Genomic DNA, 144,179 nt, shown 5'->3' on the forward strand with positions numbered 1-144,179 from the left:
TACTGGAAGGACTTCATGACCTACAGTTATTCTTTGGGAGAGTTAGATTTTTTTTTAATATATGAAAGAATATTTGTGCCTCATCTTCATGGGGAAAATTTGTTGCCATAATTCTATCAACACGAGGCTATTGTGTGTTTTAGAATTGTGAACAAGAATTTCCTCTGTCAGAGGCATCATCCCAAGATAATTTAATGATAAAATAAAGCAAGAAAAATACAATCCTCTTGTGAATGCAAACAGCTAATTTAATGAAGTACATAGTAGACAAAAAAATGAGGAAAATGCAAACAAGATTTGGCTCTTCATTTATATGAGCACCCCCCTTTTATTGAATACATACAAAAGGTTCAAAGTTTCAAGTTTTTGTCTTTCTAAATCAGAGACCAAGAAGTGAAAGTATGTAATTTCTGTTTTTAGTAAAAAGGACTTTTACCATAGTAATGCCACATATTATTACACAGAGCCTATTGAAGAGAGGCAGAGGTGTATTACAAAGTAGTGTTAATTGTGGGGGGTAATTTGTATGCCTGAAGTTTCTTATTATAATAATTTGAACTGGAGAGATGCAATTATTACGTAGCAATGACTATTGTATTACAGTCTTACTTGTTCATTACCTGGTTTCATGTATGTTTTTATTGCTGCTTTGTGAAATTGTATGGTGGCACCTGTGTCACATGAAAGCACAATGACGTACTCGTACATGCCATCTATGCATACATAAGGCTTTTCATTTTAGTACTGTTTGTAACTTCAGATAACTGGAGAAAAACTAAATATCCATCAATAGGAAATATTTTAAATAAGTTATGATACATCTATTCAATAAAATACTAGGCAAGAGATAGAACGGTGAGGTGATTTTTGAAATCCCCCTTAATATAGTTACATGAAAGTAGAACATCCAGTTTAGATATGTAATATACAATCATTTGAGGGACAAAAGGGGGATTACACATGTATTTATAACTTATATATGCATAGGTCAATAATAAAAGAATAACGATTATGGAGAAGAGGACTAACAGAGTAAGAATTAGAGTCAAAAAGGAGAAATTTTACCTTTTCTGTGTTATATATTGTCTGAATTTTTCTTTAGAAGACTTCAAAAGAGACAATGTGGTATATATGTGCATATTCATTATTATTAACTTATTCCTGTGCCCTGGGGCAGGGAGTTAGTTAATATTTGAAGTGCCTTAATCAGGAATACACACTTAAATAATTATTAATAATAATTAGCATATTAAAGTATTAATCAAAAATCCACATTTCACAGACTAATATAATCACATCATCAGTCTTGCTTTCTGATCAATAGAAAAGTTCATATTAGTTAAAAAATAGATTTCTGATCAATAGAAAAGTTCATATTAGTTAAAAAATAGATTTTATTGATGTATTTACGTATTTAAGAAAGATTTATTAAGCAACTATATGATAACAGGCATTTTTAGCACTTAACCTATACCAGTGAACAAAACAAAGACTCATATCCTTGTAGCGATCTAACATTCTTTAAAGATTATTGTATTGATAAGACAGTGGATTTGACTTTTGCTTCCAGCCATGATGGACTAAATAGCCCCTGATTCCCCTCCCCCAACACAATTAGAAAACTAAACATAGTATGAAATAAATGTTTACAGACACTGAAAAATAGGGAGCCCAGGTCAATGAATTCTAAGACAAAGGCAAACAAATAAGGTGAACGTTACTTGTTGCCCTCGCTTTCTGCCTAGAGGCACTTTCAAGACAGTAGCACAGAAATGAGGACATTAAAAAAACCACAGTGGTTTTGCTGACTGGAAGAGACAAAGATCATAGTCATGGAAGCAGCTAAAATCTGCAGGACAGACTAGTAGAAAAGCGAGTTCACAGAGAGGAAGAGTTCAAGAAATCTTCATAGACATACTCTTGAGTCAGAAAACCTACAGGGTGACTATAAGCTGAATAATTCTCAGTGCTCACACAGGGTTGGGAGATATCCAAATGTCATTCACCAAAGTGGAGATTTCACTGAAGTACTGGCCCATACAGTAGAGACCCCAGAGGCCCATGCCTAAGCTATGAGGCTAACCTAGTCCTACAGCAAGGACTACACAAGGCACACTCTAGCAAATTTTAAGAGCAAAGGTATCACACTGTCTCAACTGCCTGACAAAACAAAATTCAACATTCTTTCTAAAACAGACAATAAAATCTTGAGTCTTGATAATGTAATATTACAATATCTAGCATCCAATCAAAAATTACTAGACATGGAAAGAAGCAGAAAACTGTGGTCCATAATCAAGAAACAAAATTAATCAAAAGAAGTCACTGAATGTCAAATTCAACCGAATTAATACACACACACGCACACACACAAAAAGAACTTTAAAATAGCTATTATAATTACATTCTAGAATATAAAGGAAAACATGAACAAAATGAAGAAATGGAACCTATAACAAAGAACTAATAAGTACTGCTAGAAATGAAAAGCACCGTATCTGAAAAGGTGAATTCATAGTATGTGATTAATATTGGATCAGACACTGCATTGACTTGAAGATATGACAAAAGAAACCATCCAAACTAAATCAGAGAAAAATAATAATAAACAAAATTAGCAAACAGTTACTAATGGGACAATATCAAGAGTTCTGACATGTGTGAAATTAAAATAGAGAAACTTAAGAATCAACAATGTGTACAGCAAGAAAAATTTTAAATTCAATGGCTAAAATTGTTCAAATTTGTTGAAAACTATAAACTTACAGAAATCCAATATGCTCAACAAACTATAAGCAAGAACATCATAATCAAATTGTTGAAAACCAGTGATAAGACAGTTTTAAAAGCACAGAGAAAAAAAGGCATATTACTTAAAGGAAAACAAAAAGGAAATTACATTGATTTCTCATAATTTATTTAAGCTAAAGATAATAGAATGACATTTAAAGTGTTGGGGGGAAAAGAAACAACTATCAACCTAAAGTTCTATATCCAGTGAAATTATATTTTAAAGATGAAGGAAAAATAAAGGCGTTTATCTGAAAACAAAAAGAAAGAATTGTTCCTTGCAGGCCTATATGTAAGAAATATTAAAGGAAGTTCTTCTGATTGAAATAAAAGGATACCTTATGAAAACTCAAATCTATACAATGGAATGAAGGGAGATGGATATGGTTAATATGTAGATAATATTACTTATATTTTCTAACTTTTTAAACTATTAAAAAGAATATATTGTGGGGTGCATAACATATGAAGAAATTCAATGGTAACAATAAAGCAAAAAATAGGTGGAAGAGATGGAAATACATTGTTTAACGCTTTTATATATGAAGTGGTATAATATTATTTGAAGGTAGATTCTGATAAGCTAAAAATATGAATTATAAATTCTGTAATATCCAAAAAAAATTCAACAAAGAGGTAAATCTAAAAGGCTAAATACAAATATTAACATGAAATAATAAATAATTTATATATTCATATAACATAAACTTATATAATATATGAAGAAGAGTCAGGCGGATATTATATTATTTGTCTGAATTTTGTGTTGTTTGTGGTATCTGTTAGATGCACAAACGTGTGATTTTTTAGATTTCTTTTCTCTTTCTAAATAAATACTCATTTTTATCTCTAATTTTGTATTTAGGGTTTTGTATTATTTTTTTCTTAACGAGAGCTCTCAGAACTATTTAAGCTTTAGGCCACATTTTTTAGGCACAAGAACTTTAAGCAAGTTGCTACCAGAGAGCCTGTAAAAACAAAGAGTGGCTCTCCATCAAATTTCAGAACAGGCAGAATGACTGTTTTTGTGACTCTTTCTAATAAAAGTTTTTATATGTGACAGAATTGGGCCTTGTTTGCAATGTAATATACTACCCAATAAGGAAACTGCCAGGGAAAAGACCAAACTAGGGTAACCATATAATTTGTCATCTAACCAGGACACTTTTAAGAGTGCTAAGCTACTAAACTGAATGGGGCAGCACGATAATAGGCATAAACAGAATATGGTCCAAGAAACCTGAACCAATTGCCCCTCACCTCTCTCTAATGACCGATGCTAAAGAACACCTCTGAAAAGTAACTTTTGACACACCAAATGGGCTTAGATCAGTGTGTAACAGTTTAAATTTATATATGCATGTATATATACTTATACATACATATGTACACATTATGTACATTATACCTGTATTTACATATATAAATACACATGTGTATACATATGTACTTGGGTGTATATGTATAAATATGTATATATGTGTGTGTGTATATATATATATACATATGCACATGTATATATGTATATATATGCATGTGTATGTGTATACACATATACCTGTGTGCATGTGCATATGGAAGTGTATACATATGTATGTGCATATATATGTATATATGCATAAACATATAGATTCTCTGTTGCATACTGACTTATTTATATATGCATGTCTATGTACAAACGTGTGTATATATGCATGCATGTATATACATATGTGTACATGCACATACATATGCATATGTCTGTATTTTAATTTTTCAAAAATAAAAACTAAATCTGTTGAGGTTTTCTTAAAAAATAACTTGACCATCACTTCAGATACATAGTCTCTTCAGGAACCATCGAAGATGTGTTTTTAGTGCCACTTTCTACTCAAAAGACACAGATACCCAAGAACAAAATGAGGGATATTTGTTAGGCAGAATAATTCTATTACTTGCATTATTTGTCTTTTTATGGAATCCAGCTCTCCATTATTAAGCACAGTAAAAAAACTATACACCTCAGGACTTTCTCAGGACCCTGTGGAGGCAGAGATGAGAGGAGGGAGTAAGGGAGGTATTTAAAGGGTTCTGAAAGCAGGAGCTACATTGTTTCTGGGTATCTGCTCTCTGTATAGCTGGTCCCCAAGTGGAACATAATTCAGAAGCAGTATCAATTTGCCATCATTATAATCCCATGATATAAGTGAATATGACTAGAATTCTCACAATATTCTATTTTGGTATGATTTCCTTAGAGGGTAGAATCTGAAGCCAAACAATTGCCATAAAAAAATCATCAGCATTTTGACATGTAGTTTTAAAGATTTTTGAAAATCTCAACTATTAATGACAGATTCTCTGTGTCTATTTCCTATTTGGAAAGAAATCTATCATCTCATATTTCTCCAAACTGTTGCCAATGGGTTTTCATCGGAAGAGGTTCTGGACACATATGTCAGTCGTCACCCAAGTTTCCAAATTCAAGGTGACGGCAGAGTCATTAGGAGAAAATATAGACTTGATGTGACTTCACACTTCGGTGATTTTTTGGTTTATTGTTTGACAGTATGTTAAAAGCAGTGAAAAGTGAAGATGTACAACACAGAAAACAAAATTGCTCAATTCTTAGTGTCCATGAGTAAGTCAACATTTATATTAAGAACAGTTTTTCTTAAAAAGACTCTTCTGTCAATGACAATGAAAGAAAAAAAAAGACACATGGATCAATAGAACAGAATAGAGAGCTCAAAACTAAACCCAGGCCTATATGGTCAACTAATCTATGACAAAGGAGACAAGAATATACAATGGAGTAGATAGTCTATTCAAGAAGTGGTGTTGGGAAAACTGCAAAAAAAAAATAATAATAAAACCTGACCACTTTATTACACCATATACAAAAATGAACTCAAAATAGATTAAAGACTTAAATGTAAGACCTGAAACCATAAGACTCCTATAAGAAAATAAGCAATAAACTCTTTGACATCACTCTTAGCAATATTTTGTATGCTACATCGCCCCAGACAACTGACCAAAATAAAAAATAAATAAATGGGACTACATCAAACTAATAAGTTTTGCACTACGAAGGAAACCATCAACAAAATGAAAAGACAACCTATTAAATGGGAGAAGATATTCTCCGATGATGCATTGATAAGGGAATAATATCCAAAGTATACAAGGAACTCAGACAACTTAACACACACACACACCCCAAAACAAATCCAATTAAAAAAAAGGGCAAAAGACCTGAATAGCCATTTCTCCAAAGAGGAAATACAGATGGCCAATAGACATATGAAAAAATGTTGAACATCACTAATCACCAGAGAAATGCAAATTAAAACCACAGTGAGATATCACCTCACACTTTTCAGAGTAGCCATCATCACTAAATCAACAAACAATAAGTATTGGAGAAAAGGGAACCCTCGTGCACTGTTGGTGGGATTGCAATTTGGTGCAGCCATTATGGAAAACAGTATGGGAGATCATCAAAAAATTAAAAATAGAACTACGTGATGACCCAGAAATTCTATAATACTTCTGGGTATTTATCTGAAGATATCCAAAACACTGCTTCAAAAAGGTATATGCACCCCTAAGTTCATTACAGCACTATTTACAAAAGCCAAGATATGAAAGCAATAGATGAATCAATAGATGAATGGATAAACATGTGGTACATATATACAATGGAATATTACTCAGTCATGAAAAAGAATGAAATCTTACCATTTGTGATAACACCGATGGACCTAGAGAGTATTATGCTAAGTGAAATAAGTCAGACAGAGACAGACAAATACAATGTGATTTAACTTATATGTGGAACCTAAAAATCAAAATTAACGAACAAAAAAAAAAAAAAAAAAACTCATACAGAACAAATTGGTGGTTGCAAGATAGGAGAGTGGATTGGAGGGAATGGATAACAAAGGTGAAGGGATTAAAAAGTACAAATTGGTAGTAATTAAAATAGTCACAGGGATGTAAAGTACAACATGCAGAATACAGTGAATAATATTGTAATAGCTATGTAAGGTTTCAGGTTGGTACTAGACTTATTGGGGACATCACTTTGTGAAGTATATAAATGTCAAATCACACTTGAAACTAATATTGTATGTCAACTGTAATTGAAAAATAAAAATTAAAACAAGACATCCCTCATCGATTTTGTCCTTTAAAAAGTTTATGTTTATTCAAAAACTTTTATTTTTTCATATAAATTTTAGAAAACCAGTTTCTTAAATTTCATAAAAGCATTCTCCAGGTATTCTATCTTAAATTGCATTGCATTTAAGATTAATTTGGGGGGGAAATTAAGTCTTTACTATGTTACATAATCTCATCCTTGAGTACCCTCTATCTCTTGACTTAACTAAAGTCTAACTTTTACTAACTCAACTAACGTTTTAAAATGTTTCTACTTAAAGACCTGTGTGTTCTGTTAGGTTTATTCCTGAAAATTTTACAATCTCTTTTTTTATTATGAATGTTATTTTACATGCTTATATTTTCTACTTAGTTTAATTATCTTTTACAGAGGAATGCTATTGACTTTTGTATATGGAATTTGTATCATGATTATTTATTATATTTAGCTATTTTCTCCTTTCTGTTTACTTGTTTTTCTCTTTCTGGGATTAATATTAAAGAGGCTTGACATTTTTACCTCTGGTTTTTGTTAATTTTTCTTTCATTCTTTCCACTTTTTACACTTTTATGATGCCTCCACAGAGTCCCTCAATCTGATCTTCCAGTTTACTAATTCTTACTTCAGTTGCATTCACTCTATACTTCAACCCATCCATTAAGTTATTTCAACAGCCCAAATGTTAACTGAAGAGTACTGAGTCACCCTAATTGACACCATGTGGTGTAAACAAATTACTCTACTGAGTTCTGCCAATCTTGACCCACAAAATTGTGAGATATACATTTTTCTTAAAGGTGCCATTAAATTTGACTTGGTTTATTATAAAACAATTGATAACCAGATCATCATGAGATGGTGGGAAATAACATTGCTACTTTGAGAGACAGATGAATCAAACCCCATACTAGATTTTGAAAAGAATAGCCTAAAACTGGCTTAACCCAGACTTCAAAAAGAAAATAAAAGCACCCCAGACTGATTCCAATGCAGACAAGCTTTTCCCTGCTCCTACCTTTCAATGGTGTCACAGGAGTCATGGCATCTTAGAAACGTCAAGCTCCCGGGGGCCTTCCACATCATTGGATTCATCTGTGTGGACCATTTGGGGGGCACTTCTGTTCATAGTGCTGTCACCTGTTTATTAACTGAAGTAGCTAGCCTCATTATGAATACATCAAAATGTGCTTATGTTTGCTCTTTGGATTCTCTGAGTGATTTTTAAACCACCTTTTTGATATTCTAAGAGCCTCTAATGAGAACAGAAACCATCAATTCTCAAAAACATTAGGCTGCAAAAAAGAACAGCTATTTTTTATTTGTTTATTTTTTTATTTATTTTTGCTGTCAGTTGACAGTCGCACAATAGCTCGTCATTTATCAGGAGGCCTCACTAAAGAAGACAACCTACAACTGACCTTGAAGAAAACACAATGTATTTTCCTTTAATTTGCCTCAATTATGTAAAACTCAAAAGCCAGTAGCCCAGGAGAGAGCACTAAGTAGTGATGTAAGGGGAAAAGGAATGTGAAGTTGTGAGATATGCTAAGCCCAAATAATATACCAAATAGAACAGTAGAAAGGTCTTTGGGAAAGTTGTTGTTGTTTTTTTTTTTTTTTTTTTCCTACTTAGCCTGTTTCCCCACACATAAAAGGAAGATAATCATACCCATTCTCAGGACCAAGGTGACAATTTATATCTACACTGCCGAAGAAGCACTCAATAAATGGGATCTGTCAGTTTTATCATTAATAAGGGAAGAATGAATCTGAGTAATTCAGAATAGGGTTATAACCTAGAGAGGCCATGGGGAAAAAAAGCATTTTGTGAAGATGTCCCTCCAAAACCAGTGACACCATAGATTAACTAGGAAAACACCAGCAACATCACCACTAAGTCTCTTGACAGCCCTGGATCAGAATCCCGGAAGTCAGTTTAGGTAAAGTATTCAAATGGAGTCAAGAGGATGAAGAGCTCATGTAGACAGATTTTTGACCCATATAGCCTATCCCACTCTCTGCCATTCTTTACAGGGCAATTTGCCTTGATTAATTTTCATTATAATATTTAAGAACAGCGAAATATGTTGGTGGAAGGCAATAAAAATAAAATGTGGGGGGAGAGATGGTGTTATCAAGAATTTCTCTTGGGGACGGCACTCCCAGTTTGGAAAGAGTATTCTGATAAGGGTAGCAGACACTGTAGCCCATGTCTTCTTGGATCTCTCTTCCCGTTTTTTTGTGCCCCTTCAGCCCAGCTTTAAAGTGTCTCTCAGAGCCCTTTTCTTTAAGGGACAGTGGCATCTTTTCTTTGAGAGACTATTATGTTCAGGCTACTGAGTCCTTTGCTACATATAGAGCCTCAAGTACAACAGTTGCCCCTTACGTGCGGTTTCACTTTCCATGATTTCAGTTACCCGTGGTCAAATACAGTCTGAAAATATTTCATAGAAAATTCCAGAAATAAACAATTCATAAGTTTTAAATTGTGCACCCTTCTGAGCAGTGTCAGGAAATCTCCTGCCATCCCGCTCCATCCCACCTGGGATGTGAAACATCCCTTTGTCCAGCATATCTACATACGTTGTGTATGTTACCTGCCTATTAGTCACTTAGTAGCCAGGATGGTTATCAGATCAACTATCATGGTATCACAGTACTTCTGCTCAAGTAGTATTTTACTTAAGAATGGCCTCAAAGTGCAAGAGTCATGACGCTGGCAATTTGGATGTACCAAAGAAATGCCATAAAATGCTTCCTTTAAGTGAAAAGGAATGTATGTACAGGAAAAAACATAGCATGTATGGGATTTGATATTATCTATGGGTTCAAGCATCCACTAAGGGTTTTGGAACATATTCCTCCATGGGTAAGGGGAGACTACTATACATGACAGTTTATTACCCTTCAGGCCAATGATCAATGGAAGGCCAGTCTTCTTGCCTCAAGCCACCAACTATGAGGGGTAATTTATACTCCATAGAAAGGTCAAGTGCAGGACTTCACCTGAGATTTGCTTGGTTTCTTCCTCTTGAGCTCTGCTTCCTTCATTCCTTTTCTTGGTTTTTCTGGGAGCACCTTAAATAAACCACTTGCACTTGAATTCTCATCCCACGGTTTGCTTCTAGGAAGCCAACCTAAGACCATGAGCCACTTAGGTGTTGGCTGTAACCCCAAAGAGATGCATAAGTAACAGAAGGTTATCACCAGCTTCCTTCTAAAGTTGGTCCTATTAATCTAAGGGCCGTTTGCTCCAGCGCATTTGAAAATATATATTTAGTGGTAGTTGCTGAGATAGAGCTGGTTGTTTGCTGATATGAGCACTCCCCTAGCACCACACACACACACACACACACACACACACACACGCAGAGAGAGAGAGAGAGAGACAGAGAGAGAGAGAGAGAGAGAGAGAGATTCTTGTAAAGAAATGGATCAAGTGCTGAGTTCTTCACTCACTGAGATGGGCAAGAAGTAAAAACAGAAATTGCTTTTCTTCACCTACACAGAGCCAGAGAATTAGGGCACATTTCATTCTGGTTACACCTATAAAACACAAGATCCTACATTGTGATCAACAAGATGAAATGGAAAAATAACAGTAGTATTATTAGCCTAATCCAAATCTATTAGTTCTCCTCTTTCATTAATCTTTTAGCTATATAAAATGTTTGACCCATTTGTGCCCAGTTTCACATTCTGTTATCAAAAGTCTGACACAATTAAAACACTGGCTTCCCTATTTCCTTCAGTGGCCAAACACAGCCCTCTACACTCCCCACTCCTTGGTAGCTCTTCTCCTACCTTTCCGTGTCTCCTTCCTTTGGGTGTCCTCTCACCTTCCTGTAATTGAAGGCTGATGTCATCTTGAAAGAACATGCACTCTCTATTTTCAGAGGCTCTGTCAGCAGCGCAGCTGTCTGGCACCCTGTCGTTGCCCATCTCTGTCAGTTAATACAGAAACACAAACCTTCAGTGACATTATGCAAATGTGTAACCTTCCCTGGAGACTTTCTGCCTGGATGTCAGTGTCTAGATTGCACGGAAATAACACATTGTCTGTGTAGACAGCCACTAGAATGCATGTCAGAAAAACAAAGAACAATTACCTTGACCTCATTTGCTAAGGGAATCTACAATTCCACCAAAGGTCCCACAAGGAAAATTGCCTTTAAAATGCCATAATCCATGTCATCTCAGAGGAGCCCTCAAAAGAAGTAGAATTTAAGACTCATTGAGCCAAATTGCCTCTTCTGGTGCTCCAACCGGTAATGTGGTTTATCATGAGTTATACCACACCCAAATTGAATGAGAAACAGAGGAAATCCACTTTTCCCATTTTAATCAGTTTCCCCAGCTCTCCTTTTTCTGTTCTCCTCTCTTCAAGTTCATCAGGCCAGTTCAAGTAATCTAGATGCACTAACATCTTAAGATATCAGGACACATAAACTACCGTCATCACCTACAATCACTTTTCAAGGCCATTTAGCCACCAATATCACTAGTCTTCGCTTTTATCCCTTCTTCCTTTCTCTCAACAAATATTTATTAACTATTAACTGTGTTCAAGCACATAATATGTCCTGGAGAAAACCCCACATGGAATCACCAAGGGCCTGTTCTCAATGAGCTTGCACCCTTGTAGGGAAACAAAGACACTTGAAATCAATGTGAGACCATGCATTGCCTTTCAAAGAAAGGATCACATTTATAAGCAAAGATAGAGAAGGAGGTAACAGTAATTTTCTTGTTGCAGCTACTAAAATATTACCATGAATTTAGTGGCTTAAAACATCACAAATTTACTCTCTGGAGACCAGAAGGCTAACATAAGTTTTAGGGAGCTAATATCAAGGTATCAGCAGGGATGATTCCTTCTGGAGGCTCCACGGGAGAATCCAATCCTTGCCTCTTGCAGCATTTAAAGACTACATTATCATTCCTTTACTGATAATGGCATCACTTCAATCTCTGCTTCCATCTTCATACCACCTTCTTTTACTTTGATCTCCGGTGTCCCTTTTATAAGGATCCGTGTGATTATATCAGGCCTACCTGGGTAATACAGAATAATCTCCCCATCTCAAGATTTTTAATGAACTAACATCTGCAAAGTCCCCTTTTGCCATATGAAGTAAAATATTCACAGGCTCAAGGGATTAAGACATGGATATCTTTGGGGCAGGGGACATTATTCAGCCTAGCACAGAGAAAATTTTCTGATGAAAGGCATGTAAACCGGTGGGATGTCACCATGTGAGGAATGGCAGGGTGAAGTTTCACACAATGGAGTAGCAAATCTCCATGTATGTGAAAAGACAAAATGCTACTCAAGAGGCTTAAACCTTTATTTAAAGAAAATTAGAAACAATCAAAAGTGTAGAGTAAAAGAGTGTTTTTAAAAATTAATATGGCAGTCATGTACAGAATGACTTGGAGTAAGAGTCTAAAATACAAGTGTGGTACCTTAAGTTGGTGCAATGCTCTTAGTGTAATGAGAACATGGTTCTGGGAGAGCCATGAAGGACGAGACAGCTCAAGCTCCATCCTAAAAGCAGCACTGGGCAGCCTGAGCCAACTGCTGGCCCAGAGACATAGACCCAGTTATGTTAGAGCATCAGTTTTTCAAAAGAAGTGAGAAATCAGGATTTTATATAACATCTTTCAATTTTTAAATATTAGTAACTGTTGAAAATATTTTCATGAACATTGTACTATGGAAACAAAGCATGTCTGTAGACTCAGCAAGCCCACAGCTGACAGTTTGCAGCCTCTGGATTAGAGGAAGCAAGGCAATCTGCAGACCTAATCTCTGCTCTGTACATAAAGTATGACTGAGATTAGAAACGTAGTGATGGACTCAATGTCTCAATTGTCCTTTCGCTGATTTCCACATGCCAAAATATTATCCACCACTCTCATCTAGTTGCAGAAACAGAACACAAACATGAGAGGATAATTAACTCCAAAAGGTCAGATGTGCTAAGTGTCAATGAGTGTTACATCAACGATTCTTACAGAAATCAAAAGGACACTTTGATAGTTTGGCCTCATAGGTCTTTTGGATAGCATATTTCCTCAAGTCTGATTTTAATGATTTGGCCCCAGTTCTTACATGTACAATCAAATATCTTTATTCCTATTGCAGACGTGGTTGTCACCTACCCAATAGCCAATCCTATGCCTGGTCTCTTCTTGCTAACAGAAATCTGATTCTATGCAAGAACCTGTATCCATTTGTCTTAGGTAAAGCTGGGTCCCTTCCCCAACTCAGGGCGGGACATCTTTAGTATAAGTGTATCATGGCAACTCCATTCCCCTCCCCAGTGACTGGCTTCAGAATTGATACACAATCCATTCCTGACCATTGATATGGAAAGGCAATTCAGCTGGCTAACTTATAAGAGAGTTTTCTTGGCTCTTATTAAGGCACAGACATTCTTCCAGATATGAGAGATTGCTGTGCGATGTCTGGAGTTGCCATAGCCATCTTTTGTCCATGCCAGGGCAAGCATGAGGACAAGAGCCAACATCCTGAAAAGACCATAAACAAAAGATGGCAGGAACCAGTGTCATTGCTGATATTAGCTGCTGAAAGTTAAACAGGGCTCATTACAAAAGGTGACACGTGGTTTGTTGATTCAAGATCCATAAGGAAGGAAGTCTACTAACTTGTACAGCAATGATTATAAAAGTCAGGTCTTTCAACACCAAAGCCAGATCAGTGGGAAGAGCAGCATGAAAAGTGAGAAAGAAGAGAACAGATGAACACAGTGAAGTGTCAAGGGAGCAACTGAGAGCAGAACCGACTACAGAGACTCCAGGCAGGAAGAATCCAGAGACAGCAGAAAGGTACCAAGTACAGCAGTCAGGGAAAGGGGCAAGCTACCCCACCTTCAGGGCAGCACTAAGAGCACACCAGTCCAGCCGGCCCAGCAATCTGGAGTGTGTTTAGTAAAAATGGAATGACTTTTTTTAATGAAAAATTTTAACAACATCCTAGAGAACCTCAAATGGTGTCACACTGAAACCATGTGACATGGTAACAAAATCTGGGGACATTTAGTGAATAAGCAGGTTAGTTTCCATTCATTTAGTAGAAGCTAAAATCTATCAACTCGATCTTTGAAATAACAGATTCCAGGGGCTAAAGAAGGCATGTGCAATGATAAGCTAAATGATAAAGCAACGGGGTAAAACAACTGGGTGTTAAGAGTGAATGAACAAAGCAAAAGAACAAAAAGACAAGAAGGAGCAAAAAAGGCCATTTTCATCTTAAAAGAGAATAATGAGATTGCTGTGCAATTCAAACAGCATAATTAAAGAAACACTTTTTTAAAAATTTATTGGGGTGACAATTGCTAGTAAAATTACATAGATTTCAGGTGTACAATTCTGTATTACATCATCTATAAATCCCATTGTGTGTTCACCACCCAGAGTCAGTGAGAAACAAAAAACTCATAGACACAGACAATAGTTTAGTGGTTACCAGAGGGTAAGGGGGGGTGAGGGGTGGGAGATGAGGGTAAAGGGGATCAAATATATGGTGATGGAAGGAGAAAAACTTTTATCAATAAAATATGACTTCATTGAAATATGACTTAAAGATCAGAAAATAAAACATTAGATAAACTATGAAAATTATAGTCATGTAACGTTAATAAAAAAAATACTTCATTAGAAATACAAGTTGATCACCTTGACTACATTTTTTACATGATTCTTGGCAAAAAAAAATTTTTCTGTCCCTGTTTATTGATAAATGAATATATACATTATGTTTTATTATCAATTGTATTATGTCTGTATTATGTGTTTTATGTTTGAAAGTCCAGTATAGCTTTAAGAAGCTAGGTGTATTTGGGGGAAAGCTATCAACAAACTATAACTACTGAACAGTTTTTTAAATTCAAAGATAAACTTAATACTATTAATACTTAATACTATCTCACAGGTTAAAATGCAATCTATCTAATGACTACTTAACAAAAATTCTACCCTGAGGCCAGTGAATCACATTCTTAGGGAATTTGACCAGTGCAAGGTAGTTACTTGCCTAAAGGTTGCAGGTGTCTCATAAAATACAGTCTTACACAGGTATCACATGTTTTTTTCATATTTGTATTCCTAGGTATGTACTATTCAAATTGCCCACATTAGTAGTTCTCAATATTTTTCTTCAGCTTTGACATATCTAATTGACAATTGTCGCATGTTCATATTTCCATAGTTATGCAGACTTTTATGAAACAAAGAATATCTGGGACCTAAAATATTTTTAAATAGTCCCACAGATGTAATGTAGAATTAAGATTCACATTCTTATTCACACAGTCTTTATGCTTAGTTTCTTCCTTATTATAAACTGACCCTTTGGTAAAATTTAAAAAATAATAATAATTAAAATTACAATTTACAAGAATTTAAATGATTCATAATCTCTCACATATTATCAGTGCATTAATAACAGTTGAATTCCAAGGACAAGGCTGTGAATTATGCACAATTTCCACCCAGCTAATGAATTATAACTCAACACTTTTTCTTCCATACCAGAAAGCAGGTAAGTGAGATAGCATTGGGTCCACCTTAATTTTTAACAAGAGGTAACTCATTTATAAACTTTGGTATTCTTGTTAATAACCAATGACCTATACCCAGGTTCACAGCCCATTTTATCGCAGATATGTAAGTGTGGCTTGACATTTTTGAGAACTGCTATCCTGTTAAATGCAAACTAATGGGTGTTTCCAAAGGGAAAAAAAATCAATTTCATATCTGTGCCTTCAGTGGGGAAAAAAATAAAAACGTGCTCAGTGTAGTAATTCTGGATCATTATAGAACATAAATTTGGAGAGCAGGGTTAGTGCATATTAATAATTTTTATTATTTTCTATCTTCCAAAGTCACTGGATTCATTCTACCTATGAAACAAATTTAATGAAAATATGAAATGTTATTATAGAAGAAACTGCATGAGAAAATGCATTCATCATGCAGATCCTATGCAGATTTTAAAAATCTCATTATGACCTTAATACGAAATTTCTAATGTTCCTTGTGCCTGGTGATACTTATTGGTGGGGGAAGGGTGGCAAGGAAGTAGTAGCTTGAAGGATTTAGGATTTTGAGTTGATAGTAAAGCTCAATTGGCAGGAAGCAATCAAAAAAATCTCACACATTCTTTTTCAGAAATGTAATATTCAGAATGAGTTCTCTTTCCTGCCTCTCAGACTATGCCTGGATTAATGTGTGCTATTTAGACCTCACCTTTTAGAGTGGAATATGACAAATAGGGGGAATTCAGAGCGGTGACTGGGATAGGGAGGGGGATTGAAATCCTATTGTAATAGGCAGCTTTCAGGGATCTGTGGCATTTTGCAGTGACCACAGGCTCTGCGCTAGGTGCAAGAATCAAAATCTGCACTAATTTTGTGAAGTCCACTCGCCCCACCTCCAAGACTCCCTGGAACCCCGCCCAACCCAACACGGGTGGCATTGCAGGGGGCACTGTGAGGACCAAAATAACTAGTCTAGCAGCATGCACTTACGGAGGCTCTTTTAGCAGCTGAGCTGTACAAGGAACTGGCAGGTGGAAACGTGCTTAGGAGTGCCCTGGCCATTTGCTAAGAAGCCCCAGGCCCAATATTGATGACAGCCAGCTTCAGTTCATAAAGAGGCCACCCCCACATGCCTCCAGTTCCAGCACAGGGAGCAATTAACCACATATAGCTTTGTAGGTAACCCCGGGTTGGGCACAGGCAACAGCTGAAATTGGCCTACATGGGAGCCCCTCCCAAGAGGCAGCAGAAATAACATACCCAAAGGCCAGCTTCAGACCAAAACAGATCACCACCTGATTAGCCTCACAAGAAGCACACCCCACAAGAAACTACTTTGAAGTAGTTTCAAAGGCACAAGAACCCACTGGGGTGAATCCCTGTCTGAGGGGTCAGCCCACATACAGCAGCTCATATACTGTGGGCATAGCCAGTCCTCACAACCAGTCATAATGAGAGTCAATCCATCCTACTGATGTGCCAAAAGCAATCAAGGCCAAACTACAACAAAAGGACACATACAACCAACACAAAGGGACACTTCTGGAATACATGGTGTAAGTGATCAGAGATATTATGCCACTGGACCACACAGGAAACCGACTACATAAGGCCACCAGAGAAGACTGAGAGACATAGGAGATCTACCTAAAGAGAAACCAGCAAAGAGAGGCAGACAAAATGAAGAAACAAAATATAGATAGATAGATAGATAGATAGATAGATAGATAGATAGATAGATAGATAGATAGATTATAGATATAGATGATATAGATATAGATGATATAGATGATATAGATATAGATATAGATATATAGATGTAGATATTAAAGAACAAATAAAAGAACAGGAGAAAAATCCATAAAAAGAACTAAATGAAATGGAGGCAATCAACCTACCAGAGACAGAGTTCAAAACATTGGTTATAAGAATGTTTAAGGAACTTAGTGAGAACATCAACAAAGAGACAGTAAGCATAAAGAAGAACATATAAACCATTAAAAAGAACCAGTCAGAAATAAATAATACAATAACTGAAATGAAGAATACACTAGAAGGAATCAATAGCAGATTAGACGAAGCAGAGTATTGAATCAGCAATTTAGAAGATAAGGTAGCAGAAACGCCCAATTGGAACAAAAATGAACACACAAAAAAGTTTGAAAAAATGAAGATAGTTTAAGGGACCTCTGTGATAATATCAAGTAAAACAACATTCACATCATAGGAGTACCAGAAGGAGAAAAGAGAGAGCAAGGGATTGAGAACCTATATAAAGAAGTAATGACTCAAAACTTCCTTAACATGGTGAAAGAATATAGACATAAAAGGCCAGGAAGTGGAGAGAGTTCCAAACAAGATGAATTCAAAGAGGCCCACACAGAAACACATCATAATTAAAATGGCAAAGGTTAAAGACAAAGAGAGGATCCTAAAAACAGCAAAAGAAATATAACTAGTTACTTACAAAGGAGTTCCCATAAGACTGTCAGCTGATTTCTCTACAGAAACTTTGCAGGCCAGAGGGATTGGCACAATATATTCAAGGTGATATAAAGCAAGAACCTACAACTGAGGGTACTCTACCCAACAAAACTGTCATTTAAAACTGAAGGAGAGATAAAGATCTTCCCAGACAAGAAAAAGCTAATGGAACTCATCACCATCAAACCAGTCTTACAAGAAATGTTAAAGGGACTTCTTTAAGAAGAAAAAGGGGGTTAGGGGGGAATCAAAAATATGAATAACAAAACTATGGCAATAACTATGTACCTAACAATAATCATTTTAAATGTAAATGTATTAAATGCTACAATCAAAAGACATAGGGTAGCTGAATGGATAAGAAAACAAGACCCATGCATATTCGGTCTACAAGAGACCCACCTCAGATCGAAAGACACACATAGTGTGAAAAGAAAGGGATGGAAAAAGATATTTCGTGCAAATGGAAATGAGAAAAAAGCTGGGATAGCAATACATATATCAGACAAAATAGACTTTAAAACAAAGACTATAATAAGAGACAAAGAAGGACATTGCATAATGATAAAGAGATTACTTCAACATGAGGATATAACCCTAGTAAACATCTATGCACGCAGCATAGGAGCACCTAAATATATAAAGCAAATACTGGCCAACATAAAGGGAGTCCTTGACAGTAAAACAATCATAATAGGGGACTTTAACATCCCACTGATCCCAATGGACAAATCTTATAGACAGAAAATCAACAAAAAACAGTGGCCTTAAGTGACATATTAGACCAGATGGATTTAATTGATATTTTTAGAAGATTCCACACCAAAGGAGCAGGATATACATTCTTTTCAAGAGCACATGGAACATTTTCGAAGACAGACGACATATTAGGCCATAAAACAAGTCTCAATGAATTCAAGAAGGTTGAATCATATCAAACGTCCTCTCGACCACAATGGTATGAAATTAGAAATGAATTATAAAAAAAAAAAAAAAAACCCTACAAAACACACAAACACATGGAGGCTAAATAAATGCTACTAAACAATGAATAGGTTAAGAATAAGATCAAAGAAGAGGTAAAAAAATACCATGGGACAAATGAAAATGAAAACATGAGGACCCAAAAGCTATGGGACACAGCAAAAGCATCCTTAAAAGGGAAATTCAGAGCAATACAGGCCTACCTCGAGAAACAACACAAATTTCATATAAATAATCTAACTTTACACTTAAAGGAACTGGGAAATAAAACAGCAAACAAAGCCCAAAGTGAGAAATGATGTATAAATTCCTAGAAGCATGCAATCTTCCAAGACTGAATTAAGAAGAAACAGAAAATCTTAACCAACAAATCACTACTAATGAAATCAAATCAATAATAAAAAAAACTCCCAACAAACAAAAGTTCTAGACAGGATGGCTTCACAAGTGAATTAAACTAAACATTCAAAGAAGAATTAACACCTATTCTTCTCAAAATATTCCAAAAATTGGGAAGGCTCCCAAGCTTATTCTTCGAGGCCAACATTATTCTGATTCCAAAATCAGACAAAGACAGCACAAAATAAATAAATAAATAAATAAATAAATAAATAAATAAATAAATAAAACTATAGGCCAATATCCCTGATAAACATAGATGCAAAAATCCTCAAAAATATATTAGCAAACTGAATTCAGCAATACATTAAAAAGGTCATACACCATGATCATGTGGGATTTATTCCTGGGATGCAAGATTGGTTCAACAGCTGCATATCAATTAATGTGATACACCACATAAACAAAATGAAAGATAAAAATCATACAATCATCTCAATAGATGCAGAAAAACCATTTGATATATCCAGCATCCATTTGTGATTTAAAAAAAAAAAAAAAAAAAAAAAAACAACCTCTCAGAAAAGTGGAAATAGAGGGAACATATCTCAATATCTCAACAGAATGAAAGCCATATATGAAAAAACCCACAGCTAACATCATAGTCATTAAGGAAAAGCTAAAAGCATTCTCCTTAAGATCAGGAACAAAACAAGGATGTCCATTTTTATTCCACATAGTATTGGAAGTCCTAGCCACAGCAATCACACTCAATAAGAAATAAAAGGCATTCAAATGGAAAAGCAAGAATAGTGTCATTATTTGCAGATGACATGATATTACATGGAGAAAACCCCAAAGATTCCACCAAAAAACTATTAGAACTGATAAATTAATTTATAAAGTAGCAGGATACAAAATTAATATTCAGAAATTGGTTGCATTTTTATATATCAGTAATTAACTGTCAGAGAAATTAAGAAAACAATCCCATTTACAATTGCATCAAAACAAACAAACAAACAAAAAACTTAGGAATAAATTTAACCAGGAAGTAAAAGACCTGTACTCAGAAAATTATGACATCATTGAAAACAGGAATTCAAAAATATACTAATAAATGGAAGTATATACCATGCTCATTGATAGAAAGAATATAGTTAAATGTCCATACCACCCCAAGTAATCTATAGATGAATATAGTTAAATGTCCATACTACCCCAAATAATCTATAGATTCAATACAATCCCTATCAAAATACCAATGGCATTCTTCACAAAAATAGAACAACTAATCCTAAAATGTATATGGAACCATAAAAGACCCTCAGGAGCCACAGCAATCTTAAGAAAAAAAGAAGTTGGAGGTATCATGCTACCTGATATTAAACTATACTACAAGGCTATAATGATCAATACAGCATGGTATTTTCATAAAAACAGACATATAAATCAATAGAACAGAATACAGAGCTCAGAAATAAACCCACCCCTATGTGCTCATTTAAACTATGATAAAGGAGGTAATAACCAACAATAGGATAAAGACAACCTATTCGATAAATGGTGTTGGGAAAACTGGACAGATACACGCAAAAAAATAAAATAAAACTGGACCACATTCTTACTCCATATACAAGAATAAACTCAAAATGGATTAAAGACTTAAATGTAAGAGCAGAAACCATAAAACTTAGCAGAAAAACATCAGAAGTAAACCATTTGACATTACCCTTAATAATATTTTTTCTGATCTATCTCCTTGGACAAGTGAAACAAAAGAAAAAATACATTAATAGAACTACATCAAAACTAAAAAGTTTTTGCACAGCAAAAGAAACCATCAACAAAATGAAAAGTCATCACTGAATGGGAGAAGATATTCACAAATGATACATCTATATGGGTTTAATATCCAATATTTATAAAGAACTCATACAACTTGATACCGAAACAACAATCTAATTAAAAAATGGGCAGAGGACCTGAATAGACATTTTTCCAAAAAGAACTTATAGATGGCCAATAGACATATGAAAAGATGCTCAACATCAGCAATCATCAGAGAAATGCAAATTAAAACCACAATGAGATACCACCTCACTCCTGTCAGAATGGCTATCCTCAATAAATGAAAAAGCAAGTGTTGGTGAGGATGTGGAGAAAAGGGAACCCTCGTGCACTCTTGTTGGGACTGAAAATTAGTGCAGCCACTAAAAAAAAACAGTATGGAGATTCTTTAAAAAATTAAAAATAAAACTACCTTACGACCCAGAAATTCTACTTCTGAGTATTTATCCAAAGAAATCCAACACACTAATTTGAAAAGATATCTGCACCCCTATGTTCACTGCATCACTATTTACAATAGGCAAGATATAGAAGCAACCTAAGAGCCCATCAATAGATAAATGGATAAAGAAATGGTATGGGCGCAGCCGGATGGCTCAGGTGGTTACAGCGCCCCCTCTGAACAACAGGGTTGCCAGTTTGATTCCCACATGGGCCAGTGAGCTGCGCCCTCCACAACTAGATTGAAGACAACGAGCTGCCGCTGAGTTTCCAGAGGAGCTGCTGGATGACTCAATTGGTGAGAGCACAAGCTATCAAGAACAAGGTTGCTGATTCAATTCCTGCATGGGATGGTGGGCTGCGGCCCCTGCAACTAAAGATTGAAAATGGCAACTGGACTTTGAGCTGTGCTACACCCTTCACAAGAAGATGAAGGACAATGACTTGAAGCTGATGGGCCCTGAAGCAACACACTGTTCCCCAATATTCTCCAATAAAATTTAAAAAAATAAAAAGATAAGGAAGTGGTAGATATGTAAATGGAATATTATTCCACCATTAAAAAGAAAGAAATCTTACCATTTGCGACAATATGGATGGATCTAGAGAGTTATGCTAAGTGAAATAAGGGGGTATAAAGTACAGTAAGGGAAATATAGTCAAAACTATTGTAAAAACTATACACAGTGTCAAATGGACACTATACTTACTGGGGTATCACTTCGTAAATTATATAAATGTCTAAACATTATGCTATATATCTGAAACTAATGTAAAATAATATTGAATGTCAACTATAATTAAATATATATATATATATATATATATATATGTGTGCATACAAATATACACACACACACATATATATATATATATACACACACACTCATGAGTATGTAAACTACAGCCTAGGAAATATAGTCAATAATATTATAATAACTATGTACAGTGTCAGATGAGTAATAGGCATTGGGTTGGTCACTTTGTTCAGTATAAATGTCTAATCACTAAGTTGTTTTGTATACCCGGAATTAATATTATACTGTATGTCAATGATACTTCAAAAATAAATTTTTTAAAATTAAAAAAAGACATCCTGTTGCAAAAAAAAAAAAATAACCGCTTGAGGATATTAGGCTAAGTGAGATAAGCTAGTGACAAAAAAAAACAAATATTGCATGATTTCACTTATATGAGGTACTGACAGTATCAAATTCCTGGAGAAAGAAAGTAGAAAGTTTGCCAGGTGCTTGAGGGCAGAGGGCGTGCGAACTTGATGTTTAATAGGTACAGAGCTTCAGTTCTACAAGATGAAAAGTATTCTCGAGATTGGTTTCACAACAGTATGAGTGGACTTAACACTACCGAACTGTTCACTTAAAAACGATTAAGATGGTAAGTTTTATGTTATGTGTATTTTGCCAGAACTAAAAACTTAAAAGAAATCTGATGAAAACAAATCACGATTGTCTCATCGGGAAAAGAGAAAGACTCATGGGGCAGAAGAAAGAGGACAAATCTGTTAATGAAGAGGTATTGCATGGAAAAGGAACTTATTTTTGTGCCTTTAAGAAAAAGCCAACACCAACTAGTATTAGCTACTGGACTAGAGCTCTAGCTCAACACCAATAAGAATACTTCAATAGTCAGAATGTAAGATAGAAAGATAGAATACATGATTAATCCCCGTGGTCCACGATATTAGTTACCCTGGAATAATGCATGTGGTGCATTATTATAGGGCAGATGTGGTGTCCTAGGAAAGCATGAGGAAGGCAGTCAGAAGATCTAAGTCCATTTCTATCACTTAATATCGGTATCTGTAAATTAAGGGCATGGAAAGGACTTCCAAGTTAAATGGCAACTGAGGTAGGCACTTAGCACCACACAGATTTTCACTCAAATACTCAAACAGGGGGAACTGTGTAGCTATGTCAAAATTACAGAATTGTTTGGCAGAGATAGTACATATGGGTCAGGACAAGAGCAGGCAGACACCAACATGCTACCTGCAGTTCTTCCCAGTGAAAGAGCATCTCAAGAGCAGAAAGAATCTTGCAGCATTATCCATTTACTTTAGAGGAGTCAGTCAGTCAAGCTGATTTAGAGGAGTCAGACCCAAATTCATGGCTCTAGGGAAAGATGGAGAACATCACCTGAAATCATTCTGACTCTGCAGCACGATAGATCAGCTGTCCAAGACTGTGGTTTCAGCATTTGCTTTGTCTTCTCTCTTCGTTAAATCCCATTCAAATGATAGTACAGGATAAAAGGCCCCTGAGACTACATGGAGGCCTTCAGCAGATGAGCTATTTCAACATATTTCTAGGAGACAAAACAGATGGGTGTTGACAAATGAGATACAATTGGTGGAAGCTGTAGTCTGGAGTTTTAAAAAATTAGGATTCAGTGCCTTAGGGAGCTAATCGAGACTCCAGACTTAAGACAAAGAACAGGTAAGACAAAGGACAGGAGGTAGAAGAGAAGCAGAAGATAGAGTAATTGATTGTAGGTCTGTGTATACTATAGGAAAGGTGATTCTCTTCCCATTCTACTCCCATGTCCCCACCCTTGCATGTATAGTTTAGGTAGCTGGTATTAAACTCCAAGAAAAACAATGAAAGCAGAGATCTTTTCCAAATTATTATTTTTCATATCTGGGGATAACTAGGGGTAGCTAGTGAGTATATTGGGATCCTTGAATATAAACCTCCTGATTCTGACTCTTGGCAATAATAGATTGCTCTCTCCACATTCACTCTGAAAAAAGAAGCCTAGTGTTACTAACCCTGCCCATATACATAGAGCTCCTACCCATCAGTCCCTCTTTCTAGAATTCAACTCAATATCTGAAGTCACCAAAAGCTGAGAAAAATCTGTAACGTTTGAGATAAAAACCAAAATAAACAACACAGATTTTTTAAAAAGTTATTTTGTGTCTTCCAAGACACTCAAGAGACTGTCACATGTAGAAAACAAGAACAAAGTTAGAATGATGATTTTTTTTTGTTTTAGCTTTTTAGTAATAAAACTGGAAGGAAATAGTATTCACTAAAAATTTAAAGTCAGAAACATTCTTTAGGGTTCCCTCATCGTTTTAAATATCCTACAATTTCTAGGAAATATTCCTACATCTAGATAAACCTATTTCCATGTTAATTTCAAATAAATCTATACCACTTGAGATCCCATCAATAAAAAAAAAGAAATTTGCAATATTTAGAAAACAAGAACACCTAAAACTTAATATGGTTTGAAATAAAGCTTTCAAAAGATAAGTCAGAAATGCAAGAAAATCTCCCAGAATGTAAACTAAAAGACAAAGGTATAAAAATCTTCAGAAAGAAAAAAAAAAAAAAAAGAATATACCCAGAAGTTCAAATTTGGACTGATAGGTATATCAAAATGAAAAAGGATACAGAAAATATATATATATATATATATATATATATATATATATATATATATATATATTCTGGCTGTTAGTTTTAAAATATTTATCTGTACAACCACATACTCAAAGATTCTGATTCAGGATATCAAGGGTCAGACCCTGGCTACCATAATTTTACAAGTGCCTCAGATGATTTTGATTTTAGTGCACTGGCTGAAGAAAGCTATTACTGTTTGGAATTATCTTCAGTTGGAAGGTGGGGTAGAAGAAAAGGTAGAGAAGAAAATTGATAAACCAGAAAAGCTAATGAGCACTCTTCCCAAAAGTATTTCTCCCATCCTCTGTCCTTAAATGCTATAAAGTTGTATCTATGGTGAAACAAAAGCTTATATTTCACCTCTAGGCTGCACAGACATAGTTCAGTATCCTGCAGACTTTATGTTTAGTTTTTCTGACAAAGATCTCCTTGCAAAAAGACAACACTTCAGAAATACTTATTAGAGAAGATGAAGAGTTACAAGAAAAGGGTTTCAAGATAATAATGAGAAAATCAAATATTGTGAAGGGGTTGGCTAGTGCAAAGACAGGAGGAAGTGGTCCCTCTTAGTGCTATATGAGATGCATCCCTTCCAATAACAGTAACCCAAATCTGAAGGACCATTGATTGCCTTCTGCTTGACATATGAGGAGGGATCAAGCCCTATCAAGTTTACAAAACTTGTTTCAAGACCAAAATTTAGCTTCTTTCATTATGGCATTCTGCTACCTAGAAGAAACCCAGAAATATGTGTATTTCTTCAAGAATAGCTATGTATATAATAGTGAAAAGGGATTGTGAGAAGTTAATGGCTAATCATGTAGACATTTTTTTAAAAAAAATGTTAGAAAGTTAGGTTCCAGCTAATACTTTTACTGAAAAAAAACATATTTATTTGGATCAATAGCGGTTGATTTAATAAATAATACTAATAACAAAAATAATAGTTAATAACGTTGACCACTTTGTGCTGCTCACTGTCCAAACAGTTTACATGTGCCTACTTTTTTAAGCTCAAATCACCCTGTAAGGTAGGTGTTAAGAGGTGAAATAATTCCCCCAGATTCTTACAATTGGGGTCAATGGCAGAGCAGGAATTTGAATCTTACAATCTGGCTTCAGAATCCATCCTCTTAACCACTACACTTATAAGTTTGAATAGAAATGGAGAAAATACCATGACAATAGGACAAAGAAATTGTGAGGTCAACATCTGCCACGAAAAGAATAAGAATAGAAAAATAAGTCAAAATGATAAAAACAATCATCTTAAGTTCAGGTGCACTGGGACATAACATGAAAAAAATTGAGATAAAATAGTACAGCAAAATTATGGATATTATCTTAGCTACTACCAAGATCCGGTGGCGTGGAAATCGAGGCTAGAATGTGGAATATGCAAGAATCAGATCATAGATTTAAATGTAAAAACAAAAACTATAAAACTCTTTCAATACAACATAGGAATGAATCTTCATAATCTAGGATTAGGCAATTATTTTTAGGTAGGACACTAAAAGCACAAGTGACAAGAGAAAAAATGGATAAAACAGATATCATCAAAATTTAAAAAGTTTTCTTTCAAAAGAGCATCAAGAAAGTAAAAAGAAAACTCACAGAATGGGAGGAAATATTTGCAAATTATATATCTGATAAAAGAATTGTATCTAGCACACATAAAGAACTCTTACAACTCAATAATAAAAAGACAAATATCCTAATTTTAAGAAGGAGCAAAAGAGATAAATAGATATTCTCTGAGGAAGATACACAAATATTCAATAAGCACATGAAAAGATGTTTGACATCATTAGTCATCAGGAAAATGCAAATCAAAACCAAAATGAGATGCCACTTCACACCCACAAGGCTGCTAGAATCAAAAAGTCAGATAGTAACAAGTGTTGTGGAGGATGTGGAGAAATCAGAACCCTCATAATCCTGCTTTTGGTAATGTAAAATGATGCAGCTACTTTGGGAAGCACTGTGGCAGTTCCTCAAATAATTAAACATAGTTCTACCCTGTAACCTAGCAATTCCACTACAGGTATATGCTCAAGAGAAATGAAAACATATGTCCATGCAAAGACTTGTATGCAAAGGTTTATAGTACCATTATTCACAATAGCTAAAAGTGGAAACAACTCTGATGTCCACTTATGGTTGAAACGATAAACAAAATGTGGTATATCCATACAGCGGAAATTATTCATCCATGAAAAGGAATGAAATGCTGATAAATGCTAAAGCATTATGCTAAGTGAAAGAAGCCAGTCACAAAAGACCACACATTGTATGATTCCATTTACATGAAATGTGCTATTGGTAATGTGCTGATGGTAATCTATTTTTAACGCGCTGATGGTAATCATTCTGCAGCCATTTTACAAACCTGTATTTTTCCAAAGCTGTGTGTGCTAGATCAAAAGTCCAAATGATTTACAATGAATTGTTTTGAATCATTAAACAATGAGGAAGGATGTTTAGAAAAAAGCAAGTAATCATCTAAGTAATGACAGGATACAAAACAATTTTTAGGATGACGGAACAATTTTTCACCAAACACGGAGACTTTGTTCCAGGCCTCCTTCCACTGAGATGCAAGCTCTCTTTCCCCTCCCTGAACCTGGACTGGCCCTGGGATCCGCTTCGATCATTAAAAGGCTGCACAAGTGATGCTCGATAACTTCGGAGGCTAAGCCTCTAGAGATTGGCAGCGTCTTCCTTCACTGCTTGAAATGCTACTATCGTTGGGAAGCCGGCTGGTGTATTCCTAGGCATCCCAGCCAAGCCTAAGTTGAGAGACCACATGGACAAGAACCAAGACACAAGGAGCTTGTATAGCCAGTGCCACTGCCAGTCATGTGGGTGACACATATTGAATCACCCAACCCAGTCAAATCTACAGATACGTGCAGTCCCAGCTGATACATGCACAGCAGAACCATCCAAGTGAATCCAATCAAGCAAGAGGTACATGAAATATATCTGTTTATGCCACTAACTTTAGTTACATGGTAATATGTAACACACACACACACACAAACACACGTTAGATCAATTATAAATACAATTTTTGTCTGACTTAAATTTAAAATTTTGTTGTCATTTGAAAATAATCATTTTAAGACTTGTTAAATGATCAGAAAATCCAGTTTATCCTCACAAATCAAAAAGCATGTCTTCATATCTTTCAATCATACCTCCTTCACTAAAAGTAAACCTGGTGATTGTGTAAATATTTATTTAAGAAACGATGCTTTCCAAGAGGTATACACATTTATAATGTCAAAAGTAAATAGGGTGTAAAGAGTGGAGACTTTTTGATAAGCAATGCAAAAAAACCCAATAAAAGACTTACTCTTTTGGAAATTATTTTGAGCATTTTAAGGAGAATGACATTTACAGATAGAATGCTTTCCTTCAATAAAAAACAATCACAAGAAAAAGGAAAGAAAAAAAGAAAATCACTATTGGTAATCTCATTTTAGTAGTCATATTAAATTGACCTTTGACTTCTGATGGTTTTCAGAAAATATTTCCTGTACAATTATGTAGATTTTTGCAAGTTTATACATTCAGAGTCAACCTTGAATTTCACATATTTTTACTACACTGTAAAAGAACAAATTTCAGATTGTACACATTTTTCAGATCTCTCTCACGGGATTACTTTGTAAATTGAATAGTCTATGCCATTAAAACTCCCCTTTCTAATTCTTCAAGGTGATAGTGAATCTATGCACGACTGAGAATCTAATGTAAAGATTAATCTTGATTGCAATTTATGATTCTCCTATACCACTGAGATTCTGTAATTATGAGGAATAGTTCAAGAAAATATTCTTTATCTACTGTGAGGTTAAAAAAATATTATGAGGCTTAGGAAAAAAACATTTTCATCTAAGAATATCTTATTTAACAATGTAAATAATCTCTTTCAAGACATCATTCACTACCCTAAAATCATATGAAGGAAGGATAATAAATAAGCAGAATTATTATCTGAATGACATAATAGTTATATCTTAGTATACAATAAAAGTATTCCATGATTTTATAGTGTGAGGCATTTATTAAATTAAATTAAATTGATATTATTTACCTTTGATCACATGGAGTCTATAAAGTATTTCCAATTTAGATTATTATTAATATTGTTAATATTCTGACAATAATATTACAATTACTGCAAATCTCTACCTTGGAATTAGAGAGCGTCTGGAGATGCTATCTATTGGATGTTAAAACTCCTCTACTTATCCTGACAGCCAATAACTCTGTCTGTCTCCATCAAGTACATCTATCAGCTATTTTTTCCCCCTTTATAGAATAAGTCCCGAATTTAAAAGTCTAGCTTGGTGTCACAAGCCTCCTAAATTATAATCCCTTATATCTATGGAGGACCTAACAATGTACACTTGCCTTATTACTTAATGTTCAAAGCAACCCCATAAGATAGGCAAAGATTGATATTTTTTGATGTAGGTTAAGAAAACGAGACTCGGATAGGCTTTGTCCAGGTCGACAGTTAGCAAATGGCCTGGTGGGTACTCCATCCAGAACTTGGACTCCTTGTCTAATGCGTTTACCATCCTATCATGCTGCTTCAGACCACACAGTATACTTGAACATGGGGGATTGATAGCAGAACCTACAACTACTGATTTAAAAAGGAAAGTGTAAATTTATTTTACGTTGCATTAGAAATTACAGAATATTGTAAAAGGCAGGGACATAAAGTGTGGTTATTGTCAAAAAGAGCTTTTGCACTACAGTGCCTCAGAAAAGCATGTATCTCCTTCCTATATGTTTTCTGATTCACATCTGCTTAGTTTACTCATAAAAAATAAATTTTTTACTACTACCTCTTCTGCAGAACTGATATTGCTACGGAGGAGCAAAATGCATGCTCTTCTGCCTCGTGAATCAAAAATATTGCTACCTAAATCCTGATTCTGGAGTCACATTGTTGGCAATGACATACAAGCCAAAGGAATCACTCTCTATTTAATAAAATTAATGGTTTCAATGCTTACGTTCTCAATCTATGAAACAAAATGTTATTTGGCAAAATGTTATATTCGAACCCTGTTTCAGAAATACTGGAATTTGTACTGATACAGACAGAAATGCTTGACATCTTAAGTCGGTAACATAAGCATGTACTCTGATCCAAGAGTGGGAGTCACAGATCTTATTATCAGGAGATGGCGGTTTAATTTAATAAAGACTTGACTTTTATGTGGCAGAAATGTGTAGCAAAGCTCCAAGAAATTGAGAAAACTTGTACTGGCCCAATCATGCCTAGCAGTGATTTGAAATTAGGTAAAGCAGAACTCTTCAAGCCACAGAGAGTACATCTACATAAATATCAGGAGTTTCTGTATGATTGCATCAGCCCTTAGCTTTATAATGGCAAAAACACAGCAGCTATAGTCAGTAAACTCCATCAATGCCACAACGAAACTGGCTCCACAAAAACCGCAGGGCACAGAGAGGCCTATCTTCCCCTAAAGGCAGGGACGACTCTGCAACATTGAAAAGGCTCGGTTCTGGATCTGGGGTTCCAAAGACAGATCAGCACTTAAATACATTTATCTCCAACATTTTTATGGTTTATTTTTCACTGTTATTTTGATGAGACAAATTTTGACTCTTTTCTGCATTCTTTTGTTGCTAGTGTGTTTTACCTAAAAGTGTAATAAACTTCTCTGAAGTAGCCTATTCTATGAGAGGGTAAAAATGAATTTTACCAGAGCAGAGGCAAAAGAAATGTACACAAGCCACTCTCCTCTTTCAAACATGGGCATAGTAAAATCACATTATCTTCACATTTTAAGGCAGGCAGATAGGGGGGAAATCATGGTTATCTTCTTCAGCCAGGCCATTCCCCAGCATTCTAAGAAGTTTGTCTTTGGCAGTGAACCTGGACATTTTCTTCATGGGTTAGATTTCTATCTGTTTCATCCATCTTGCATTGCAACTCTTGAAGACTCTTTTATTTAATGCATTAATTATATGATTTTTTAAAATGTACCTGTTTTTTGTTTTGTTTGGGGGGGTGGTAAAGTTATACTCAAAGACTGATTTTGGCATTACCAGCCATGTATGTAACACAGGGTACTGTGGGAATTATAGTCATTTCCTAAGCCAATAGCATACAGGATAATCTCTCTTAATAAGCCAAATTAAAAATTAGCATACTCTGAACAAATGACAGGTTAATCACACTGTTGTTCCAGGAAGGGGAGATGAAAAGAATAAAGTCCAAATTTAATTTGACGTATACCTTTTATACGAATTTGGTTTCTTTGGAGAGGTGGCTTAACCAGCTGGGGGCTAACTTCCAGCTGCCAGCGCAAAAACAAAAATCCCTTATTTTTTGAGCACATTCCTAAGAAAACGGAGGCGCCTGTGTTAGGGAAGAGGCTAGGCTCTCAGAGGGTCACTCCAGGGACCAGGGCAGGGATTAGCTCCACTGCCGACCCATCTCCGTGGCCACAGCAAGAGCAAATGTCTCAAGATCTTTGGCGAGCCATTTAGATCAGCAACGTGTGCCTTTCCCAGACAGAAACCCTCGAACAGGCCTCACAAACTCTGTTTATAGTCTAAGTGTCCCCTTGCAACAGTTGCTTCTCCACATGTTCGTATCAATATGCCACCAGCGGGGCCAGGAGCGCGGCTCCTGACTGCTCATCCAGGACAACAGAGAAGATGATGGCATCCTGACACCACCTTCTTACATCAAAACAACTTTACTTCTAAACACAACTTTTTTGTGTCATTGTCACAAACAAGTAGATTAAAACAACTTCATGTAAGTTATAAACAAGCAGATGTGAAATCATATTAAACCAAGACACACAGGATGGCCAGAGCACCCCAAGCCAACCATGTGCAGTCTCATCGATCTCTCTCGTCTTTTGGAGCAAAGACCAGGCTATCAGCCCATAGTCTCTTAAGTGAATGCTTAGTGGTTTGGGTTTGTGTTTCCCCTGGGAGTGGAGATAGACTGAGAAAATTCACATTCTTCTGGACTACAATCATTTATGTGGTTGGCCAAGGACAGAGAAAAAGGGGGCAGGTAATTCATCTCTGTGGAGTTCAAGCCCAATCGAGAGGCTTTTTGTCATCACTCTACCTAACCAATTAAGGTAACTTCGTAACTTAAGGTTTGAATGTGACTATACATATTTGCATGCCATTCTTTTGCCAAGGGTCAAGTTCATTTTTTGTCTTGGTATTTTAATGTGTGTAGCAGGAGCATTTTCTCATTCCCTCCAAACTTAGTCTCTCCGGCTTCTACTGGCGATAACTACTGCTACTCCGTTTCTTCCCTTGTTTGTTCTTTCTGCTACTGCTTCTGGAACATGACACACACATGCAATCACCATGTGTAAACACACATGCACACGCACATACATATTTAGATTAGGCCCTTCTTCTTAACAGTTCCATTTTTTTGTTCTTAGAGTCAACACTTTGCAGATGGACTGCTCCTGTGAATTTCTGGCCAACGAGACATGCGAGCAGGAAGCAGTTTTTGGATGTGGCTGACAGAGCTGGTAGGATCTTTTGCTCTCTTCTTCTTTTAGTCTAAAATGCAGACATGATGGCCAGAGCTTTAGTAAATACCTCGTAAAAATGCTGAAAGGCGGAGAATGAGACCCACTGTTCCAGTCTTGGACCACTTGCCTTCAGATTTCATGTTACGTCAGAGAAACATAATTCCCTACCTGGTTTAGACCACTGCCTTTCAGATCCACGTGGCTGAGCTACTGCTGCGACAGGCCCCATAAGTTTATTACTCGATTTATGCCAAGCACTTTATATGTGCTCATTTAATTCACATGACCCTTCAATACATTATTGTCCCCATTTTCCAGATGAAGAAATTGAGTGTCAGACACAAAGTTACCTGCCACAATCATTCAAGTTCACTTTTATAACTTAAAGTTAGTCCACTATTAACCACTACAGTACGTTGCCTCTTTTATACAGCTTTTCAGAGTTCACTCTCGTAAAAGTTGTTGCTTCAGTGAACTGAGAGGCTGCTTCGTTGTCCCAAAGCTTCTTCTGGAGACACGTCTGGGTTCAAAGATGTGGAAGGCTGAGGTAGTTAATAATTCAGGCTCTTGAATCAGACTTTCTGGCCTCCACTCTCAGCAGGACGAAAACTAGTTGTATTACTTTGGTCCAGCTACTTAAACTCTCAGAGCCTGTTTTCTCATCGTTAAACCGAGACAAAAATTGTGCTGAGGAAATGAAGGCTGCTGCGAGAATTATGGAACTAATGAAAATGGTGTCTGATCATGGTAGGTCTACAACAAGAAGGCATTTACTTCTATGATTACTATATAGTCCTAGCTTTAAGGAACTTATACAAATAAGGTTATAGTTTTTGCTTGTTTGTTTGTTTTTAATAAGAGCCAAAAAGACCATTGTTTTTCACCAGTAACTGGAAGTAAAACTTTCAGTATCTTTTTGATAGCGACACTGAGTAAATGCTGAAGTAAAAGTCAAATTCTGGGTAGGGGAATGGAGAGAAAGAAAGAAAACTAGTAATTTATAGGGCAAATGGAAAAAAAAAAGTGGTGTTCTGTACACTGATGTTGGTGAACTTCTGATGACTTTATAATAAATAATTCCAAAAAGCCTGTGGAACTTTTTTTCTTCTTGGGTGACAAAGCTAGAAAACAACTAGAGAACATCTAAGCTTTGAACTTTTGAGATTGAATGCCACTGACCAGTCAACAAGAGGTTTTCACACAGAACAAAGTAGAAGAATGGTGATATCAAGGTGAATGGAAGTTTAGCAGAAGAGAAAAAAAAAAAAAAAAAAGTAAGCCAAAGACAATGCAATCAGCCTTCTGTTTAATATGTAAGACAGAGATGGAGGCAGAGACCTATTAAGGAAGAACCTATTAAAAATATCAGGTGACAGAACTGGCAAAAGAAAATATCCAAGTATAAAATGGAGAAAAAGGGGAAATCTAATAATCAGGAGGAGAAAAGCTCTGAGTTCCAATTCTGTAGCCTTTTAGCTTACGTGTGATGTAACATTTTAAACCAGAAGATAACTGAAGCAGTATGCTATTTTTAATGTCTTGATGATCATCTACAAATGGAAATGATTTACGAAGGAATAAAATTTTGGAAAAGGTTCAACATAAGAAAAGGAAATGGCTCAAGATCAAGATTCTAATTCACAATTTCCTGACACTCAGCACATGCTGACAATCAAGGATGTGTTCAATTCTCATGTTCCCTTTTTGTGTTCTATGGATTCATTTCCTTCAAAAATTATTATGTAATATTTAAGGTATTCCCCAGTGGTAACCATCTGGATATATTTCTAGGGATTATTTGCTACCCAAAGCAAGCTCAGGGGTTTATTGCTCTTAAATCCCACGCTACACAGATTAATTGAAAACTGGATGACCATCTTACAGATAAAAAGCCACAAAAGCTACAAGCTGATCTTTCAGGGAAAGCTTTTCTTAACCTGCCAATTCTTAAGAAGTTACAGTGTAACATAAAAAGACATAAAAAATTATTATCTATACTTCAATGTGTTTGTTCTTTCTCCCCCTTTCCTCAACCAGGAAATTGACTGGATTTCCACTTGACATTCCACCCCCAAAATACCCGATTGGTCATCAGTCAACCTTATCCTTTTGTGTCAATGTTAACTAATAGTTTTCTCTTCTGATGCTTGTCTAAAACCCCCATCACCTCCCCTATACCTAGATGAGTTTCATTTGCATTTTAGCAGATCTCCTGTGAATACGGCCTTTACTTTTAGGTTACAAGATTTATAAATCTCAATACCTAAAAAAAGAAAAAGAAAAAAAAAATAGTACTATAGTACTACCTAAAGAAAAAAAACAAGATAGGAAGTCTTGCTGCGAAAAAAAGATTAAACATGAATATGCTGATATTTTATATGAAGACTACTACAGATAGACGCAGGAAGATTTTGCTGGGCAGGGAAGAAATCAGTCACTTAAAGTCATCATTCAAGGGTCCAAATCTCATTCAGACGAGAAACTGTTTTAAGTTCTGTTAGCAAGTTGCTCCAAGCCCCACATGACTAACCTATCTTATTTTGTAAAACATTACTCTCAAAGGACCCAATTATATCATTTTAGAGAAGAGGATGACCAATTATTTCTAACTGGCAGAAGTAATGCAAAGCACCAGAAGTTTTATTAACTATATATAAAAGGTAAGAATTTCTGGTTTTCAGAAGAGTAAGTACAGATGTCTAAGGCATTGCTCCATTGCCTGCCTCTTTCTCTGCCTGAAAACCATGCTGAATAACTGGACGTTATCCCTCAACACAATATATGGTGGGTGAAAATGGCTTCATTAATCAGAGGAAAGTCAAAACCAGTGCCTACAGAGAGGACACAGACAAGGAAGAGGAAGCTGATTGACTCCTCAAAACCCACTTTGAGGGAAAACTCCACCTTCCTAGCTAAGAATTATTTACCAAGCCAAAGCCAGGGATGAGACCAGAATGAAAACATTTTTCAGACAAAATATTTACAGATTCTATTCTTTCTCCCGAGGCTAGGAGAGGATATACTCCATCAAAATATATTATAGATGTAAAGCAGAAAACAGGGGCTCTGACAGAAGAAAAGCAAATGGGTTTGCCAGGATCTGGGAGAGAAGGGAAGTCACAGCAGGTCCATGTTGGAGAGGGAGGGCTGAGGGCATCAGGAGGGATGTTTCCAGGAAAAACAGAAGCTAGTCTATTACCCAAACAGGTTTGTCTTGGAGAACATGACCTTGTGAGACATTTCTCAGTGTGGTCAGAAAGCAGTAGAAGATGTAGACATAGGTTCAAAAGTTGAGACATGGATTTTTTAAACTAATAGAAATCAAAGAACGACTAAAAGATTTAGAAAAAAAGGAAATGCAATCATTGCAAATAACTTGGTAGAACAGTGAGTATTTCCCCTGAAACCCTGAAAAGAGATTTGGTTTACCGATTGGGAAGTTTGGAAGAGGAAAGGATGAGGGATCTCAGAGTGCCAAATGATCAATTATCATAACAGGAAATCAATAGATGTCTAAAATAGATGAACCAAGAAAATGCACTACACACATACTTAGGTAGAAGGCAAATAACAAAATAAATTACTAAAAGAGTACAAAGCGATTGTTTTTGAGTAGAGATTGAGAAAAAGGTACAAGAGACTGATGCTTTAGCTTAAATCTTTTAGAACTATTTGACTTTTTAAACTAGGTACACAAATTACTTTGCTATGAAATGGAAATATTTTAAATACCAAAATCCATTTAACAAAACAAAGAATCCTTTCTTACGTTAAAAAAAAAAAATTAAAAAAACACTCCCTTCTAATGACTACATCTGAATTAAAAAAAAAAAAAAAGAAAAGCCGGCATGAATATTTAAAAGATGCATTTTTTAAAACAGTAGATGAAATAAATCTGGATATCTTTTAACTACTGTTTAAATTATCTTGAGATTAAATTTGCTGACTTAGCAAATTAAACACTGAGAGCAAAGAACTAATTTCCTATTCATGGTTTCAGAAAGCTGCAGTTCCTATTTCTGACTTGACTTCCTAATTAAAGAAAAAGAAACCTTCTAATAAAATATTGATAAAATGTCATTCTTTTCTGCAAAAAAACTACAAGTATCACTCAAGGGAAATCAAAAAATGTTTAGTGAATATTACGGTAAAAATATTAATACATTTGATCCTAAGAATGAGTCCTAGATACCTTTTTTAAAAGTAACATGTATGCATATGTCCAGAGCAAATACTGGTTAATTCTTCCAAGTGAGTCATATGTGACAAAGTAGCCTTCTTACAGTATGTCCTGATACAGGTAATGGGCCTGCCTTGGCAAAAAAAAAAAACAAAAAACATCTGTTTGGCTCTCCTACTAGAGAGTAAGCCCCTCGAGGGCTGTGGCCATGTCTTATTCACCTTAGTTGTTCCCCGTGAACAATAAAGCCTGAAATCCAGGAGTTTCCCAATACACATTCAATGAATCAATGTACAAGTTAGTGAGTGAATCGGTATCAGACTCTTGTTCAACCTCCTTTGAAATGTAAAGCTAGATACCTATTTTTAAAAAGGAAAAGGATAAAGTGTATATGTATAATTGCTAGTGAATTTTTGCATAGTACTTTAAATAAGAGGATACTTACTGAAAAAGTCAATTGCCTTTTTCCACAAGATTTTGTGTTCACATATCTGCAAAAGAAAGGTCAGTGGGAAAAAATCTTCAGACCTCATTTACTTCTCAGAATGCATTAATTCCCTTTCAAAATAAGTTAAATGTCATACTTGTTAATCATCACTCCACAGCCCAGAAAAATATCCAAATTTACCACGAGGTGTCAAGACTTCAGCACTCATAGAAAAAAGGGAGTAATTATTACAATGAGATAGTGATGACTCTAAGACTTATCATCCACCATATAGCAAATTCCACATACCTTAGCTTTAGAAATGTGTGTCTTGGGGAACCATATACAATACATGCCTGTGGTTACATTTAGTCAAACACTCACACATAGGCTGGATTGCAGTGGATGCTCAAATACAATGTTCACAAGGTATGACCACGTCACAAGTACATTTCTAACAATAATCGGTGCCAAAGCAGTGACTTGCAACTGTAGGAAGTGCAGACATAAAAATCACCTGGAGAGCTTTTTCAAACTATATTCCTCTTTCCCAGTCTCTGTCTTTGGGGTTTTTTGTTTTGTTTTTTCCTAAACCCCTTCAACCCCCCAACTAGGAGGGCTTGTCGTCTCAGTTCAGAATCATTTCTGTACTGAGCTACAGTTATTGACTGGAATATGTTCTATACTTCTGGTATAATTCTATGCTGTGGAGCAACAAACATATAAGGATTACTTAAATTTTTAAAGCATAGGTCAGTTTAGTGATGGCAAATCCATCCATCTGCTGTATCAACGTGACCAGTTGGTTGTGGCTACTTGAAAAAATGGTTGAGAAAAATTTGACCTTTTTTGGTCTCAGAAACAGAGGCTGTGATTGGTCAGGTGTGCTGAGGCAGGTGTGGGGCTGCAGCACATGAGGGATGGATTCCATCTCATCTTCTAGATGTCCTAGACCAGCCCCAAAATACTCAGTCACGCAGAAGACAGATCACAGGCTCTGTAACAGCAAATACTTTGATTTAGTTAAAGCAGCAACATACCCTGAGAGGGGTGTGTGGCAGATAAAACACTAATCTGGGCCCTGCCAACAATGAGCTGGGTAATCTCAAATTCTCCGCACCTGTTTCCTCTTTATAACACAACAGCTCCTCGCGCGTAAAACAATCTCTGAGGTCTCTACCCAAATGCCTATGACTGGTTTTTCTTTCTCCCTTTTCCTGGTTAGTTCCTAACTCCTAAAAGCTGAAATGTTTTAGACGTAACATGTCTCATTAACTCATGAAAATCACAATCAATTAAGGCTAATTTTCTGATTTTTACATTTGAAGCATAGCTATAAATCCTAATCTAAATGTGCAGGGTGTGCACTGCATTTGTAGAGATGGTAATGACAAATGGTGACTTAGCTTAACATTTTGTAGAAAAATTTTCCCTCCCCACCCAGGACAAAAATTTACTATCACTGCTTACACAGCTTCCTCTATAATAGAAATACTCCAAATATTCAATAACACGGATTTGGTTAAAGTATAATACATGTTGACAGGCTGTAACAACTATTGAAAATTACATAGAATAATATTTAATTACATGGGAAAATATGGCGCATAAAAGTATATTGAGGATTTACTCTAGTTATAAAAGCCGTGTGCATGCTTGAATAGAAAAACAGACGACAATGTTTATAGTTGTTATTTGGGGTTGTGAGTTAACTCAGTATTTCCAAGGCCCGAGTAAATGAATAAAATGGAAGGGGTAAGACAGCAAGGGGTGGCAGGGACTGTGAAGAACTGAAACACACATGCCCTTTCAATAGCATTCAATAAGAAAAACGTTTAACACTATTAAGGCCAAACAAAACAATTAGTTACTTTATGGTTCCTGGATTTGGGGGTTATTTTCTTCCTTGTTTTAGTACTTTGCATATTTTCTACAGTAAGTATGAATACATTTGTAAGCAGAATTATTTAAAAATTGGAAGGTAGCCATATGGGTAAAATTCAGAAAAAGGTCTTTATATTTCATTGGTGGCAAAATATTTTGGTAATATTATTTTAGCCAGTATGTAAATAGGGGTGATTTGGGGAAATCAGTAGTATTAACAATGAAAATACGAGTCTCACAAATTATGGAGTCAAGGCACAAAAGATCAGCATCTTTTTTAGAAATGTGTAAAGGTTATCTCAAGATCATATAGCAGAAGGGCTGAGGTGGCCAAAAGGGTTCGTGACACAATGCTGACAGCCGTCTGGCGAGTGCTTTCTAGGGTGCATGTCTTAAGCATGGAGGCCTAAGGTATCCAATGTAAATGCATGCAAGGGATGAAAGCTCAACAAAATCTTAGCTGAAAGGGCAGGAGAGGCTACACAGATGGGGCCATTTCGCTCATAGAATGGGGAGAAACAGCAAAGGTGAGACATCAGCCAGGCAGGCTGGGTCCTGGCTGTTGTGAAGGCTCCTGTCAGTAATATGAAAACAGGACAGTCAGCAGCTGGGCAGGTTTCCTCAGGGCTGAGATAAACTGTGCTACCAAAAGCCACCTTTTAAAGAGCTGCTTTTGGGGACAGCTCTGATCCATCCTGCTGACAGGTACTGGAAGGTGTCCTGTGAGTGCCTACAAGGCGCTCAATGCTTTTGTCCATCTCAGATGGACGACCTTTCCCCCACTATAAACCAGGTAGTAAATACGTTAAACAAGCCCAGGTCTCACTGACTTCAAAGCCTGGGCAGGAGTCATGCCATTCCTGTCTTTAATCCAATCTCCAAGCCCGATAGCAGGCCCTCTCACCTTCTCAGGGGCCTACACAGGTACACCAGAATACGGCGGTCAAAGGACCCTTCCAGGGCTGGGGGGTTAGTGACTAACCCTTTAGTCAGGTCAGTCAGAACAGGCTAGTGTTCCCCACTTCTCACACAGTGCCATTCTAACAGAAACATCCAGGTATCAAAAGGTGTACCCAGTTCCTTTGAGAGCTCTACAAATAATTCACATCTCTAATTCATGAGTACGCAGTCAAGTAGCCAAACATAATACATATCAGTTGACTGAAAACATTAGAACAATTGTTCAGTTTCACTTTGATGTGTGTATCTTTAAAAAGGGTTGACTTATAAAGATATAAATGAAGTTCACAATTTATAATTCAGTCCATCTGCAAATGAAGCAGTGGCTTATAGTGTTTCCCCAAAAATAAAACCTAGCCGGACCATCAGTTCTAATATGTCTTTTGGAGCAAAAATTAACGTAAGACCCAGTCTTATCTCACATAAGACTTGGTCTTAGATTAATTTTTGCTCCAGAAGATGCATTAGAGCTGATGGTCCAGCTAGGTCTTATTTTCAGGGAAACATGGTATTATATAAGCATATTTCCTGCCATTTTAAAGTGTTTTTTGATTAGAGAATAGACATTTGTATGATGAAGTCTACGAACCTTTAGAACACAACTGACTTTTTTACCCCAACCCATGGAGCCAGTAATAGCTTATAGGTAATATGACCCCCTGTTCGGCATTTTATTCCCACAGGAAACATCAAACCTCCCAAAACATAATCTTCATCTATGCAGATGTCACTTAATTGCCTCTTCTCAAAGCAGGCTCAAAAGAAATCAAGACAAATAAAATAAATGGTGAATCTTATCTACGAAAATTATATACTTAATGATGGTTCCAAACTATCAAGGTTCATTGTATTCAGAAAAACTTATTTAAGGTAATAAACTATCTAATATACTTTAGAAATGTTTCTATCCAACAATAATTAAAAAGCATTAATGTTCAAAATGATAAGCTTTTGTTAGCTGAAAGCTTTCCTCACAAGTCTTGTTGAGTCTCATTCTTCAGGAACGCAGAACAAGCCACTTCTATAGAAAATACAGATACAGAAACACAAATAACTTTAATGATTTATGGTAAATAAAAACGACAGTGAATCTATGATTGAAAAATGAAATTACAAGTATATCTGCAGAAAACACAAGTTTCAAGAGCTTAACATCAATCAACTGCTGTCAAAATAAATATTTAAAGAAACTAAAAAAAACTGCTTTATAATGGGGGACAAAATATGACAAGGAGGAAGACAGACCAAGAAAAGGAATAAAGGAAAGTAAGCAACAATCTCCAAAGGTATGTTTATAAACAGGGATTCAACAGAGGAGCACACACAAACCTGTCTAGAAATGTGACCAGTGAGCTAATAGAAAGTCAAAAAAGTCAGTGATTCATCAAAAATGATGACCCATATCCCAAAAAGTCTTAAATTCTTTCATCCAGACGTGATCTAACCCCTCAGATTTGTTTGGCGCCATGGTGCTCATCATTCTCTATGAGACTGAAACGTGGGACAAACACATTATTGGTGGGCAAGGGTGTTTTAGAACTAATTCAGCCTAGAAGGTCAGAGTCAGCAGTACATTACCGTGTTCACAGAATATGTCTCCTGATATGGAAAAGTAACATATCAAAGAAGATATTAAAGTAAAATTTGTTTTGAAATAATCAGCAGAATCTGAAACTTTCAGATAAACGGATCTTAACATGTTCATTAGCACCAGACTCAGAAGTCTAACCCAGTGGTTATCAACTGTTCTCTTTGGCCCATGAGGGACCAAACTGGCAGGTCTCACAGTATCTTCCTTCCGATGTCTTTAATATGATAACATTCAATTTCTAGGGAGATTTTTTAGAGATTCAGCTTCCTAAACTATATTTTCCAATGATCTAATCCACCTTGTCAATCACCAGTGAGAACACTCAGACTAGCGTAACTGCTGTGCCTGCCCATTCCCAGGTGTTTTCCTGTCTAGACTCTGCAGCCTTGAGCTCCATGGTGTTAGGAATAAGCCCTTCCCACTCCCACCTCTACTGATTGCTAAGGCCTTTTGTATCATCTGGATAAAATCTATTCTAAAGCAAGTAATCTCCAACTTCTTATGCCATGGCAATCTAAAAAAAAAAACAAAAACTTTATGAAGAAATTAAGACCTTTAAAAAAAGTATTTTAGCAATACGTAGCAAACTCTACTAGAAAAAAACCTGCTTCCTAATTAATTTGTTAACATTTGATTGACAACTTGCTATTCTAGTGAGACCTTCTAAGAAATATTGATACTAAAATGTGTTAGAGAAAATGCTCGAAGTATATATATACATGTATTGTAGATAAATACAGTAGCAAATTGATAATTATTAACAATAAGCAAGTGTATACAATAAAAGTATGTACCATGAGCCGAACGGTGATTTTCGCTACCCAAGAACAATCATGTTAAGGTTCCAATCATGATTCCCTGATAAATAGAAAAGACAAAAATAAGGGATAAAAACGTAGGTACAAATATCCAGGTAAATTATAAGAAAGTAAATAAACACAATATAAAATGAAGACCACTGTTGATGGGAAAAGAATTTAACACCTGTGGTGAAACATGTAGACCAGGCACTCTATTTTCATTACAATAAAGCCAGAATACATTGTTTGACAATATACTTTGTTTACTAAAGGATAGCAAGTATTTTTGCTGGTGGCAGATGTCCATCTTTCAACAAAGAACATTAAAAGGCTGAGGCAATAATGATACCACTTGTATATTAACCAATAGTTTTAATACCTTCTTGTTAATTTTTGACAGCTGATAATTTGAGTAGAAAAACATGATGAATCAAAACACATACCAGTTTTTAAAAAATCCTTCAAAGTAATCTAGCATCTAACTGGTAAACACAGAATAAATTCCTAATCTGGCATATTTTTTAATTCAAGGAAAAAAACATATGAATGAGTACTTATAAAAATGTGAATGATCAACACAGCTTAATGGTTGGGTTCTCTCACTAAGTTTGCTGTGAAAGGTTTGTCTGGTGTACTATTCGTTGTCAAGAGGGAGCAACTCAAAGGACATCACACAATCGATAATCCAGCTGGAAGGAGCCATCCAGACTTTGCCCCGCCGAACCCTCTCTGGGAGATGATTAGACAAATCCTCATAGATGATATACTGTGTGCAGAAGCGCTGATCAGAATCTGGTTTGGCATGGTACGCAACTGTATTGATGGTTTGAGTCACGTCACTGTCTGGTTTGGGCTTTCTACTGAGGATCTGGCCCCCAGCTGCAGTGGCAAGCTTAATAAGATTATCCTTCGGATGGTGTTTGAAGGTTCCCCCAAAAAAGAAGTAACATCCATCAAACAGCTTTGGCAACTGAAAAGAAAAAGAGAAAAAAAAAAAAAAAAGCACGTTGAAAGCAGATCAAAATATTTTAAAACACTGCATGTAAATGAGGGAATTAAAAATGATAGTCACAAGCAATAAGCAGTTACCGTGTTTCCCTGAAAACAAGACCTAGCCGGACCATCAGCTCCAATGCGTCTTTTGGAGCAAAAAATATAAGGCCCAGTGTTGTGATGTGATGTGGTGTGATGTGATGTGATGTGTTGTGGAGTGATGTAATGCGGTGCGGGGCGGGGCGGGGCGGTGCGGTGCGGTGTGTGGAGTGGAGTGGTGTGATGTGGTGTGGTGTGATGTGATGTGATGTGTTGTGGAGTACAGTGGAGTGATGTGATGTGTTGTAATGTGATGCGGCGCGGTGCGGTGCGGGGCGGAGCGGAGCGGTGCAGTGCGGTGCGGTGTGCGTTGTGGAGTGGAGTGGAGTGGTGTGGTGTGCTGTGGTGTGGTGTGCTGTGGTGTGGTGTGATGTGATGTGATGTGTTGTGGAGTACAGTGGTGTGATGTGATGTGATATATGATATGTATGATGTGATATAAGAACCGGTCTTATATTAAGTAAAATAAGACCGGGTCTTATATTAATTTTTGCCCCAAACGACGCATTAGAGCTGATGGTCCAGCTGGGTCTTATTTTCGGGAAAACACAGTACCTAAGGAGGGGCTGGTGCAAGTTGTATTTCTGGTAAACTCTTGAGTCATGAAAAATATGCATTTATAGGTTTCCTATTTACTATCTTATTTCCTAAGACTCAGTTATCATCTCAGGTACTTTTTCACTCTCCTCAGATTTTAGGTGTATTTTGTATAAAACAAAAAATGTAAACAAAAAACTGTTCATCAATCTTCTTTTATCAGAAAGTTTATTCATATCTTGTGGGATGTAAAGCCTGAAGAACTCCTAGGGTATCTGAAATATGGTTCAGGGATACTGGGCTAAACTTAATTAAATTATAAGAGTAGACCTTTATATGGACCTCTCCATGGACCTTTATCCAATCCTGCCCACCCATATTCAGGTCCCTGTATTACCGACCTAAATTCTTCAGATCACCCACAGAGGGAGTGTGGCCTGCATGGTTCTGGAGATGTATTCCTTGGGACACAACACATAATGAAGCCATGGCTAGGGATCCAATTAGCTATGAAACATACTTCTGAGTGCTTCATGAAAAAAAAAATTCAAAATTCCCTCCTATGAAAATTTTTCTTCATCATTTCAAATATACTTATATATCAACAGGATAATGGAACACTATCCATTAAAACTGCAATATATAGCAATAAAGACATATGGTAAGTAAATCCGAGCAGCAGCTGTAAGTCTTCTTTCAAGTTACTTCCTGTATCTGCAACTTCCCTCAGATGCTGAAAGGTTTATGGGAATGTTCAAGATGCCAAAACTCCATTAACATGTGGAATTATTACCTTCTGAATTTTACTGCTCATAGCCATCATCTCTCAGAATCAAGTGCTTGAAATAAGTACAATTAAAATTTTAATCAGTCACCTGTACTTGTGGAAAGGGCAAGAGAAGATTTTCCTGATGGTGACAATATTCAGTTATAAGAACAATGAAAGTAGCAGCAAAAGAAAAATACCAGCTGTTCTCTGTTGAGCCTGCTTCTCTGCGGTCCTTCAGGAATTTCATACTTTTCTTCCTGCTCACATTCTTTGCTTTGTAGACATGCTCTCACCCCTGACCAAAAAAACAAGGAGAAAAGCAAAATAAATATCAAGTGAACGTTATTTCTTTCTCACTGAAATTAAATAATTTAAGTCATTTTTCTTCTTCACGGTTTCATTTCAAAATAGAAATAGAACCTTTATTTATGCCAAAGCAAAATATAATAAAACTGGCTTTCCGTATACAAGGTCTGACAATTATGTTCGCGAACTCATCCTAGAAAAAGTCCTATATAACCTCACTGCTGAATATCACTATGGTCATCTTCAAAGTACTCCCCTTGGGAAGCTATGCACCGACACCAGCGCCTTCAAAGTAATTTTGGAACTCTTTTTCTGAAATGGCCATCAGAGCTGTCATCATATTACCCTTGATGTCCTGAATGTCGTCAAAATGTCTTTCTTTCAATATTTCCTTTATCTTTGGGTAAAGAAAGAAGTCAGTGGGGGCCAGATCAGGTGAGTAGGGAGGGTGTTCCAATACAGTTATTTGTTTACTGGCTAAAAACTCCCTCACAGACAGTGTCATATGAGCTGGTCCATTGTTGGGATGCAAGAGCCATGAACTGTTGGCAAAAAGCTCAGGTCGTCTAATTTTTTCATGCAGCCTTTTTAGCACTTCCAAATAGTAAGCTTGGTGAACTGTTTGTCCAGTTGATACAAATTCATAAAGAATAATCCCTCTGATATCAAAAAAGATTAGCAACATTGTTTTGACTTGTTTTGGACTGATGTAACTTTTTTGGTTGTGGAGAATTGGCTGACTTCCATTGTGCACTTTGATGCTTTGTTTCAGGGTCGTACTGGTACACCCACATTTCATCACCAGTGATAACACGGCCCAAAACATCGTCTTGCCTCTCCAAAAGGTCTTGGAAAACTTTGACTATCCTTCGCTTTTGTTCATCGGTGAGATCCTTCAGGACCATTTTTGCACATAGCTTTCCATGCCAAGATTTTCAGTTAAGATTTTCCTGTTTCTCTATCGATGTTTACTTTGTCTGCTGTGCTTCTCACAGTCAGGCGGCAATTTTGACGCACAATTCGATAGATTTTTGCAATGTGTTCGTCAGTTCTGCTGGGTACTGGCTGCCCTGCCCTCCCTTCATCAGTGATGCGCTCTCTCCCCTCAGAAAAATGTTTAATCCATTTATACACTGCCGTTTTCTTCCTGGCATTACCCCCATAAACTTGGACTAATATGTCCCTGATTTCACTCTTCTCTTAGCAAGTTTAACTAGAAATGTAATATGTGTTCATTGCTCTAATTCAAGATCAGACATTCATGTGACAGCACACAAAAACATGCCACAAAAATAATGAATGCCACCCAGGAAGACACCGCCACACGTCCACACAAACCCAGCTGTGAGACAATGATAGACCAAGGTTATGTATGAAACCTCACCGAGCTGTTCGTACAGTGCTGCCAATGTGCATGAAGGCAAGTTCGCAAATTTAAGTGTCAGACCTTGTAAAAACTATATATATGTAAGAAATCTCTCTTGCAGAGGACTGAGCAATGAACTATTAGGTTGGTGCAAAAGTAACTGCAGTTTAAAAGGTTAAAAATAATTGCAAAAACTGCAACTACTTTTGCACCAACCCAATAGTACCGAACACTGACAAATTTTATTTTCCTTTCTGAAAAACCTAAATCTATACAATTATTTCACAAAGAATAAAAATCTAGATTATTATTTACAGCCATTATCAAAATGAAGGTGAATAAAAAGTCCCTCATTTAGTTCATCTCACAGTGACATGCTTTTGAGCGCTCATCGGCTCGTTTTGTGCAGTCGTGTCTAATCACCTGTGAGACGTCAGTGATGTACCATTAAGGACACTGCTTTAGTCCACAGCACCTGGCTCAGCTGGCCACACAACAGGGGCTCCACAGGACTTGTTAAAATAAACAACAAGCAGAGCCTAAGACACGCTTGGAATTTGACAGGCACGACACACTGAAGTCGCCAGTCTAGAGATGACTTGAGTATTTCCAATGCTTTAAAGCTGCTTCAACTTAGATCTTCAAAGATGCTGCTTAACATAAAAGTGAGAAGATTTTTAACAACTCAATATTCCCTCACTCCAAAGGCAGAGCTTTGTCAAGAGACTGAATTTTTTCTTAACTTGGACTGTTAATGCATAATTCAAATTCAACACTCAGCCTTGGACTATCTATCATTCCCCCTCATGTGGTTCCTAATTTGTTGGTTTTGCCTGTGTTTTAGAGTTCCTTTCCCCCAATGTTTTTAATACAACCATCATAGTTAGCTAAGTTTGCTAGGTTGAATTTCTAAATCCTATTCTTCTCACTACTTTATCATAAATATCATGGTTCTTTAAAAAATGTTGGCTTTTTACGTGTAATAATTTTACAAATATTATAATTTTTAATAATCACTCACTGAGCAAAAAACTACCTAATGAAGCTAGTATTGAAGTATTCATTTTGCTGTGCATTGAAAGTGAGTCTCAAAATAAAATTTCTGCCTAGGTCAAGGTACCCACCAGAAACACTGCCAGTGTGCTGACATTACACCGTACACTGTTTCCATATTAAACACCAACCCCTAAAACATTAGCAATCTAGCTAAATCACTGACTTACCTCACTCATTCTTTTGCATGTAAACTATGACTTTGTATCATTTGAGCATGTAGTCCCCTAGCTAAGTCCCCTTTCCTAATGACATCTGCAGAGCATTTATACCAGGATCTTTAGATAAATGAATACACCAGCCTATAAATCCAAGGCCTTAACACTGAACACTCCTATGATATCTACTGTAACACATGAAGGGCAATGGCTAATTACAGACATTACAGAAATAAATAAATGAGCTGTGCTTATACTGACTGATAATCCATTTTATGGCCTTATTTTTCTGTCAAAAATCATATTAACACGGTGTCTGTTGTTCCTGGTAATGTGCTGACATTAGTCAGTCAACAGCTGTAGGCTTAGAAGACATTAGAATGGGGTAAGCATGGCATCAAAAGAAATGAGATGGCAGACAAGAAGAGGGCAGAATGGCGCTGCCACAGGACGGTGCCAGTGCTTTTATAGTGTCATTATGCCCCAAGTCATAAAACGCTCGGCTTTATAGCAATTGTTCAGTAAATTTCTGTAAAGGCAGAAAATTCCACGCTCCAATTACCATTACTGAGCTGAATGAAGGCTGCATTCCTCTGATAGTCTCTTATTCCAAGTTACAATGTGCTAATTCTCCAGGCTACATAATAACAACTAAAGAAGAAGGAAAATACAGTGTGTGTGTGTGTGGGGGGGGGGGGGTTCCCCCTGAAAATTAAGCAACAGTTTCCAGGTCTGTAACAACATGTTTGAAAGGTGACAAAGTATTCTGTTAGAGTATTCTATGCTGTCAGAGCATAGAAACAATTGAAGATTTTTTGAAAGCTAGGAGTGACATATAGTCCAAGGGTTGCAACTCTAATCTCTAATACCTACAAGGGCCAATCAGGTTACATAAACATGTGAGGAACCTGGTGCTAACGGTGGGAAGTTGTGAAGAATGCAACAAATAGGAAAATACACATGATACTTAAGGACACAAAAATTAAATGGATATACTGGACATAACCACATAAATTATGTTTTGGCCCTCTGACAGCCAATTTGAAATTCCTGATGCTTCATCTAATCAACCTCTTCCTTTCATAGATAAGGAAACTTAAGTCCTAAGAGATTTAAAGCAGCTTGCCCAGTGACACAACTGAAGATAAAACTATTTACTTTTTTAAAAATTGAGAATCCTATTTTACTTAATACGTTAGTCTTAATAATTATCATATAAAAATATAATTTTTTTCAGGGAGTATCTTTAAGCATTCCAGAATTTTCTTAATTCTCTCATATTTAGGTTGTTCTCCCTACTTCTTGCTATTAGAAATAACAATGCACGTAGTTTTATTCTTTCATCTATATTACTTGCTTAGGGTAAATTCTCAGAAGCGAAAGTATTAGATCAAAGGATGTTAATTTTTTTATTCTTATAAAGGATTTCTGTAAGCATTTAAAGTTGCCTAATCAATCTCAGTTGACAGAAATGCTTTGGTAGACTTATTTTCTGATAATTAGCAGTTTGAATAGAAAAGAATGACATTTATTTCAAAAATTCAACAGCACTCTCAATATCCATTTGAAGGAACAAATTTTAATAGGAAAGTATAAATATGTTAACCTGATTATGAGGTTATTTATCAAATGATGATACAATGATTGTCTGTTAGGTTCCATCCTAGTCAACTAAAACAAAAATCAAAAAGCACCCTATTTGGCCCTTCCTCACCTCACAGACACAAGTCTAATGCCAACTGTTTGTCACATTCCCTTACAGCAACTCCCTTACATGCTGAAGAGTTTCAAAACTTCTACAGGAGCAATTTTCTTTAAACTTAAATGAGAGTAGGGAAGAAAAGATTATTAAAGAAAAAATGACGGCCATCTTCTCTTCCCTTCACAATGAGATGAAAAACAACGCAGAATTGTTTTTTTAAAGGTGAGGCTAGAAGAAATTTTGAAAGCAGTACATCAAAAGAACAAGTCAATAAAAGATAATTTCTCTTACTGTAGGCTGGTTTACATCTTTAAGATACAGTTTCACCTTATTCGTACTCTAAGAGATGAATAAAATGACTTATTTATATTATCTTCTATTCTTTCACTCTAGTCACCTCTTTAATTACCAAAATTCACCCTCACAGAGATGGTTGTAAATTGCTTCTGCGGAATTACTGTCAAAACTAGGACTAAAACAAAAATCTCAGCCACAAATTTAATCTTGAAGAAGGAACTTCTCCTATCTGTAGCTCTCATTTCCGTAAAATAAATATGATGAGACAGAATGGCTGGTACAATTGTAAAATTATGGCCTAATTTTCATGCTAAGTCCATTTACCGTAACATTGTAATATATCCTACATACACAATGTATAGATATAAGGAATAGTAACCAATTAAGACACAACATGTTTAAACAGAATCCAATGGTTAAATTTGGATACTTACTCTTTCTGTTAATTTGTTTAAATTTATTAAATGAGTCAATTATCTACAAGAAAGTTTAGATAAAATTTCCTCTTAAATCTACATGGTTTATGGAAAACCCTGTAAAAAAAAAATTAAAGTTTCTATATAGTTAAGTCAGTAAAGGTTTAGACTACCAGCAAGCTAATGGATATCCTCAAAACATTAGATCTAGTTTTAATAAATCATAATTTTTTACAATTAATTTTGAAAGCTTTGGTCCACCTCCTCACTCTTTAATATAGATGGTTTTCAGATAGTTTTGAATAGCTCTGAATTTTTCAATAAACTAGATGTCTACCACTAAGAACAACATAGAAACTGTGAGAAATATGTATTAAGAAAGAAGGTATTTGAGGTTTCTTGCCTTCTAACTGTCTCTAACTCTGAAACTACTTCTCTTTGGACTCTGTATTACACAATATGGGGGAATGAACTTCAGTAAGAGCATCCATTCAACCTTCATCCTAAAAGAACCACTGATATTAGAATATGCTATTCACTACTGTGAGAATCACCAAATGGCACACTATTAAGTCAGCTTGAGTCCATCAGCGATTCTATAAAAACGGCACAGCCAAGCCATTAGGTTGACAAAAACTTTCTTAAAGACGACAGCTTTTATGGACATAAATCATGTAGCCTATCTATGTAACCAGATGCAAGTTCAGCATATTCACAGGAACTATATACTCAAAAGTTAAGTGGCAAATGCCTTAACATTCAAAATTTCACATGGGTTCTTTATTACTGACACCTTATTATTATGAAAATCTATTCCTTCCTATAACCACTGGCAAGATTTCTGGCACAGATTCAGTACAAAAGCCTCTATAATTGTGGAACTATTTTACATCAGATTTTTAAAACAGTAAGACTGAGGCCCAGTAAGACTTGCCACAGATCTGAAAGGGAAAAGAAGGTTCAAATATAAGAGTGAGACAGAAGGGACAATTTTTTTCCTATGTAAATGGTCAGTCCAATTGCTTATCATGCTTTTAAAACTGGTCATGACTGGGAGAGACTAATAACAGAGACTGGTGAGATGGGACGCAGTGGCACTGCCAGCATGGCTGTTTATCCACCGTATCCCTGGAGACTAGCATCACAAGAAAAGTGGGAGCTGCATTAAAAGGACATGGATACCAACTGCTAAAAGAAAACCATTTTACAAACCAAATCGACTTCAAACTAACAGATTCAATTAATAAGATAATAAAGATCTTAATAAATCAAGCATTTCTACCATAAAACCATCAAAGAACAAAGCCATAAAACTAAGTTTTTAAAAACTAATTCTGATCCATCATTTGCTTCTTAAAAAGAAAAGTTTCATCAAAATTACACACTGGTCTTTTTCCTTTCACTTTTTAATTTGAAATAATTACAATTCCATAGGAAGAAATGTACAGGGAAGCCCATGCACATTCCAGTAGTGTCCAGTGTCAACATGTTCCACAACCATAACACAGTAAACAAAAGCGAGAATCTGACTTTGATACAATCCATACAGCTCATTCAGATTTCATCAGTTATACATGCAGTGTGTGTGTGTGTGTGTCTCATGTGTGCCTGGATATAGAGCTATATAATTTAACCACATGTGTAAGGTAACCACCCCTAGGATCAAGATACAAGACTGTATCATCACAAGATTCCTCCTATAACCCCTTTATTGTCACTATTCTATCCTAAACAATTAGTTAACCAAAAATGTCAAGCCACTGTCCTATTTTTGCCACTGTTCCAAAAGTAGATACTTCAGTATTAAGGAGTAGAAAATAACTCTGTACGAGCTTCTTTTTCATTTGGTTTTAAGTCCTAAGCAAATCCAAGGTTAAAAAAGGCAAACAAGTAAGAGTGGGGAAGGGGAAAAGCAGCTCTGAGGTGGCAGTGTTTGACTGCCAACAGGCAACGAGGATACATTTGCAGGGGAGGTTAGACAATAGCTCATATAACTGCTCCAAAACAGGTAATACAAAGCAGTCTCAATTTCCCAACAGCTTCCTAAAATATACTAGATAAGCTAAGAAAGCAATAGGGTTTTATACATAAAAGGTCATAGAAATTATAGAGGGAAGGCAATAAACTACTTACATTTCATAGCAATGTATTTAAAACATGCATTAAGTCAAACAAATCATTTAATAGTAATATGGATTACTTGTCCTTAAATGTCTACTATACAATCTATTAACTCTTTATTAAAACAGTTGATATTGTAGAAAAAAAGGCTTTAAAACCAGAACATATTTTTGGACACTTACCAAGAACATCTAAATGATACCATTAATAAGAGAAGATTTTGCAAAACACCGTTAACTAACCAGAGGGAAGAAAATTAGCATACGTTCCTTAATTAGTGGCGCTATGAAAAATGAAATTAGTCTACTTAATTCATTTTGTAATTCTCCCAAGTCCAACACTTACACTCGAATTTTAGGATCCAGCATCCATTGAGAATCCCCAGCATACATTTCAAGGTGCTCTGAACTTTATCACCAGGAATAATGACATGAGTTACTAGAATACAAAAAAAGCAGTTAGAAACAGAGATATAAACCAAAACAATCCTTTAACCAGTCTGCTTTTTAAAACCAGTTAGTCCACATTTTATTAACTTGTATCTGAATTTTCTTCAAAGGCAACAATTTTAACACTTAGGTGTAAGATTTCTTTTTTTATTCTCTAGCCTGGGCCACCAACATGAAAGAATCAGATCATAAACCACATTATCTTAAAACCATATTAGCAAACATGCTTTTTTGTTTTAATTTCAAATTCAAACTGAAGAATTAAAGCATTACATACACTATAATTTGTCATTAGCAAACTCAGAACTTTGCTCTTCTGACATATTCTGTCCTAAACCCAGGGCAAAGCTTTAAACTTTGCATTTCCTAACCAAATTAAGCCTATAAGTAGTTTATAACTATAAAAATATTTCAGTTTTATTACAAGATTCAAAGTATATAGTCATATCTCAGCAGCGCTCTACAGAGAAATTACCTATTTATTTTCTACCAAAAATAAGTCAATAATCCTCACCCGTATTGTCGAACTCAGCACATTTTTTAGCCTTGAGAATTGCTGCAAGTTCACCGAGCATTTTCTGTTGTTCTGAAGAAAGCCCACTGCCTACAAGTACAAGAGGTCCACCCCTACGCTGACAAGTGTTCACCTGTTAATGAAAAAGGAGACGCCACAGTGTTAAAAATACTTAAAACCAGAGAAAAAATATTACACTGACCTTCGCTTTATATAAGCTTGAATTCCATTACTTAGCTTACTCTATCTAGTAATTCTCAGTAATTTCCATTGACTCATCACTCAAAACCTCAATGCATTTGAATAATTACGTTTCTATTTCTTTATTTCCTCCGCAACAAAACATTACTTGGGATAGTTCTCTATACCCAGGGCATCTTGTTTCCTTGATTCTAAATTGGGTCTCTCTAGAGTTTTACAACTTCATTCTGTCACCAGTAAGCCTTTTATTTTAAAGTAACACAAAATACCCACTTAAAATTCACAATTCCCTCTCTCCCTTCCACTAACTTATACCAAAAGAGTTAAATTCAACTTGGTCTATTTAGTTTAAACTGAGATTATGTGAAAAATCAAAGAACACTAAGACTTCTAGAACAGCAATGACCTCAAAGAAAGAAACAAATCTTGAACATCGAAACAGTAACCTTTCAAAACCAAAACAATGAAAACAGACAAGCAAATACAAGTTAGATCAGATTCACAACTGTAATAAGTCAATAAAGCTCATGAACAGGAAAGTGTGCTCTACTAACAAAGACTAATATTTTCACTTTAATAAAAAGACTTAGAAGAGTATTACAGGAGACAAAATAAAAAAAAAGGCACTAATGGATAGCACTAGAGATTAGATATAAACGATTAAAAACAAACCAATGGGATGACTTCAACAGTAGCCAACAGAAATTTAATAAATGGAATTGGAATGAGAGTAGGCCAGTGCTACCTGATAAATGTGAAGCAACAATGAAGAAAAAAAGCTAAATCAACACTACTGCATGAAAGGATACAAAGTCAAACACAAAACTGTTATTTACAAACACAAGACACAGGGCCCTCCCACATGTGTGAGTGTGTATGTATACTGGATATCTGGGCTCTCAAAACTCCAGAGGACATGAGTGAAACACTGACGATATGATCACCAGTAGAGTTCAGCAATCAGATTAGAGAAAGCTGGTATTTAATATTCACATATCAGAGTAGTGATAATTTATCCAGTCTGATACCCTACAATATTACACGTAAACTGTTGGCTACATTTATAAATCTCAATGATTCATTTACTTGAAATACATTAAATGAGTCTACTATGTGCTAAGTAAGTATGTATACAAGACATTTTTTCAAAGATTTTCAAAGTCTTTTTAAATGGCAATATTCAGCATCTAAAGGTTCAGCTTCCTGGATTTCCTTACTCCTCGAAGCCTCAAGTTGCAAAGATTATTTTTACTGGACATGCTATGCACATTACACACATATTTACGTCACATTTCTGCCTGTGGATCTTTCACATTCATTAAATTATAAGATGACGCAACCATGTGTATCCTAAACACTGTACACATTCCATATATGGAAACAGTTCAGCGCACTTTATGGATTATTCAATTACTATACAATGGAAATACTAAAACAAAAGTATTTCAATAATTCTTGTCAGTTATATAAATAAGTGCTCTAAAAATAGCGCTAAATGGAACACATTACTTTCCAGTTTATATAACTCCATTTCAGCTAAATTAGTTCTCTACACAAAATACAAGAGTGAAAAGGTATCAATTCTAAATATAGGAAGGACATGACACTATTTCTACCAGCCCAAGACAGGCACCAAAGTGGGTCAAGCATTTTCCTATCACAGTTTTTAAATTTGAATACAAAATAGAAACTGGCACTAATTTCTCATAGTTAAGGAATACTGTTTAAAAAAAAAAAAAACATAAAGCCAAACAGCTGCTAAAGCCATATGTCAGATCTGGCGTGGGGGGTAGTGGTGAGAGTGAGGGGTGGGGTGGGGTGGGGGGCGCATTTGGGTTGAGTAAGCAGTGCTCTCACAGCCATTAAGTTCAGACAACACTTAAAAAACATCCCAAGGGTTCAAATCCTGATTTATAGAGATTAGGCATTATACAAACTCTTATCTAAAGAATAGTCCGATAAGGAACATTTTCTAAGGTTAAGTGAAGTTATTCTTTACTAATGAGTTTATCAAAGATAGTGTTTACAAAATTATGGAGACAAAAAAAAAGGATTAACAAGCTGCTCAAAGGATCATGGGCAGAAAAGTCACAAAATGAACACAGCAAGCAGCTTTTTAAGACTTGAAGCTTACAGGCTGCTTCTCAGATTTAAAGCAGTGCTTTCCAACAGCCATTCATCTATACTTGAGACAATCAAAACTCCTAAGTGGGAAGTAGAGGAAGTCAAACCCCACCCACTCATCACCCCTTCCCTTCTGCACGATGCTCCCTGAAGCAGCTCCCAGAACAGCTTAGAAATCACTGATCTGAAGGATCAGGCGCCTGTGCTTGTTTCAGGACAGGCATACATCACGAATGGCACCCCAGTAGTCAGTCATTCATTCAGCACATACTTATTGAGCACCCTCTATTGGTCAGACCCTGTTCTCAGTGCTGGGGCTACTACAGTAAACTAAAGCAGCAAATGCCTGCCTTCACATCATTTATATTCTAGTTGGGGGGGGGGAATCAATTAAAAAAATGTCAATAAAATAAAAATAAATAGGGTCAGGGGGTAAGAAGCACTGGCAGGTTGCTGTAGTTGACATACAGGAGGACGGAGACGTCTCTGGTAGAACCACACTGGAGTCGCATCTGAAGGGAGCAAGGAGCATGTCATGTGCACATCCGGCTGCTGGCAGAGATAAGAGCTCGGGCTAAGGACCCGATATGAGGCATGCTTGGTGGATTCAAAACACAGCAGGACAGCCCATGTAGCTGAAAAAGAATGAGTGAAGGGGTCTGGTAGTAGCTGGAGGAAGGCAGATCCAAGAGCTTAGATTTTGAGGATTGCATATAAAGAAAAATCCCTTTCAATTAGGATTTGTTATCACTACCGTTTTCTTACCTAAGTATCTACCACTAAGATAGTAAATAATGATCTCTACAGGCCATATCCATGTGACATGCAAAAAGGATAGGTTTCCTACATTTAATAACAACATAATAGTCATTGGGAAGTTGAATTGAGAGGATAATCACTTTCCTCTGTTCTGAAGGGCACTGCCATCCTCAGACTCCAAGAATACCATAAAGATAGCTTTATTTTTGACACGTTTAAAATCATCTTTCTCCAGCTTTTACATAAAAGGCACATTGGCAAATGACAACTTAGTTATGCAATGTTCTGCCAGCAAAGTTCAAGTTCAAATGAATAACATAAGTGCCAATTTACATTTGTTAAGTATGTTAAGACTGAATGCATACTGACCTAAGATTTAAATAATTTGTGTTCTAAGTGACCCATTCAAAAAAATTTATTTTTATGGCTGGTTAAACTTGGGCAAATCACCTTTCTAGATCTCAACTTTCTCATTGGTAAAATGAGGAAATTAACCTGATTTCTAGGTTCTCTTCCAGTGCATTAGCACCGTCATTGCAAGACAAAAACTCTTCTCTGTATGGTCCTAAATGGTCAACATATCCGTTTCACTTATGTCCCCCCATCTGAGCAAGTGCTAAACATAGTGAGCCTGCCAGCCGTCTCTCTGAAACCCCTTGTTCTCTCCATCCCACATCACTATTATCACCACCCGCAGTTGCAGCCCTGACATTTCACACGTGGGTTCTACAACAGCGTCCTAACCAACCAGTCTTCAGTCTTATGCCACGCTCCCACCTGTCCTCTGCAGGGTCCCACTCCATTCAAAACACAGTGAGTCACCCCATGAACGAGGGAAATGAAGTCTAAACTCCTCCTCGGGGAATTTGAGGCCTTTCACAGACTGATCCCAACCCAGCTCTTTACCTTCAATTCTTCTTTAACACACCTTACACTCCTCTCACACTAAACTTGTTTCTCAGCTTTCTAAGGTCCTTTACGCTTCCCAGTCTCTGAGCAGCTGCTCCTCACTTTGGGACTGCCATCCTCACTCTATAACCTGAATGCAGTGAGCAATGTTGGTTGCCCACTCAAAATCCATTCCTCACTCCCCACACGAGAAGAATCCCAGTTTTGTTCAGATAACACTCTTCCAGGACTGACCCTATCTTTAACCACGGGGTATGTCAAAACCAATTGTGTGATCGTCACACCAATAAGACATTAAGGGAAGTGCACCGAAAGGTTTTAGCACTTTAACACTGGACACTGTCGCAGCTGGAATTGTGGCAATCATCCTATAATCACTATGGGGGAGATTAGTGAGGACAAAGCTGTCAAGCTGAGGATGGCAAAGTACAAAGAATTTGGATCTTTGGTGCAGCCACTTAACTGCTGAATTAACCAAGTAGAAAGCTATCAGATATTGGGATTATTATTTTTTTTTTAATTAAATTTATTGGGGTGACAATTGTTAGTAAATTTACATAGATTTCAGGTGTACAATTCTGTATTACATCGTCTATAAATCCCATTGTGTGTTCACCACCCAGAGTCAGTTCTCCTTCCATCACCATATATTTGATCCCCTTTACCCTCATCACCCACCCCCCATCCCCTTACCCTCTGGTAACCACTAAATTATTGTCTGTGTCTATGAGTTTTTGTTTCTCATTTGTTTGTCTTGTTCTTTTTGGTTTATATGCCACATATCAGTGAAATCATAGGGTTCTCTGCTTTTTCTGTCTGACTTATTTCACTTAGCATTATACTCTCAAGATCCGGGATTATTTTTATATGATATACAATCTTTAAGCATTTGAGTGAAAGTTTTCTGTTAATTGCAACTAATATTCTTTTTTTTTAAAACTGAGATATAATGGACATACAACATTGTATTAGTTTCAGGTGTACAACGTAATGATTTGACATTTATATATTGCCAAATGATCACAAGTCTAGTTAACATTCATTACTACATACAGTTGCAATTACTTTTCCCTGAGAACTTTTAAGATCTACTCTCTTAAAAACTTTCAAATATATAATACAGTATAATTAATTGTAGTCACCATGCTGTATGTTACATCCGATGACGTATTTCATACGTAGGAAGTTGGTACTTTTTAACCTCCTTCACCCATTTTGCCCCTTCATTTCCAACCCCCTCACCACACCCAGCCATCTGGCAACCACCAATCTGTTCTCTATATCCCTGAGATCAGTTTTTTTTTGGTTTTTGTTTTTAGATTCCACAATAAGGGAGATCATAAAGTATTTGTCTTTCTCTGTCTGACGAATTTCACTTAGCATAATGCCCTCAAGAGTCATCCATGTTGACAGAAATGGCTTGATTTCCTTTAAGGCTGAAAATTATTCCATTGTGTATATACATATACACAAAATACATAGACACACATACTGCAGAGTCAGGGTACCACATTTGCTTTATCCATTCATCCACTGATGGACATTTAGGTTGCTTCTGTATCTTGGTGTCATAACGCTGCAATGAATATGGGGCAAGGGACACATATATCTTTTCGAGTTAGTCTTTTCGTTTTCTTTAAATACCCAGAAGAAGAATTACTGGATCATATGGTAGTTATATTTTTAATTTTTTGAGGAACCTCTGTACTGTTTTCCATAGTGGCTATACCAACTTACATTCCCACCATCTGTGCATAAGGTTTTCCTTTCCTTCACATCCTCGCCAACACTGTTGATAACAGCCATTCTAACAGGTATGATTCTCATTATGGCTTTGCTGTGCATTTCCCTGCTCATTAGTGACGGTGAGCACCTTTTCACGTACGTGAGTGCTATGTATACATCATCTCTGAAAAACTGTCCATTCAGATTCTCTGCCCATTTTTTTATCAGATTTTTTTTTTTTGCTACTGAGTTGTAGTTGTTTACCAATAGCCTTGTATTAGATACCACACAAAAGCTTTGACCTTTAAAGGCTTAGACATATTCGTTGTCACCTTCTCTGTGATGCTCTTCCTGATCCCTCCTGAAGTCCGATTCTTCCTTCTCTATGATTCTACTGTACTTTTTTTTTTTTTTTTTAATGGGGAATGTTGGGGAACAGTGTGTTTTCCAGGACCCATCAGCTCCAAGTCAGTCGTTGTCCTTCAATCTAGTTGTGGAGGGCACAGCTCAGCTCTAAGTCCAGTCGCCGTTTTTTCAATCTTCAGTTGCAGGAGGCAAAGCCCATCATCTGATGTGGGAATTGAACCAGCAACCTTATTGTTGACAGCTCGCGCTCTAACCAACTGAGCCATCCGGCCACCCTCTACTGTACATTTTATGGCTTCCATTATGAATTTATTACAAGTGTAATAAAATTTTTTACATCTATATTCCCTACTAAACTACAGGTTCCTACGGAATAGGCATTCTTTCCACTTTATTGCAAGTTTGAACCTCTCCTAAGCAACAGGCTCACATATCCAACTACCCATTCAACATCTCCATTTGATGTCTTAGAGACATAAATTGGCAGAGAACTATTCGTTTCCTTCTTCATGGCAGCAAATAGTACTACCACCTACTCCACTGCTACAGTCATAATAACCTACTTTTCCCCCACATTTCATCGATAATCTAATCCATCAGAAAATTCTGTTGTCATCAATTCAAAAATATATACTAAACCTCATTATTTCTCATAATCTCCACTGCTATTACCTTACTCCAGGTCATCATTGTCTCTCTAGCCTGTCACAATGAAACAGTCCTAAGTAATCTCCCTGTTTCCCCTCTTGGCCCCCACCACAGTCTTTATTACAAAGCAGCTAGAGTGAACTTTCTAAAGTATAAATTAAATCACGTCATCCCCTTGCTTTACATCCTTTCAATGGTTTCCCATTACTCGTAGACACTCACTAGTTGCCAGAAATAATGACCTTCTCTTTCACCTTTAAATACAACAAGCTCAACCACTGAGGGGCCGTTATACTAGCTATTCATTCTGCTTGGAACATCTGTCCTCCAGATATTGACCTGGCTACCTCCTCTCATCACTCAGGTTTCAAATCAAATATTATTCTTCGAAGGCTCTCCTCAATGACCCTAGTTAAAGCAGTGCCTCTTCTGGAGCCCACTACCTCTACTCAATTACACTCTACAAAATCTCCATCAAAGCACTCATTTGTAAGTTCCTGGATTTTACTTGTATTAGCTTACATATTTACAATCTGTTCCTTTCCCATCTCTCACTAGAATGTAAGTTCCTTGAAAACAAGAGTTCGATCAGTCATATTTATTTTGTATGAATGTTGCGAAAATATGGGGTGTTGGGTCAATAAGTATTTGTTGATACATTTATTCTGATTTGTGTCTTTGAATTCACAATAGCTAATACACAGGAAGTACTCAATAATTATTTAGTGAATGAAAGCAATTTACTAACTGGAAATTTTGCCATTATGCTCCTTTCAGAACCAATTTCAATAAAAAACATAAATTTACGAAAGCTAAACCCATACTTACTACTGGGCAATGGTTAGTTGATGATGATTCATTCTTCTCTGGTAGCAGCAACAGCGATTTCATATTTTCACTGTCTGTATAATCCACAGGTCGCAGACCAAATAGGTTACTGGTAAAATAAGTACAGATGGGTTTAAGTAAACAAAATGTGACTTGATTCTTAACTAAATGGATGCACTAGCAAAGATTTTTTTTCAACTTCCTTAACACACAATTTTTACTAAAATAAATGACTCAGAATTCACATAAAGCATTAATGATCAAGTATCACAAGCTGCTGATTTCAATGGAAAAAAAAGAGGTGAAATTTTAATTTGACACCAGACCATTACAGGGGGTATTCTTAATTGAATATATTGTTACCTACACATGAATTTTTTCACAACTCAGTATTCTTCTGTATTCATATTCATATTTGAAAATACAGTTTCATAATTATTAATCACTATGTGTGAGATGCTTTCAAACGCAAATAAAAATCATTTACTGTAGCAATTACAGGCTCTATCATCTATATAAACAAATACAGAAATTAGATAAGTTCACAGGATAGGCATTTAGATCCACTAGAAGGAAAACTAATGTCACATGACAAAATTTAATACAGTAGTGAACAGGGCACTTTTTAAGTTAATTTTAATATGTATGTACACTATAATCTGTAATAATCATAGCCATCACAGAACAAACTGAAATGGTTTAGAGAACAAGTTGATGCAGACTGATATAGACTTCTCCATGTAATAATTCATAAGTCACAGAATATTACCCTGGAAAAGCCTTTAGAGACACAGCACGATTGTTATTTCACAGATGAGAAAACAGAGAGAAAGGTTCCAAAGACTAGACTGAGGTCTTGCTTTCTTTGTTTGTTACAGTGATATTCAATGTTGCCCATCATTAGTCTTTTACTTCTAAGTAAACTGTTACAACTATACAACTTTTGTCTACTATTCTACTACCTTACATGTGGTTTCAAAATGATTTTAATATACTATACTTTAGAACAAAGTTTTCTAAAATGAGCATTTCTTTTTTGGTTTTTAAGTTTACGGTATATCTATATAATGGCCACTAAAGTTCATGTGAAAATGCAATGAGTTAAACAGGATATAAAGTGATAAACATTAGTATATTACCAATTTTTAAAATTGTATTGTATTATTGAAAAGGAACTGGAAAGAAACAGTGAAACATTAGGGGAAGAGGAAGGAGGAAGGTGTCAGCTCTAGACACAGAGATGAGAAACAGAAGCATCTAATGGGTTTAGGGACAAGGTTATTAATGACCTTGGAGAAAGCTGTTTTTATGGTATAGTAGGAAAAGAAAGCTAGTGAATTAAGAAAGGAAATGAACCATGGCAAATGTTTCTCTAATGACTGACATTTTACTATCAGATGTAGTCACTCTTTCTTCTTCAGACAGTGCTGGGTAAACACTGACACATTTGTATTCTCAGATACCTGCTTTACGCCCAGGTCCAATAATGTGTAACCTTCCTCTGGCAACAGTCTTTCTCCTGCCCAGGTATAATATAATCAATTCTACTTCAGCTTTCTGATTTACAACAAAGTGACACAAGTCATCGTGTTGAAATTTGGGTCTTCCCAAATCCCCTTATGTTTGAAACAGACAATCTCAGCTTATTTCAAAAGGTAGCTGATCTCATCACAATACTTGGTATTTCTCAATTTCATTCTCTACATTATTATGCCCACATACCAAATACACAATTTCCTTACACACATACTCTGTAAGTATAACAATCAAAAAATAGAAATCTGAGTTAAACAACCAATATTCTAGGTCTTAAACCACCAAAAGCAAAAACGAAAAAACAAAAAATTGTTACACTATATGCCATCAAAAAAATTACCGCACACGTAAGGACTTTTTAACAAAGACAAACGTAGATTTTACACTTCAAATAAATAAAATTTAAGAACCCAATCAAATGCTCTTTAATGCACAGTAACTGTAGCATACTTGTTTTACACAAATAAAATCCACTATATAACATGGAAAGTACTTCCCAAAGTACTATGACCATCAGCTAGTGAGGACTTTCAACCAAAAACGTAACAAAGAAGACAGTGGTCTTGTAAGATGCTTTTACTGTCTGAAGAACTGTTTCATAAAATGACTAGCAGGATTCTAATTTACATTTAGAGTTCTTACTACACAAAGCTTATTGTCTCATATGGTTTTTAAACCTGTGGTTCCTCCACTTAGATTACAGACAGCTTCTGCTTATACAAAATTCACTAATCCCTTAGCCCTCCTGTATTGCTAATGAACTGGAGAATGGCACATTACAAAATGTAGGTTGAAGATAATCATTTAAACCTCGGTCCTGCATCATGGGAGATGAAGCCTATTAAATCCTACCATGTTTCTGCTTTGTCGAGGACAACTGAAATTAGGAATTAGACACAAGATTACATGTGGCACCTTCAAAACACCATAGCAAGAGAAGACAGGATGTATGTAAGGTTTCTTCCTTATTATGGAAGCACAAAAAGGTCGTAACGATTTTTCCCATAATGATATATTTGAATGTACTCACTTTGTTTACAGACCTTGCATCAAAAATCAGTTTTAACTGTACATAATTAGATTTATTCTTTTTTTAAAAATATAGTAATACTCATACATGGAAGAAGAGTCACATGCGCAAGGGACTACTAATGTAAATGTTTATTAGTTGAACAGTGATAAATCACTTATTCTCCATCACTACATAGGGAAAAAAATTTTTTAGAATAACTACAATGCCATGAACTCAAGACAAACATCAATAATTTTACTTGCTATTTTATTAGATTGGGTTACCAAGGGAATTTACTGAATGATTTTTTTTTTTGAAATGTTCTTAACATAGCACATGCTTATTTTCTTTAAGCTAAAGTCTTAACAGTTAAACAAGGTATTTTTGGAGGAATACATAAGACTTAAAAGAAAATATTGTTCTTTCCCCTTAATCTTACTGAGCACAAATACTAACAAAACAGGTTAAGTATAAAACTGGTAAAGTATAAACCAAAGCACAAATCATGAGGTAAAACATGAGATGAATTCCAAAGAAGGTAAAGAACACACATTAACAAACAAAATAGCCTTGAACCCAGTACTAGAAACTGGAATTTGCTGGATGAATGTCAAGGGCTTGTGGAGGGAATAAAATACACGACTATTGAAATAGATGGGATTAATGGACGAAAGCTTTCTATCAGGGCTAAAGAGCCTAATAACTCTATGTTCATGTGTAGGAGCCAAATGCCATAGGAAAATCAATGAAATAATCAGGCATAAAGCAACAAACATTAGAGACAAAGATGGTATGGAGCTGTGAAAACGGAAACACCAATGTAACAACACTTAATTAGGGCAGTTTTCAGATACAGAAAAATATCACCATCATTACTGTTGCCTTTACACAGTATATGACAGTGTATTAATACCTTCCATACGCACCACTCTTGACAGTTCAGTTCTCTCAATGCCCTGTCAAAGAGTCTTATAACTCAGTGAACTCCAATGATCACATATGCTTTATCTATACTAAATCCTAAAAATTGTATTTTCCTGGTTATTGAAACATTTTACATGACCGCTAACCAAGAAGATACCTTTCTGATTCTGAATTTTTTTTCTGTTCCTTTACAACATAGTACGTTGGCAAATTTTACCAGTTTTTTTTCCTTCTAATACATTCCAGCTCCATTCCTTTTGCTGTGATTTTAAATCATAATTTTGAAAAGACATTTCATAAAACTTCTAATGATATGACTAAAGATTTTAAATTTACTTTAAAATCTTGACAGAAGATCTAAGTGTTGATAAGTTACTGCTTTTTACTATTGAAAGCTACTAAGAAATACTGGAAGATCAATGCTACTGACAGCTTAATAGAGGCTACATAAAAATGAGTGAATGTATTATTACGCATGTACACAGCATACATATACCAAAACTAGCAATAACCATTTAATTTTTATTTTATACACAGAATGAGTACATGTGTATACACGTAGGGGGAAAGTTACAAACATCGTTTGGTAATCAGCTTGGCAAATATTCATTCAACAAGTATGTCTATGAACTCTTTCAGGCACTGAGGAAGCAATGAGATAAAGGGTAGTTTCTATCCTCACAGAGCTCAGAGCTCAGCGGGACAAAGCAGAGGAAAGCAAATAGGAAGGACTTAAAGTCTGGTAAAACTTCCCAGACATGAAAGAAGAAGGAAAAGAAGCGGGTACAGAAGTAGAATGAGAGAGAGAAAGAGAGACAGAGAAGAGAGAAGGCACAGGAGAAAAGGGTGTTCTGGAAGTGTAAACTGTGGCCAAATTATGTAAGAACAAAAGGGTGGTGTTAAAAAATTGGACTTTATCCCAAGGACAACAAGAAATCCTGAACAGCTCCCTAAACAGTCGTAAGCAAGAAGATGGCATCAAATATAGCGTAGCAGTGAAGAGCTGGAGTTACAGAATCAGACTGTCTGAATTTAGTTTCCAGCTCTGCCACTCAATAGTTGTGACTCTGAAGAATTACTTAACCTCTTGTGCCTCTGTTTCCTCATCTAAAGAATGGGGATAATAAAGCAATCTAATTTATAGGACTGCTGTAAGGACTAAATGAATTCATACAACAAAAGTACTTAAAACAGTGCCTGGCAGATAGTGAAAGCTCAATAATTGCTAGCTATTAACATTATTAGATTTGCATTTTTGGAAGATAGATACAGAATGAAGATAAGGAAACATAAATTAGATCTGTAGCATTGACCTTTATCTTCATTTTGCCCCATTCTATAATATACTTCAGGCATGCTTTGTAATGATAATTTGGAGGTTTACTAAGGAAAAGCATAGAAGCCTGTTTTCTTAACATTAACATAGGAAGAAATTTTCATTCTCTTGTATGATACAATCTAAAGAGTATGAACTAGATGACTCTGAAAATCCTTGTCTTCACTAGGATTCTTTTTTTTTAAATTTATTCATTCATTTATTTATTCAATCAGTATGAGCTCAAGGATTTCTATTTTGTTCAAGGGATTATAATCAATCGAAACCATTATTTTGATGCTCAAATTGTCCCAGAATGGGAGTCGCTTCATCCTGGTACCTGTCCTTTTGATAAATCCCAATCATTTTTGTTAAAATTAATGTTTATTGGGATGACAATCATTAGTAAAGTTAAACAGATTTCAGGTGTACAATTCTGTAATACATCATCTATATATCACACTGTGCATTCACCACCCAGAGTCAGTTCTCTTTCCATGACCACACATTAGACTCACTAGGATTCTTTTTGATCTCTAGGATTGATGAAAACGAAGTACTTATTAAAAGGTAAGCTACGGGCTTTAACGTGTTAGCATCACCCCAGAGGCAGAGTTCAGAATAGAGCGGAACCCTTTCATGTCCTTTTCTCCTCAAGAATGATGTAACAGACACCTGCTTACAACGGTGCTTGTGATGAGGTGCACCACTATTAAAAGGGGGGAAGGAGAGAGATGGGTAAATTTAAACTTGTAGTTGGCACACACAGATCACTGAACCCCAAACATACACGCACAGAGGCATTTTTACTAATGTTAAACCCATCACAACTGACAGGAGACAGTCCATGAACAACCGTGAAATTGCAAGTACATGAATTTTAATTTTTCAAGTCACTTGGCTTGCTGTGAAGCAGGAAAAAGCATAGAAACTCAAAAGAGCAATGTGTTTTTTTTAAAGCTATAAAATATAAATTAGCTCTGTTATAGGAGATTAATTTTTTTTTCTAAATTAAGTAGGGCAGTGGGGCATTAATAGGTCCAATGGTCTATATAATATTTTCTAATTAAGAATTCTACATCCTTCCAAGGAAAACTCTGTCAGTTGTAGACCAAGTACCAAACCTGAAAACTCCACATGTCTGTTTAAAAAAAAAAAAAAGCATATGACATTCTCCATATATTCAAAATGATTCTGATATGATTGGGAGAACTTTTTACTTAGGTTCACACAGGATGTACAGAAAGCAGTGGGGCAAAAGAACAGCTAATGAAGTTTTGAACAGTTATCAATACAAATATTCTCAGGCAACAAAGAAGTATAGAAGATATGAACCTTTTTCTCATTATCAAAGGTTAAAATAGAACTAATTTTCCCTCTTGGGTAATGGACTCACCTCGCTGAGGTAAATTTCTCAGGCAAAACACAAGAAAGTTCAGAGTTAAATAAATTAAAACTATATTCAAATGCAAGATGCACTTAAAAAAAGGCCAAATTTGCACAGCAAAAATCCAAAGTACATAATCAAGTATTCTAAGTAAAATGTGACTTTAAAAAAAAAACTGTTAGAATATTAAAATTAAATCGAAACAAAAGATATTCTCAAGTAGATACATGACCTTCTATTGTATATGTATTTTCTCCATAATCACAAAGATTTAGGGCCCCAAAACTTTGCAGGAAAATTCATTGTTGAAGATCATAGCCTCTATGGGGGAAAACAGGGTTGGGAGATTTCACTGGTGAACCTACGAAAGTCTCTACATTTTTAAATTAAATCATGAAGATGGTACACAAAGAATATCAATATTTTAAATTAGTGCTGTGTATGGTTAAGTCCTAGTCATCATGCCTTGCCTTATAAGGTTTCAGGATTATAAGGTTTCAAGATTTCCCTCCACCAGTTTCCAATAACATGGTTTTAAATTCACTTGGTTTGCAGTAGTTAATACTCCATTCTTTCTCTTCCAATGCCTGGTCTTCCATAATTATTCAATGCCCTATTACACTACTGAGTTGTTGATCCTCCCCACTTTCTGGGCTACTTAATGGCTCTCAGTTATGTTTACAGTTTATAAATTACTACTGAATAGATAGTTCTTGAGCCTTCTTTCCAATATTTAAAGTCATGTGGTCTTAGCACCATTCACAACATCTTAATAACAAAACACAACAGAACACAGTACATTCTAACTTGCGTCTTTTATTGTATATGCTTCCATCTCTTCTGAAGAACTCCAAGAGTAACTCTAAGGCTAGGTTTTGTTTGTCTCCGGTTTTCTTCTTTCACCCAAGGTTAAGTTACAAAAATCTTTACTCCTATCTGCAAGTCTGCTGTACCCCCAATTGAAATCATTCAAACTAAAATTCTCCAGTAGCAGAAAAGGTACAAAGTCAATCAAAATATACCAAATGTTGAATAAGAAAACATTTGGCATGAGGACATAGCTCTTTTATCAAACATGCCTTAATAGGAACTCCATTCATCATCATCACTTCCTTATGTCTGTAGTGCAATGAAAAGCAATGGATTTGATGCTGGCCTACAGGCCTACTTTTTAGCTCACAGGGCCCTGAAGTATATGGAAACGAAGAAAACATTTTTTAGCATTCAGTACATAGAAACTATTGCAAACTTGACTAAAAAATATATATAAAGACAGGCCTGAAGCTTTATGGGTTTGAGGTCCTCTGATATACATGTGGGAAATACACAAGGGCCAGGGTTTCCTCACAGGCCCTGTCTCACTGGTATGCCCTATGCTGAGCATCAGGAAGTGAGAGGATCTTCCTGGGCATCCTCCAAAAACCCACAGGCTCAGATAAAACTGCAAAATAGATAAACTTTGTTTTTATAGCCCAGAGGGACTATTTAAGAATAAAGTCAATGACATAACAAAAAGTCCACTTCGTCTTTAGAACCTGTAATGTACTATTAATACATGAGTATTTCAGAGTGGTAAGTACTAGTAACAAAATATGCAAGTTATCAAAATAGGTAAAGGTTGTACCAGGTTGGGGAGAGAAGTTTATTTCTGTAAGATAGTCTATTCACACTCTAGGATCAGAGAAGGTGGAAAGCATCCTGATTATCTCAAAAAAAGCTAAGAGTATAATTTTAATACCAAAATCTGAGGGCAAGAAATTAAAGATAAAAACACATTCTAACTCTAACTTATGATTATAGATGTAAAAGTCTTAAACAGAGCACTAGGAAACTAATGTAAAATATTTGTTTAAAGAATAACACACTACACCAGCTCAAGTTCATCCTAGGAATACAATATGGTTTAATATTTAAAAATTTATCAAAGACATCAACAGGCAAAAAGTTTAAGATCATCTCAGCATAAGCTGAAAACCATTTTAAAAAATATAGTCTTGTTATAAAATAGTAAAATAACTGGGAGAAAGATCTCTATTTTTAATATTGATTTTAATATTAACTTTAGGTTTACAGTCAATGAGAATAAACAAGAATAAAACAAACATGCCAACTATCACCATTAATTTATAAGATTATTCTGGAAACTGATAAATGCAGTAGAAAATGAAAGTTAATGAATGATAAGATTCTCAGAATTAGGTGTTGACTAAGATATAAGAGAAATGTACTAAAATCAACAGCTTACCTATGCATCAGGAATAACAATTATATTTATTAACAGAACATCCAGTTCACCAGGGCAAAACAAGAATCACATACCTAGAATAATCTCAATAACTAGTTTGGGGCATGTGTATACACACACACATATATAAAATAGATTTAAAACATTACTAAGCTGTATGACAGAAGAGTTAAATAAATGAAGAAATATACCATGATTCTTAATGAGAAATCAGTTTTATTAATCTACTACAATCTATACACTTACCAATTTCAATCAAAATCCTAACAGGATGTTTTCGAACCTTAACAAAGTAAACCAAATTTCATATAAAAAAATAAATTGATAAAAATGGCTAATTCCCCTCTCCACCCCCCACCATGTTACTATTTTAATTCAGGCTCTCTCACTTCTCCCCTGGAGTATTGGACACAACTCTTCACTGAGCTCCCTGCCTGGTGCAGAAGAGCAAGTTTTCAACTTAAAATTTGAACTCTTTAGCATACAAGGCCTTTCATTGTCTCTGTCCATCTTACCTGACCTCTTAGCTCATCATACTCTTGCCTTTCATTCTAGTCTTGTATTACTAATAGAAGCTTCTAGAACTGAATAAACAAGCAGTCTGGCCTTAGTGTGTCTTAGCACCCATCATCTCTTTTTGTAAAGCCCAACCTATCCTCCTACTCTTCTTGAAAATTCATTTGGAGTGCTTCTTTTTCCAGAAAGCCTTCATGACTTCCTCTAGTCGTAATTATAGCCCCTACTCTAAATTTTCATAGAATCTTGGGCACTGAGCTATGAAGGCAATATGTATCAGTCTATATATATATATATCAGTCTATATATTCTATATATGTATCAGTCTATATATTCTATCAGTCTATATATTCTATAATCAGCAATATAACTTGTCTGCTCATTTCTAACTAGAATACAAGTAGTAGATAAAACTGGGAAGATGCTTAAGTAAAGGTAGCAACGGAAAGAGTACGAAAAAACCTAACAGGATTTTATTGGAGACCAGGAAAGGAAGGCATCTAAGTGAAAAGACTTGAGGTAATGAAAACAAGTGCCAAAATGTCTATTCTAGAGCTAAGGATACCATTCAGAAATTTAGAATAAGCAAAAGGACCCTACCTATCTACAAGTTCAATTAGTCAAAGTACCAAGCACCAAAGAGGGGAAAAAAAGAATAATTTTTGCCCTTTCTGGTTCTTACCTTCTTCTAGGGATGGGAAGAATCTAGTGCTAGTTATTGAGAAAAGAGTTCCATCAACAGTAAAAGAGATATAATTAGCAAAAGAAAAAAACATGCTTGCTAATCCAGATTCCAGAGCCTCAGATATTAATGGCTTAAAAGGAATAAGAGCTTCAGGCAAAAAAAGAAGAGCAGTAAGAACCCCTTATAGTCCCCAAGCCCCCCTTCCCATGCTTCCCTTAAGAAATGAAGGAAAACACAAGAATGAATTTCATCTACTCTCATCTGTCAGTACTTAACTCTAGAAAGATAATATATAGAACAATGGCAGAAAAAAAGACCTTGAAAGTGTCCACAAAAGGTAACATACTATGGATGCGCAACTGGAGGAGACTAAATTCTACCAGGCAGCACACATCATTTACTCTAACATCTACCAAGAACCCATTCTACCAGCTTAGAAAAGGCACTGCTTATGGAAACTTGGTTTTAGACATTCTCTTCACACTTACAGTGAAACTGAGAGCAGAAAGAAGCAAATTGCTATTTTCATCTCATCTGACCCTTTATCAAGAGAGGGAAAAAATAGACCACCTTTCCAGGTATTCAAACACCTACTAATTCACGCTACAAGTAAATTGGGTGCAGACTCTGTTAGGCATTTGGCATGGCCTGGGGGCGCCGATGTGATCCCTGGCACACAGACCGTACAACCTAAAGAGAAGGTAACAAGAAGCAAGGATACTACTGAAGTTCGGTGACTGGGTAGAAGCTCCACATACAGACAAAGGAATCAAGAAAGGCAGCCAAAAGGAAACGATACCTAAGATGAAACCCCAAAAATGAGAAATTGGCCACCAAAAAGGAGTATTCCAAACAAAGGGAAAGCTCCTGTAATGGCTAGAAGGCAAAAGAGTGTAGAACATTTTAAGGAAATAAACATTTAGAAAGGCTATTGCAAAAACTGTGTGAAGGAAATGGAGACAGGAGCAACTGTGGAAAGACGAGCCTGAAGAGGTAAAAGTGCCACACTGTGCAGGGCCTAACAGACCATGTTTTAACGTTTCACTTTCATTTTAAAAACATTTAAGAGGTGCCGGCGAAGTGTTTTAAGCAAATAAGTGACCTGGGCAGAACTGTATTTTCCAAAAGCTCTTTGAGCTGCAGTATAAAAATCTGAAAAGAAGACTGGTTAGGAAATGGTGAAGCCAATCAGGTGAACAACTACTATAAAATAAAACAGAAAGCAAAAAACACAGAAAATACTTAAGCACGATGACCAATAGTCTGGAAAAGAAGGAGTAACAACGTTCAGGAAACAGCTCCCACAGTATCACACCCTAGAATAAATCAACCCCTGCATTTGCCCTGTAACTGTCCTTCATCCAGCATCATTCCCAACCTCTTATACTAAATAAACCCTCCTTCCCCAGTATCCTAACTGGGATAACCAACAAGGTGGCCATTTGGCACACATGGCTATTAAAACTAATTACAATGTTAAAAGTTAGTTCCTCAGGAGCAACAGGCACATTCCCAGTGTTCAACAGCAACAGACGGCTGGTGGCTACTGAGCAGTCGGCACAGCTACAGAGCATTTCCGTCAATGAGAAAGGCCTGCTGGACAGTACGGGGCTTCAGGAATTCCTAAATCTGCCATATCACTAGATGAGCCTATTTAAAACAATGCATCTACCTGAGAAGGCACCTGTAAGGCAGACTCACTCACTGTCTCATGCCCACACCTTGTATATTAATAAGCTTCCCAGTGTAGGGAAGAATCATGGTTACAAACCGCCAGACAGGCTCTGTGTTTTGGCTCAGTAATCCTCACAATGCTCTGAAGAATCAAAAAAGCAGCAGGCATCACCCATGTTTTATAGGTGAGGATACCAAGGCACAGAAATTAACCTGCTTGAGGCTATAAAGTCAATAATGGAGTCACAAATAAATGCTGGATTCCTTCACGCCCTGACGAGTACCCCATTCATTAAAATAGTCATGGCTGATTTAAGAACCCAAGGATAAAAACTACTCAGTTTCACCTGACCCAAGCAACCATTTGCTTTATCAAATGGCTTGCTACACCCCCAGGAGGGTCGTATCTGTTAGGTGTATATATATACGTATATATATATATATATATATATATATATATATATACACACACATATATACACGGCACTAATGTAATGCGAGTGCGTGTGTGTAAAAGCAGCGGGGAAAAAAACAGAATATGTATCTCCTGCGTTTGTGCCAATTATCTAATCACATTTAATGGGAAATGAAGTATATTAAACACCTTACTAAGACCAGTAACTGCATCAAGGTATAGTACATTCTTGCATTATTGACCTGTTTATCAATTATGTTATATAGTTACCTATAAAAAATTATAACCTAGAAGCTCTTCATTTGTAATTCTTATTTGCCTCTGCAACCAGAATAAGCAGGCTTACTTTTTGTGGGGTTCCTTCGAAACCTACAGAAGCCATGGGGGTGAGAGGGGCACACACAGGTGATTCTTAGCATTTTTATTTCAACTACCTCATTAACTGAAAAAAAAAAAACAAAATAATATATAAGGAGACATGAACCAAGTTAATAAATTAAAGACACAAAATCCATACACAGCACTTGCTCAACACTCTACAATAACAACTTAAAATGCAGCCACCAGCATTCACTAACGTGTCTCTGTGTTCTGTCACTGCAAAACAGTTTATCCAGAGCTTCGTTTGAATGATATGAAAACTCTAAGAAATAATTCAACTGTCCTTGCCTGTAACATCTGAATTCTTGTATTTTAACTGTTGCAATGCTAAATATGCAGAAAAAAAAAACAGAAAAGGACTGGAATATTTAAAACAACTCTTAAGGTACTGGGAAGCACCTTTATAGGAACTACCTATAAAATAGGTAGTTCTGTGTAACTAGTTGTTTTCTTATTAATAAGCACAAATCAATTACAGAATATAAAAATGAACTGAAGTTGTCCAGAAGGTCAAATCTTCCAAAATAAATTGGACAACTATTTCTGAATTAAAAGGGCTTATCACCCTCGAATAGATAAGCATCATCAAGGCAAGGGGCATGATGGCTGATTTTTAAATCCAGAATTTACGGTCAGATCTGACTTTAGTTGTAGGAAGCAAGAGAGCCACCAGAGCCATCGACTTGGACAATAATACGGTCTTTGCTTCATCCCAGGTCTGGAGTGAGGAATACAAGTCAGTGAAAAACGTTTCTCCATGGAACTACGACTTACACGGCATTCCTGGAGGCGCCATGGCAAAGCAGCAGCCTGACTATATCCACGTGCCTGTTCTTGACGGCATCGTGGAGTGGCGAGTCGTTCTGATACCCGGTGGTGTTCACCAGCGCGTGGTGCTGCAGCAGCAACTCCACCACCTGCAGGTGCCCATGACTGCAGGCTTCGTGCTAAGTAAATAAAGAGAAAAGGAGTGAGAAGAGTGATGGCGAAGAGCGATGGATAGCACCATAAAACAGCACTTGAGAAAATCAAACATGAACCTCAGTGAGTAAATCGGTTCTTACCTAAATACTCAATACAGACCATGAGCTGCTGATAGAGTAAAAGCCACTATTAATAACTGGTGATAAGATACGTGTGATCAAGATCTACATAATTCATGGTTTCATTTGAGCCTTGGGCCAAGTGCTCTTTCAGAATAAAATGTAGCTTTAAAGCAATTATTGTTCCTAAATTATTCTACAATAAGAAATTTAAAACAAGAAAAAAAAACAACTTAGGAAGTATTTAACCAGATCATGCACAAAATCTGAAATTCTCCAAGGCTGCAGAGAATCCAGTAAATCAGGTGCTTAGCCTTAAGCTAAGTGCTTCACTGGCCTAGCCACCCAATGGAGCAAATATCATAGAGTATTTACAAGATGAGCCTGAGCCTCCTTATTTGCTGAAACTACAGATTACTGTGCGGCTGGTGTCAATGATAACAGAAATGATATGGAGTAGGTATTCAAGAGAGCTTACTGAACGAGTGACATAACTGGTAGCAATGGAGTGTTCAAAGACGTCTCACGTGCAAAGCATTCCTTACATTTAATGAACTGCTGACAATGCCACTCGGTCGTATTCTAACAAATCTATGGCATATTGTACTTTCTAAACACATCTATTCAATTTGCAATAGGTCAGACCACACTAAATATCTGTAGGTTTACTTCTAGGAGAAAGGAATCCAAATGAGGCATCAGGTCCTCTAAATCACTCACCGACTTCCACTACAGTTGCCGCAGTGGCTTAAAAGAAAATTAACCTTTCTTTGAAAATGTTAGCCAGCCTGCAGAGTCCAAACAGCAAAGACTCTGATCTAGGCTAAGCTCTCCTGCTTAAAATTTGGCAAGGAGAACTCATTATATACAACTTTAAACCACTTTTTTTTGCACCCGGCCTAATGAGAATCTCCCAATTCCTGTGAATTTCCAGCTCACAGAATGAGGGCACCCACTCAACTGTTGACATGTCTACGGCTTCATTCAAATCACATGCTTATGGTGCTGAGTAGCCCACAAAGCACATATTCTCATGTATTTGTGCCATTCTTTTTCCAGACTATTCTTCACACTGCATTTTAGTGATAATAAGCAAAGACTTTTAAAAATAAATGATGAAGCAAAGATTTCTACGCCTACATATCTGCAGTTGGATAGAGTGTATAAAAGAGGCTGAGACAGATCCTCAGGAAGAATCACTGCCTTGTGACACATTCCTAACCCAGTTCCTCTGACCTCTCTTTGTTCCCCAAAATATTTGCAATGACACACAATGCTGCAGAATGGAGCTTGGTGTCGGCTGTAGCAGTCACCTCTCCACACATTTGCTAAATTCAGCAACATGGTATAAATGGTTTCCTAAATCTAAACGCCGTCTGTCAAAAGGTAGCTCATCTCATGCCTGTCACAACTGAAAAGCTAGATGGGGAAAAAAAAAAGATGATATACAGACAACTACATAATCGTTAACTATAAAACATAAAGAGAATGGGAATGAAAAACAAACAAACAGAAAACTACCAATGGTGTCCATCCAGCATGGTCCTTAACATTTGGGTCACTTCCATTTTGTAAAAGGTATTCAACAGAAGGTACGTCGCCCTAATAGAACAATGAAAAAGCAGAAAAGAAATTAAAAATCGAGGGAAAAAAATAAGACATTCAGATTTTCTTTAAAGATTCTGTTTCTACAAGATAAAACTTAAATCTCTTCTCTTATGCCGACTGATCATGAGTTACTAAACGATAAATTACGTATGTATGAATGTTGTGTGGCCATGGAAGTCAGGTGGTCCGTCCTTGAATACAGTGCACAAAATCTCTGCTATTAGCAACCTATATCAAAATCAGTAGCAAAATACCAAATAAAAGACACGAGCCAAAGATTATTTGATTATAATAAAGTTCTTGAAGTCATCATTTCATTTGTGAAAAACATCCTTTTTGAACATACATGAAAATGATTTCTGAGTATTGTTTAAAACAATATTAAAGCCAATAGAACTGTTCAGTGAAACCAGTGTTAAAATTGCCAAACGCTGTTGTCTTAGGGGCTCTTACTCTATTTATCCTTAATAGTCATTGAGTTTATATACCCTTATTTGCTCAAAGATATTTTTCTAAGCAGAAGCAAGGCTTATTCTTTCCAAAAATAATGAACAGACCTTTCTCTGAAAAAGGCTGAATAAAAAAAGTTACGTTTGACAAAAATTACTTATGACTATATTGTGTTTTGTGAGCACTTTTTTAAGGAAAAGGAAATCTCTCCCACTCCCAGCCCCAACACTTTTTTGAAATGAGTTTTCTTCTGTTGGCTGATAATGTAGAAGTCATTAAGTTCTCTCAATACAGTTAACATTTGCTTTTATTTGATTGTTTTGGGCCACCTTTTAAATACTGAGTATCTTAAAATGGTAGCTTACTTAGTTTTCTAAAAATCACATCCACATACTCTCATGACATATATTTTTCTATGTTCCTAAATTAACAAAATGACCTTAAATATTCAATGGGCCTAAAAACTAAGCATTATATAGGTTGCAAATCAAATACTCCAGTTTGAATAGAAAACATTTCCCATAGTTCCTGAGGGGTGCGAATTATATACCTCTTGTGCAAGTTAACATGTAGTTAGCAACTTTTGCTCTATATTCAAGCCACTTCCAAATAAGCTCAGGAACATCTGTCAAGATACAATTTTGAATTTAAAACAATCGCACGAATATAAGGGCAGATGAACTGCCAGAACCACACACATTCCCAGCCTTCAACACGAAAATAAACACAAAAAGTACACAGAAAAACTTCCTCAAAAATCTCCTCATTCTAATTTTACATGGCAATCACAAAATCTGTTCACCTAAAGAAGCCCATAAAATAATATAAACACAATCGTGGAATGGAAGAGTCACGGGGATAGTCACATACGAATAAAGTGACAATGTAGAGACTAAAAGCAGACTTTCTTGTAAGGCTGCTACACGGAGGTATTTTTCTTTCATGTCACCCCCTCATATAATCAAAGATTCCACCTCTAGACTTTGCTGAAATGTACAGCGGATTTGAAAACTGTTTGCTTTTTATACTCAATCTGCTTTCTCTTCCCTGGTACTTAAAAGTTTGTCATATTTTCATCCTACTTTAAGTAAATTTAATGTCATGCACATAAATAAAATTATGATAATTAGGATCCACAGTAACTGAGTAAGCTTGAACCAATATGAAGTTTCCAGGAAATAAATTAACTTCTGCTTCTCATTTCTTTAAATTACTTTTTTTCTGTAGCAGAATATTTTCTGAGCAATAAGCACTCACTTTTAGGCTCTTCACAACTTAGAAAAATATTGCGATTTTTTTTTTTTAAACCACAGCAAGAAAAAAGAAATTATCTAAGGAAAGTATTTACCAAGGCTTATAAGAAATTATAAATGGATTGGGTATTTTGAAGTAATACCTTAAAAGCTGAAAATAAGGAAGCATGTGTGATACATGGAATTTTCTTTTTGCTAAGCTTACATTCAAAGGAAAGATGCTTCTCACATTCGTGAGCACTATAATATAAATTAACTTTCCAAAACACACACACACACACACACACACACACACACACACACACACACATTTTTCCTTATAATAAAGGTTAGCTCTTCCTAAATGTTATTAATAAACATCTTTATAAAAACAGCATAGTCCATTACAATCAAGTGCAATAATAAGGAGTCACTCAACACGGTTAAGCTTTTCCACATAAATGATCTGAACAAGTACCTAAAACTTCTCTTTTTAGCAACTAGATGTCATTAAAAAAAAAAAAAATTTAGTCACCTGGAATGGAGCTCTAAAATATATTAAACACTTCCCTGGCTTCTTAGTCAGTTTACTGAATAAATTAATTTCACAGATGCTTCTGACAACCTCGTCACTGTGACAGTAAGTTACTGATATTACAAAGGTGGTGGGTGACAGAGGGAAAAGGAATACTAATTCTAAGAGGTACGCTAGAAATTAAAGTTTTGAAAATACCACAGATGACAGTTTGTTTCTGAGTCCTTTGCTTCTTTCTCAGGAAGCTAGAATGAAGGACATGGAATCGCATGACTTTACACACAATATAACATGACCCCCTTAAGTATAATGAATTCTGAAGTCAAACCCTGAAGGAGACTCCTCACAAGGGATTTTCTCTCTACCCAGATCAGTCATCACCTTTGTTATGTTAAGCACGTCACGCCTTCTTTGTGTCTTCAAAATATTATCTATTATGTCTGCATAACAAATACATCCTATGACACGCCAACTTTAAGCCATTCTTGTATTTCATAACACCTTCACCGCTGTGGCATGAATTATGAGTAATCGTTACCACTTTAAAAATCTAACCAGAAAACTTTGGGAAGGTTTTTCCCAGCACCTATAAATTCTCCAGCAAAGGTGACATAGAGGAACAGATCAACATTTTCTGTCTAAAGAAATGTCAAATACTAAGGTCTTTTTTTTTTTCATCAAATCAAAAGAATAAACAATACAAGCGTTTATCTTAGTTTCTACTTAGGCATAAGGCATAAAATCTCCAATTTATAATGCAATGTTCTCAGTAGCCTTTTAACCACAGGTGACATCCATGTTCAAATGGAAAGAAACATGGGGAATAAAGAACCTACTGACTCTCGACGAACATTCTGGTTAAATGAGAATGTTCACAACATCCCAGTCGCCATGGGAATGAATATTCTGCTTGCAATTATGTAGTGAAATAAAAGTATAAATAAGGTACTGAAGAACTGTGTGTAGAGTTTGCATTCAAATGGAGCTAAATGTTCAAAAACTAGTTGGCTAGATTATACGCCCAAAATCCTAAGGGAAAAAGAATTTGAGAACTGATAGCCCCACCAGTATCTGCTGATATAGTAAATGTCTACATTCCGGCAGCCTGAATATTTAGGCAGTTTGGATATTTAATAAGGGCCTTCTACTGCCAAGATAAATAAGATAACAGATGCTTTACATTAATCCAAAATTCCCACTTCTAGGAATTTATCTTAAAAATACACCTGCTTACATATGAACCAAAGATTGCTTACGGCCATACTGTTTACAAAAGTAAAAGAATGAAGAGCAGGCTTCCTTCAGTAAGGAACTAGTCACATAATAAAAATTCATGGGAAGCTATGCTACTATAAAAATGTACAGAAAGTTGTATATTAATATGGAAAACATGTGCTTATATTTGCATAAAGAAATTCACAAAAGATACAAAGAAAATTTAAAAAGAGGTGAACAGGAAGGGCTTGTCACCAATAGGGTGGCTGGGGCAGAAAGAGGAGTGAGGCTTTCCACTATAAACACTCTAATTTTTATTTGTGAAATGCGAGGTTATTATTCCTGCTTTGAAATTAAATTTTAAATGAGGAATATACTCCAGATAACAACACACTAACTGAGGAGTCATATAATACATAGAAAGCTAAAAGAATGTAAGCGCAAACATAATAATAATGTCACCACAGAGAAGAAACTAACTCTGGGAATTCTGAAAAAGACTTACTAACTAGGTGGATGTGAGCTAGATTTTGAAGGTTAGGTATAAAGGGCCAGAAGGGAAAAGGGAAGGATGCAGAGGAAAGAATTAAGAGGCTGAGAAAAGAAGACGTGACAGAATTGGCAGCATTAATGAATGTATCTGAATAATTCATAAGGTGAAAAGTTCTGTCTTAAGAGGCTACTGTGGCTTTTTTCACGGCCTATGCCAGGGTAGGCAAACTATGGCCTGTGGGCCAGACATCTGATTTTGTATGTAAAGTTGTACTGGTTTACATACTGTCTGTGGCTGCTTCTGCACTAGGACAACACAGGTGAATAGCTGTTATAGAGAATATTTGGCCTGCAAGGTTCAAAATATTTACTCTAATTTCCCTAAGCATTAGCCAAACCACGACCTAGACTTTAGGTCCTAGAGATCCTTATTAATAAAGATAAATTATTCTTGTGGTTAAAAGAAAAATTCTCTACCAGTGTTAAATGGATGCTTACGTGGTTGTCTCAAAAGAATTCCCAGAAAGCAAAACATAGGAACTAAAGCAGCCTGCGTTCTCATGTATTAGTCGGAAAAATTAACAAAAATATAATTATTATCATGTTAGCTACTTATGTCTGTAAAACACTAATATCATTATGTTAAGATTTAAAGTAGCTTATGTGCACATATATTATACATATATGTATACATTACATATAACAAAGGAGACAAAAAATACCATCTGATTTTTAAATCACACTTTGCAAAAATCAAACTAAAATGTAAACAGAGCCAACTCGGAAAATTAAGGTTATTAAAAGTATGTGTAATCCCTAGCACGTAGTCAGGTTGCAGGTTCCACCCTCACTTACATCAGATATAAAGTATTCTACATTCATCATTTATTGGAAGATAAAGCAAAGAAAAAAATAAAACACTAACATTTGGGAGAAACTCATTTTGGTGCTCTTCTTTTTCTCCATACAAAAATGTAGGGAATCCCTGCACCTGGTGTCTATTCCATTTCTTCCCAGATGTTTGCTCACAGGCGTCACATTTGGGGGCCTCAAAGGGGTTCCTTCCAGACCTCCCAAAGTTCTCTATCCATGCAAAAGACCCAATGACTTCCCAGTGAATTTACTGAAAGATCATAAAAGCTATCCTAATTTAGTACTGAGCTCTCCCATATCGTATTTTCTTAACGCTTGCAGAAATTACCCATCAGTCTGTAAAGCTATGGTGCAAGAGTGCGGTACCTGTGTCACTTTCAGAGTAACCACAGCAAGCACACCTCAAGCTCCACAAACCAGCCATGTTCCAAAAAACAAGCACCGCCATACCCTACGTGTGGAGGCAACAAAGAGCATTAACTTCACTGAACAGGACAGTAAAAGGAATGGCTGGCTGGAGGGCAGAGAAGCTCCTTTGTGGTGAGCCACAGGAGCCACTTCTGACAGTCAGATTTCTGACAGCTACTAGAGAAATGCACAGATCACATCTTTCAACCTTCCCCATTCTGGCAGTGCCCCTAGCAGTGTCATACACAGAAGCTCACCACCTCTCACATCGCCCCTAGCTCTTTGCTACGTCAAGACATGTTGCCAGCAATAACCTGGCAATTGTCTGTATTCATAAGGCATGAGAAGAATAGATAAACTGAACAACGGACAAAATGGTGAAAACTGAACAAAACCATTATACAACAGACAAAAATGGAAGCACCTGACAAAACGGAAGCTAAAATACTGAAATACTGGTTTCCTCCTGCTAGGTCACGTTCCCTGGGCCCAGTGACCACTGCTCTGAGGTGGAGATGCAGTCCCAATGAATTTTGCTTCTCTGGTTCAATCTTTAAAACTACCACACCTGTGCTACGTTCATTACCCTTGTAATCTCATTTTTCACAAACCCCTGCAGAAATTGTCTGAAACTCATTCTGAAACTGTATTTCAAAGTAAGCAGCATACCTTAATTGAGGCAATGTGCAGCAAAGTCTCTCCTCTGTGATTTCTCTTCACAGCCATCAGGCTCCTGGATAAGGGCGTCATTGCTGAGGAGCTGGACATCATTCGTCTGTAACCTGGGCTGCTCAGTGCGGGAGGAGGTACACCTGGTGAAGGGCTACTGGATTCATCTAACACATCACTATTTTTCCTCTTTAATGTGTCACCAACTTTCAGTTTGCTTGAAGGTGGTGAGGAACAGGCAGGCAACGGCATGTTTTCTGGGAGCACTGCTTGCTTAACTGAATTGCCACTGGGGCTGAGGATATTGCTTCTACCTCTCTTAGAAATGGGACTGGAACGTCTCCTGCAACGCCCACGTTTTGTGGTACGACTTGAGGGCATGGATTTCTTAGATGTAAGACAACTTTCATGGAGATTCTTCTCAGGAGTCACTACTTCATTCCTGTTCTCAATTTCTGGAGACTCTATTTGCTCAGCCAATGGTAAAGAGCCTTCGGTTAAGCTTCCAAAACATTCCAATTCTGTTACAGAGCCACTTGCTAGTATGTCTACTTCACCATTTAGCTGAGAACCAGCAGTACCAGATGGTTGGCTAAAGAAAGATACCAGCTCTTTCTTACATTCCTTTTTGGAGTCAAGTTCACCATCTTTTTTCTCTGCCTCTAAATTCCATTCTTGGTTGACTTCAGCTAAAGTTTCCTTTTGTTTTTTTTTCCCAGATCTTGTAGAAGCCTTTTTAGCCCTCGCAGAAACCTCCACTGGAGGACTTGCAGAAGAAGCATATTCATACACTGAGGCCTGTTGAGCATTTCCATCATTTATCATTTGAGGCTGGGTTTGCACTGAAACTTTACTCACAACGTATCTGACCTTCTTACTTCGAGGACTAAACCACATTTTTATTGAATTCTTCTTATTTTCTGCATCATTAAATAAGCTTTTTCTAGATATATCTTCTTTTAAATCTGATAGAAAAAAAGGGAAGGAAATCTGTTACAGAAACTTAATCTCTCCCATCTTGAGCTCCCAAAGAATTTTGTTCATAGTTCTGAAATGTATCACCTTTTATTTGTGTACCTCTCTCTGCCCTCCTAGACTATAAACTCTGTGAGCACAAATACTCATTCAACAAACTCATTCAACAAATATTTATAGAATCCTACTTTAGTCCTGACAATGTTCTAGGGACTGGAGATACAGCAGCAAGCAGGAAATTTACATTTCACTGGGAATAGACAGAATATACAAATAAATAAGTAGAACATACAGTATGCTGGTGACGATAAGAGCTATGGAGAAAATATTAACTAAATAGGGAGATATGGGATTCAATAAGCAGTAGTCAAAAAATTAAGACTTGTTAATTGATGCTTAATTTTTTTAAAAGACTGAAAATCCATCAATATAATTCACTATATCAACAATAAAGGAGAACTATGTGATTTTCTTAACAGATACAGAAGAAAACATTCAACATCCATTCATGATTTTAACTCAACAAATTAGGGATAGAAGGGAACTTCTTCAACCTGAGGAAAAGCCATCTACAAAAATAAACTCAGCTAGTATCACACTTAATTCTGAAAGACTGGAACTACTATTTTGTTCCCATTACCTTCTTCCTATTTATCAAAACAAGGCAAAGGTGTGTCTGCTTTCACCATTCCTATTCAGCATCATACTGAAAGTCCCAGACAGTACAAGGTAAGAAAAAGACATAAAAGGAACAGAGATTGTAAAGGAAGATATAAAACTGTATCTATTTATAGTTGACTTTATTGACTGTACAGAATATCCCAAGTAAATCTTTTAAAAAAATTAATGAAACTAACAAGATTTTAACAAGGTCATAAAATACAAGGTCGATATAGCACATTCAATTTCAACTGTATATCTATATACTAACCGTGAATAAATGCAAACTGAAAGTTTTTTTAAAATTTGGTACCATTATAATAGTACCATAAAGACATAAAAAATATAAACCTAGCAAAATATGTACAATTTCTATTTGCTAAAAATTACAACACATTTATGAAAGAAATCCTATACAAATGGAAAGACATATCATGTTCATGAATTGGAAAATTCAATATTGTTAAGATGTCAATATTGACCAACACAACAGACCAACATAATCCCAGTGAAAATTCCAGTAGGTTTTTTTGTAAAAATAGACAAGCTATTCTGAAATTTACATAGAAAAGCAAAGGAACTATAATGTGGAAAACAAAAGACCTAGAATAGCAACAAAATATTGAAGAACAAAGTTGTAGAACTCACACTACCTGATTTCAACTTACTTCAGACAAAATGAATCTAGGGGATTAAAAGCAATAGTCATGATTCCTAGGGTAATATCTAATATAATCTCAAGCTTTCTAAACCAAAAACATAGGAGAGTGAATGAACTATGTAACTACAGACTCAAGTATACTCTGGAGCAAAAGAAGCCAGATACAAAAGAGTACATAAAAACAGCTAAAACCAATCTAATGTGTTAAGTCAGAATAGTAACTATCCCTACGGGGATAGCAGGCAGTGACTCAAAATGGACAAGAAAGGCTTCTAGAGTACTGTCTATTCTTCTGGGTAAGTTCAGTTTGTAAAAATTCATTAAGATATAGAGTTATGAGGTATATATTATACTTTAAAAAGAAGTTTCTAAAAACATACGTATTTGGAATTGGGAATTAAAACACAAAAGATGCAGTAGAGTTAAAAAAAAAGCAAAAAAAACGAATCACTGCCCCTAAGTTGACAGGCATACCATTTTTGTGGGTGAGTACTCTTTTTGTATAAACCACCTTGCTTCTTTAGCTATGGTGGTCACCAAGAAAAGCCTCTCTGAGGAGCTTGCTTTTGAGTTGAGACCTAAATGACAAAAGGAAACCAGCCATGTCTAGGAAAGCATCTCCCAAGTAAAAGGAAGAGCAAAGTGCCAAGGTCCTAGGTTGGAAACGAATGTAGCATATTCAATGGACAGAAAACCAGTGTGGCTGGAGCTTGCACAAGCAGAAAATGAAGGGAAATGAAGTCAAACCCATAAGCAGAACTATTCTATAAAGAGCTCAGTCTCAGGTTTGGTTTGGTTTGGTTTTGTTTTCTGCTGGTACTCCTCCTTTCACCAGCCTCTGAACTGGAAGGGCCAGGACTCTCTATTGGCAGTCACTCCGTTGGTAATCGCATGATATGCACTGTTATCCACATGTACACTGACAACTCCAAATATTTATGTGCAGCCTAGACCTCTACCCCAAACTCCAGACTCCAATATTCAACTACATACTTAACAATCTACTTGCATGTCTACTCCTAATAAGTTTTCACATTGAACATGACCAAAACTGAGTTCCTGACCCACATTCTCCGATATCTGCTCCTCCAACAAGTTTTCCCAGTTCAGTAAATGGAACATCCATCAGTCCAGGCGCTTACGACAAAAACCTTTGAGTCAAACTTGCCTCTGCTCTCACATCCCTTGATGCAAAATGCAAGTTCTACCAGTTCTACCTGCAAAATGCATCCAAATTCTGACCACTTCTCACCACCTCCACTCCTGCTACCATGCTGTAAGATACCATCACCTCACTAGATTACCACAATGGACTTCTAAGTCACCTCCTTGATTACATCCTTGCTTCAGTCTCCGTAAGTCTATTCTCAACACTGCAGCCAGTGATCCTTTTACAAATGGTCAGATCATGTCATTAAAACCCTCCAGTCACAAAAATCTTCCAACCTGACGTTAAATAAAAACAAATTCTTAGTATCGTAGTGGTTTACAAGGCCAGAAACAATCCGATCCTCCATTAGCTTCCTGATCTCATCTCCTGTTCTCTCCTTACTCACCGTTCCAGCCACTGAGCCTCTGTTATTCCTCAAACACCCCAAGCGTGCCTCTATCTCTGAAGCTTCACACATGCTGACCCTGTGCCTGGAGAACTCTTCCCCAAATAACTGTATGACATACTCTCTGACCAATTTCAGGTCATTGCTAACATGTCATTTTTTTGTGAGACCATCTCTGACAACAATATTTAAACTTGAAAACCCTCACCTCCTATTTATTTCACTTATATTTTTGTATCTTGTCTGTCTCTTCCCATCAGAAGATAAGCTCACTAGATCTCACTAGACTCAATTCAGGGAAGGGGAATGTCTCACACTAAAATAATCACTCTGGCTGCTATGTAGAGAAGAACTTTAGAAGGAAAAAAAGGGTCACAGTGACCAATTACATGGCTATCATCCACGTAAGATTAAGATCATAGTGGATTTAGCAAAGTTTGTAGCAGTAGAAATGGCAAAAAATATATATATATATCAGATACAAAATCTAAAAGACAATTAATTAAACCCAGAGACAGGGGAGAGACAATAAAATGTTTAAAGATCAGGAGCAAGAAGGTATTACCACGTTAATATATTTAGGAACTAAAAGACAGCCAGTATACCTGCCTTGCAGAGACCAAGGAAGAAAGTGATTTACAGATAAGACTATAAAAATAGGCAACAGCCGGACCATGAAAAGTCTTGCTGGCAATGATAAAGACTTTGATACCTATGCTAAAAGCAATGGAAAACCAATAAAATGTTTTACATAAGTTTGGTGGCATGACTACATCTGTACTTTTAAAAGATCATTCTTAGGCTGGCCCAGTGATTCGGGTGGTTGGAGCGCGTGCTCCTGGCGCCGGGGTCGCAGGTTTGATTCCCACATGGACTGGTGGACTGTGCCCTCTACAGCTAGGATTGTGGATGACAGCTCTCGCTGGGGCTGGGCTGCCGTGGGCAGCCACGGGGCTGTTGTGCGTTGCCATGAGCAGCCTGTGGCCAGCGTGAGTGGCTGGCAGTCGGAGAGAGCTGCCGTGAGCTGCCGACCATATAGCAGCATGGGACAGGGAGCTGTGTCCTACACAACTAGACTAAGAAACAATGGCTTGAACCAGAATGGGGGGGGGAGTGGAAAAAGGGGAAAAACAAAAGATCATTCTTGGAGTGTGGGAAACAGATAGTTAAAAGGCCAAAGTAGGAGTCTAAGTAGAAGACAACAGACTGGGGAGGTGGTGTTAGAAAAAGTAGAATTATTTGAAAAATACTTCAGCCATAGGGGGGCCAGTTTGCTCAGTGGTTAGAGCGCAGTGCTCATAACACCAAGGTCACCGGTTCAATTCCCACATGGGCCAGTGAGCTGCGCCCCCCACAACTAGATTGAAAACAATGACTTGATATGGAGCTAATGGGTCATGGAAAAACACACTGTTCCCCAATAAAAACGTGTGTGTGTGTGTGTGTGTGTGTGTGTGTGTGTGTGTGTGTGTGTTCAGACATAAAATTCACAGGATTCGGTGATATAATGAATACAAGAAGGAGATGACAAGAACGATTCACATGTTTCTGGCTTACATACTGAATGAACCTAGAGAGTAAACACTGATGTTGGGAGACAGACAATGTACCAGGAGTCCTGAGCAGCCCTGTGTGATCCTGCATGGTGTACCAGGAAGGGAAGGCCCTAGCTGCTCTTCACCCAGGCTGTTTCTCACGTCTATGTTTGCAGCAAGCAACTCTGACAGATGTGGTAGTGTCTCCCTGTGGAAAAAAAGCAGGCCTACTTTCGCTTACTACAGAAACACTCAATTCCCCAAGCTCAAAGTCTGTTTCCTATATCACAACCCACTGTGTGTACAGGAATCCATGAAGGGCCCTTTGCCAATTATGATCAAAGATACAAAACTGCTAAAAAGCAAACAACAAAAAAATTAGCAAATCAAGTCCAGGTATTACAAAGACGATATGATAAAATATTTGCAAATTTTAAATGTATAAACCCTTTCACAAAGCAACTGCACCTCCAGTAATTTATCTTACAAAATATTCATGCATGTGCCTGCAAATACAAATGTGTAAGAATGTTAATCACAGCAATGTTTGTAGTCGCATAAATTAGGAAAAAAGTCAGTGTTCATCAAGTGGGGATCAGTTAACTAAGGAGCATTTATACTACAAAATCTTATGTAGCAATTATATGTATGGATATCAACAAGAAAAGATCTTCAAGACACTTCTAAGGTAACACAATCCCTTTGTTTTTAAAATTTTATGTTTATGTCCAAGTATTTTCATAAATTCATAAAAGAAAGATGGGAAGGTTAAACAAAACAAACAATACCTCTGAAAAGCATAGGGATCTTGTAGTTTTCAGTTGAGGGAAAAGGGTAGAGGGAGACCTCCGTGTTTTACCCTACACACTTTCAGACTGCTTCATCAGTTGCAAAAACGTTCTCTTATATTTATGTCAATTAAACAAATAGAAAACAAAAGTTGTGTAAGGTTATATACTTAGCTGCTGATAGAGCTGGCATTTGAACTCATCTGTTGTCCCTAAGTAAACATTAAAACTTTTTATTAAGTACAGACTATACGTGATATTGTAATTTATAAGAAATGCATATTTGGTCTTCGTCCACTGTTCCTGGCACATAGCTCCTAAAACCCTTATAATTTCCTATATGAGAACCATAAGGGCATCTATGTTATAATATTTAGGTTCCCAGTTCCTGAACTAGCTCCAGACTAACAAAGGTGAAATGGGTGGCCTTTTGTTGTTCATCAGGAGCCTCTTTCAACCATCCCTGAGTTGATGTTAATGAAGTAACTTTTGGAGAGCCCCAAAGAATGTTGGTTGCCAGAGGAAGCAACTGTGATTAGAGGGTTGGAACTTTCAGTCCCATCCGCTGACCTCCAAGAGGGGAGTACTGCTAGAGATTGAATCAGTCACCAATGGCCAATGATTCAACAATCGTGCCTAGGTAATGAAGCCTCTGCAGAAACCCAAAAGGACAGAGCTCAGAGACTTTACCAGCTGGTGAACACATGCAGGTGCTGGAAGAGCAGAACGCCCAGGGAGGGCATGGAAGCTCCACACCCCTTCCCACATACCTTGCCCTATGCTTCGCTTCCAGCTTGCTGTTCCTAAATTATGTCCTTTTATAATGAACGAGTAATCAGGTAAGTAAAATGTTTTCCTGCATTCTGTGAGCTGCTCAAACAACAGCCAGCCTGTTAGAAGCACAACCTGGACTTGAGATTGGCATCTGAAGGGGAGTACGGTGGGGGGTGCCCTTAACCTGTGAGAGCTGATGTTATCTCCAGGCAGACAATGTAACAATTCAGCTAAATTGTAGGGCACCCAACTGGTGTCACTGAATGGTCTGTTGTGTGGAAAATGCACATACCTGTTATCAGAGAGAAGTAATGCTATAGTAGTGTGAGAGGAAAGGAGACACACAAGCCAAGTAAGTTTTTCTTTGCACTATGTATGTTATAATCTCTATAGGTCTTGTATTCTTAAGCCTACCAATCTTGCCCATTAACAGATGCTCAAGAAATAGTGAATGAATTGTAGTTATCCACTTTATGATTCTAGCAATGACCCTCATTCAAATTGTTTTATTTTTGCCTTTAAGCCCATTCATTTTTCTTTTAAAAGCATTCCTTCGAATCCTCTCCTCCCACTCCATACAGACAGGTAAAACCAACCCAGACCAGCCCAGCACAGTGATAAGTGTATAAATGGTGCTCAGAAAATATTGATGAATAATTACTTGATATCCTTTCTTAAATCTTGACAAGTATTTATACAAGGAAGGCCACAATTCATTTTAAGGGCTAGAAGAAAACTTGAGGATCACTCATCTAATTCTCTCAGTTTAAAAATGAGAAATTAAAAGTTATAAAGAAGGAGGGAATCTCCTAACTCACCATCCAGTGCTCTTCTCTCTACACAAACTGGATTATCAAGAGGCCATTTCAGGTACAAAAAAAAAAAGGAAAGACAGGAAAACCGAAACAACCACCACTACTTTGCAGGTTTAACAATGCTAACAAATAATTTCATGCTGCCTAATATTCACTCTCCAAATTAACACAGATTTAATAACCTCCTCTGACCAACTGGAAAGCTTAGAATATGTTTTCTTTGTCCTATTTTTAAAATAAGGAAAAGAAAAGGACCTGAATTATGTTTTTCTCCTGAGAAGTCACTCTTCATTCATGGTGAAGAGAATTCAGTATAAAACTTTCCTCACATTACAGAATCTAAAGAATAATTTTAATGAACCAAGTTCTAAAACTAAATTACCTTAAGAAGAATACCAGTCATACAGCTAAGAACTGGTAACATCCACTGTGTAGGGAATAAACATGTCTGATACTACTAAAGCATTATATAAAATGATCGTGTGCTTATTCTTGAGAAGTTTCAATAATTAAGAGATACAAGATAATTTAATTTCATTTTTCTTATTGTTTCTGAGGTTAATTTTCAACATCCTCATGTCTTAACATATTAGAAAGACAAAAAATTTATGAAATATTATTTTTAATTCCTTTGGTATTTTTCTTCATACAGACCACTTTATCTTATCAGTTCAAAATTATTAATACACCAGAGAATTAGTAAACTAAAATCTCAAAACTTCTCTAAAATTCAAAACTGATTCCTCTATCTATTTCCCTTTACCTCATGTGTCTTGCGTATAAAAATATTACCTTTATAAATCGATCTGCCCAAGACAGCATCTTAAACAGGTAAGAAAAAATGAAAAATAGTGGATTTTGAGAAACAAATAATTAGTATTTATCTCAGTAGAAATTTCAGAAACATGATCCTAAACAAAGGAATTCATTCAACACTCTTCTCCACTCCAGAGAAGCTAGCCCTTCCACCTGGTGGAAATGGGAGCACTACCCTTGACAGTAAACTGATAAATCCAGCTAAAAGCAGGAGTGTGTATCTGAATAAGGGCAGACCCGCTGACACACTTCTTATGTCCTGGATGAATGTCACCTGGACCACAGAGTGTTATTAGGACAGGATCTTGGAAATCAAAAAAACGAGAATGAGGTATCCATTCACCGAGACTTTGCGTATAAAATTCAACAAGGTCTTTCCTCTGCAGTGGTAAGTAGATTTCAAATCCAAGTCATTTCTGATAGAATCTCAAGTCTAGAGGAAAGGTCAAAATGAAACGTTACCAGGATTACTTTCTAAGAAAGACTCCGGATTACACAGGCTCAAGATTAATCGTTTGGTAGTCTGTAAAAACTTGTATTTGATTTTTTTAAAACTTATTTTAAACAGTTGATGACATTTTCAACTAAAATCAAATCAAATCCTGAAGTCCTCAATGCTTATAAAACTTACAAAATGTGGAATTAGGTGTTTAAAGGAAAATTAAATTGACTAAAACAATCTAAATATAAAAAAAGCAAATTTTACACTCAGATATACATATTTCTTAACTTATAAAATAGTAAATGGAGAGAGCACATATTTATGTAATCTATTTGTACATAATAATGTTACTAATCGTCCAGTAAAATTAAATTCACTAAAAAATATTGTAATTGTGTACCTTGTCCTAACTAAGCAAGGACCACACAACAAACGTGATTGGAAGCTCTGGATTTTACGCAGCATATTGAAGTTAAGACTATAAAAAGCAAAACCACCACCACTGCTGGAACACAAATCACACTATTAACGTAGAACTACAACAGTTTTTATGGGTGAATGCTCCTACGCATGACAAATTATCATATTCATTGCATGAAGAAAAATACTGGTCCTTCCTCCACATAGTAAATTTCTTAACGATGACTTTTAAAAGAATTCTCTTCTCTGAATTTAAATATTTCTGACTTTTTAAATATTTCTGAATTCTCTTCTCTGAATTTAAATATTTCTGAGTTTGTAGGCACACAAACTACCCAGGAACAGAGATGTATATGAAGCCAAGGAGCTGCTTAGCCAAGTTTTTTATTAAAATTTAATAATAAAGTATAGAAAAAGGAGGCAATTAGAAAAAGTGATTTAGCTATCGTTAATCTACATCAAAGGATTATAATGATGTACATTGTGTGCCTTTCAAATCATCCTCTATTATAGGTTTCACAACAGAAGTTGAGAAATCTCTTTGACAAACTAGTCCCTTATTAAAAATCAAAGGAAAGTACTTTGCTACCATCTGTGTAACATTAACGCCTTCACTAAAGGATGATTATTTTGTAAGTTAAGAACTATTCAGTTCTATCTGAAAAAAAAAAACCAACAGCAACACAGCTATTCAAATGCTCATCTTCATCTATTATTAAAAAAATCATGGCATATATGAAACACTATGTAATTCGCCACAAAAACACCACCATCTCTCCGGAAACCAGAAAACAGGAAACTGTGATCTTATGAAAGCATAATCAAAGTACTTTTTTAATGTCACCCAACACCAACTTATGTTTCACAGAACTGGGCCGGCACCTGCAAGGTATGATTTAATATGATGGGGGACAAGAGAAAATAAAACTTTTAAATTTAACTCCATTAGTAAAAAGCAGATTATGTTATAAAGTTAAAATTATCCATAAATGGTTGTCAGAAAAATTTATGTCAGACAATCTCTTTAAAGTACACTGAACCGAGAAAAATCTGTTCAAGTATTTAGAAACTCAATTTAGAAAGTATTACTATAAATCAGGCTTCTTTATCTCCAGCATATACTAAGCTATGTCCACGACTTGACAAGTTCTCCCTAATTACCTACCTTAATCACAGTAATTATATATTTTATAGTAAATGCAAGTAACAGGTTCATTTGAAAGATAAATTGTGAACTACAGGCTTTAAAAAAATAAAAAAAATGTGGGAGATGTCCAACCATGGACTTAATTCATCATCTTCAACACCTGACCACTTAACCATACGATTCTGGACTTAGACTTCAGGAATCATTTAATCTTATACCTTTATTTCATAATGAGATCATTTTCCAATTTCCTCATTATAAAGAGGATTAACCGTTATTTGTCCGTTATTAGTTCCCTCTACCTACTCACGTCCCTCACCTTACACCACTTTAGTTTTAGAAGTATTTGTTAGATAAACTAACATAAAAGTACTGCATAAAACACATTAAATAGATAAACTACAAAGAAACACAGGGAAATAGTCTAAAAAATTTCAAATGTCCTTCAAGGCTAGTTTGTTTTAGAGGACATCAGGAGGAAAAGGTGATGACAATGAAACTTATAAGTAAAAAACGTTCCAGACAATGGAAATTACAGATCTGGATAGAAATTTATATTTCAGAATTTGTATTATATTTCAGATAGAATTTACATTTATCATCTTCTATAAAAGCGGCCAAGGAGGACGCTACTATTATACAATGAATGTTGAAACCAAAACCTAAGAATTCTTTTAAAATTGTTTTGTTTTAATTAAGTTTAATCTCTGGGAAATGAATTAAGTCTTAGCACTGCCAATTTTTCTCCAACTCAATTCAACAAACTTATACGTCTAACAAAAGCAATGTGCTAAATGATAAAACAAAAAGCAAGAAACTTACAATATGACTGCCCAGTTTAATCTAGATCCTCAATTTCCTTATCTGCAGAATAAAGGGATTAAAGAGACCTTGAGCTCCTAAAATTCTGACTGTATGTTATCCAAATTGTGAAAATTCAATTCATCTTAAAACAAGTGATGTTAAAGCCAGACTACTAAAGTGTGATAAGGACTGAAGTAATTATTATCCATTATAATAAGGAAAACAAACACAAAATGGCCTTTGGAAAATTAATCACCATAAATCCTCAAATTCCAGCTCTATTCTTACATAGACAGCATTCTAAAAGGCCTCAGGTCCCACACAAAAACTTGTTCTGAATGCAATAATTTCTCTAAATATTTTTTTAATGATGAAACATTAAGGCATTTCAATAGTCACGATCCACAAAACATGAAAACCATATTGATGATTCAAACATCACAAACCACAGCAAAATTTCTCAAGAAGTCATCACTTATTCTTCTTTGCATGCTATGGTAGCTCCCTGGTATCCCGGTCTACCACAATCGACAGTGCATCAAGAGTTACTCTGTTCCCCTTCTATCACCATTAAAAATTTCACATTACTTGTTATGGCTTAAACTGCATCCCTCCTAAAATTCATATATTGAAGTCCGACACCCATTACCTCAGGATGTGACCTTACTTGGAAACAGCGTCATTACAGTGTAATTAGTAAAAATGAGTAGGACGGGACTCTAATGCAATATGACTGGTATCTTTATAAAAAGGGGAACTCTTGACACAAATATGCCTACAAGGAGAACATGTGAACATGAAGACCACCGTCTACAAGTCAAGGAGAGAGTCCTGGAACACAACCTTCCCTTACAGACCCTGAAGGATCCAACCTTACCAACACCTTGATTTAGGACACGTAGCCTCCAGAACTATGAGGCAATAAATATCTGGTATGTTAGCCACACAGTTTGCGGCACCTACTGTTACAGGAGTCCTAGTAAGCTAATATGAATATATTACTTTATAACAACTGGAGAAAAAACAAATCAAAACATCATGACAGACACAAATCTCAGAGAAGTACACCAAACCTCAGTGCATGACCAACATTCCCAATAGTCCACACATCTTTAAGATTCTGACAAAAGCCACTTTCACACAGACATGAACATTTTTCATATTGTACACTTAATTCAAGAGGCTCCTAAATCCTCCCCTCCACCCCCATCACTGTCAAAGATGCATGGACTCTTAAGAACTCCTGCTTTAGCCAGCATTGTCTGAATAACAATGAAAACAATAGATGAACTAATCATAAAAGTGTTCCCTATTGTGCTCTAAAGTGATTTACCACACAATATTTACTTTTTCAAAAAGTTAAGTACTTTTTCAAATATATGGTGATGGAAGGAGAACTGACTCTGGGTGATGAACACACAATGGAATTTATAGATGATGTAATACAGAATTGTACACCTGAAATCTATGTAAATTTACTAACAATTGTCACCCCAATAAATTTAATAAAAAAAGTTTTAAAAAAGCTCAAAAAAAAAAGTTATGTACTTTTTAATATGTGTATGCGTATAACTTCATCTGAAAATAAGTAAAATTTTATCACTACAGCACATTTTATCATAAAAGAATGGAGTCTAATATTGTAATCAAATAACTACATGAAGACAACTTTTCATAGGTAACTATGATTTCAATTCTTCTTAAAAATATAAGACTGTAAGTGTTTGCCTTGTTTCTTTATTTTGTCCAATCACTTCACCTTTAATAGTTGACAGTGACACATCGTTTTGAAAAACTAAGATCAAAAGGTTTAAAAACAGAAATCCAACCATTTTATATGAGTATTATCAATCATCACGACATCCTGCCAGTCAAGAAAAGGTTCTCCTACAAAGAAATACAAGTTAAAACGACGTGATCTGGTCAATAAAAAGACAATTCCAGTATCTAATTATGAAGATTCAAAACACTTTCTTTCCACAGCTAATTAGTTCTCAGCGGAAAGCACAATGGGAAGATACATAGTTAATACACAGAGTCTAAGAACAATTTGAAAAACGTTTACCCCATTTAAACAGAAAAAATGAATATTAGATTTTTGCTCTTTCAAAATGCGCTCAGGAAATTAATTCAGTCTAGAAAAGTGATTCATGGAAGAAGGTTGTAGTCTATCTTATAAAAGTGTATTTAAGTGAGATTAAGGACAAAATCACTATTCCACGTATATTATATAGAAATTAATTATCACAACTGAAAAAGCAGGCAGTAAAGGTGGTGAAAGTCTCTGGACTGACAATCAGAAGAAATGGGCTCTATTTCTCCTGCTTCTGATACTAATTACATGTGTTGATTCGGGCAGTATCATTTGACCTCTTTGGACCTTGGTTTCTCATCTACAAAAAAAGGGAGTCAGACTTAATTATTTTAAGGGAATCTGTCACCCACAATGTTTCTAAAGTATAAATCTTAAAATCTGAAATACGCTATTCAGAATTCTTGATAGATCTTTTATATACTTTATGTGATCAACATGAATTCATCAGTTATTTAACTAAGAAAAAGAGTGCTATTTCTCACCTGAAAGCTCATTCTCATGTAGCAAATTTCGAAGGTTACTACAGAGCTGGATCATGCTGTCCAGTTGTCTATTTATCTTCACATCTTGTATCCAGGCTGGGGTATAACACACTGGACATTCAGTTCCAATGCAGTCACTCACACAGTTACTTTAAAAGGATGAAAACATATACATATATATAATTATGAACGCATTCAGTAAAATCTGAATTCCATAAAATAAACATAGTTTGAACAGAAATAAATGAAGAAAAGTTTGTTCTAACAATTAGCAATTATAAAATATTTGTTAAAACAGTGTTTTTGAAAGAGTGTTATACTCATACATACAACATCTAAATCTAAAGTTGCTTAGATAATTTACACCGAAGGGACTTTACTTAGTCAGACATGAGTCTGTAATTTTTCTCTGAAAATAAATATATAGCTTCTAAAGGGCAAGAATACAGAGGGAGACATAAACAAACATATTTAGTACCCAATGCATAGCAGCCATGCATCTCAACCTTTCCTATCCTAAACCTGAATGCTGTGCTTCATGGAAATACCTAAAATTACCAGAGACTAGGAAAGGTATTTTTTTGTTTTGTTTTTTAACAAGTGTCTAAAGGCTTTAAATAAATTTTTCAGAAAAGATCTTCAGTCCTTTCAGGCACTTTTATAACCTGTAGATTCGATCAAATTACGTTCGGTTATCTGTCCAGGATTTATAGTCTCATAGTTAGAAGGATTTTCCTAACTTTGGGGATTACAAAACCCTTTGCAAATCTGATGAAGACATACTCAAGCTTGTGTAAAAAAGGGGGTTCAGAATCTCCCCTGAAGCCTATCTATGAATTCCGACATAGAAACCTACAAATCCACTCTTTCCTTGGTCTCACCTGATGGGTTCTAGCAGGACTGGGGAATGTAAATCGTAAAAGCTACACCTGCCCAAACACTACATTCATTTTCATGTGACCCGCTCATTTGTAGGCACACAGGATTCTGACAATAAGAGCTCGGTTCAGAAAGGGCCTGTGGCATTTCTAATCTTTGTATCTTAGGTGCTAGCATTCTAGATTCCTGAATCTAAGTAACTCAGTAAATGTTGTAAACTGAATCCATAAACCACACTGGGGCTGGAAGAGACCTTCTGGATCACCACAGCCAACACATACAAATTTTCTTTAGCAAAGAAAGGAATTTCTTTGAGTTTGTTTGCCTGTAGTTAACTTGGAACTTCAACATATAAAATAGATAAACTGATTCCTTAGGGGATTTAAATCAATTGTTGTGCAATACTTAATTATTTGAGGAACACTAGTGAAATACAGTGACAATCCACTCGTCAAAAACCACTACCTCGTTTTCAGGTAAAGAAAATGAGATCCAGGTAGTTAAGACACTTACCCAGCACCATACTACTACTTGCACCAGTCTATTTTATATATTCTATAACGTTTTTCTTACGAGTATAACTGTTCTCAAATTATTTTGTATACATTAATCCAGAATTCTGGGGAAATATGTCATTTCTCAATAAATCTGCATAAGTCAGTAAGCCTGTATTTCCCAAATACATAATGCATGATGTCATAAAATCATGCTGGGTAAATGACCCATTCAAACTACAGGATTTAATCAATAAAATTTTAATACAATAAAGTACAAAAAGCTCATTGGCATAGTTTTAGAATCCACACTGTAACAAATTTAGGAAACGATCACTTGCCAAGTAGTACCAAAACAAGACTACCCATAATTACCGAAAATACTCCTTTCTCCAACTACAGATATGTAGGTAATACCAGATTTTCTTCACATACATCAATCAAAACAATATATCACAACAGACTAAATACATGAGCAGATATGATAACCTAGTATTTAGCAAGACAAGAGATTTGCAATAATGTAAAACAGTACCATTCCTTGTTTTTTCCTTTGGTTTGTAAAATAGTTATTTTCCCTTTTAAAAAAAGTGTTTTTGTGTTAGTATGTAACAGGCTTATTGTTGTCCTTAAGTGAATTAGCATTTTTAAATGTCTTTTATATGGAAAATACACACACACAAAAGCTTTATGGGGTTCTCAATTTTTAAGTGTAAAATAGTCAGAGACCAAAACTTTTGAATCCTCCTGCCATTTGTCTGAAACGACTTTTATCTTAAAGTGAGTATGTGGACTACTTTTATCAGGGTTTGGAATGAAAGTACGCGAAACTACACAACACTAACAATGATATAAAAGACTGCACCTCCAACATCCCCCCACCCCCCACTTCTACGTCTCAGTTGGATTGGATATATCCAAACAATCTTGTAAAACCTCCCGGTATTTACAGCATTGCTCAGCAGTTTTACATAACTCCAAACTTGCAAAAATACAAATAGGTACCTTAATACGTGGCATCATAAAAATCAAAATGAACCAAAACTGCACTGAATCGATTCTTTCTTATGTTTGTGTCATATACAAATGACCATTTTCTCTCAAGATATACTCACGACTCTCAATCTTGCTGTAGTCACAGACCTCTTTAGAATCCAATTAAAAGGTATAGATGTGACTCTCTCTCTCTGTCTCTCTGTCTCTCTGTCTCTCTGTCTCTCTCTCTCTCACACACATACTCTCTCTCTCTCTCTCTCACACACACACACACACACACACACACACACACACAGACGCTTTACATATAATTTCATGGAGTTTGTTATGCTCCAGCAGCTTTGTCACTAATCTAGCATACACAGTGAGTACATCAGCTGAAACAAATTAAATCAGCTTGCTACAGAGTGGGAACTGGGAATGGGCATCATTTCATAAGGGGATCATGGGAGGCCTTTTGAAGGAGGTGACATTTAAGTTGATGAAAAGTTAGACTCACAAAAGTCCAGCAGAAATACATTCCAGATGAAAGGAATAGCAAGTGCAAAAGTTCTGATGCAAGAGTGAGTTTGGTATGATTCGTACACTAAAAGGAGAAGGTAGCTGGAACAGTGTGAGCCAGAGGAAGTGCGGTCCAAAGGGCTGGCCGAAACTAGGTCCTGTACAGGGTCTAGTGGACTCTAGTGCAGAGTCTGGGTTTTATTCTAATTGTATAGGAAGCCACTGAAGGATTTTAAGGAGGGTAATGATATGGATATGATTTACATTTTTAAAAGATCACTGACAACAATGTAGAAAATGGGGAAGGGACTAGTGATGAACTTATCTCAATAATCTGAGGAGAGATAATACGATGGTAGCTTGGGCAAAAGTATAACAATAGTAAGTACAGAGAAAAGTGGGAAAATTCAAGATTGAGGGGACATTTTGAGGTGGGACTGAGAGAAGTTAATGACATGGGCAAAGGAAGAAAAAGAAAGATCCGGTAGGACTTGTGGTTTGTGCTGAGCAACTGCATTTGGTGGCACCACTTATTGCTGTGAAGGCCACCAAGGCAGGAACAGATTAAAGGGGATGATGATCAACAGACGTGCCTTGAACGTATCAAGTCTGAAATCCCTTTTCATCATTCAAATGGCAACAGCAGGTAGACAACAGGTATGATTTCCTATCCCATCCTCCTGCCAGATATGCCCCATAACACATATATGTTTCTGGAAACAAAATCAGGACCCCAAACATAGCTGCCTCCCACATATCCCCAGCCCACTGAGGTCACAGTAAATTATTTTCGTCACGTGCTTAAATTTCATATTGCAGTTTGCTGATGCCAGATACCTTCATAGTCATAACTTGAAATAATTAAAAGATTGACTCAAAGGAGGCTATATTAACCCTGTCTCACACACAATTAAACTAAGACATTCAGTCTTTAAATTGATTTCTCCGGAATAAGAAATGGGATGAAATAAAAATCTAATTTTCTAACCTATAAGCCAGGGCTTTCATATAATAACATGGATATGATTTCACAATAACTGTTATGGCTTGAATTGTGTCTCCAGAACAGATGTTGAAGTCTTAACCCCTAGTACCGATGAATATGGTCTTATTTGAAAATAGTTTCTTTGCAGATAATCAAGTTAACATGAGATTATCAGGGTGAGTCCTAATCCCATATAACTGGCATTCTTATAAAGAGCAGAAATGTGGACAGAGAGACAAACATGCCTGCAAAGGAGAATGCCACGTGCATGTGAAGGCTAAGAACAGAGCGATGTATCTATGAGTCAAGAAATGCCAGCGAGTGCCAGAAGCCAAAGACACTCCACCAGAAGGTAGGAAAGAAGCATGGAACACATTCTCTCTCAAGCCCTCAGAAGGAACCAACACCGCGGGTACCTGCACTCAGACTTCTGGCCACCAGAACTGAGAGACAATACATTTCTGCTGTTCTGAGCCACCCAGTTTTGGGTCCTTTGTTATGGCAGCCCTAGGAAACTAATACAATAACTCTTAAGAACTAGACATTCATGATTTGGAAAGTCTAGATTCAAAATTAACTGGAAAAAATAAGAGACATATTTGAATTATATAATAGATATTAATACCCCCCCTCTCCAGCTTAACAAAGCTACTTATTAAGCTTTTTAACTTTGGACAAGTCATCCTCTTATTTTAGTGTAAGACCGGGAATATAATATAATATAATATAATATAATATAATATAATATAATATAATACCAGGTCTTATATAAGACTGGGTCTAATATTAATTTTTGCTCCAAAAGACGCATTAGAGCTGATGGTCTGGCTAGGTCTTATTTTTGGGGAAACACAGTATATGATATATACATAATATTTATTAAGCCACAATTACTTACCTACAGAAAATGTGTTCACATCCTCCTAAACACACAGGCTCCCTCAGAATATTAGTGCTGTTTGAAGAAAGGAAAACAATTAAGACTTAGTAACTGATAAATATTTTATACCCAACATGTTATAAGTCCAAGGCCGAACACTACCATTTCTGTCTTTCTCAAAGCAGAAGATATTAAGGATGTATTTATTCATCCTGGTTAAATATTGTATCATAACATATCTGATGAATTCAAATGGTATCTAACAAACTCAGTGCAAATCACAACACTTTTCATAAAATATATACTGGGAATATATTATTCATCCTGGTTAAATATTGTATCATAAAATATCTGATGAATTCAAATAGTATCTAACAAACTCAGTGCAAAATACAACACTTTTTATAAAATATATACTGGGAAGTCATCTCTAAACCTTTTACAACAGAGAAAGCCAATGACTGGCTGCTGTTTTCAACTACTAGGACACATTTTCACTTAATGATGCATGGGGTAGAACACAAATCTCAAATGAGATCCGTAAGTAGAATGACCATATAATGCACCGTCCAAATAACAGCATTTCTGAGAGTGAAGAGGAGCGTTAAGTGGATAGCACACTGGGGCAGCAGGTCTAATCCAGGACTGTTCCAGGAAAATCAGGACATCTGGCATCTTGCCCATAAGAACTCCATGTTCCCATAACAAAACAGTGGTTCCTGGATATTTTTGGTTATTTTTGTTAGGTAGCCAACTATTTTTCATAGATGTCTTGTCAAAAAGACAGCCATCCTTTCAATTCACAGGAAGTCAATTGTTTTGTTCTTAAGCAAGTGCAAATAGGAGTCATCAGGCTGGCAATCTGCAGACTGAATCAGATTCATGGCAATGGGGGAAGAGAGACAGAAACACAATTATCCCCAATGTTATCCATCACAATACCTGTTATACTTATTTGATAATCCTAAAAAGGTAATCTTGCTTACTAATAAACACACACCAAATCACTATATTCAGAGGGCATAATGTAGCAAGAGCAAACAGAAGTAAAGTTTTTAAAGGATGAACATATTTTTGTGCTTGGTTTCTTACACTAATCCTAGGACCTTTAGGTATTTACACCATTATTACCCAATTACCTCTGCACACATATCACACACATATCAATAAAGTTTTCCACACTTCTTGAAAGATCAAAAGTATCACATTGCACATTTTGATATGAACTTAAAAGTGAAATTGAGCTTTCAGAGAGTTAAAAAAAGAATGTGCACCTACAATGTTATTCTAAAGACACCAAAAATGGTGCTCACTGACATTATAAAATCAATTACTTTTTAAAAACTCACAATATCTGATTTCTCTATCATACTATGTAGAACATAGTGATAAAAATATGACTTGTGATGTGCCAGCCACTTGTGATTCTGGCCATTAAGATGATCTGTTACAATATTCTTGTTGCTTCTATAATTTTTGTTCATTGTTTGACCTACCAAACCTAATCTCTTATCTCCCAACCAAGTCTGTAGAATTCTACTTCATTAGAAGCTCTGACTCTTAGATTAGATTTTAAAAATGCTGTTAATCTCACTTCCTCCTGTCATACTGTGTTTCCTCAAAAATAAGACCTAGCCGGACCATCAGCTCTAATGCGTCTTTTGGAGCAAAAATTAATATAAGACTGGGTCTAATATAATAGAATATAAACATATATAATATAATATAATATAATATAATATAATATAATATAATATAATATAATATAATATAATATAAGACCCGGTCTTATATAATACAATATAATATAAGACCGGGTCTTGTATCATATTAAAATAAGATCCAGTCTTACATCAAAATAAGACTAAGTCTTATATTAATTTTTGCTCCAAAAGACGCATTAGAGCTGATGGTCCAGCTAGGTCTTATTTTCGGGGAAACATGGTAATATCCTCTCTCTTTCTTTCCATCACCCTGACCAAACCTCCACCTTCAGGTTGTTCTCCAGGGTGACAGGACGCCATTCAGTCCAGCAGCTCCCTGGACTCCCTATCTAGCCTAGGCCACAGAGTTAACCACTTCAGAGCCATCTTTACCACCGCCCACTTCCACTGACCCCTGAGACACTCATGGATGCAAATCTATAATGCTAGATCAGCCCACAGTCCACGACCTCCTCGCCTGCTCTCAGGATATGAATAACCATTATGAAAAGAAAGATACAAAAATATGTCGCTATGAATTTATTTGGTTGCTTTTTCATTTTGTACCCCTATCAAAGTGATGGATTAGATGTTCCATGGGTAAACAAACAAATGGATAGCTATTCAAAACAATCTTCATGCTCCTAAATCCCATTAATCTTACTGGAGCCAAATGGTGTGAGCTTTTCACCATCTAGACTCATTGCTACCTCTTCAGCCATAATCTTACCCCTCCCTCCAGTCACAGAAAAAGATCTCCTTCAGTCATTTTTCTTCTTAAAATGTGTTGCTCTATTTGTCCCTAGACCCTGTCTCTTCTCTGGTTCCTGAAGTTTTCTATTCTCATCATTATAGTCACCTTCTTCCATCTGCATCTAAACACAGATAATCCTCTGCACAGATAAACCTCTCCCTGGACCTGAAAAAAAATACTCTCTTTAGATCCTGCTTCCCACTCTACCTCCTGACCAGCTCTCCCCTTCCTTGCAGATAGAAATCCTAACATAAGTGCTCTATTCCAGCTAAATCCATCTCCTTACCTAGCTGGCTTTAACCTCTCACTGCTAAAAGTGCCCTCCAGGGCATTTTTGGTCCTCACTCACTCTGACCACTCAGTAAAATAACAGTGACATCACCTTTTTTCCTGAAACCTTTCCTTCCATTGAGTTTTATTTTTCTTATTTATCTGCCTATTTCGGCATTTCCTAAGCTGCTGCTTTTCCTATCTGTCAATGTAGGGCTACACCCCAGAATGCAGTCCACAGCATTCTGACTTTCTCTGACAATACTTGACTTAATTTCTTAATTCTTCTGTTTATAAACTTAAATTTGCTTCCTAAGATGACTCTGAACCCTTTATCTATCCAATTTGTACCTTTCACTCTAGCAATAAGATGCTATAGTGTAATTAGCAATAAATCTAGTATCTATGAATTGATCAGGTGCACTAATTCTTCTAATTACTGAGCTAGAATATATTTTTTGTTACTATTAATAGATAAGGAAAGATATTGGAAGAGCAAACGAAAAGTATGGTAATGTGTGTATTGGGTGAACGAGCCGGAAGAGGAGTGTTACAGACAAAGCTGGGAGAGGGTAGTGCCAATTTCAAAAGAATGCTAATGGAAGAGCTTGGTGGAACCAAAGTTTTGCCATCCCAAAATATGCCTTGTGAGATATTGATTTTAAACTGGTTATTAAGAAACGTAAGACTCAGAAAGAATCTTTGACTCTCTCCGTTACCTGCCTGAGGTATTCAGATAAAAAAAACAACACCTGCTTATAAGCAAGAAAGGGAACATCACATTAGTATCGTAATATAAACTAAGTATGGCAGACAGGGAGAAATGTAGCCAAGTCTGTTTGCTGGACTCCCTTCTTGTTGTACCATTTTTTTCTGGGTAGCAGAGCAGGAATTTGTTTACCACATTTGCTGTTTCTCATTTACCTGTGAATTGTCCACTGCCCTTTGAAATACCAGGCCCCTGACCCCTTTCCTTTGTCCAAAATGGCACATAAACCCTAAACTGCCAAATGCATCTCTTTTAGGGTCTCATGTCTTATGGAATCCTGCATGTACATCTGTAATACATTCTGGACACTTTCTGCTGTTCATCTGTCTCATGTTAATCTGATTATTAGCCACGCTAGAATTTAGAAGATGGCAGGAAAGTTATTTTTTATGCCCCTCAGAAGCCCAAAGGGAAGATACACTACACAGAGGGTGGCATTGATCTGTGTCAAAGCCAGACTCTCCGACAATGCGTAGAGCTTAACTGACAATACATAAGAACTTTATTACAACCAAACAGTATCTGTCAAAACTGCCAATGCATCCAACTTTAACTCAACTATTCCACTGCCAGGAATTTATCCTTGTGATACACTTGGACGCTTGCAAAACAAAATTCAAAACACCAAAGGTATCTAGACACGATGCCAAAGCTTCCAGAGATTAAGGAATAATAAAATTAAAATGTCATATATCTGTATTTTTAAAGGAGTCATAATAGCGTTAGAATCTCAAGAATAACAACGGATACTTGGCTGTCAAAATAATAATTGAAAATTATTTTGTACTTTTAATTCTATAAAGGTGACAGGATACTTTGAAGGATTTAGCAATCTAGCTTGGTTTACTGAATTATAGTTTGATTTACTTTATTTTGTAGTTTATTATTTTTTTCCTCTTTTTCTCCCTCACTGGCCGATTTAATTGCTTTGTTTTCCCAAGGCTGTATGCATACCTCGTTAATCTAGTTAATCAGCAGAACACTAACTTGCAAGAAACCAGTCAGCTGCAATTCTGAACTGTGATTTTCTGTCAGCTAACATGTGAATCACCCCTGACTTATGAATCACCCCTAAGACTGGGTCCCATACAAACACTGCAAAACAAACCAAACCCCAGAATATGTTCTCCTGGACGAATCGCATACTAACACCCCCTTCCCTTTCTTCTGCTTCTTCTTGTGTACCTATAGGACCTTCTGACCGTTCTAGGAACGAAGAAAGTGGCCTTTAAGACAGCGGTCCACCATCTTCCCAGAATGCTGGCATTTTGAATAACCTGCTTTTCTTTCCACCAACCCTTGTCTCCAATCTTTGGCTTATGAGCGGCAAACAGCCAAACCTTAGCTCAGTAACAACTCTATATCTAGTCATCTTCCATAGAAGAAAGTTAATATGTAATAATAAGAAAACTCATCTTTCAGAGTAGGAAGTTAATAAATGCTATCTAAAACGGGAAAAAAAGTCAAGAAACAGCAATAAAAATATTATTTGGAAATGTAGAATACTTGAAGAACTTAAACAGATGGAAGAGGGTGTGTCTGGAGTATAGAACTCAAGGGTGATAACGAATGAAGCAAAAGAATGTTTTCATTATAGTCTTTGCCCTATTTACTTTACAACTATGTTCATACATAATTTTAATCAAAAATTTTTAAATGTAAAGGCACGTGGACAAGGATATTCACACCGGCGTTGCTTATTACAGCAAGACTAGGAATAATCTAAATTTCTACCAACAAGGAAATGGTTATATAAATCATCACATGTCTATCTGATGCATAATATCCTCTCATCTGAGATATATAATACTTATAGGAACGGAGAACCTCTTACAGGATACACAAGAAATAGTGGGTTCTTGAAGAAGATTCGAACTATTTGTCATTCATTTAACACATATTTAACAACCATGTACTATATTATTTTAATAATTTGGCATATGCATGAATTACTTTAATTTTTAAAAACTTAATGTTAAAAAGTTCTTCACAATCTGGTAACTCTGAAGCTAGACAACTATGGGGCTGTAAAAAACAAAAAAAAAATAACTTTCCTCCCACCTTCTAAGTTCTTCTAGCTGAGCTAATAATAAAATTAGCATGGGACAGACTGACAGATAAAATGTTCAAAGTATATTAGGAATATAGTACAGGGAGGGGTGACATGAGACCCGGAAATAGACACACTGGGCAGTTGAGGTTCATATGCCATTTTGGACAAAGGAAAACGGGGGTAGGGGTCTGGAATTTCCAAGAGAAAGCAGGCAATTTACAGGTAGCTGAGGAAGAGCAAACATGTGGTAAATGAATTCTTGCTGGGCTACTCAGAAACCATGGGATACAAAAAAGTTCCACACACAGGCTTTGCTGGATTTCTTCCTGTCTGCTGTATTTAATTCATATGTGCTAAGGAGACTATGCCAAGGTTCCCCTCTTGAAGTAGGTTTTAATATCTGAATTCCTTAAGGGAGGTAAGCGGGAGGGTCAAAGGTTCTTTCTGCGTCTTTTGTTTCTTAATAACCAGCTTAAAATCAATATCCCAAAAGGCACATTTTGGGGTGGCAAAACTTTGGTCCCCCTCACAACCTTTTCTCTCACTGCTCCTCAACAAAAACTCTGCTACCATCAGGCAAGTGTCTATAGCATTTCTCAAATATCCTATATCCAATTCCAAGCCCACAACTTCTCAGACTGTTATCCCTCCTTGGCCCCGCCAAAATACACTTCCTCCTCCCCCAAAACTATTTAAACCTAATGCATTATCCAAATACTGTCCAGGATGGTATAATAAAAATGTCACTAAACAAAGAAGCACAGCAATCCTTCGATTTTGGTTCCCATGCTATCACTTACGCAAAATCTGTATCCTGCACTAGACATGACAAGAATACTGTTAAACAAAAATCTTATCTACAGCTGCTGGAAAGTCTTCTTAAAAGAATGGGTTTATTAGGCCATTGCTAGCAAAAAAGACCTGTCTTGAAGCATGGAATCTAAACCACCAGCAGTGTGGCGAGATAAAAAAGACAGTCATGTCCATCGTCCAGAGTTTTGCAAGTGTTTCCATTCATCAAGTAGCAGGGAGACAGATGTAAGCCCTTCCAAAAGAATTTACACTAGCTATGGACAGAGGGGATGGGAGACAGGGCGCAGAGCCCCTAAAGCTCTTATGTAAACAAGCAGCAGAGGCTCCTGGGCGCTCAACGCCTGGCTATTCCCTCTTTTCAGGTAATCTTGGAAATAGTCACCTGGAAATTAATAATCCCAACATAAACTAAGAAGTATGAGTGTTCTTTCATTGCTTTTGCACAGCAGTTGTTAACTGACCCACTTCTGTTTCTTCCGTCAGCCCTCTGGCCTGCTGTAATTTAATTTATCTCAGAATTTTCTCCTTGTCAATACAAAGTTGGTCTAAGGGGCTTAGCTGGGTAGTGTTATAAGCCAAGTCATCATATGACTTAAGAGAGGCACAGAAAGAATGCTCTGAAATTCCAGAGATCATACCTAGCTGAGGCTCTGGAAATCAGTGTTGAAAACAAAATTATTTTGTATTTTATCCACCTGATCCCCTCCCCCCTTTTCTTTTGGCCTCAAAATGGATTGCAGTCCTACAGGCAGGAGATCTTGACTTTCATTTTTGCTGAGCTCCCCAACACATTGTTGCCGACATAGTACGGTGCTATCTAAACAGCAGGATTTCAATAATTCCTTACTGAAAGAATCAAATGGAAGACTATACCCAAAAATGCATTTATATTAACAATTTTATTTGATCCTTCCCCTATTTTTTGTCTGATATACATATATATTAGAAAGAAAAAAATCCAGAATAAGAAAAGGCATTTGCATGGTAAAAGGATTTCTGTATCTTGAAAATGCAGCTATTCTACTTTTTCCCATCCGCAGTCATACTTCTGTTACTTTACATGTAGTTGATTTGGAAAGATCAGTGCAGTCAGAGGATTATAACTTAGGAAAGAAGTAAGTAGTGAGAACAAACTTTTTTTTTAAATAAAAAAAAGTCCTACTGATATAAAATTTTCTTTAAAAAAAGTAAAGTAAATTCAGGTGAGATTATAAGGCAGACCTATTTCTTAACTGCATGGTTTCCTAGGCTTCCATAAGATATCAACTGCTACTTAATATTAGGCAAGATAGCTAGTACCAAAGTGCTCTTACATTTTAGAAAATTTTCAAGGTATTTTTTTTTAAAGATTTTTATAGGGGAAGGGGAGCAGTACTTTATTGGGGAACAGTGCGTACTTCCAGGACATTTTTCCAAGTCAAGTTGTTGTCCTTTCAATCTTAGTTGTGAAGGGTGCCATTTAGCTTCAAGTTGTTCTTTCAGTCTTAGTTGTGGAGGGCGCAGCTCAGCTTCAGGTCCAGTTGCCGTTGCTAGTTGCAGGGGGCGCAGCCCACCATCCCTTGAGGGAGTTGAACCGGCAAGGCAACCTTGTGGTTGAGAGCCCACTGGCCCATGTGGGAATCGAACTGGCAGCCTTCACAGTTAGGAGCATGGAGCTCTAACCGCCTGAGCCACTGGGCCCGCACCCTCCAAAGTATTTTTATGTGTGGAACAACATATTTAACACTAAAAGGCATAGGCTTTCCAAGCCAATGAAACAATTTGTTGTATTTACCTCTAGGAGAATAAACAAAATTGTTAACAATTAAGGGATATAAACAATGGAAGCATCTTATTTTGTATAGTTATTTTATATGCCAGATTCAAGCAAATTACATGGTAAAAATAAGAAATCATGTCTAATTGTTTAGTGTCAATAACTATTAAATAAATCAGTAAGTCAAATATCTCAGAAGTCAAATGGACAATAGAATCCTATTAATGACTAGTTATAATAGAATCTATCATGAGACAGATGAGCCACAGAGAATATTATATGTACTCAACTCCAACAGTTTGCTACTCTATCTTCTATTCCCATTTCTCCAAAGCAAAACAGTATCTAAGTAACTGCTGATACTCCTCTGTCCTTAGTTTCACCTCTGCCACCAGATGCTCAAATGTTGAGTTGATTTCAAGGCTCAGACCTGGGCATTTGTCTTTATACTCTCCTCCCTGCTCACTTCCTGAAGTATGCTTTCAATTACCATCTATATGCAAGTGACTCAAATTTCAGTCCCCAGCCTGAAATCTCTCCTCTGAGCCCCAGACCTGTAGACCAATAACTGCACTTGTCAGTACAACTTGTACTGCCCATGCTATGGGGAATGCTCAATGTGTCTGAGAAGTTTCTCTGGCGATCAGGCCCTATGTAACACCAGGTATATGTAAGCCAGTAATGGGACTGTTCCTGTGGTGGTCCTAGCTCTAAATCCCAGGGGAAACACCTGTACCTTCTACATCTGCCCTGAGACCTTAGTCACTGCTTGCTTACTATGGGCTATTAACCCCAGGAACCTATGGTGTATTTGTGGTGATTCAAGTGAATGAACCAGGTCCTCCTAGTAGTTCTACTTGCAAACGCCCCTTACATAGGATCCTAACTTACCCTAAATTCTTTCATGTGTTAATTTAATGAACACTAAGAAAGTAGGTGACTAGCACTGTGGCTGCAAATGTGAACTTGTCTTTATGAAATGTACAGTAGATGCACATCAAAGAATCAAAATACCACATACGTAAATAAATCCCAGAATTGGAAGGGACGTGATACATACTAAACTGCGATTTGTGCCCTTTTCCATTGTATATGTTGAACTTCAATAAAAAGTTTTAAACATTTTGCATTCAATGGACACTAAAATTATGGAATCTGCAAACCAGTGGGAGCCTTAAAATCAATTAGTCCATTTTCCTCATTTTACATAGATGAGGACACCAGAGTCTCAGGAAAGTTACATGAATTGCTCTTTTTAGGAAGTAACTACAAGCAAGCATACCTCAGAGTTATGCAGGTTTGGTTCCGGATGACCACAATAAACATGCATTCATCTATAAAAATCTACCGAAGGCCCAATTCAAAAGCCCATGAAGCATTCCTCCACTGGCTCCATCCAAGTACTCTTCTCTGCATCCCGTTGGCCTTCACCATAACTTACCCTAAACTGCGCATACATTTTATCCTTTATAATCAAGCATGTGCTTCTTAAGGCTAGAAAACAAATGTCTCACCTTATCACCAGTAACATAGTGCCTCAGTGATTGCTTTATGAATAATGAATAACCAGTGCCAGAGCAACCGAAGGGAGTAATCCCACTTGAGGACCACTAGCCTACACCAATGCCTCTGAACATTCCAAACTCCTGAAGAAGGGTAAAAGCCGAATGCTGAAGTCAGGAAATCTATCCTGTATTTTACAAACATTCACATAGCACTTGAAACATAACAGGCATTGTTCTAAAGTACCTTATAAATAAATTCACTTAATTCCCATTACAACTTTATACAATAGAAACTAATTCATTTTGCAGATGAAGAAAACGCATACAAAAATGAAACAATTTGCCAAAAATCACTGAGTCAGAATTTGAAGCCTGGGTCCAAAAATCCATGCTCTTAACCACTAAGCTATACTGCCTCAAAACCTGATTGCCTATTAAATGACAGATAATTCAGAAAAATAAAATCACCTATTCTTAAAAAGAAAAAAAAAAAATCACAAGATTACTTTTTGACTTTTTACTAAAAGTTGATTTGAAAGGTGCTGAGGACTCCAACTAACAATTGTCATAGATGGCAACCCTCCCCCCGAAAAAAATATGTCAAGGTACCTAATTATTTTAATTCACAAAATAGTATCATATAACATCTGGGCTTTTACACTGCAGCTCCTATTATCATTCCCTGCTTCCTTGAGAAACACATTATTACTATGCTTTCTGCCAGCCTCTCAAATGATACAGTCTTCCTGTCTTATTCTTCCAAATCTTTAAATAGCTTCTGTCTGGTTGTGAGGCTTGGACCTAATACAAATGTCACATCTGGCCTCTTGAACAATTTCATCAGCTTCACTTTGGAGCCATACTTACGTTAAAGGTCAAGAAAGGATGCCCTGTAATGTAGCCAATCCACCCTCACCCACAAGTAATGCTTGCTGCAAAATAGATCCAATGTGCTACACAAGACAGGTGACAGCTGGGAACATGAGATAGATGACAGCTGCAAGCTGAATGTGAGGGTAATCGGGGTAATCACTAGCCCACTGGGTAGAACTTTGAAACTCTGTAAAAGGACCTACTGACATACAATCTCTAATAATATGACACTGCTTTCAATGGTGGGTAGCAAAAGCAAGAAGCAGACCATGTTGAGTTGCTCCTTTCGAGCAATGTCAGGCAGTTGCCAGGCAAAGGCAGAGGTGAAAAAATGTTTTATTTGTCCCCATAGATAAGGAGCAACTGTCCATGCTTTAGTCACTAGACAGTGCCAAACATGCAGAGATACCAAGACAGGAACACAACATCATTTCTAAATATTAAATCCCATGTGATATAAAATTTTACACCAAAAAAAGGATTTTTAAAACTTGAGACATTTTCCTGTTAAAACAGAATGGCTAATTATTGTATAAGTTCCAAATCAAGCCAGGGGGCTGCTTTTGTACAGCCCTTCGGCTAAAAATGTTTTTTGTTTTTTTGGTTTTTTTTTTACATTTTTAAGAGTTGTGGCGGCAAAGCCTAAAATATTTACTATATGACCCTTTACAGAAAAAGTTTGTAGAGCCCTGTGTTAAAACATGCAAAGAAACAGCTGAGATTTAGTTAATTCATCAGTGGTTCATTATTAAAAAAAAAAAAATCCCTGGAGTTTAACATCATTCTCCAGCCAAGGGATAAACTGCATTAAAAGTTTAGATAGACCTACAAGCTATTGATGTCCACTTTCAGTCCTATGGCTCTTATTTTCTGCTCACTTTGGTTAGAAACAGGAAAAATATTTGGTAAGGGATAAAAAGTCAAATTGGCTTTATTAGATTTCAGGACAACCTATACATTATTCATAGAAACGACCTATATTGTCTCCCCAAAACTATTTAGCAAGCAGACTATGCTGCTTTATATTTTTATAAGACATCTATTACTTATCACTTACTCTATGACAACCACCACACTTAACACTTTACATGTATAATTTCCTTTAGTTTCTTCCCTCCCGTAAAATTTTACGTTCACAAGGGTTGAGAGGTTTTTTCCATTTTGTCCACTAATGAATCCCAAATGCCTAGAACACTGAGCGTCTGCACTTTGTAGGTGTTCAATTAATTTAATTATTATTTTAAATTAATTAATAATTTAACTATTATTGTTAACGAGCACTATCGTAACTCAGATGGGAAAACTGAGGCACAGAGAGGTTGAATGACTTGAGCTAATCAGTAGCGTCAAAGCTGGACTCTGAAATCAGGCAGCCTAAGTGTACAGTCTAAGCGAAGCACTATACTGCTGCCCCAGTGCCTTCCACACAGAATTGTCCCGAGTGTCTAACTTTTGTTGAACTGACTATTCAGGTATGACTACAATTGCTCCTATTATGGCAACTACCAGAGCTAGTTTTAAATTTCTTATTCTCAGATAGATGACCCCTCTGCTACAGGAAACACACACAACTCAGCATATCTTCATGTACTCATCCTGGCGAAAGTGCCACTTTTCTATGGGCTGCAATGATGTCATTTTGTCACAGGTTTTAAAGTTTTTGTAAAAACAAAATATAAGAGCACAACTGTGACGGTTAAGTCCTTTTCATTTTTTTTTAAATTAATTAATTTATTTATTTTTTTATTAGTTTCAGGTGTACAAGACGAGGTAATACTTAGATGTTCATCATTTATATCCCTCACACTGTGAACCCCCCTCCATTTTTAAATAAAAAACTGCTATATTACTTATACTTTGTGTATAACCAAGTTCTGCAAGTTGGAAATTAGAGGGGGAAAAAAATCAAAACAAAGTCCAAAAAAGAAATATGGTGGGGACATCTACAAGAAGAGAGAAAACCTGCCAGAGTGATATTGATGCAGAAACCCTGAGCTGTGCATACAGTAGGTGCTCAATAAATGCTTTTGTAAGAAATGAAAGTGAGACATGCCCTTGGTGGGTTTAAAAACCTTCTTGGTTTCTGTACTACCATGTTTCCCTGAAAAATAAGACCGGGTCTTATATTAATCTTTGTCCAAAAGACGCATTAGGGCTTATGTCCAGGGGATGTCATCTTGAAAACTCATGCTAGGGCTTATTTTCTAGTTAGGGTACGTGTATTTTCAGGGAAACATGGTAGGAAGAGCTATTGGAAAAGGAGAAGCAAGGAGTACCAGCCTGGAAAATGATGTCTTCACGGAGAATGAACACCTTGAACTCACACGACTCACATGGTAACAGCATAAAGGAAAATAAACCAAAAAATCATAAGTAGCATCCCTAAGAGCTGGAACCCCGAGCCATACAGTCTTTTGACCAAACCAAGGAAATGAGGAACTGAATGGCAGTGTCCATCACACTGCCATCTTCCACCTCCCTCCAGTAAGGGTCCCCAAAACTACCCCCTCCCACCCCTCCAAAAAAAAAGCTAACACGGAGAAAAGGTCAAAGAAGCCAGTTAAGCAAAGTGTAACAGCTGCTTCCAACGAGGCAGCCCTCGGAGTTGCGATTCGGTCTGGAACAAGCTTGTCTGTCACATGGATCCCGGGGCCAGTAAAAAGTGCAGCTCGCTTAGCCCCTCCCCAGCCCGACAGATTCAAACACTGGAGGCGGAGCCAGAGATCCCAATTTTTTTAACCCCGCCTTCAGATGATTCTCAGGCGCCCTCAAGTTCGAGAACTACCATCTTAGTTGGGATTGACGCAACAAAAGGCTAGGACGCCACCCAGAAACGATGTCAATGGGGGCGGGGGGGGGGATAACTCAGGCCAGATCCCGGGGCAGGTACTAACTCTGCTCGCCGGCGGACTGCAGGACGGGCATAGGAGACCCGAGGTTTGAAAACATCCCCCGGCCCCCGAGACTGCGGGAGCCCTGCCCTCGCGACAACCTCCTCAAGGGTCCCCCTTTACCAACGAGAGCAGCGCAGCAGCTTCTCCAGCCGGTCGAGCGCGGCGCGGCTGTGGGCCCAGGCCCCGCCACTCGCCGGCTCCGTGGCGGGTGCGGGATGAGGTTCGTTCCCGGAGCGGACCCTCGGCCGCCGGTTTCCCGGCATCGCCCAGCCTTCGCGGGAAAGGCCCCTCGGAGGGCGGGAGACAGACAGGACTCAGACAACGCGTGCGACGCCGCAGGCCTGCAACCCGACCCCCAGCCTGGGGTCCCAGTGATTCCCGCGTCTCGCCGGCAGGACGCCTGGGGGGCGGGGCGCGCGGGATGGGCGGGGCGGGGCCAATGAAATGCGCCAAAAGTAACCGCGCGCGGGACCGGGAGGGGTGGAGCCGCGAGCGCCCGCCCAGAGCCTGGTGGGCGGGGCCTCGGGGAGGTGGGCGGGGAAAAGGAGTCAGTCCGGAAAACGCCCCCTTTCTCCGTGGTAAAAGCCGGAACCAAAACGCCAGTTGTTACTTTTCTGGAACAAAATAGGGACCCTCAGCCCAACTTTCCCCAATGAAAAGTCACCGAGGAGTGCTGTTTTGATTACTGTTGAGCTAGGAAAAGCTTTGCTCATGACACTGAAAATGGCACTCTCTTTATTCCTAAGGAAGTAATTTTTTCTCCCCTCCACCTCAGCTTTTTGTCTGTTAAAGGGTGTCTATCCTCATGAGGTTCTTTCATTGACCGCCATATTTTGCAGATAACATCTGTTGAGCTCCTCTTCACTCTCCCACATCAATCCACTGCTATAATAAATACTTGCATTTTTTCCCCCTTAACTTACTCTCAGATCTACCCACTTCTCTCTATACTCACTCCACAACAGGCCCAGTTGTCTCATCCTCACCTGGATTGTTTCCATAGCCTTCCAGCTGGTATGCCTGTGTCCATCCAAGCCCCTCCAATCTTTTAAGCTACACTGTAGCCATGGAGAACATTTCCCCAAAAAAAGTTTGGTTAATAGAAGCAGAATGAGTGAAACTACATGAGATCATACAGTGTTTTGACTGACCAATGATAGCACACTAAACTAACGAAACATGTATTTTTAAACTCAGAGATAACCAAGAAATTAAACCTTGATTATTAACCCAGTTAAGCCATTGCTTACCCTTTGCAAAGCTTCAAAGAAATCAAACTCTAGAAAATTTAAAATGTTAAACTTGGAGAGATGCTATAATGTGTTGTGGGGACAAAACCCCAAAAAACAGTTTCCAGGCTCTCGGCCTCACAATAGAAAGGTGCTGGCTCGGGTAGTAAATGGCCATCAACTGTGATCAGATGCCAGCAGCTGTGGCTAGTTGGCCGTCAGCTGTAACCCGTAAGCCATTGGCCACTAATATAACGGCTGTGGCTACGCTAGCAGAGAAGGAATGGGGGCTAGCAAGAAGATGGTGGCTGGCAAGCACGGACTGCTGTTAGGCAGATTATGTACATCCTGCTTCTTGTGTCTCCAACCCAGCCGCCAGCGAGAATATATTGGTTTGACTCCCCTATCTATGGCTCCGTGGGTGTTCCTGTTTGGCCTTACCGTGTCTTGCCTTCTTGGGCGTGGAGCGGGAGCTGAGACCCTACAGGCCGCCCCGCCGGACACCCCGCACGACACATGGCGTAGTCGGCAGGATACGGTGCTGGCCAAAGCTCTCCGAAGGGCAGTGGAGCAGTTTGTGCGTATGAAAGCTCAGTCTGAGGAAGACCAGGAGGAGCAGCTGCCGGAGAGCTCGATTCCCGTGGAGGGGTGGAAAGATGTGGATGGTTCCCCAACCAGCAGAGGCCGGAGAAAGCGAAGGTTGTTGCCGCCCTGTGGGCTGGGAACTGCTTGCTGAGGCAGCCCGGATGCAGGACTTTTAGTCCCAGGAGGAAACGCTTGCTGAGTCCTCCTTGGGAGATGAGGGTGAGGTCAAGGTCATCCCTCACTCCCAGGACAGCCCTGGCGAATGACTATGGACTATGGGGAATTGCCTTCCATCCCTAATTTAATGGACGCTTGACTGTTTGGGAACATACTATGTAGTGGGACTGGCGGATGTTTGCTTTTGTGTCTTGACTGGCCGCCATTGATAATATGTAAGCACCTTGATGTGAGCCGCTGTTGTTCCAGCACAGTACCCCGAGAGGCCCAGAGAGAGTGGCAGTGCCCTGAAAGGCCCTGGCTGTGTCCAGGAAGTCTGGCTGTGCCCAGAGAGAGTGGCAGTGCCCTAAGAGGCCCTGGCTGTGTCCAGGAAGTCTGGCTGTGTCCAGAGAGAGTGGCAGTGCCCTGAGAAACTCTGGCTGTGCCCGGGGAGACAGGTGGTACCCTAAGAAGCCCAGGAAGTCTGGCTGTGCCCAGAAGTACTGTGGTGGTGCCCTGAGAAAAGCTGGCTGTGCCCGGGGAAACAGGTGGTACCCTAAGAAGCCCAGGAAGTCTGGCTGTGCCCAGAAGAACTGGTGGTGCCCTGAGAAACCCTGGCTGTGCCCAGAGAGCCTGGCTGTGTTCAGGATAGTGCATTCACCTCCAGGCTCCTTGCACAGGGCCCCTCGCAGAAGACGCTTGTCGCGTAGATTGTGAGGCGAGACCCTGTAGGGGTGGAGTGTGGGGACAAAACCCCAAAAAACAGTTTCCAGGCTCTCGGCCTCACATAGAAAGGTGCTGGCTCGGGTAGTAAATGGCCATCAACTGTGATCAGATGCCAGCAGCTGTGGCTAGTTGGCCGTCAGCTGTAACCCGTAAGCCATTGGCCACTAATATAACGGCTGTGGCTACGCTAGCAGAGAAGGAATGGGGGCTAGCAAGAAGATGGTGGCTGGCAAGCACGGACTGCTGTTAGGCAGATTATGTAGATCCTGCTTCCTGTGTCTCCAGCCCAGCCGCCAGCGAGAATATATTGGTTTGACTCCCCTATCTATGGCTCCGTGGGTGTTCCTGTTTGGCCTTACCGTGTCTTGCGTTCTTGGGCGGGGAGCGGGAGCTGAGACCCTGCACGACAAATGGCGCAGCGAGCAGGGTCCACCGCGTGACAGTGTAATGGAGTAAATTGGGGATTTCAGGAATCAGACAGTCCCACTTCTAATCGCACTTCCTCCACTAAATAATGGTGTGATTTAAGGACTGAGCCTCAGCTTTACTGGAGATGGGATATGTGTTTGAACCAACCCTTCCTCTCAGCCCTGGATCCTGAATTTGAAGAGCCATTTCTTTCCCCTATGTACATACGTGTGTGCAGGTAAAAGATGGGCAACCCATCCAGGATGAGGCACAACAACAATGTGTAAAATCCTGGAACTCTGATCCCAGAGAAAAACGTCCCCGGGAAAATCTAGTCCATCTACGAGGTCTCGGTAAAGCCATAGCTTAGGATATTAACTGTTCTCTCTCCACTTTAAAAAGAGCTTCATGGTATGTTATTTCCCTTTTTGTTTCCCTGCAAGGACCTCCTGCATTAATCAAAGTTTAGTTTTGTTGCTCCATTTTACTCCTAGTTGAGTCTCCTCCTCTTCCAATCAAACAGTATTTCTAAGTACCTTAGACTCTTTCGAAATTATTCATCCTACCCCAGTGTAATACTACGGTCCTGAGGGGATTATGAGACATACAAGTTGTGTTTACACATCCTTCTCTCTCCATGCCCTCTACCTCATTGCTTTGATTACAATACTCCAAAAGGCATCTGTGGCCTGGATCTCTTTCCTCATCTTCAGGCTCAATATAATGGTTTGTTGGAAACAGTCTAAATGCTACTTTTTCACCCCCTTCTGTTGTGAAATGTTTTAAAAAGTAGTAAATCTTCCTCATATTCACTTGGATAGACATATATGACGCAGATTCTCTCCTCCCATGGAATGGGAAGCTCTTTCACCAATTCAACATCCACACTGATTCTTCTCTGTCTTTTAATTATGATGTAATACAAGGGGATCGACCACTACCATAGGACTCTTTTGAGTGCATTCTCTTTGTCAGATATAAACTTTGTTTGTAAGCATCTCTTGCAAGAAACCTAGAGTTCCCCCAAAAAGTTCAGCTTGAAAATAATTGATAAAGAGTAATCAAATATGGTAACTGATGGAGTAGAACAAACCTCCACAGCATCTAGGAGTGTGGGTCTGCTCTCTACATTTGACTGAGCTAGCCATTCTAAGTGAAAATGCCATTGGCGTAAGTTAAAGTCAAGCTCTGCAATTTTTTTCTGGACGCCAATGTGGCGTAATGATTAAGTACATATAGTGCTCTGGAGTCAAGAAAAACTGGGTTATAAACCAAGCCCTGCTGTTTCCTAGGATTGCGTTCATCGGTCCATTGTTTAATTTATCTTGGAAATTAGTTTCATCTTTTGTAAATTTAGGAATAATGTATACCAATGTCCTACTTTTAGGACTGTTGTGACAGGAATTACAAATTATGAAACTATTCTAAACCAGTAGTACAGCATAAGCAATGGAAATCCCTTCACAATGGATTACACTGAACTTTAATACATATATTAAAGCTTAACTCACAATAAACGCTCAACACATTTTTCCATTTTTAGTACTGGTTTTAGCACTGCTGAGTTGCATTAAGCCAGTTGCATTATTGTTATATTTGCTTTAAAATTCTTTTCATAAAGAACACGTATTCTGAGCAGAAAAGAGCCACTCCTTCTGTCACTATTGGAGCAAAGATACTTGCTGTAGCCATTCCTTTGCAAATGTGATGCAATAACTCTGAAAGGAAGCTGGACTTCTGTTTGGTGATCATAGCCTCTCTTAGTATCATCTCAAATAAAATACTTACTGGATTCCTAACACCACCATTGGCACGATGTTAGGACCTGGTAATGCAAATCTTTATAGTTTTTCTTCAAATAACTTGGAGACTTTACTTATAACATTTTGTTCCTGAAGAGCAAAAAAACCTCAGCGACTGAAACCAGTAATTGTGTCCTGTGTGCTATCGCCCGCTACTATGAAGCAAACAAAAGAGTAGGGACAAAACTAATCAGTACCCACAACCCATGGATGCCATAGTGACGAATGTGGATTCCTTCTTGATCGGTACAGTTGCCCATATATGTATTGATCAGTTATTGGCGGCAATGGACTGTACTGAACTGTTTTGACAGGCTGCCGTCTCTTTGACTTGTATATATAGACAGTCGCAATGTCATGTAGACCTTGGCGTTTACTGAAAACATTACCCAAGGCCTAGAAGCATCTAGATACTTTGAGATGGTTTTTGAAAGGATGTTAACTCCATTCTTGTGGGCACCTGCCAAATTTCTGTCCCAGGATTCAAAGTAGCCAATCTAAGGATATAGTTTACATTAATATGTCCCTACAGCAGTGGCTTTAAAGTTTCTGCTATCTTCTTATTTCCTGATCATTTATCAGATTCAGTCTGACAGGTATTTCCCTGGTCATTGTTTTTTGTTCAGTGGACTTCAGAGTTCAGCCCATTCTGCTGCCTTTTATTGCTTGCTATTTTTAAGGAGGCACCTCGGCAGAAACCCCCTTTTTCTGTACAGTGTAATTACTGAAGCACATAAAGTGGTTATAGCAGGAATTTATCACTTTCAGGTGGAACTACTCCCAGCCAAATAAAAGATAGAGTAGGAATGCCAGAAGCAATTTATAACAGGCTCACTGACATTTTGTGTTGAGAAACTCTACCACTGAATAAGCATCAAGTCATAAATCTCTGTAAACGTGATTAAAGCAAGCAAGTTATTCTTTGAGGGGACACTGTAATAAAAGAATACTGTAATGCAAAGCAAGAGAATTCTGTTGACAAAAATCACCAAAACAGCTGTCAGTGAAATTTACAAACAGCTTGTTTTAAATTCTGTTGAATTCCAGCAGCTGTTTGTTTGCACATAAAATATTCATTGAGGAAATGAGCATTGGCCCTAGCTTGAGTTCCATTGTATTTCAAAATTTTGTAATCAGTTTAATCAAAATTCATGCAATAATTTAAATTTCTTTCAAAGAACAAATGGGAGGTAACCAGTCTAGAGTCCTGTGCTGCATTGTGGTGTTTCACTCAAGGATGGACTGTATGTACGTATATACAACGATGGTCCTGTAGGATTATAATGGAGCTGAAACATTCCTGTCGCCTAATGATGTCATCGCTGTTGTAAAGTCAGTGCAACTCATTGCTAACACGTTTGTGGAGATGCTGGTGTAAACAAATCTACTGCACTTCCAGTAGTATAAAAGTATAGCATGTACAATTATGTACAGTACAAAATACTTGATAATGATAAGAAACAACTATGTCACTGGCTTCTGTATTCACTATATTGTAATTTTTATCATTATTTTAGAGTGTACTCTTTCTACTTACAAAAAAACTGGTGTAAAACAGGATGCCATGTTATGCTGGCAACAGCCTCAGACATCTCGTGTTTATCACATCTCTTGATTGCATCATTTTCTCTTGTGCTTGATTTAATCTCATGTTGTTCTATAAATTTAGCGTAGCCTAAATGTACCGAGTTTATAAAGTCCACAGTAGTGTGTAGTAATGGCCTAGGCCTTCACATTCACTCACCACTCACTCACTGAGTTACGTGAGCAATTTCCAGTGCAGCAAAGTCCATTCATGGCGAATGCATTATACAGGCATACCATTTTTTATCTTTTCTACCATGTTTTTACTGTACCTTTTCTGTTTAAATATGTTTAGATACACAAATATTTACCATTAAGTTACAATTGCCTACAATATTCATTACAGTCACATGCTGTATAGACTTGTAGCCTAGGAGAAATAGGCTACACCATACAGCCTAGGTATGTAGTAGGTTATACCAACTAGGTTTGTGTAAGTGTGCTCTATGATGCTCATAAAATGACAAAATTGCCTAATGATGCATTTCTCAGAATGTATTTCCATCAGTAAGCAGTTCACGACTGTATTTAAGTATGCCTTATATACCACATGTGTTCAATAAATAGGGAAATAAATGAGAAAAATATATTCCACTGGTTTTAAATTTCTAGAAAAGAGTCTATCAAAATCCAGACTTCTCATATAACCCTAACAATCACCCAATAGCACAGAACCATCATCTCTCCATTTAGCAGAAGAGGAAAAGGGCTTTCAGGTTGTTTAATAACTATCCAAGAACACACAGTTCATAAATTATAAATGCAAAGCAAACAAATACATCCAGTTCTGCCTGACCTCAAAGCCTAAGTTTTAAGCACCTACATAACGTAGTTTTAATTAATTTCAACATTGAGGAACATTGTTTAAGGCCAAATTAGTTGAAATACCAGCATGCACACTGCTTTTCAGCGCAATTGTGCATTGTAAGATTACAGAAGAAGTTTAAGTTAAGGTCTTTCCCCTCAGAGAATTTATTGTCTGATTACAGACAAGACTAATGTGAGAAACAATACAAATACTATGAGACCGATTATAATCAAATGTTCAATTGTGTGGTGCACGTGTAAGTATCACGAAAGGCCAGGGGAGAGGATGCTTAAAATTGCTTTATGAAGATTAGAATGATCATGGATTTCTTTGTAGGAGAGACAAAAGTGGGATTTAAGTCTGGGAGGATAGAGAGGTTTGAAGGGAGGAGGAAGATTATTTCAGATGGGCAAAATCGTAGGAATACAGACACAAATGATAGAGGAATGTTGGCACCACTCTAACTAGAACAAAGATATTAAATTGAAGATATTAGATATTAGCTGAAATTACTGTTTTCATAGGTCAAAAGTGGTTGAATAACAGCAATTTCATCTGGCTCAACCTGAAACGTATTAGACAGTAGTGGTTATAGACAGTGCATAGCTGAATGCAATAAGGAACTCCTAGAATTTGGGGAGGAATTGGGGAAAAGTCACCATCTGAGAGGGAAGCTAGCAGAACTCAACAAAGAATGTCTGAAATGAGTATCTGCTCGTTTATGCATCCTAAGAGAGATTTGGAAATAATGTTGCCTAAATATTCAAAGGAAAGCCCCAGATGAATCAAAGCAAACAGTAAAATTACAGAACCAAAGTATTAAAAAACAACAACATAACTTGCCTTTTTTCAGGGTGCTCTAAGCCTGACAATAAAAATTAAGTCGTATTATTAATAGTAACATCACACATTTACGTAGCTTCGGCATCTACCAGTAGTGTGTGGTAGCTGACTTGTACAGGCTCACAAGAGCCAATAATAAAACTGTAAAAACTTTACTAGGTGTTTGTTAAACATAGCCATTATTTAAAAAACATATTATTTAAACTTAGAATTAAAGAAATTATTTCTTCAAGAAAAAGTAATTAATATTCAAAACGCAACACCTCCTAAATATTTTACTATATTTTTTTTATCTATCCTCTTGATGTGATTTACATTTTTCCCCCTCTGTGGTAGAAATGCTATAGCATATAATTGTGTGCTCTTGAACATTTCTTGTCAATTCCATGTTCAGTGATATCACACAGGTAGCTTGAAATCAGCCATGGTTAAGAGTATTTACACATTGGGTGTTGGCTAAAGCTACAGGTTAGGGCTTCATATATTGTTTTGTTGGTTGTTTATTCTAGACTTAGGTGGACATGTTAATAATACACATACATGTGTCCTATCCATTTTGTCCTCTTGTATTGCAAATAGGCACAAAAAACTGATGATTTATTCAGTATTCAAAACTGATTCAGCAAACAATTCACTCATATCATTGAACAAATTTCACTTTGTCTCACTCATTAACATGAATATCAATCAACATATGTGTCAGAATTGTATTCAGAAAGCCAGTCGTTGAACATGTACTAGCCCGTCAGTGAACCTACTCATGAAGTCAGATCAGGTGTCTCCCCTGCCTACCCTGCTGCGAGAGTCTTCAGGCTGCATTTCACACTTATTCACAAGCAGTGCTATGGACTATCATATGGCATCCTGATTTTCCTTTTTCTCAGGCTCTGATTCTGAGCCCCACCGTGATTCCTGCTGCCTAGTCTCAGAAGCCTGGCATGCCCTGAGCTGTTGAGATCAGTACTCGTTGGGCTCCACCACCTTTCCCATCCAGAATTGTCCCTAGCTGCTGCCTTTGGAAGATACTCCAGTCAACAGTGCTCTACTATAATGGGGAGAATTTCTTTTCTTTTCCTCAATTTTGTACTTACACAGAACTAATTAATTGAGTGTTCTTTCAGTATCTCTCAGAAGCGTTGTATGAGACTGGCAAAAGAGGTTTTCTTGTGCTTTTTACATTCATATTACAAGTTCATGAGGGGCTGGTTTGAAGCAATATTTCCTACCCTACTTTATCTTCTTTATGTTTTTCTAACAGGTGTCACTGGCTAACACATTGTATATTTAACTTATTCGTCTAATTTATTAGGTATATTTATGGGATGCATGGTCCAAGAGACTAGGATTTTTGTCTATTTGTCGCTCTATCCCTAGCACCCAGAACAGCACCAGCAGTGTAGTATGTAGGTATATGCATGAATGAATGAATGAATGAATGAATACAAAGTGATAGAAATTATAATGTAGTCAGAATCAGCTTGACCCTTTAATACTAGGGACCTCATTTCTGGACTAAATATGCTCCACATTCTCTTTGCTTAGGATAAATTATTTTCCTGGAAATTTCTAAGTCATTTGCATGCACCCTATAAGTTTTCTAACTATGACCAAATTCTTCTCCTTGGTGGGTACTGCTTAGATTCCCCTTCCCACACTTTTCCCTAAAGCTATGTAACTGAGTATAAAGACGAATATATTTCATGTCTGAACAGGTAGGTCTCTTATGTGCAAGTGAAGTAACTGCGCACAATACCGTTTACTAATTAGGGCCAGAGCTTATCATTATGTGGCCAAAAAAACAAACAAACAAAACAGTAGTGTGGGGCTGGCAGTCCAGGACGTTGAACTGAATAGGAAAGTACGAAATTGTTAGCAAACAAGATAAGAGCTCCGATTTGAGAGTCTGGTTTGAAAGCTAATGCTTTGTTTTATCTCAGTAGGCTGGGTAAAAAAGCCTTCTGGGTTTTTTGCTTTGTTTTGTTTTAATATCAGATACTTCCTGCTCCCAGGGGAAATGTTTTGCTACCAGAACAAGATGGGCAAAGGCTGTGGTGCTAGAAGGTGTTTCAGGTTTCTTTTGTCTCACTCTCAAACTGTCCAAACGGCCCATGAAATGCAGGCTTATCCTTCCAGAGGCAAGAAATGACAGTCCACGTGGGTAAAATATATCACCTGAAATTTTTTCTGATCATATCATCTCCTCAAAAGAGTTCTATTTTCACACTCAGTGACTTGATGTCAAAGATTTTCACATCTTTCTGGCTTATTGCTTTAGGTGAATGGGGATACTGTGATAGCAATAATTATCAAAACCGAGGAAGAATCGGAAAAGGAAAAATACCCTTGGTTTTCCAGCAATTGTTAATGGTTAAGAGGATTTAAAATTAGAAGAAGAAATATAAATGTATACATATTTTTAAATAACTCTTTGGCACCTATTAGCATCTATTGTTTTTGGAAGGCAGCAGAAAGGGGAAAATAGAGGGGATGGCATAACTACTAATAAATAGAAAAAAAAATCCAAAAAATAGGGTATGTGTTCAAACCTTGAAACTCCCATTTGCTAGTTTATTTGCCCTAGGTAAGCCATTCAATGCATCTTTCCAATTATTCTCATGCATCAAATGGTTCTTGAGAACTTATCATATGCCAGTCACTATCTTAAGTGCTGGAAATACAGGGGAATAAGACAACCCTTTCCTCATAGAATTTACAGTCTGTGCTTCCCTTTTTTAACTCTAAAATGGGGGACATGATAATAGCCTTGTCACGGTATTGCTGTGAGGATTGAGTGAGAATACCTTATGTAAAAGCAGTTTGTAAACCTTACATGTGAGAGATTATTATTATACTTCTCTTTGTCCAAACTCAAAATAAGAGGTACTCAGCCAACCCCACATTTGTTAAAATTAGAACAAAATTATTAACTTCAATTGTCAGTGCATAGTTGTCCCTAGAGAAGAAAATACCTTCTTTAAAAAAAAAGAAAAAAAACCTATCAAGGTTTTATGCAACTCCCATCATGATCAATAGACAATGTAGCTTGTTTTGACATTTCTCCTCTGCATTTCATTTCCAAGTAGGAATTAAATTTATTTTCTTGAATTATAGGGTGGCAGAATAAAGGGTTCATGCATGCATTAGGTGAGAATCACAAAATCTAACTCATTCTGTCCTGGTACAAAAACAAAAACAAGAAACCCTTTGTAATTTAAATAGAGATATCCTCAGACTTGAGTAATTTTTTTTTTTTTTATTATTCTACGCCATCAGTACAACATAGTAAAAAAACAAAATCCATTCCTAAAGATGATTTTTAAAAGTAGTAAATCTGCTCACTCAGAGAATACATTTAATATTAAATCAAATAGAACCATAGCCTCATATCCCCTCTTATTCCCATTTATATACTATATCTCTTTAAATAAAATTACAGAACTAACATGTTCACAGATCAAAAATCTTGACAAGTTCAGCTCTGTTAAGTGTTTTATAATTATTCAAAACTTATTAAGTATTAGTTGAAATGAGTATTTCTTGTGTTTTAAGTATTACTTGTGGACAAGTATACCAGTTTTGAAATAGTGGCAATATGAATTTTAAGCAGTATTTCACCCACGGGTCTTCTAAAGAAAGTTGCCATTAACCTTTGAAAACAAAGGATACCCATATAGACCTCATAAGATAGTAAAATGGAAAAATACAGCATCTGCTTTTCCATAAACTGAAATATGTGTGCAGTCTTTGTCAATAAATCAGTTCATGCATGCATTTCTCTGTGTGCTTTACTTAAATTTACAACCATGTCAGCATAGATAGACCACTACATATTACAACTAAGATCAAATATATATGAACATAATAGCACATACAACTATCTCATTGTAGTAGGATACAAAATTAAGTTGACTCACTCTTAAATTCATAAGGTTAAAGAGTTACAGATTCTAGAAATATAGGAAAGAGTTTTTTCTGCAGTAAATTATTTTCTGCTGTAAATTGCACATTCTGAAGTGAAAACAACTTGGTTCATGCAAGCATGAAGAATAAACACTAAATTTGGTGTATGCAGTATAGTAGTTAAGCACAGGCAATGCAGTTGTTGCCTTTATAAGGCAAATGTATTTTAAAATCAATTTGTAATGTGACAGAAAGCCAGTAAAATGGTTTCAATAGTGGTATGATATACTGTGATAGTTTAGTTCTATGTAAACATGAATCAAGACCTCCATATCCTGTCAAGGCAGCAAAGACTCCAACTGGGCTAAGAGACTAATATGAATTCCAAACAATGCACTTCTCAAAAAAAAAAAAAAAAAGACTGGTGAAAAATGACACAAAGCTTTTGGGAAGAGAAGTACAATCATAATCCATGTAGATTACAGTGCAGCCTCTATATTTTAAAGTAGCTTTGCATGTTATATTTTGAGCTACATCACTGGTGGAGTTTTCTTTAAAATAATCTGTTAAATTCAATTGTAGGGTATTTGAAGAATATAATTTGCAAATATGGATAACCCCTCATCAAACTTAATCTAAAATGTATGCCTAATCCTCACTTCTATTATACATCTATGCTAGAAATAGGGGAGACCAAAAGATCAAGTACTAATTACCTGTAATTCATTAGGATATACGGGGAGGTTAGGTACCAGTATTTCTTATTCCTCACTTTGTATGGATGTTCTAAACTAAATCATAATGAGCAAGACAGTTGAGTCATATCTCCTTTTTCAATTACTCAAGTTGGGAAGAGATTGAAATTTTATTCTAGCACTGGGAATCTCTGATAACTTAGAATTAACAAAAGAATCCATTGACTAGGAAAAGAATGTTTCAAATCCAGATAAAAAGGAAGAATGTGAGATTTGTTTTTACACACTACAGAATAGTAATAAAACACTAATGGCCGCCTGAGATTTTACATATTGTACCTTCATTTGTTAAAACTTGATTTTCATGCAGAGAAAAAAAAAAATTGGTCAAAAAACTATTTAGAAAAATATCTAAAATGTAGCCATTTACCAGGTGGTAAAATAAAGCAAGTTAAAAACATGATCCCTTTCAGTGGTGAGCACACAATGTGATATCTAGATGATGTATTATAGAAATATACACTTGAAACCTATGTGATTTTACTAATTAGTGTCACCCCCATAAATTTAAAAAAATCCCTGATTTCCAGGACATTCAAGGAGAAAGTATTAAGGAAAAGACTGACAAACACCTTAGGGAATGCCAACATTCATGAGTCAGGAGATGCAAGACAATCCAGGAGATTAAAAGAAAAAAAAAAAATTAAGACATAAACATAACATTATTTAAGCTTTGAAAACCTTAATTTAAAGAAAAGTTTGGGATCCTAACTGAATAAGGTGGATGAGGGGAAGAAGAAACTGAAAAATATCCCTGGTCACCTCTTTAAAGGACTCCTCCAGTACTAGGAGAGTTCCAGGGTTGAGAACTGGGAAAAGGCCATACAATTTGGATATCCCATGCCAAAAAGACGATGGCATTCCAGAACATGTATTATTACCTTTGTTCCAAAGGAGGCTGCTGTTTCATATTTTGCAGAATACTGAGATTTGAAAATGCCTCGGGCTTATTCCTTTTTCAGTTTATCGCCAGAAGGTCCTCAGGATTTGACACTATTTGGTGCTAGGCAAAGTGCACTTAAGGTAGATCCTCTTAACCCTGGCACCAAAATTTCATACTATTTTCTGAAGAAAGAGAATGAAAAAAAGAGAAGGAATATAAGAAGGGAAAGGAAGAAGAGGAGATGAAAGATATTTGATGGCTCTTTAACTTGAAAAATGAAATAAAAATTGTGAAAATAAATGATCATACTTAACATTTAGGTTATAACTGCCGTTATGTGTTCACTTTGAGAATGAATAAAGAATGAGCCAAAAATATGTTAGTCTGTAGTGTATCACGGAAAAGAAATGTTTTTGACAGTAAGACTTGAAACCCCAAATCCACATTTTCCCAATCCTCTGATAATTCTAATAATTCTCTTTTGAAAGTTTAGATGGATCTTCTCATCATGCTTGTTGCATTTCTCTTCTCCAGCGGTTGAATGGTTTAATTCTCATTTGCCTGTGATTCTAGTAGTTCTGCATTATCACATTTGGTAACTTCAAGAAAATTTGCATCTTGTGCAATATTGCCTTTTCACTTTGAATTTGATTTGCATTGTATTTTAGTCCAGACATTGATACTTTAAAATGGGCTGTATAAAGGCTAGTGTTAGACATAGAGAATTCTGTGTTATTTTATGAATGGCCAGTTCTGTATTATGTAAGTATTTTGTGTTTTGCTTTCCTATACAATTTTCCATAAGTTCAGGAATTTGATTATGAAAACTCAGAGGAAAGACTTCTCTGATCTCTGAATAATCAAGAATGGCTTGTGGTTCCAAACATCCTTCAAGTGACTACAATTTTATATAAAAGAAATATAATCCTCGAGAAGCATGTTTTTATTTCACCCTCAAAAATCTTGTTTTGATGTTCCTAAGTGATAATAATATATTCATGGAATATATACCTAGTCTTTAGCAAGTAAATCATTCATCTCAAAATTTAACTACAAAAAAATAAAGCAGAAAAACTAATTGCTTACTTATTGTCTAAGTATGGCTGGTAAGCTGTCAACAAAGAAAAGAGTCTCTACTTAAATTGCTTTTCTCTATGGTAATTTAAATTGTAAAAATTATTACTCAGTTTGTCAAGTTTGCTTAAACTTTGTTGTTTGCATATGTAAGAAAAAATAAGTAAAAATTATGAAAATTTGAAATGCAATTATAATCTTATAATACAATGCATAGTCACAGAAAAAAATGTAGCATTGGCATGAGACTTGTTGCTATGAAATAAAGCTATCTCTACCAGTTAGTATTTCTAGAAATTTTCCATTAAAGAAATGTATTGATTCATTTTGAAAATTTCTCTGGATTAATTTGAATTTTCAAATCATATTAACATAATAAATTAAGATGATAAAAAAATTAAGTCAAACTTAAGTCTATTGAATGCTTTTTAAAAAATTAAGAATGAGCAGTCTGGAAAACCCCACCATTTATTTTTAAATCTCCATATTCTATTTTTACTATTGATGTAGGAAAAATCGTTATAATGTATTATAAAATTTGTTTGGCTTTACAAAAAAGGCTTGCTTTTGGAAAAAAGCATCTTTATAGCCCAAATTGCTTTGCATTTGGTTGCATTAGAAGCCAAACTATTGTTAGCCAACAGGTAATCAATAAATGAAAGAAAACAGATAAAGATGCAGCTCTTCTATGGCTTTTTTACTGCTTTCCCATTCTAGTAATTTGGTCTATATCATGCTCTTTTTGACACCTCCACTTTTTTAGTCATTTCTTTGTTTAGAATTCTGTGGACCTTCTCATTGCTTTTAACAGTGGGGACTACTTTTTACAACAGACTTGTTGATTCTACTTGTTCCCTATTGTCAGCCACAAGCATGCTCTAGCAATTATTAGAAGTGGCCAACCAATTTCCCTAGGGTAGTGGCTGTAAAAATTGTTTATACAGTGGTCCACGGCAGTGGCAATATGCTCTATGTCTGATACACACTATTCCTCTCACTTTTCAACAAATGAGTAACAAAGAAGTATCACTGTATAGGGACAGGTTACGAAAATGATATAAACAAAGTTACAAAAATAATATAAACAAAGTGTTGTCTTAAGATGAGTCTCAATTATTGTTAGTCTTGTTTTGAATTCTTCAATAAACTCACTTACACCGCAATTTTTGTTTGTGCATTTCAAAATATAGTAAGTTCCTAGAGACTTAACAGTACATAAAAATTACCACATAATTTAAAATTTCCCAAGGAGGTTTAAAAATTATATATTACTGTGAGAGGTGTACCAGAAAAAAAAAGATTATGAAAATGCTGGACCATGGTAACTGCTGTGTCTTTCTTTCAAACAATCTCTATGGAAACTGCAAACATCAGGTGTCATTTTACCCTATCTTGCTGAAGCTTTCAAATTCATGACAATATAAATCACAGACACCAAGTTATGGTAGAAGACCTCTGAAATGTGGGTATGGATGCCGGAGTTTTTAACTGGGCTCCCACTCACTAGAAAAGTCACAATACTCATATATTTAAGTTTACATTTTATCCCCTCATCTGCTTTGCTCCAACTTAATTTGCTTAAGTCAGACAAATTGCAACTTGTTTTTTTCTACATAATTCTCTCACTTTTACTTGCTTTCACATTTATTCTTACACCCAAAGTATTTTCCCCTTCCTTTCTTCCAAAGAGAAGAACCTTTCTTCATGCAAGAAAAATCAATAAAGAGATACTAACAACTCATGGACCGTTTTCCCAAACTCAACCCACCTTCCGCTTCACCCTAAGCACTTAGCAATCCTTTTAACCTTGCATGTAACTGTAAGTGATAATGAAAAACATTTGATGAATTTTGGCAGTCTCTCTTGAATTTATCACATCTTCTCAATTGTAGCTTTTTAGTGACCCTCATTAGTCCATAGGCTCACAGAATCACGGAATCCGTTCTCATTGTAAAGAAATTATGCAATTAAACTTGCCGTTAGGCTGCTCAACTCTGAGAAACTGCCTACTATGCGCAGTGCCACCTTCTGAAAGAAGCTTCTGTAGGAAGTTCTTTATGCATAACTGGACCTGCTGATGCATATCCTGTAACTGTTAGACCAGGGCTAGGCAGTTGTCGTGCAGGGTCTCCTGCCGGGATCTCAGCTCCCGCTCCCCACACAAGAACGCAGGACATGGTGAGGCCAAAAAGGAACACCCACGGAGCCATAGGTAGGGGAATCATACCAGTATATTCTTGCTGGCAGCTGGGTTGGAGACACAGGAAGCAGGAGCCACACTGTTCGCAACCCTCACTGCACCGCTTGCAGGCTCAGCCACCATCTTCTTGCTAGCCCCCATTTTCTGCTAGCGTAGCCACAGCAGTTATATTAGTGGCCAATGGCTTACTGGTTACTGTGGCCAACTAGCCACAGCTGATGGCCATCCAATCACAGTTGATGGCAATTTACTACCTGAGCCAGCACCTTTCCATGTGAGGCTGAGAGCTTGGAAACTGTTCTCTAAAGCTCTGTCTCTACAGTAGCCTGGCACAAAAGCTCTGTCCAATGCAGAGGACCTAAAGGAATACTGCTGGGCAGACAATCAGATCCTTACAGTGGGAGAAGTCAAAACTCAGGCTGGTAGGAGCTAAATCACTGTGATGGTGGGCAAATAGACCGGACTGATACTGTGTGCTGAAAAACGTGATAGTCTGAAAAAAACAAAACAACAAAAGAAAATAAAAGCACTACATGCACGAATCACTGTGCTGATAGTCTAAGTTGAGGAGTGTCTGTAAATATGTGTTGTTTTAAGCCACCAAGTTTGTGTAAATTACATTAGCCATAGGAAAATAACATGGAGATGGATATGCATATTTCATCTTATATTCAGTAAATAGAGTGGGGGATACATCTTAAATATTTTTTTTCTTCCCCTCATTAATAACTGGACTTATGGGGCAGCCTGATGGCTCAGTTGGTTAGAGCACAAGCTCTCAACAAGGCAGTTGTTAATTCAATTCCCACAGGGGATGGTGGGCTGTGCCCCCAGCAACTAAGATTGAAAACTGCGATTGGACTTGGAACTGAGCTGTGCCCTCCCCAACTACATTGAAAGATAATGACTTGGAGCTGATGAGCCCTGGAAAAACACACTATTCCCCAGTATTCCCCAAGAAAAAGCAAAACAAAACAAGCATACTGGATTTATGTACATATTTAGTGTAAATTTCAACAAATTGTCAATAAAAGATTGCTCCTGGCAAAATTTTGACTTAAGTACGAGGTCTGATTCTTTTCAACTAGCAAGCACATTCTTTAAATTATTAATACTAATGTGAATTGGCATTATCTGTATTAGTATTATGGAGGTTAAAAATGTATACATAAATATAAAACCTGATTGAGTCTGTATCTTTCAAATCATTCTATTATTTAGTTTTACCAAAATTGTAGAACGTATCGTATTGTCAGTGTTTTTAATTTAAATTGCCTTCATTTCATACTTTGTTTTATATTTAATCTGCAAATTTCTTGATTTGATTATTTACTTTAGTTTATAAGAGCTAGTAGGCTAAGGAGTTAAGCCTTAGTCTTACCATTGTTCATTTTTAAGTCAACATTGAGAGTTTGAAACTATTTTTTCCTTTCTAAGCTACTATTTTGAAAGCTATTTTAAAAGCTACTAGATTGAGAAACGTTATTCAAAGTCATTGTGAGGCTTAGCTAGGCAATGGCTTTCTATTCCTCCATACTGCTGAAAGATAAACTGAGGCGTGTTAAAAGTGTTAAGAGTTCACTTGAGGAAAAATGGATTCTAATCGTGCAGTGCCAAATTGGTAGTGGTTGAGAGCACTTCACCAAGAGGAGACAGGGGAAAGACACACAGAGAAGGTGCAGAAGCCAACAAAGGAAATTATTTGATTGGCTATAACGTAAAGACTAGTTGGCTATTTATGACTAGTTGTCCTTAGCATTTATATTTCATAACCTTGAGGCATTTACAGGCTTAGCTTTTGGTTTGCTTACATAGGACACCACGGCATTTAGAGCCACATAAGTCTAGTGGCCTCCTTGCGTAATTAAGTTAACAATACTTTCCCAATAAACTGTCTCTTAAAGCCTAAGAAAACTTACAACACTCATACCCATGTACACCTTATCTTTACAGGTATTCCCAGTAACCTTTGTTCTGGGATGTAATTTGATAAATACAATCTTTACCAATGAATTCACCAATTGGATGAGTGAAGCACAGTTTTCAGAGTAACTGCATGTCCACTCAAGTTTATAATTCTTGTAGTTTGAATATGCAAAGTTTCAGTTAAGACAATATTGGTCCTTAGGTGACAGTTTACACAATATAAATTTAATATGTAAGAAACAACGGACAGTTAACACATGGTGGTGATAAATGTCAGAAATGTAAACTCCTTAAGTCTTACCCATCTCTGAAAACTCAGCTGCTTTGTCATTTCCTCCAAGAAGGTTTTCTGGCCCCTCCACGGTTACTAGTGGGCATGATGCTATTTATATTCTCAGGGTTCCTGTCCTTGCTATGCTGTTTCTCCACTACACAGAAGGGAAGAGGCCGGGGGTAGGTGTTTGTTTTTATTTAATCTCTGTATCTCGACTGTGTCAAAGGCAGGGACTCATTTTCCCTCAGACCAGCACACCTAGTCTATAGAGGGCACTCAATCAATATTTGTTGAATGAATCTGTTACAGGAGGAGGAGCACTTTTAAAAAGAGAGCTACGCTTTCTAAGGGGTTACTCAGCAAATGCAAAGCCTTTTAAACTGTTGCCTAGAAAGATCTGACACTGGCAATGTTAACCTTTAAAAACCATATTAGCATTTACTTGAAGGCTATGCCTTGCAATGAATAACAGCTGTCTAACATCTAGTAACCTGTACTCTAATAACACAGGTTTAATAAAAATGCAAAATGGATTGAGAAATTATCACAAACCATAAACTCCCAGCTTATTACTCTATAGCAAAGAACATATTCTCTAGTTAATCTTCTATTTCTCAGTGATCTATGGACACTCAATCATCCCCAGAATCCAATCAAGTCAATTACAGCATTAGTTTTTATAGCTTCCACAACATCTCTCATCCCGTCCACTACAAATAACTTTTCTATCAGTTTTCCTATTGCGATGCTTACAATTCTACAATTCATTCTCCACACAGCAGTCAGAGTGATGCAGTAAATGTAAACAACCCCTGTCACTCCACTGCTTAAAACTCTATTATGGCTCTTTCTTCCACTCAGAGTAGAACTCAAACACCTGACTTTGGTCTTCATGTGTTTTATGATGCAGCCCTCACTTCCATCTCTAATTTCATGTTTTACCACTCTCCCCTCTGCTGCTGAACTCCTGGCTAACGCTGGCTTCTTACAGAAATACCGGAAAGGCCAAGTCTGTTTCTGCTTTAGGACCTTTGCATTTGTTCCCTGGGCCAGGAACAGTCTTCTCTTAGTTCTTTGTTTTCATGGCTTCCTCTTATTTTTAGATCTTCAAACAAATTCCATGTCCTTCCTGGCCATCTAATCTAAATGAGTCACCGTCCCTTCTTATGCCAATCAGTCTCCCCCATTACCTAGCTACATGACTTGTTTCAAAAATCTGCTTATTGTCTGCTTCTACCTACTTGCATATAATCTCCCTGGGCACAAGGGACTGTGTCTCTCTTACTCATTTGAACACGAGGATCAGGCACTTGTTCACTAAATGGCTGCCTGGCATATAGGTGGCCAAAAATATTTGTTGAATGAATGAGTGAATGAGCAAATGAATAAAAATAAGTGAAGAAAAAAAAGATCAATACTCTCAGAGTTAAATCTGCTGACTCATGATATGCAGTTCACTTTTCTGACACCGCTCGTGTAGGTAGTTGAATTTGAGGATGGATGGATGGTTGGATGGATTTGTTTGTTTGTTGGCTGTACTGAGTAAATGCATCAGTATGAGAAAAGCTCAGTGACTCATTTGGTTTTGGTTGAGAGGCATTGCCTCTGACCTAGCCATAGGAGTAGTCATAGTCTTACCTTGTATATATCACTTTAACAGACAATAAACTGATACTGTTATTTCTTTTTTCCCCAGCATAATTCACTACCTGATTTCTGAAACTATTTTCTGGCTTTAGGGAAAAACAGATTCACAAAGACCACCAACAGGTACACATCAATTGCTTGGGAACCTTTAAACAAACTTTCAATATGGGTAGACAATGATCATTTTGAATCATGCAAGTTCATAACATTTGACCAAAGGATGATATAATGCCTTAGTAATATGCAGGAAATACGAAATGCATACTAATGTTTAAACTGTACATGTTGGTTATGGCAGAAAAAATATTGTTTTAAAAGGTAAGATTCTGTATAATTCACTTGGAAGACATAAAAAAATGTATTTTTCCTAATTAATTAGAAGGTAATGGAGATTCTAATCAATTTTTATTAACAATGAAGAAATGAGTTATTTTAATAAATATCAAAGTTTAGCTCTTGGATCAGACAGAAAAAGAATATATCAAGTTACATAAAAAAATAAAATGCTCTTTTAGGACAAGAATAAGGAAGTCTTAGAAGATACCCATTGAGGCAACAGTAAAAATTCAAAAAGATTTTTAAAAAATTGTTGCAAGACAAACGGATCCTTTTATTCTTAAAGAAAAATATTTTCTTGCTTTATAAAAATATTCAGAACCTACCCTTAAATCTACATGGAATTCCAACCTGTACCAAATGCAGAACAGAATGCAACAACTTTGCCTGAGAGATCCGCGAGTTATGAATAAGGAATCTCCAGTTTTGCCTTGAATGCCAATGAATGTGAAGTTTGTAAAACTTACTAACAACAGCACTAACATCTGTGTAATACTTTGTATTTTACATTTTACGGACACTTTCAAATACAGTATCTCATTTGGTTTTTAAAAGAGCCCTTGGGAACATCAGAATACATTTAGTGCTGTTTTACTGATAGAGAGAGGTTAGGTCAGATGCAGAGTCACTCAGTACTGCACTGAAATAAATAAAGTCTCCCTGTCACTTCCCATTATTCTACTTGGGAACAAAGTCTCTCATTCCAGAGTACAGTACCTAGTTTACCTGCAAAAGTCCTAGGAGACTTAACAGGTCAATTTACATTTCCATTGCAAATGAGATGCAAATGAATGATTACAGATCCTTTGTCTGTGGGAAGACTTTGGGAAGGGGTGAAGGAAAAGATCAAGGAGCAGTAGGTCTTGAAAGGGTGGATGTCCTTGGGAGGAGGTTGCAAAAAGGAGTCCTCAAGGAAAACCTGGCCTATTCATAGGTCTTCTGAGCCACTCCATCCTCACTTTAAACTATGGTAGTAAACTTCATATTTGAAAGTATACTTATGTTCTTGAAACTTTTAATCTGTGTCGGCTATTTAAAATAATGAATCAAACACAATTTAAATTTGCTAAGTGATTTTTAAACCAGATATGAAGACTGAGTAGGAGCTAGCCTACTAGGAAAGTAGGCTAAGAAGAGCAGCATATTTTAGGAAAGGAAGTAGTATGTGTGAAGGGCAGAGGCAGACGATGGTGTAGTTTATTTTACTAATATATGCCAGAATAATTCATTGAGATATGAATCTGTGTTTTCTTTGCACAGTTGAAGATGGATAAGAGATACAAGAACCGGTTGTTTTGTTTTGTTTTGTTTTTTCCCTCACCCTGATGTTTTTCTCAGTCCCAGCAAGGCATTCAATTGAATTGAGACCTGGGCTTGTCTTGCAGAGTTAAGAAAATCTTGTTTTGTAAAAGATAGTCCAAGACAAGGGAATGGACTCTGAGACTCTAAGATCAGGAACTGGACATGACAAAACTGAAAGAGGCTTCCAGAAGGGTGGGTGATAAGGGGTTCTGGAAGTAGCTAACCTGCGCTACCCTCACTGCATTTCCGGGAGGGGTTAGCTCCAAGAAGAATGGCTGGACCCAATCACTAAAGCTCCCAGCCTCTGCAAGGATCTCAGAGTTCATGTAACCCATGAAGCCTCACTACAGAGAAAATTCAGGCCTGGACCTGTGTGGGCCAAAGATAAGACCTGCTGAATCTAAGGGATATATGTCTTAGTTTTCTTAGAAATGTGCAATTAATTGCTGTAAATACCCACATAGGGTATGCCAATTGCTTCCCTTAGACTCAGAGATCTTAAGACTAATCCAGGCTTTTGGAGTCTAAGCAGCTCAGGTTTACTTTTGTCTCCAGAAATTATAGGGTTTCTGAACATCTCAGGATCATCATTTCCTACACAATGATTTGATAAGTTCTATGTTTTGCAAGTGTCATGGTCACAAGGAACAGAAACCCATATAAACATAAGCCATGCAGAGGTAGAATCTTTCCCAGGTAAAGATCAAAATAAGAGGTAACACACGTAGCGCCAGCTTTTTCCCAAGTACTGTTCGAAGTGATTTAGCTAAATTAAGTCACATTGATCCTCTTAACAACCCTATATGTAGATTCTATTTTTATCCCAGGTGTGACTATTGCCAAGACAAAGATGGTGGGTGAGGAAATGCAAACACCAAGTAGGCAGCATTTTCTATCAGGAGAGAAGATGACATTGAGCACTGATGAAGTCAGCTAAAGGTAATTCCTGGACCAAATTCAAATGATATCATCAAAGAAAAAAATTCATTATTTGTACCGAAGTTGAAACTAGACACAGAATGACTTTTCACCACGTAGAGAATGGATAAAATTACATGAGCTTATTTTGCCCTCTTCTTTCTGGGAGTCATTGGCTTTGTGTATATAAGGCTTTGGGGCATTATCCCTCTTGGGTTCTCAATGAACGTTCAGTTTATTGCCAGATGACCTCATGCATTATTATCAGGTGGCTGCATCATCCTGAATCCAGCCATTATTTCCAGGGCATCTAGGGGCCTCCCATTGATTGTAATAAGCCAAACATGGTGCAATTGGAAATTTAGGTACCACTCACTGTTCAATAGCATCTAGTATCCAATTTATTTTACAGCAAAATCTATCACAAAAGCATTTGGTAAATTAATCTGGCTTGACTGTCAGGAGATTCTAGTGCTATTGTATTTTTCCCCCAGGGCACCACGGGGAGTTCATATTATTCGTGTTATTCCCGGTGTTTTATTGTCAATGACATGGCTGAACTGAGGCAAAATTGCAAGGTAGCCAAAGTTCATTTTAAGAGTCCTTCCTTTTTCCATGCATACCCTCCCCATCTTCTTGAGAAAGCTTGGATTGTCTTTAGCCCAAGGAATGCTTAGATATCCATTGACACTCTGGATTCATAAAGTGTTTTGGATACCAAAAATTTGTCATCAGGTTTGAACTGATTTTCCATTGCTAAATCCACTCACAAATGCTCAGTCTTTATTGGACCTGACTTAGCAGCAGAATTTGATACAGCTGATCACTCCCTCCTCCTTGATATACTCTTATTTTTCCCTGTTGCCTCCTTCACATCCCTTTACCTGGGTTTTTTTTTTCCCTATCCCACTGATAACTTCCTTTCCATCTCCTTTGTTCCTTCTCTTCCAGCCTTTTCACATTGGAGGGATGCAGGGCTCAGCCTTTTCACATTGGAGGGATGCAGCCTTTTCACATTGGAGGGATGCAGCCTTTTCACATTGGAGGGATGCAGGGCTCAGGCCTTGGTTGGCCCTCTTCCCTTTCTCTGTATATTCAGCCCTTTGGTAATTTCATTGCTTGAAATATCGTCCATATACCAATGACTCCCTTTATATCTCTTCTGTGGAACTTCCCCCAAACTCTCGACACGTGTCCAACTGCCTAATTGAAAGCCTCTCTTAAATATTTATGCAGTATCTCAAAGTTAAGCTGACCAAAATTGAGAGCTGTATCTTTCCCAGAAAATCTGCTCTGCCTGAAGTCACTGTCATCTCACTTGAAAGAAACTCGATCATTCTGGTAAATCCAGGCCAAATCTTTGGAGACATCCTGGAGCCCTTCTTTACCTCATGGCATACATCTAACTTCACACATCTAGCTTCAAAATGCATCCAGAATTCAATCACCCCTGATCACATCCAATTACCTCCAGTGATACCACCCTGATGGAACTATGATTATCTCTTGTCTGGATTACTGCAATAACAGGAACTACTTTTCCTGTTTATACTCTCGTGGACTGTCTTGGTTTTAGGTCCCTCCAATAGCAGATCCTGAGCAAGGATTTGAGTGTAACTTATTTAGGAGGTGATCCTGGGAAGTGTTGTAGGGCATGGTGCAGAGAAAAGGGTAAGGAGAAAAGGCCAATAAAAGACTTAGTGTTAATGAGTAGGTTACCATTGTGAACAACTAGGGCTCAATCCTGATGGGGATCCTCTGAGAGACTAAATGGAACATGTCTCTGAAATTTGTCTCCAAGGAGCAAGGAACATGAGATCATTAACACAACTGATAGAATACCTCCTAAATCCAAGAAAGGCTAAAATGCTCTGCCTCTTTCTTTGTGGTAGAAGGTGTAATAACTTGTCCTTTAGCATTAAAGGAGTGTCCTGGTGTTCCGCAAAACATTGGACCATAAACATATCACTGATGCACCATGAATTTTTCTAGGGATTATCTAATTTCCAGTTCATATATCCTCACTTACCAGAACATCCAGAGCATTTTCCACAGTAAACACAAGAAGTGTGAGGCTGCTGCTGAAATAATGTGGCATACTCTTTTACAGCAAATATTTTTTGTAAGTTGAAAGAGCACATTCTAAAATAACAATAAAAAAGTGCAGTATAGTAAATACATAAACCAGCAACATAGCACTTACCATCATTCTCAAGTGTTATGTACTGCACATCCATGAGTATGTTATACTTTTATATGACCGGCAGTGCAGTAGGTTTGTTTACACCAGCATCACCATGTAATGCATTGAGCTATTACATTATGATGGCTACAATGTCAGTAGGTGATAGGAATCTTTCAGTTCCATTATATTCCATGGTATCACTATTATATATGTGGTCCATTGTTGACAGAAACGTCATTATGTGATACATGACTACTCTGGGTATATGTCAGCCCCTGCTTCAGGTTCCTTGTCTCCAATAAGAAGAAAGAGGGCTGAGAAGATAGGTAAGTCTCACAAGCTAGAGTACCTTCCTGCCTTATTTGCTGGCCTCAATTTCTAGAGTACCAGGGTAGAGATTGCCTCACAGATGTGTTCTACTTCAAGATGTCTATCTGTCCCATAGAAAAAAAACCTGATTGTTTCTCTCAACAGAGTCCCTAGCACCCCTTTTTTACCCTTGGACTGCCAGGGGATTGGTGCTCAGGTGGTCACACACCTATCCTGTCAGTGAATAGGCCTCCTGCCTCACCTGTACTTTAGTGGGTGGAGTCTAAGCAGGGCCTGGAGCTTTTCTGCACATCCTTCTGTGGAGGGCTGAGTTTTCCTTTCTTTGGGAATTCCTTCTGTGGGGAATTAGACTGGATCTGGAGAACTGAATCTAAGTAACCTGTTTCCTAAGTTTCAACTGATACTTCTCTATGCAAACTCCCTTTTTGGTTTATTTACAACCTGGAAGCAGCCAAATCTCTCCCTTTCTTCTTCCTTCTATGTAAAGTACATTCACCAATAGTGAAATTTGGGCAAATTTCTTTCCCACCTTGCTTCTGTCTCTTTGCCATCTGAGCTTCTTCAGAAAAATCTTACTGTACATTGCTCCAGTAACTACCCACAGCAGTCGGGATGCTCTCTCTGCTTTTATCCCAGAGCATTTTATGTGAACCCATCTAGGCACAGTCTTTCTAGTCCTAGTACACAGGCCAAAGCCTTGTCTCCCGGTGACTGTGGTCAGAAGTGACAGGCCATCTCTGATAAATCTCCCTCTTCCTGGAGATCCGTATTCCCAGGATTATCTGTTTGAAGCACAGGAGAGATTTGAGGCTTTGAAGCCTTGAATGATTCTGAATGGCAGACAATGGCATTTTTATTTTAATTCCCAAAATTTCCCTTCCAGTACCTAGCACTGAGTGCCCAAAAAATGCTTCTGTTTTCTAGCACCATGTCACTTTCATTTGCTAGGTAGAAGGTGCAATAACCTGATACATAACCCTGTTTCAGCTGCTGAAGGACAGAAAAGGCCCTGCATTAATTAGCCTGTTTCTCTCTGCCTCACACCTCTGATGTTCCTCTCTTTCTAAAAAACATCCACGGAGAACGAGTTAACCATCCATTTCTAGCCTGCTACTTCATGAGATTGTATTTTGGATTTAACCTTGACCCATTTACTTAATGCAGCATTTATGTGATTCTCAGCTGGACAGGTATAATCTTCAATCGTCATCATTCCCCTCAAAACTAGATTGCCAACCTCATTATAGTTTCCCCAATCTCTTGCGGAGGTTGGAAGAGTGTTCCAAGAACTGCCAATCTTCTTGAACTCTGCACTGAAGAGCTTAGAGTTTATCTGGTGAGGGTATACTCCCGGCTCAATTCCGTGAAAATATTAAGTTTCATGCAATAATCAGAGAACAAAAGAACTATATAATAGATGTACCAGCCTTAGATTTATCACTAATTAAATGGTGTAACTAAAAACAAGTCACTTAACCTTTTGGTGCCTCATTTTCCACATACTTGTATATCAAAAGGGAAACAATAATAACTACATTTGTTGCAAGACAAAATTCAATAGTGGAAAAGTGCTTTGAAAGATATGAAACTGTACTAGTGTAAGGTAATTTTCTTATTATATAGCCTAAGTTGCTTTGGTCTTCCAATTTCAGTAAAAATTAAACAATTGAACATGAAACATCAATTTTGTAAAGGGAATATAGCACAATGAGCTGCAGTAAAAATATCAATTTAATCTAGACTTCATATTTTTATTATGTGAAATCATTTAAAAAGAAATGGTATTTTTACTCAAAATTTTGCTTTGAGAAGGGAAATATATTGGAGCAATTGGAAAGAATCGGGCCATTCATTTTATTAGATTTTGACATCATTTAAGAATGCTTCAAGTAAAGGCTATGTTTGTTTCACACTACCAAAATGGTAAACTCAAATAATAACATCATAAAACCAAAATTAAAAGGTCCTTTATCTTATGTAAAAAAAAAAAAAAAAAAAGGAAAGAAAAATCTGAGGGAGTCCTCTCTGGGAAAATATTAGTCCTATAAATATATCTTAATGACTTTTGCCTGTAAATTATTACAAGTCACAGGAATAGCAACTAATAATGTTTTCACATATAATTCGTTATAATTAAAGATTTAAAATTCAACTTTGCAGTTTTCTATTAGAAATTTCAACAGACTGTTTAACTTTTTGTCCCTCCTCTTTACTGTATGCAAGCATACAGTCAAGGTGACTCAGCAACTCCTCTGCTTGTTTTAAATGATTTGAATTCCATTCACAGTCATCAGAGTAAAAAATCACTCCACAAAGAAATCCCCAAACAATCTTATTTTCCCGCAGCCTTCCTACCTTAATGCCTGTATTGCTGGGACCGGAACACCTCCTTGGAGCAGACTGGGTATATTGTGCTAGGCCTGGGATTCTGTAGCAGGCAGGTCTGTTTTTCCAAGTGGAATTCAAAGTTCTTTCCAAATCTGGTGTCAAGAGCACTGATCTCTAGAGTGAGATTATACACACACACACACACACACACACACACACACACACACATATATCAGGATGGTTATATTTATTTCGCACCTTAAACATACCGAAGACATTAAGTTTTATCAATAATGAAACACCATTTGACACTGGTGTCCTTACATAATATCCTGTATAATGGTGCATGTATGTATTTATAAACTAAAAACCCACATGAAAGGCGTGTGCTCATATATTTTTACACATAGGGTTGGGTTGCCCATGTATTTGGAGTTCAAAGTTCAGAGCACCAGAAAACTTATTTGATGAATGGTAAAAGTACTTAGAGATCTGCACTTCTAATTTCCCCCCTTTTTCCTTTCTTGTCTTCCTGGTTCTCAAAATTCTGAACAATTTAGCTCTGTGTATGACATTCAGCAAAACAGAAGTCCTGTAAATAAAGTTATTCTACCCACATGAGGAAATGGTTCAGGAACCGTCTTATTCTTGCATCTTTGGAATCTCATACTCATCTCCAAGTGGCAAAGCAAGCTATTTAGTCCCCTCTCTGGGGGGTTAGGATGTAGGTATTTGACATCTTATTGCCAATATTTTCCCCATATGTTTACACTTATAATTACCCTTGATTTGTAAATATGTTTGAATTTATACATTTTTATTGGATTCATTCTGGGAGTGTACAAATTTAACTGATAAAACAGATAAACAGGAGAAAAGGAACACATTTATTAATATTTCTATATGCATGGAAGTTCACAGAAAAGAAGTGAAACTCAAAGAAGTAGTCAGACTCAAGATCTCGTATACCCTTCTTCCCAAAGGAAAGAGGGTTTGGGCTCCAAAGATGACAAATTGTGGGGAAATAACTAGGAAATATATGGGGGAACTAATGGAAGATAAGAGTTATTTTAGTAAGCTTTGAATATACGAGCTTATCTTGGTGCTGGCTTTCTGTCTCTGGTGATAGGGTCATCTCCTCATCTGGTACAGGACAGGGGAAAAATAAATTTATGTCACCTTCACGAAGGGAAATTTGTGTCCTGCTGTTAGGTAAATCAGGGGAGGGCAGGAAACTCTTCTTGTATTTGTTGATTCTTATTTGTCTTCAGCTCAAAATAATTCTTACGCCAAAGTGGCACATTTTGAGGTGGCATATCCAGAACCCCTTCACTACCAACATCTGTAGTGAATCAGCATATTTAGCCTCTGTGACAGACGCTCAAATTGATGATCCAGTGTCATTCCCAAATCCCTTCTCCCTTGCCTTCTTCCACATAAAAGCTAAATACTTTTTCTAGGTTCCTTTCTAGATGGAGTGGTCTTATGACATGAGTTGTGGCCAAAATGATGTGCTAGAAATCTTCTCTGACTTTCTTAATAAGAAATACAGAAATGTATTAATGAGAGAGACAGAAATGACTTGCCATCCACTTTGCTCATTACTACTATCAACATGGCTGTACCATCAGAGGCTGCAGCAGGCATCCTTGTAACACTGAGATGCTAAGCCTGAGAGAAATGCCAAAAGAATTGCACAGGCAATTATCCTGACCTGTCATCAAGCTTCTGGACCAACATCCAGCAGCTTCTTACCTTCAGGATTGTTATGAGAAAAAGATATCCCTCCGTGAGTTGGATTTCTGTATCACTCGAAGCCAAATGCATTTCTTAACTATGTAGCCTCCCACTGAACAAGCCAATAGTTTGCTTCCAATGACACTCTACATTCCTTTTTCATCATTACCCGTGGTCAAATTAGATTGTGTTAAATATTGTACATCAACCACTCAGATGTCTTTGCTTACTTCTGTTAATGGGACTTTTTTTTCTTTCTCTTGCTGGAGTTCAGAAATTCTTTCAGAAAGGAGACATAACTTTTTGAGCCTTGTATGTCTGAAAAAATGTCTTTATTTTGCTCTCACACTGAATTGAGTGGACACAGAGTTCTAGAGTTGAGCTAATTTTCTCTTAGAACTTTGAAGTGGCTGCTCCACTATTTTCTAGTTTTTATTGTTAGCAATGACAAGGTTGAACAGGGCACTGTACTGAACACCTGCGGGAAGTACCATCTGTATTGCAGTCTTATATGATTGGCCCCTCAGGAGCACAGTGTGAGCTGTCCCCCCTGGGGATGTAAAAATCACAGGGGTCCTGAGTCAGACACTAGTTTGATTTTCATTCCTTCATAGATACATGTTTGTTGGTTTGCTTTCTGAAAGTCTGTACACATTTTCTCTTTATTCTTAGGGCCTGAACTATTTGTAGGATGTGTCTGTATGTGGGTCCTTTTAGATCAGACCTCAGGCACGTGATGGGTCTTTCAG

The 144,179-nt window shown here is 36.9% G+C and overlaps 1 protein-coding gene across 1 annotated transcript; it reads right to left on the reverse strand.

Annotated features, from left to right (window-relative positions):
* Positions 1 to 41,074: 41,074 nt before the first annotated feature.
* Positions 41,075 to 113,961, reverse strand: BARD1 (BRCA1 associated RING domain 1). Its single transcript, XM_081051800.1, has 11 exons — positions 113,615 to 113,961; positions 100,123 to 100,179; positions 95,370 to 95,518; positions 81,400 to 82,364; positions 75,439 to 75,519; positions 73,649 to 73,821; positions 60,785 to 60,893; positions 53,225 to 53,357; positions 52,607 to 52,699; positions 45,040 to 45,137; positions 41,075 to 43,414 (listed from the first exon to the last, which is right to left on the reverse strand). Exons 1-11 carry the CDS (start codon positions 113,755 to 113,757, stop codon positions 43,079 to 43,081), a joined length of 2,337 nt encoding a protein of 778 aa, XP_080907926.1. The 5' UTR covers positions 113,758 to 113,961; the 3' UTR covers positions 41,075 to 43,078.
* Positions 113,962 to 144,179: the final 30,218 nt, after the last annotated feature.

The sequence above is a fragment of the Rhinolophus hipposideros genome (genome assembly GCF_964194185.1).
Source record: "Rhinolophus hipposideros genome assembly, chromosome: 6".
In the NCBI taxonomy this organism is placed as follows: Eukaryota; Metazoa; Chordata; class Mammalia; order Chiroptera; family Rhinolophidae; genus Rhinolophus; species Rhinolophus hipposideros.

What these genes read in the sequence shown, in the direction of transcription:
- BARD1 (XM_081051800.1), bottom strand. Translation starts at nt 113,757, where the DNA reads ATGCCGGGAAACCGGCGGCCGAGGGTCCGCTCCGGGAACGAACCTCAT. An exon ending in ACATGAGAATGAGCTTTCAG is followed by an intron (nt 82,365 to 95,369) that starts GTGAGAAATAGC and finishes TTTTTCTATCAG; the next exon opens with ATTTAAAAGAAGATATATCT. An exon ending in TGCTGAGTTCGACAATACGG is followed by an intron (nt 52,700 to 53,224) that starts GTGAGGATTATT and finishes TTTGTATTCTAG; the next exon opens with TAACTCATGTCATTATTCCT.